This window comes from Aristolochia californica, unplaced genomic scaffold (genome assembly GCF_029961685.1).
Source record: "Aristolochia californica isolate CCGP_79_NKW_82.1479 unplaced genomic scaffold, dmAriCali1.0.hap1 SCAF_4, whole genome shotgun sequence".
NCBI lineage: Eukaryota > Viridiplantae > Streptophyta > Magnoliopsida > Piperales > Aristolochiaceae > Aristolochia > Aristolochia californica.
In genome coordinates this window covers 43,893,980-44,029,496 of record NW_027182103.1, presented here as the reverse complement: position 1 = coordinate 44,029,496, position 135,517 = coordinate 43,893,980, and the positions used below count along the sequence as shown (strand labels likewise).

The following is a 135,517-nucleotide window of genomic DNA, read 5'->3' as shown; positions in this document are numbered from 1 at the left end:
AAATAACGCTACACTAGAGTGATTCCCATCATTACTCAGTATACTGAGACAGCTGGCCACAACTAATAATTTCACATCCACTTAGATGATTTCTGGGATTATCTTATCATTAGCCTTTTTTTGTTTCCAATTAAATCTTTTTATCAAATGTTAGACCAACCCCACATGTTTATCTAATTTGAATGAACACATTCCTCCTCTCTCTGCACTATGTTTGTTATCTATGCTATCCTACCAGGATATGTGAAAAAAGTCAGAAGTCCTCAAATCAAACTACATCATGTCAAGAAGCCAAGGTCAGAAAAAAATGCATTTTTAAGACACTGAACTAGTAAGAATTAGATATGACTAGCAGTATCACCAAAGGAACAAACAATCAAGTAAAAGAACTTGTTATTGTTCATAAAACTATTGTACACCATCTAGTGGGACCTTCTGAGAATATTCAATTTCAGCAGATTTGGGATCATGTCATGACTCCAAATTACCAAACATGAGCTACATCCCATAGGCGACTGGGTTATCCACAGGTTTCAGTATCAAACTATTTCTAACCAGTTACCAAACAACTATATTTGAATGCGGACAGTCACACAATTACTGAAATGAAATGAGCATGCACAGGAAACGAGAAGCAACAGAGTTAGGACCATACACTGGTACTAGTCCTGCATGCCAGTCATTAGCAAGGAACAAACACTTCTGGCCATAGGTAAACCCACCCAATGAGAGTACCAGTGGAGCCTCACATGCCGCATGGCAGAGTAGTGTGTACCGAAACTGTAAATCAAAAGAGACTCTACAAAGTGGCAAACATTTGCTTTAAAGAGCAACCAGCTCAACTTTAAATACTTTGAATTAAAACCTCCAAACCTGATTATCTCCAAAAGCACCATAATTGTCACCATATGGACTTCCAGGTCTGTGATAAGAAGGATGGTCAACAAATACCTGAACAGTAAAAACTAAAATATCAATGCCAATTTCAGGCAAAACTATGACAGAAGAAACAGAAAAGGAAAAAATTGGCAAAGTTCAACAATTTAGTGAACAACATTCACAGATTAGTCAGGGTTTACATCATTGATTTCCAAAGATATGAAAAACACTTTCAAACACATCTACCGGCCAACTTAATATCTAATTTAAGCCTGATTTAGCACATCAGTCATAGACAAATAGCTATACCAAGTAAACCGTAGGAATACTCCTGTGATGAAGATCAGTTCATGAATGCTGTATGTGGTGATCTTTGTTTGTTAATGCTTGTTCACACGGATGTGGCTGCCATCTAAGCAACTCAAACATACAGCTGAAGAATGTCAAGGTCAACATGGTCTCTCAATCCGAAAGAGGAGGGGAGGAAGAAAAAGAGGGTAATGGTCCAAAAAATGAGGTATTTGGATTACTTGAAACCAGTGGAATAGTGAGTAGTTCCCAAATCATTAAATCACCATCTAGTCATACAAAATGGGCCTTCAGAATTACTGCTTCTCTCTTTAAAATTGACAAAAATATATCAGACCCCCCACTTACATGCCATTTTAGAATTAATGGGATAGCTGCTTCCTCTCTTTAAAATTTAACGGATAGCATAATAGGTGAAACTTTTTGTAGAAAGTGAATGGTAATATCAGCCTTCAACCATAAGAACATGTTGCTTAGGTATATCAGATGTGCACATCCATAACCAAACAGTAAGACACAAAGGGAGAACCAGCATACCCAATCAACACCAGCTCTATACAGATGGAAGAATGCAACTTCCTGCTCTCCTCCAAAGCAAAAAACCTTGATGCGGCATCCAAGATCAGATGCACCTTCAAAAACCTCATCTGTGATCCCATTCAAATATCTTGGAGAAACCACCATAACTCGATGTCCACGAGCAGCTAAAGCAATGGGCAAAGAGCCACATACATCTCCCAAGCCACCAGTTTTTGAATATGGGGCAGCCTCAGCAGTGACAGAAACTATGTTATGTGTCACTCGTGTTGACATCTCCTGCTCTTCAACATTTGTAGATTCTTCCTCTCCATCTGTAATTGGATGAGTAGTAGAATCAACTAACTCAGCTTTCCCTGCATTTGTCATAAGAGCAAACATTTATATCAGTATGATGTTACTTCTGAAACTATTGTGGACATAGGATCCAAAGCAACGGTTCAAACAATGTAGATAACTTTGGGCAGGATAAAATAGAGGCAAAATCTTCAAAAATTAATCTGCCTTATCGAAGCCAGGCTTCTCTACCTAGTAGCAGTTACATGTCTTTAACTAAAGACGTTGACGGAATAAGCCAAGCAAAAAATTAGAAAGCACCAATTGGTGTTCAACAAGCGCTAATTGGTGCAAAAAATGATCTCATTCATAAATTGGTCTGGAACATCATAAGAACTGATTTGGAACTATCTCGAGTAAAAGTGATATAGATCCCTCAAGCGGCTATTTATTGAACCCATCCAATACTCAGATAAAGCAGCTGCAACATTGCAAGTTTGAATCTTGTGCTGCAGGAGTTTCTTCTGTTAGAGAGTATAAGCAGTGCTCGAGAGTATAAGCAGCCCGATTAAACTACAGGATACCGTCATCATGGGTCGGAAGTTTCGAACTGCTACGATAATTCTACAGATCAGTTATGAATCACCCGTAAATCACACAGCTCATTCGAAGTACATAATCACGACGCACTAGATCAACTATCTTATCTAAGTCAGATAAAGGTCTAAGCTGTAGACAGCAAAAGACGAAGCCTGTAGGTGCAGAGACCAAATCAATCAAGGTGGATCAGGAGTCACCAACGTACAGAAGAATAACGAGACAAATAGTTCATAAATGCATATTACATGTCAATTTCCTAAATCCCGTAAAAGGGAAAACAACAGAGAAAGGTACCATTTTTAGAAGTCTGCTGATAATCAACAAGGGAATCACGAACCAAAATCTTCTGCAAATCTTTTTCTTCAACACCGGAACTCCTCTCGCGTTCAGTCCGACCCTTGGCACATCTCAGCGCCAGGAGACCTTCGCCGTTGTCCCTTTTCGTGTGAATACCAACAAACGCAAACCGTCTACTCGTCGTTACTCTGATCACCGCATTCGAAGGCAAGTCGGAAGAGAGACAAGCGACTCTGCCTCGAGCGATCTGCAGAGCCTCCATGACAGCGTACGAAACGAAGAAAGACGAGATTCTCAATTCAATTCAGAAACAAATGTGGGAAGAGAGGCAACGAAGAGGAGACAGACTTTTTTCCAAGCTCGTATCTGCTGCGAGCTTTTCTTGGCGAAAAGTGAACCGCTGCCGTGAAGCCGTTTGAGGAGGGCAAAAGATCAGCATCAAAATCTGCGTGGCTCATTTTAAAAGTGCCACGTGTAAAGACTATGTTCGCTTTGCAGCTGCGAATGGAGACTGATAAAACTACTTCAAACGGAAAAAGCCCTCCCATTTTCAACAAGAGACCTCAGGAGCAAACTCGAGACTGGGAAGACGACAGAGACGACGCCTTTATTTATTTTTCTGAAATCTAAATAACGGAATGCGGCCTATATTTCCGCTACGTGGGGCCGCCCTCACGTGATGCTCACGTCGGCGATAATTGACCATCCCAGGCAGTTTTGTTTTTTTTTTTTAAATTTTTAGTTTTATGGGAAGAGTAGGCTCTGATCCGTGGCAGTAGCAGTGCACATGCTCAAGCTCTGAGCCTCTGATGTTTTCGACGCCATTGGATGACAATGGCCGGGTTCGTGGGTTCAATTGGAACCCACCTTGGCCCAACCCAACCCGTTGAATGAAGAAGTGGACTTTTTATTCCCGCTGAAAACTTGACCACTATCTATGATGTATCTCTCTTTATATTTATATTCCTTAGATTTTTAAATAATAACTTATAAGTACAAAAATAAATAAATAATTTTAAAAAGGCATAAATGCAAGTGTCTAATATTTTTGTATTAATTAAATTTATAAATCTTATCAGATTAAATTATAGTATTTAATTTTTTATTTTATTTTAATTTATTTTTAAGAAAAGAAAATCACTTTCTCTTTTACTTAATAATTTTTCTCACACATAATCATGAATTTTTGGAAGAAAATAAAAGAAATAAAATTTTGAGAAAAAATCTTAATCATCAAAATTTTAAAATATTAATAATATTTTTCCTTTTTTCACATGTATCCAAACAAATAAATTACATTTCTCTTCCATTTTTTCTCTCATTTTCCATGACCATCCAAACAAGATAAAATAAACCTTTTTTCTTTACTTTTCTTTTCTTTCTTTTTCTCTTTCTCTTTTCTTCCTTTTTCTTTTATCTCCACTTTCTATGTTCTAAACACAACTTTGCGTAAAGCATGCAACGAGCAATAGTCACCCCAATTAGAGACGGGCAAAAAGAAGTTATTGGTTTTAGGTCAAGAACTGTTTTTTTTCTAGATTGGACCCACGGGGATATGTCACGCTTACTAGAATAGGGTGGAGACTGAAGACTAGGGGGAAAACAAAAATGAGTCGAGCTTACATGGCCCATATGAAGATGAAGTTGTACGGATAAGGCGTTCGAGTTTAAGTTTTTTTTTAGGGTTTAATAGCAGTTTAGGTTTTAGGGTTGGTATTCGAGTTTTCAAAAACTTGACCTTGATGCAACCCGTGCCCACCTCTCTATAAGCACACGATAATTTGGTGTACAATCTATGCTTCCTTTAAATTCATGTTCAATTTAAACTTGGATTTGGTCATCTTGCTCTCTACTCTTCCCTTCTTATGCAATCCTACTCTCTTTGATCGATTATTTTTTGTTATGCACCCTGTTGTCTTCTTCTTCTTCTTCTTCTTTTAATGTTTTTTAATTTTATAATTGCACTTTAAACTTTTTTATTGTTTGATTATATATATTTTAAAATTATTTCTATTCTTTTTTTAAAAATATCATTTTCTATATTATTATTTTAAATAATTAAAAACTACATATTGTAGTACTAATTTGATATATTTTAAAACAAAAAAATTATATTTATCGATATGACATACATTCTATTCATAGCCAAATCGTTTTTTTAGTTTCATTGGTTTTAGAAAAAATATATATATTATTTAATTTTAAATTTATAATATAATTTTATTTTTAACTTAATTATTCGTATATATATAGTATTACATTTTTGCTTAATTATTTTACTCAAATTACTATGTGATTTACTCTTTAAAATTATTTTTACTTTTTTTATAATAAATTAATATTTATCTCTATATTTTTACTCGTCCCCCTGCCCTCTCTTGGTTGTTGTTGGCACATATGAAAGGAAGATATAACCATCCACTCTAAGAATGGTAAATTTACATCTAATCAGAAAATACAAACAAACTGAAACGTTGTAAAGGTTCAAGCAAATCCATAGTTGGTTCACAGACAATTCCACGACGTATGTGTAATAAGTAAAGATAGTCGAGTATAATCAGTGACACAGAGGGCACTGCACGAGCCCGTTCTCGTTGCACTTGGTGCACCGGATGGTCCCCTTCTTCTCCTCGCTCAACACCTTGCAGCTCCCGTTGCACTCGAAGCACAGCACAAACCTTAAACCTCCGCAGCCTTCGCAGTCCCTCCGCCCCTGCCCTGTCCCTCCGTCGACGGAATTAAGTACAGCGCGGAGTCTACCAGTCTCGTTGAGCTCTACCACCTGCTCCACCGCTCCCACGTACCGCCCCTTCACGAACAGTCTCGGAACGGTTGCCTCTTCGCCCAGCAACTCCCTGAGTTCGTTTAAAAACTGGCCGTGCAAGGCCACGTCTCTCTCGTCCACATCCACCCGGTGCGCGTCGATTAGTTGTCGGGCTCTCTGGCAGTCTTCGAACGTGCGTCGGACCCCACGTAAAGTTGTTGTGTACAGAACGACCGCGGCAGCGCCACCCGGTGGACACTTCTCTGGATACCCACTCAGCGGGTCCTTCCGAGTCCACCCTCCCGTTTTCGAAGCTTTTCCGCCTTTCTCCCGCTCCAATCTGTCTCGCACGAGGAAGATATTTTCTTTCAGAGATTTGAAACGGGCTATGTCCGGCGGAGGCGCTGCCACAGTCGCCGGCTCGGATTCGGGCTTTTTATTCGAGAGCTTCGCCTCCAGCTCTTCGAGCGTGTGATAAGATCGATTCTTCTTCAGGGATTTCTCCGTAGTCTCTTTTGGAATCTCTTTGGCCTGAGCATCTCTATCCGGCTTCGCGTTCTTGGTATTGGATTCCTTACGGGGCGATGGTTTAAAGTCTTCATGGAGAGTGGGCTTGAGGTCTTCCAAAGCCTTGCTGACTTCCGACCAGGAGTGGGGAGTGTCAGCGATTTGCTCGAACTTATCAAGCTTCTGAAGGATGGGAATCGGAAAGCGTGCAGGCTTGTCCAGTTTTTCTTCTTGGGACTGGATTGATGTGAGCCATGGTTCCTCTATGGAATTGATGTCGAAGAGGGCGAAGCTGGTCGGTGCCGGGCGATAGATATCGGCAGCAACCGTAGCCTCGACTCGCTTTGAAGAGACGCACCCCATCTCGCTCCACTTGCTTTGACGCAGCGGAGTTGTGGAAGACAAGTCTGGTTTAGTCCAGGAGGCAGCGAATAAAAATAATGAAGGGAGAGTTCATTCTTGTACGTAAACCTCATGATAATGTTTGGTCTCCTTTCATGACACGTGGTTGTCGGAGGATTCAAACGTCGAAGATGATTTGGCGCTTCCCAATTCCCTAATGCGACAACAGCAGAACGGATGGTGAACAAAAATTTGAAATTGGCTGGACCAGAACGAAATCGAACTCGTGGTGCTGTTCATTGGATATATAATACATTTCCACTTTCCAAAATTCATGAATTTTCATAATTGGCCAGGCTTTTGCAACGAATGACATGAGAAGAAACAGTAATTTTCCGAGCAATTTGTTTTCAAATTGTCATCTTCTTCTATGCTGTAAATTAGTTGTAAGAGAGGAAAGGCTTCCCCTTCTTCCATCTCAGTTCTCATGATCCAGCGTAGCGTCTTCCTTCTCCGGAGGTTGTCATCGTCCGAGCTCCAAGACACAGCAAGATTTTCAAGTTCCAAGATTTAGAAAAACAGAAACACAGTAATCGCTCCCAATCACAAAATTTAAATCGATATAATAGAATGACAGCGTTCTTGAAGAGGATCAACACAACGAGTTTTGCAACTTTCTCATAAAACCCCTGTAATTGCGGGAAAAATGAGCAGCCTCACCCAAATTCGTACCTCCGTACGTGGCTGCCGATATAGTCCCCACTGCTTGAGTCGGGGCTGTACCCAGTAAGCCTACGCGACTGCACTCTAGATCCGTTGGTCTTCGGGCTCGGACTCCTCGGAACCTGATAGAATGCGGGTCCTCCGCCGGAACTTGAAGAGTCACCGCCACCGGACGCGGCTGACCTCGTCGACAAGTTCCACTGGACCCCAGGCTGTGGCATCCGCTGCTTCCCCTGGCTGAGGTTCCGAAACTTTGCTTTGGCCGACTGCGTCGTCGCCATGTAACTAGGAACGGCGAAATCATCTCTGCCGTCCTCTTCGATGGTCCTGCTGCGATTGGAAGCCGTGAATCTATTCCGATTCGCGTCGCCGGCGGTGGTTGGGCTGAAAGTCCATCTATTCCGATTCGCGTCGCCGGCGGTGGTTGGGCTGAAAGTCGTGGGTCTAGAAACGTCCTTCTCGACGGTCTTCTCGGAGGTGCTATCAATGGTGGTCTGTGTGAGCGTGACGTATGAGGTCTCGGGAACGTGCCGGGCGTACCATGGCTGCGTTGCCATCCATCTTTCGAGCCAGTTCCAGCCCCACTGCTGCTTGTCCGGCTCCTTCCCGTAGAAGCCTGCTTCCTTATGCGAATCAGATTGCCAATACTGTTCTTGCTCTTGGTGCTGCCAGCGGAACAGAGAGGAAATGAAAGCAGTCAGCTACGTCAGTCAGAATGAAATTCGTCAAGATAAGATGTACCCCATGAATCCATGACTATCCAAGCTCGTGATCTACTTAATTTCTGGTCTAGTTTGTTTTGAACTTGGAAAAAAAACAATCAGAAATTGCACAGGCACTCCCAAACTTCCAGAATCTGGCTATTCATTCAGCGAGGTTAATTCTTCACTTGAGAACATCTAACAATATCTCAATAGAAATGTTAATTATACTTAAGAGTTTTTTACCAAAATATCCAATTTCAAAAACGTATTTCGAGTCATGAACTTATTTTGAAAAATATCCAATTTTGACCTATCACAAAGTCATCAATATATTGTGGAAGATGGACACATCGACTTCCACGTCACTATTCCAACACGTCATCTGTCAGGTAAGATGACATGTTATTATCTATTAATTATCTAAGTATTTTAAATCGATAATATGTTAGTAAATTTTTTAATTAATTAGTATACTTATTTTATTTTAATTTTTTAAATATAAAGTAATAAAAAGTGTAACGATAAATTTTATTTTTAATTAATAAATATTTTAATCGATAATAAATGATGTTAAATATGTAAGAGTTCATTTTTTAATTATTTATTATATTTTTTAATAATTTATTATTTTATATATAAGGTAATAAAAAATGTATTCATAAATTGGATTTTTAAAATAAAAAAATTATTCAAATATTTTTTATTTAATGACATGGCATCTTACTTGGCAGATGATGGGTCGGAATAGTAATGTGGTAGTCGATGTGTCTATCTACTCATGCAGTGCAGATGAGGTGTGACACATAACCAGTCAATGTTTAAGTGTTACCTTTGACTGTACACATGTAAGGTCAAAGTTTGGTATTTTTCAAAATAAGTTCATAACGTCGTCATTTCTAGATTTATGTTTTTGAAATTGGGTATTTTGGTAAAAAACCCTTATACTTGTCCATGATCAGTCAAAAACTTGTCAATAATCTCGTAGGAGGATCGCCATGACAGCGTCCTCCGTGTTTCTGTAGGGTAGTATTGAATTCTTGAGTAATGTAAGCAACGAAACAAAGAATATTACCTGGTAACTGTAAGCATAGGCGAGGGCCCGTTCTCTTCTCATTGCAGCTTCATGTTTTCGCTGAGAATCCGCTTTGATAGAGTCCAAGCTCTGCTGCCTCGAGTCCCAGCTATCAACTTCCACATTCTTCGTGGAATGGTTCTTATTCTGGGGCATCTTCTCCACGCAGGTCTCTTCTTTTTCTTGGACAAGATGGAGACGCCTGGCTCTAACTCTTGCTTGAACGCGCACCAGGGCTTGCATGCACCGCATGGTCATTTGTGCTTGTTTACGCACATAATGACCTCTTACCAGCGCTTGCAACCTTACAAGCCCTTTCAGTGCACGCAGGGCTCTCCGCGCCTAAGATTAGAACTTACAAATTTTAGCCGCACGGCAATGGCCTCAGAAAAACTAAAAAGTAAGGAATTAGTCATTCCATGGTTAATCCCAATTAAACAAACTGCTTCAGCTGGATTTGGTGTGATTGATTTGAAGTTAGTGCTGGTAGTGGATAAACTTCCGTCTGTACAAAGAGCAATAAACCAGGACGCTTCATACTTACCAAGTATCCTCTGTAATAAGACTGAATTATTATGGCAGCTCTTTCTTCGTCGAACTGCCGGCGATACCCGGCAAGCCTCACGACCTTAGCCGCCGCCTGGGCAGCAGCAACAGCTGCTTCTGCTGCAGCGGCAGTGGCCACGGCGACGGCAATGGCATGGTTTCTATCTTCAGTAACGGGTGTCTGTGTGTCGCTGTCCTCATTTGTCGCGCCCGGTGAATTTTGCGCAGGAAAATTATCCAACAACAATCTCTCTTGTGTCTCTTGATGAGCTTTATCTGGTAGTTCTTTCTGCATAACAAATTGCTCTCCGTAAAGTTCAGAAAAAATTGACAATACATAAATACGCTTAACTCCCGAAACAGATTCGATCGTTTTCAGGGTTTAATCCCCGCAACGACTATTAGGTAATAGATAACAACATCCGCGACTTCAGTCTCCACCAAATTGGTTTCCAGAGGTATTTGTTTCCTAGCTTCTCATGGGTCTCCATCGCCAGCCAATATCCAGATAAGATACACGAATAACCAAAGAATACAAAACAAAATTGTGCAAAGTCGAAGCTGAATTGAGAAGGATAGGGCATATGCAATTTCAAGGCAGGAAACAAGCAAATACTTTCAGAAGCTGAAACATAATATGAAAAACTCCGGTTGTAATCTTAGAAACCAGATCTTTAGAACTTCATCGTTTTCTGGAGATTCAGAGTACAAGTCCGGAATCAAAGCAGTTCTAATTAGGAAGCAGAGAAGACAATAAAACTCGACAAAAGGGAACCTATATAAATGGAGTTCCACCAATACTCTAGCCTCCGGCCTTAAATGAAAAAGATCCCTTAGGTCGGCATTTAAGAATGGTAGGTAGCAACGAGCATACACCATGGAAGGCATAAAAATCAGCTTCACCACCTCCAACAGAAGATGGTAGGTCTGATTTATTAATCAGAGTTCAAGAGGTAGTATTGAAGGCAAAATCTTACAGAGTTGTCAAGATGTGATATTCGATTATGATAATATTTGAATAACTTTTATGCCCATTTAAGGATATGAAATTGATTTGTTAATAAACAAAATGAATTTAGGTAAAAGAATTTTTTTACAAAATTATCCCGTTACCAAATGAGAGGGTAATATCAAAATTATGTTCTTCATAAGATTAAGATCACTCGAATGTTGATCATAAATAAATATAAAGAACAGAAGATCACTGGGATCTAAAGCTATCCTAGTGATTAATCATTTGTCTAACGAATGGCACGTAAACCCTAATCTCCTATCCGCAAGAAGCTACGAGAACGGCTGTATTGCTCGTTTATGGCGTCTGCAATTCTGCATTGTTCGAATACGTTCGGTTTGTATCTCCTTAAGATTGATTTCAGTACTTGCAGAGACCAAATTCTAGTTTCGGGTATCTCATGTTTAAGGAAACACTGCACAGAGCGTCTCAGAGAGTGCTCCTCTGAAACAGGAAGGGAAAAGGAAAGATGAGTTAGAAAACATTACTTTTTTTTCCGAGTCCTTGGCAGGTCTGAAAACCTTCTTCACGGACGTAAACCAGTTCCCCTTCTTTCCCATTTCGTTGAAAGCCTGGATGGATTAAAAGATGAACAAAATGACATTGTGATGGTGTGAGATTCAGAGAAATATTGGACTAGCGCGACTAGTCGTCTGAAGAAATCAATTGTCAAACTGAAATCCACATAATAAACAATAACGATCGATCGGGTTGTTTAAAAACAAAAAAAGAACTTGACAGTGAAAAATCAAATAGCAGGGGAAGAAACAAACCGGCTGATGGAATTCACACTTCTCACCAGAACCAGCAGTGGAAGTAGGAGCCGGAACAGTCACTTCTCGTAAGGCCAAGAGAAGAGGATCATAAAAGCGCTCCTCAAATTCAGATCGGCAAGCGCTTTCTAGTAATAACACAAACACAAGAATTTCGCTCGACTTAAACCGCCCTTGTCGCTGCAGACATTCATTTCGAAAACATCGTAAGGAGAAGAGGTTGAGAGGGGAAAGCCCAAAGCGCAACAGCGGTGAAGGTATACTGTCTACGAATGGAGAAGACGTAACGGCATGACGGCAACTTCCGCGAATAAGAATCAGAAGGATCGTGAAGAGGTAGGCGGAGGAGAAGAAAAAGCAAGGCAGTAATAACTCCACCGCTGTCAAGTGGCCGTTTATCTTTATCATTAGTCACGGGCCTCTCCTCCCGCGGGCGAGCGATTAATACAGCATCGTCCAAGGCAACTAAAAACGTAAGACCACATGTCAAACAGCTTTATTCGTAACGTCTCGGCCCCGGCGGCGAGATCCGAGTTGATTTGACCGAGCACCACCGGGCGACTCGGGTTGAACTCCTCTATGGTCCACAGAAAAGGCACGGTGTCCAAGTCTGTAAGATCGTGAGTCGATCAGGTTCCAGAGAATGAATAATGGCGATTTGGTAGAGTACTTTTCAGACAGAAGAATTCATTACTTCCCACCAAAGCTCAATCGGATGTTTGCAAGACTACCAGCAGGAGTAGCAGCGGAGGTAAAGATCCAACGGGCAGGAGTGGAAGAGAGTCAACTACACGAAAAGCAGAATTAAGGAAAAAGGAGTGGAGGGGAAGACTGGTTCAGTGAAGAGTACTGAGTACCGACTGCCGAGCATTTGCTTCTAATCAAAGCGAAAATGGAGAGGGAAAAGATGAATTAGGAGAAGTGTCGTGTGGGTCGGAGTGGGTGAACAACAGCTTTCATCAAATACCAATACAGAGGGAAGACTTGAATAGAAGACGGCGTTGTATTGGCGTATGCTACTGTGAGGCGTAACCATCTGTCGTTAAAAAAGAGGGAAATGCTGAAAAGGAATGGACGCTGAGAGGGGCCTGGTCTTTTGAGGGAAGCGTTGGCGGACAGGCGGAGAGAGGACGTCGGGACAGACGATAATGGAATAGACAGGGAAGAACGTACCGACAGCTGCAATGGCACCCATGTGGAAAGGTGACTGTATCGGCCACAATGAAAGTGGTCCTCGCTGGTGCAGGACTACGCCCTCTCGGAGGGGACGTACGGACGGGGGATGAACCAACCACACGGGGGTCTCCGGGGAGTCCAAGAAAGCCTATTTTCTACCATGCAGCTGTTAGTATCACGTATCCGCTTTAGCTTATAACATTTATTCGTGTAATATGGCCAATGTTAATTTTATGAGTATTAATTAATATAAATGCGTTTTTTTAATGCTCATAAAATCTCATTATGGGTGTTTGGACATTCAATATGTTTTAGAAAAACAGACACACGGATTTCTAAGAGACTAAGATGTCTATTTATGCACCATTAGGTGGTAAGGGTGACCTATGCATTAATTTGTGTATATATATATATATAGAAAACAGGGTGACCTATGTATTAATTTGAATATATTTTATTTTTATTAATTATTTTAAAAAATAATAATGATCAAATTCTCATTTTCTTTTCTTTTTTGGGCCCTAAGGGGTGGATATTAGGTCGGGTTTTACAAAGAATCAGATTTTCTGGCTGTTCTTATGTCGGGTGCAAGTTTTAAAACCACCCCTATAAACAGAATAAGACCAACATACCTTTTGACACTCATATACTGTCATATCAATTACTAATCTCATGTGAGACCACCCTTTGGATACTCAACCTCGAGTCTATGCACTTGTTTTTTAAATGCAAATTCAATTTGAGTTAATGGAACAAATATACCTTGGTTGATGGGGCCAGCCTATGCCAACTGTGGTGACTAATTGCCTCGTTTAGAATGTACACAAGTTGAATCAACATGAACTGCTTTCAATGAGCCTTTAACTCCCTATATTAAATCACATTAAAGGCACACATTAGACGAAAAATAAAATTTATTTCCTTTATAAATTTCTATAGTCAAATAATTCATTTCATTTTCATAAAACACCCCAAATGACATAAGTGTTTATGTTCTCCCTACTTTAATGCACTTCCTTAAACTTTGTTAACCAAATCATGAAAGTGACTTAATTGATTTGGTTAAGATATCAAATTCCATAATTATATTAAAAATTAGATTTTATATTAATCATTGTTAATTAATATTAATATGTAATCCTCATTAAAGTTAAAAATTAATAAAATTGAAAGGAATAGGTAATGATATTATTATTTACTAGTAGGATCATATGATTATAATGGACCAGCCCTAATGCTAGTCCCCATTTCAAGGGCTACCTTAAAACAAGACAATTGGTCCAGGCCCATAACTGGCCCATTTACTTGGGCCCATGGTTTCGATAAAAATTAAACCGTTTAACGAGGCTGGATCCTGTTAAGTGGGCACCCACTGCCATATAGATACCACCGACCCTCAGCCCATAATAGAACACAGTCACACCCTGTAGTCTCATCAACAATGTGGTTCTTCACATGAGAAACGTGTAAAATCTAGATCGAGATCGTTGGCCCCCCACTGCAATTATCGCTGCTAATGGCGTTCATTAGGTAAACCATATCGATCTAATCATTTGTCGTTTCTTACTTTAAGCGTTCGTCTTATCTCATTTGCTTTGCGTGGAGATAATTAACTAATAATACCAGCTTAATCCCTTTGGAAATCTTTAATTCGCGGTAAGGGCGACCGGTCCTTTCTTTTAACGGCTGTTCTTTGTTTAAGTCATTGTAATGGGGTCGTTCAATTTTAAGTCTTTTCTCCTCAATCAAGAACCCATATGCTCTTGGGACAAAAGGAAGAATGCAGGGAGAAATATGTGGGACTCTTGGGACAATAGGACAAAGAATATGGTCCCATATGCAAAGCGACAAGGGATGGGTCTTGATCTGTCCTACATGTAAATAAAAGAAGGGACCCCCACCCCTCTCCCCTATTGGAACACTGACGACGCTGATTCTGATCCTCACGTCAATCAGTAGACCAACGTACAACGTGCTACACTGTTCAATCGTGTGAGGAATCCACGTTACCGCGAAAACATATTTCTGGACACGTGAGAATCATGCAACGTTGGAGCCCTAGAAACGCAAACAACCATTATCCGTTCAGTGGGTCCCGCCGCCCCATCCGAGCTCTTTAAATCACGTTCAAGTAATTTTAAGTGTCCGAGCCCCCCCACCCCGCCTCTCCCATGCTAGTAAACGCGTGGGTCCAACCGTTCCTTGGTTCATCCCCGACACGTTACGTCACTCCTCGGTGGGGCCTTTCCACCCGTGCTAGTTGCCACTTGCCAGTCGGTGTCGCCTTGTCTTTCGCGTCTTTTCCCGTCCTCCCCGAGCCTCTCGATAAGCCATCCCACGGTTGTACTTCAAAGGCTCTAGTCAAACCTTTGATCTTCGCGTTATATTTCGGTGCTGGAGAAAAGTGGACCACTGAAAGGCCGTTTTGTCAGCCACCAGATTCCTTCGTTGAAACTGAAGCAGAAAAAACAACCTTTCTCCATTCAACATAAAATCTCTATCAATATCTATATTAAATTTAAACACCACCAATAATACAATCTTATGCGAGTTTCCAAGCACGACCGGACGAGTCGAGTCGAGTCGAGTCGTCCGGGTCTTTTAACAGCGATGAGCGATATTTATTGACTGCAAAACGGTGGGCCAAAGCTTTATCTACATCAGAGCCCGTTCCAACCTTCCCACTTTCCCACGCCAAACACGTTAGCCCAAATAAAAGAGTAAGTATTTAAATACACCTCACGTTCCTGCTCCACCTTCCATTCACGTTCAACTCACGTGCCGTCCTCACAAGCTTTACCTGACCCTGCAGATTCCTCCCCGAGCCACGTGTCTAGATCCTCTCAAAGCCAAACACGTGTCACGTGCGAGCCTCGGCCGCCTCTCTCATTTTTCAGGTGTTACTCGAACATCTCCCATGCACTAGCTGGCAGCGTCGTCCAATTATGGCGACATGCTCGTGTGAAAACAGACCTTTCGACTTGGCTTCGGTTCCACGATAGTTAATTATTAAAATAAGGCTGGATTATCTTCTGATCGCCTATTTTAAATAGGATTTTGGTTTAATAATCCACTCCTTGCGATTGGTTGCTTATCCGGGAACTTATCAGTCCGTTTAAAATTCAGATGATTTCGATTCGAATCTTACAAACGAAACGTCCATTGGTTTTAAATAATTCTTAATTTGTAATTAAGAAAATATAATATGGTTTTGCTTTGACTTGAAAGTCGGTTTATGTTCGAGATAAGGGCCACCGAGTCGGCTCGTAAGTTACACAGCTTGCGGCTTTGCCCAGTGAGCCACTCTGCCATCGTCTTAGAGAAATCAGGAGATTATTATAATAATAATAATAATAATAATATCTGAAAAAACAGGAAAATAAGTTTAATTTGATCGCACGGACGGCGACAAATAATTAATAATAAAATATCTCATTCCAAGCAACAATAATGATTCTTGTATTTTCTGTTGGCGTTATTCTGACCGTGACGTAAATAAACCTCAATCTCGCGCATTTACTTTCTTGTTTATAAAATTCATATTTGATAAGAGGGAGCTTCAGTGGTGGCCCAGGCCGCTAACATCCAATCAAAACATAGTACCCAAATACAAAAACCGTTTCTGTATTTCAGATATTTCCAGACCCCATTTATGTCTGTGTGGGCCAGGCTTTATTTTTATACTGAATAGACAAAAATACCACTATAAAATTGTACCGTTTCGCGCCGGTGGACGGGTCTCATCCTTCAACCGCTGAGACGATATCTGAGTTAACTCGGTAGACACAGCTCATTTTGGTCATGATTTGTTATCGTCTGATCTCGGCGGCCCGGCTGGACGGGTCTCCAACGGCCCGGCTTGGCAAATCACACGTCGTGATTTGTTAATGCTAGTTTTGTACTTTAAAGCAGCTGGTTCTCCGGAAGAGGCGAGAGGCGATCAAAAGCGTACTAAAACAATCTTAAAAAGTGAAAGAGAGAGAGAGAAAAACTGCACAAAATCCATGCCGACTCTCCAACCAACCAACTCTCGATCTAACCATAGTTAGTTCCCATCCTTTCCGGTTTTTCATTTTAGAGATCTCCTTCCTCCGCAACTCCGACACGGAGCCTCCCTCACAGCTTTTTTCTTTAGTCTCGTTCCCTGGTTTTACTGTTCTAGGGCTCGATCCCTCCCTCTGCTTTCTTAAATCCTTCGTGCGTGAAATATCGAAGAACGCTGAAGCGATTTTTTTTTTCCTGTTTTTATCGGCCGTTTCGACCATTTTCGACCACCGCTTCTGAGGCGAGCTTCGGCCGACTGGAGGTGTGTATGATATTCTATTTGCCCTTTGGTGGAGGTTTTTATTGTTTGATTTCTACTTGGATACGCGAATTGATGGAGTCGGTGCTGTTGGGTTCGTAATTCTGGCTTTTGTCATGAGGAATGGGGATTAGCTTACTCTCTGTTTTATTTCCTTATCTTTGTACTTTGTGATTTATTTTATTTTATTTTTTCATTTTGGGAGGAGATCTTGGTGTAAATTCTTTGACAAGATGAAACCCGTGGTGATTTTTTATGTTTGGATGAGAGGTGGAAGCTGGGAAGAGTAAAACGCCGTATTTATTCAAGATTTTGGGGGGTTGTTTTTCTTACTTTTGGAGCTTGTTAGTTGGGGCAGTGGGAGCGGGAGATGAAAGTTGGATAGTGTTGGGGTTTGGAGCTTGTGGTTTGGAGTTCTTTATTTTGCGGAAGGAGAGGGATGAAGACGGAGTTTGGATTAGGTAGATACTGGAACGACGAGGACAAGGCCATGGTTGCGGCCATTTTGGGTCATAACGCCTTCGATTACCTGACAACGAGCACTGTTTCTTCCGAGGGTCTTTTAACTGCTGTGGAGAGTGATTTGAATCTCCAGAGCAAGCTATCTGAACTCGTGGAGGGCTCAAACTCGTCCAATTTAGGCTTGAATTACGCGATCTTTTGGCAGATTTCAAGATCCAAATCTGGTGAGTTAGTTCTTGTCTGGGGAGATGGTTACTGCCGAGAACCCAAGGAAGGTGAAGAATCTGGCGCCCAACTTATGAATTTCCGTCTGGAAGATGAGACTACCCAGAAGATGAGAAAAAGAGTCCTGCAAAAGCTTCACTCGTTCTTCGGTGGGTCAGATGAGGAGAACTACGCGTTCGGCTTGGATAGGGTCACTGATACAGAAATGTTCTTTCTTGCATCCATGTACTTCTCCTTCCCAAGGGGTGAAGGCGGGCCTGGTAAGGTTTTTGGTTCTAGGAAACATTTATGGCTATCTGACGTCTTGAAGTCTACAGCAGATTACTGTTTTAGATCTTTCTTAGCCAAGTCTGCCGGTATTCATACTGTAGTGTTGATTCCCACTGATATGGGCGTAGTTGAACTTGGGTCCTTGAAATCCATTCCAGAGAATTTAGAAGTGATGCAGCAGATTAGATCCGCCTTCTCTAAAGGTATAACACCGGTGCCTGCTGTGAATGAGAAAAAAGATGAACATGCTCCTCTCACAAGTTTTAGTTTTTCCAGTGACCGAGTGGAAGAGTACCCAAAGATTTTTGGGAAGGATCTCAACCCAACAAGGCCTCAGGAGAAGCTTGTTGTAACCAAAGTGGAAGAGAGGTCTTGGGATGTCTACCCAAATGGTAACCGAATGCTGCCCTTCTTGCATAACAGAAAGAGTTTTCATGGATTAGGTTGGAACCAGATCCACAATGTTAAACCAGCAACATCGCCTGAGGTTGTTTATCCCTCACAACCTCATATCACTAGCCATAAAAAATTTAATAACGGCGTGGTAGTGATTGGTGGAAATGAAACAGATGCAACCCACCGAGCATATCCCCATTCTAATGGAACTCAGTTCCATCAACTGAAGCAGCAGCCAAGGCAAATTGATTTTGGTGGGACCACTTCAAGAGGACCTGTCCCACCTCGTCCAAATACAGCAGAATCAGAGCTTTCTGATGTGGAAGCTAAGGAAGAGCGGCCAGGCCAAATTGACGAACGCAGGCCAAGAAAGCGTGGACGGAAGCCAGCCAATGGGAGAGAGGAACCTTTAAACCATGTGGAAGCTGAACGTCAGAGGCGTGAGAAGCTCAACCAACGGTTCTATGCTCTACGAGCTGTTGTCCCAAACATCTCCAAGATGGACAAGGCTTCTCTGCTTGGAGATGCAATCACATACATAACTGAGCTGCAGAAGAAGCTGAAAGAAATGGAGTCCGAGAGAGAGAAGTATGGAAGTGCATCCAGGGATGCAGCCTCAGAAGCTAATTCTGCTGAGAATCGGAAACGTTTGCAGCCAGAAATTGATATCCAAACTGCACATGATGAGGTGATTGTACGGGTGAGTTGTCCTCTTGATAGTCATCCTGTTTCAAAAGTCATCCATGCATTCAACGAGGCACAGATCAATGTGGTGGAATCAAAGATTTCGGTATCTGCAGGAACTGATACCATTTATCACACATTTATAGTTAAATCTCAAGGCCCTGAGCAGTTGACAAAGGATAAGCTGATGGCGGCATTTGGTCGGGAATCGAATGCCCTATAGTTGTTAGCTTCTTTTGTTTTCATAGACAGTTTTTCTAGTGGAATGGGTATTGGATGAAGTTGCCAAGGAAGAAGCCAAATTTCTTATGTAGATCGACGAACAAGCAGCTTTGCTGTTATATAAGTGGATATTTGTTTCAGTTAAGTGTCAACTGTGCAAGCTTAATTTATTTATTTGTAAGTTACCCACATTTTTGTTTTCATATTATTTGATGTCTTACAGTTAACAATTCATCTCTGAGTTATGTTACTCTTGAACTTTGATTGTTGGTTTTGGCTAGTGTAGAGGCTGTACTGTTCTGTAAGACTATTTGCATGATCTTGTCTTTCTTTCTATAGCATTCTCAGTGTCTAGCTTAAGAACCATTGCAGTTATGAAAGGTCAGGACTGACGTGCCAATTTTGAGTGAGTTTTTTTTTTTGTTAATGACTCTCATTTCAGGCTTTCTTCAGAGGCTCACTCACGGAGAGAATTTTCTGATGCACAGTACGTAAATGTGTTAAGGGAACTGTGTCTCGTATCAGCTTTACCGTTTTCCGTTTGACAAGCTTGTTATGATTGATGCTATATTAAACTGTACCAGAAAGCGAATATTGTTTGTCTGGGGAGAGAGTCTTTACTGCACATTGTTGTTTCGGGACCATGCATAGCAAATTACATATATATTTTGGGTTAATGTCAATTGGATATCCTGCCAGTGTGGGTGTGAAACGAAGCACGATTATTCCTAAGCTTGGCAGGGTATAGGAATTTAGAAAAACTGTTTCTGACAGTCTGCAGGTGCGCCTGTTATTCTTTGTTTAGCAGTGAAGAGGTTCTGCGATGATTTGAGCGATGTTTTCGTACTTATTCCAGTGAGTGAACTTTATGTTAACTCATAGATAACATTGCTCTTCTCTTTATGAGATACGTTAATTCCTCCTCTGTTTTTCCTCTTTCTTATCAGTGTCTTTTCTTTCTTTTTCTACTACTCATCGGTCGAAGGATTGGCCTTTTCATCGAATATGTCCCAACCATCTGAAGAGGTCTCAATCCCATTTTGTGGTTTTGGACTTTAGTGTGCAATTATTTGAAGCTTCGTTGGATTTTATGATAATGAGATAAAACCATGTCGCAGACCCTTGTAGGCGCTAAAGCTAAAGCTATGTGGCTGGGTTTGGGTGGGATTCTCTCTCAACTCTCTCACAGCGTATGTTTCCTTCATTACTGAATACAAACCCCTCTTCTGGCCTCGATCGAAATGGCCATCACACGACTCAAGAGATGCCAATTGAAGTGTCCCTGTTTGTGTTCGAAGATTTCAGAGAGTTTTCTTTGTGACTTTTCTGAATGAGCGTGCTTTAGAAAAAAAAGATAATTTTGTAGGTTTAGAGCAGAATCTTCGCTCAAATGACATGACTCAGAGATGCCGAGTGTCTCCGCGAGAACTTCACTGCTGACTTTTTAGTACAAAATCTTTTTGTGAATTTTCTGAATGTGAGTACTAGGTTTTTTTTTTTATGAGTTTGCCTCTAACGAGTTAGTCAGAATCTGGGCCTGCATTTTTGGCTCAGTTGGTTTGTAATTAGATGAGTCAAAAGTCGGGGAGTCGACTCGACCTTCTGGAAATCTCCCTTAACCAGCCTTTAGTTTGCCAGAGTCTGCCCAAAATATTTCAAGGGCACCGTTGTCAAGACTCAAATTACATGTTTCGTGATTTAACCCGAGTGGCAGTCTTTTTGTGTCCTCTTAATCAGAGTGTTGCCTTAAACGGAAAGATTTGGCGGAGGACAGCGGCCGGTGGGGAGATTCTATGAACCGTCCGACAGCTTTTGGTTGTCCGCTCGCTTTTCGTTGAAAATCTGGATATGAATGGACCGGTCCAGACACAAGGACAACGTGGATCAAGCTTTTTTCACTGCAACTGCGGTGGATGAGACGAACGGTGAGCAGAGGGCTTAGTCCGGGGGTCGAGTCGGGTTCAATCCCATCCCAATAATTTGAACTTCTTGAGGAGATCCGTCCCATGAAGCAAGCCCCTCATTAACAAAGTAAAAGAAATAATTGTTTTTTAATTATAATTAATACCCTGGTAATATCAAGATATAGAATTTATCAAACTGTAATTCCGATAAAAATTATGGAAAAAAGAAGAGAGGAAGTGGGCCCAGAATGATTTCAGGCCCACGCCTCTCTGTTCGCACGCTGAAACTCGACAAATATCACTGATATGCTTACTGCCACACTAAGTTGTACATAAGACGAACCATTTTACAAAATGATCCATTGAGAGTTAGTTTAAGCATTTCTTACTTGCTGGGACCAGTCGTTACTTCAGTTGGGCCGGCATCTTGCATGAGTCATAGGTGCTGGTCCTCCGACTTGCAGCCCATGTTGCCCCGGCCCGCTTAGTTTGCGCCTCCGACATGGTCGCCGCCAGCCTCATTTTCTCGATCAGCGCCTCGGTGTTCACCTGCTCCGACAAAATATCCGCCAACTCGTTCCGGCTTATCACCATCTTCACCTTCCACACGCCCTTCCCCGGTGAGGGCAGAACCTCCATCGACCGGAGATCCGGCGATTCTGTAGTTGATAGTCGCACGGGGGTCACCTGGACCTGCTTCGCCGCCGGCTCAGCGACTCTCTCCTTCTTCAGAACTGCTGTCGTTTTTTCTTCGGACACGGGGAGAAGATAGTATAAGTGGCCGCTTAGAAGCCTCTCATGGGGAAGTAGCGGGGAACAAACGTTGCCCTGCCGGAATATTCCATACCCGGGAAAGTCAGTGACGAAGGTGCGGACGTCGACGGAGCTTTCTAACTCCATTATTCCGCCGGAATCGGTCATGATCCGTACCACGTCGGGACCGGTTTCGGCAGCCATGCAATTGCCCATTGTTTCGGATACCTGCAAGAAAGAGGCATCCTCTGCGTTCGATTTTAAAAGGGGAAGGAGCCCAGAAAAAAAAAACACTATTTGCGATTGGGGAAGAAGAAGAAGAAGACAAGGAGCTGATGGGATGTGAAAAACTCCCTCCTGTTTTTCGAAAATTTGAAGAGGCCTCCATGTGGGAGCGACAGGCCCGCTGTCTAGATTCGCAGTCGTCCGTCAGAGGTTCATTCATTGAATGCGAGAATCTCATCTGTGCTTCTTCCGATCAAAAAGCGATAACTACAGAAGAATTCTAAGCTGTAGCTTATAATAAGAAGCAACAGATAAGGAATGGACAATATTTAGAAGGGCAAGAGCCGTTGAGATGCCATACTGACAATTACATTATTAGCGCGGTTTTTTTTTTTGCCATGTTGTAATCGAATTTGAAATTAGTGTCGTTAAATAAAAACTAAACTGTCGAGTTATATTTATATTTACCCTAAAATGAAATATGAAAAATGTTGGCCCACGGTAGCATTTTGGGCTCTGAACGAGGCAAGCCGCTTCATTGCCTTGGCTGTGACACGTTCGCATGAACAAACCATGGTGGGTCAGCTCAACGTCGGACTAACCATCGTCTAGTGTCTACGATCATGTGTGTCTTCGTGCTCCGCTTCTGGTGACGGGAACGGAGCAGAGTTACCATGGTGGAGAGCATTTCCCGGTTCTAATTGGAAGGAAAGACCGAAAGTTCCTGGTAATTGGCATGACTACATTGGAAAGTGGAAGTGACGTTTCAGTTACTGGCATATTCAGCATTTCGCTCCAGAGACCGGTTATTCATTGTCCACTATGTTCAGCCCTAATCAGGTCTGTCCTCTGTATATTCTGTTGCTCATGAAAATCATTTTATACTCGAGGAAAAGAATATTCCCGGGTATGCATGTGCAGCGTTTGCTTCCTCTATTAGCGATTGGTAAAATGGCAATGGAAAGTTGCAGGCTTGCGTGATCGCGAAAGATGGAGACGGCAGTCTTCAATCTTGTGGTTTTGGCACGACCATTTATTCCACTTCTACTGTTTGTGTTTTAGATGAAGAGAAAACTTGTTTGTGAATTGTCTGCCGAGTTGCTGATATCTTGTACTCCCAACTCTGTTTTAAGTTTCGTTAGCTTTTGGTTTTGGGAAGGGAAATTGTCTCTGTTTTCTTGTGATTTACCCATTAATATGCTGGCTGGAATTTCCGTGGAGTGGCTAACCAAAAGCTTCAGCTAAAAGATTATGTGTTAAGCTGCACTCGATGGCCCACTGCTTAGATGACTATTTTGCAATTAAATGATAGAATCTGCGTGAATGTCATTTATTTACTAAGCATTCTTAGGACTCTGATACTGTGCTCCATATTTTCAGTGCATGGGATGTGCATAGCGTAGCCTTCCTGGCCATTTAATACTTCATCCAAAAGTTTACACGCAGTCAGCTGTAATATTCTTATTTGAAAAATAAAATAATGCTACTTGAATCTATTGTCCAAACAAATGACTCAAATAGTATGAACTTTCTGTTCTTTAGCATGGATATGTAGCATTCGATGTGCTTGTTTGCACTTTATTTCAAGTTTTGGAGGTGAAGTAATGTTAATTTTCTATAGTGTAGAAAGTCTCCCACTTCTAACTTCTATCAGAAAAATTCATTGATAATCATGCCTAACTTTTAGCAGAGTGTCAGGAAACTCAATCGTAAGGGTAGGTGAGATGCAAAATACCCATGCACTGACTGTGTTTATTCTTCAGGTTCGGATTCCACCACTTTCTAATATAAAGAAACTGTCCTCGCCAGAGCCATCCATATCAAATCACACTTACCAAGATGACCTTTCTTTGGTGCCAAGAGGTGACATGCGAGATGACACGATTCAGCAGGTTGAATCACTCATAGGCCAATCTCAGGTAGACTGCATTCAGGTCTTTTATATCTTTTTTCTTGCTTTCCTTTTTTTTTTTTTTGTTAAATGTAGATTGCCATGCGTAGTTGCGTGTTAAGTTTATGCACTCACATTTCACTTACTTGCATTGTTTGAGAATCATTAAAGGCCTTTTTTACTGCAAGTCGTTGGAATCTATCTTAAGATTTATCCATCTGCAGAAACTTCAGGAGGATCTGCAAAAACTGGGCTTGAAGATCAAACATCACGAGGACAACTGGAGAATTCTGAAGACTCAGACAAACAACTTAGATGAATCCATTCTTGATATGCAAGGTCAATTTCACGTTATTTAATCTCCTACTAGCAAGATGAAGGAAAGGTAGCTGCTTAGTCTGTAGATGCTGAATGTGCAATTTTATATTTTATGTAGGTAAGATCCAGTCAGTGATGAATGCAATATTATGTATCTTTATGCAAACAATTGATAGTTAGAAAACAGAACACCTAGGTGACTCTAGGCAATGATCCTTGGGCTCCTTGGTATCGAGAGGGTCACAGATAATGTATAAAATTGAAGACCTTCATACATCTTTTTTTTTTTTTTCAACTAACATTAGTTCACACAGTTTGACTTGGAAAGTATCATTCTCAACTAACTGACTTCACACAGTTAGACTTGGAAAGTATCATTCACCAAATGCACCTGAAGTCATCAGTAAGAATCTTGATGATGCACGGAGTGAGCAGCAAACCACTGAACAGATACTAAAACAGAAAACAGTTGCTAGTATAGTGTGTCAACTGAAAGTACGATATGGCCCTCAAGCATCACAGATGCCTTTAATGAAAAATGTGCTTGGTATTGTAGCTATGCTTGGCAAAGTATCTGATGATAATCTTAGCTGGTGATTTTTTCTTATTTAATTTGCCACCTCTATTTATGATTTTACTTTGAACTTCAAAGCTTTATCTTCTATTTACACTTAACCATCTATTTATGTAAACAGGGTTTTCTCAGAATATCTAGGACTGGAGATTATGATGGCTGTTGTTTGCAAGACTCATGAGGCTGTCAAAGCTCTTGAAATATATGACAAAGAAGGTCAAATTGATAGGATTTCTGGTCTTCATGGGCTTTCAGTTTCCATTGGAAAGCAGTTGGATGGCAGATACCTTGTCATTTGTCTTGAAGACTTGAGGCTAGTATTTTTCCTCTTTAATAGCACAGGCAAAACTAAGGTTTTATTTTTTAGTAAAGTGGAAAATCAATTACATCTCTTGCCTTGGTTTGTTATTTGCAATCTATTCTGATTTCTTGGTACCCAATGGTGCATATATTGTTGTCTTGAAACATAATATAGCTTGGTTCAATTTCGAAAAAAAATATATAGTCAGGGTATTTATCAGTAGTCCCAGATGTGGCTTATTGATGAAGGATAGAGAGGCATGGACATATAAAGCACAAATACCTTTGGTCGGGGAAACCACTATTGTCTCATCTTTGTCTATGTTTCTAAGAGGCTGCCTGAAGAGGGCAACTCCAAATATGTCAATTTAGTCTCCAAGTAAGCTTGTTATCTACATGCTACCATGCTAATAATAAATGTGGTTTGGCTAATTCTAAACATGGTTTTCTCACAGGCCTTATCTGGGTCAGTTTTTAGTGGATGACCCTCAAAGGAAGTTGGCGTTGCTGAATCCAAGATTACCAAATGGAGAGTCTCCTCGTGGGTTTCTAGGGTTTGCCGTGAATATGATTCATGTGGACAATGTCCACTTTTCTTACGTCACTGCTGAGGGTCATGGTCTCAGGGAGACTTTGTTCTACAGTATTTTTTCCCGCTTGCAAGTATATAAAACAAGAGCTGCAATGCAGGTCGCCCTTCCTTGTATAACTGAGGGTGCCGTCTCCTTGGATGGTGGAATAATTAAAGGTCCTGGAGTCTTTTCACTTGGAACTAGGTACGTGGAAGTTATATCGGTTCTTTTGCTGTTCTCTTTTTCTTGTAGGCGGAAGTTATATTGGTTCTTTTGCTCTTCTCTTTTTCTTGTGGCTTATATCATCTAGTCTAGAATTGGATGAACTTGGTGAATTTTTTTCAGTTGAATTTCAGCAAGGAATATGGATTTATCATCAACTTTTGGATTGAATTGTTCTGCTTTCTGATTGGAAAAGAGTTCATCTTTTTCACTTTAGTATTATATGGTGCATCTGATGTCAGGAAAGATCTGGAAGTGAGATTCCCAGTTAGTTCTGGTAAGTCCAGCCTACCTGCAGATATCATTGAAACCGAGGAGCAGTTGAGGCTTATGATATGGGGAAAAGAAAGAATTACCGAAGACATGCAAAGAGAGCAAGCATTATTGCAACATGTGAAAAGCACCTTTGGATTTAAGAGGGACGAGTTCATGAATTTTATCAGTAGGGCTTCCCCAACCTCACCGTACATGGCCCAGGTAACTTTTTCCTCTATCTGTGACATGTGAATTTTTGTTTTTCATTTACCTGCTGACCATTCCATTCTTGGTCATCATTTGACAAGTTCCATTGCATATTATGTGCAAATTATGTACAGTTAACTGTGTTTAATCCTGACGCCATATTTGCTTTTGCTGTGATGAGCAGAATCAAGGTCATACTGCGATGAGGGAGGATATTCGAAATGAATTCTGAAGGGATATGCCAAGCCTAAGCCAATCCAGAGTTGTGCGAAGAAGATTCGGTTTTATGGGCTTGTTGTTGACAACCACAATTCTTTCGATCAATTATTTGCATTTTCTTTCTGACTGGAAAGACTGAAATCATTCTGAGAATTAGAGGAGCAGTTTGGCGTTTTCCCTTGTTGCATTGTTTCATGCCTTCAAAACGCCACATAGTGTTCATAACAGAATAAAATGATTTTAAAACTGAGAATTATGTAGTAATACTTGGAATAGAGGCTAGCATGACCACCCTTCTTTTACCTCAGATTAAAACAGCATTGAGGCACTAGAGAGCAAGCATTCTACCATCGAGAAAACACAATAGTTTTGCTTATGGGCGGATTTTTTACAAGCTCTCTTGTGGGCATTATATCTTTTGAGTAATCAGAGTCCCATTTTCTTTTTCATAAGAGGGGGTTATGGTGAGCAAAAGAGCATATGCTCTGTGATCCTACTACTGCAACTACCTTCACTCCAGCTTCTTGATCGCCTCCTCTATTGCAGGCACAGCTTTGCTGAAGGCTCTCCATTGCTCAGTTGTTAGGCTTATCCCTGATTATGAAGAACTTCATCTTAGATAGAGAAAAAAATACAACATACAGAGACTGATATAGGTTAAGATTAGATAATACATAAGAAACTAAGGATTCCTGACTTACATGGCTGATCCAATATGTAAAACCATTTGGTGTGAAACATGTGAAACGGACAGCTGAGATAACCGTTGATAATGATCAAACGGCTGAGATAGCCGTTTCACATGATTCGCACAAAATGATTTTTCGTATTAGACCAACCATCTCCTGACTTGAACTAAAGAAGACAAAATAACAGAACATAAGGAAACTTAACATTCAAAAGATAGTAAGAAAACTCAGCATTCAAAAGACAGTAACAGCTGAAACAAAATTGCGACTCCCAGGTTCTTTCTGCATTAGTTGTTCACTTCATTCAAAAGACAGTAAGAGAACTTATAATAGATTTTAACAAATACATAAATAAATAGCCTCAAATGATCTGAAACAATTGACACCCCCAAGTTCTTTCATTGCATTAGTTGTTCACTTAATGTCACAACTCAGGTTTAATTCATGCAGCAAAATCTACTAGGAAATTGTAGCAGCATGCAGTTAATTAGTTTAATAGGTATGCTTTGCAATGTTCTGATAGACGGTTCTTCTGTATATCATTTGAATGTCAACAGAACACCGATTCATACCAATTTAACCAAGATTTTTTTTAAGAAAATGGAGTTTAGAAACAAAACTCACACCAATCAAGAACTAAAAAAAAAAAGAAACAGTGGAGCAATGATGCAGGACCATTCAGTAAATATACTAATCAGGCACATTCCGAATGCATGTATCAAAATGTAGTCTTCCTACACAACTGAATTTAATAGTAGATTAGATTTAATTAATGCAGTCAAATCCAATTTGCATTTCAAGTAGAGATAATGGTACCAGTTTTCAATTATGCAGATTGATGAACAAAAAAATGTTGTTACCTTTTGAAGAGGGGAACTGCTTTCCATCCTTTTCATAGTATTCCCTGATGGAAACCAAAGTCTTACCTCTGAAGTCTTGAATGGTTATTCGCCTCTTATTGGAAAGCTGCAACAAACCGCCACCATGAGAAAGGTAAAAAGTTGGTTCAGAACTAAGACCTTGGAGTAAGCATTACCATTTGACAGAATCAGAAAACTCATAAAAGAGTGAGTGTCAACAATTTTTGCTCAAAATGTCGTTTCGAGGTCACTGCCGGATTTCAGTTACAGAAAAATATGACCAGCTATGGTTCTCTCTTTCAACTACATGGATAGGGAACAGAAGTGATTCACGGAACTTGCTCAAATTATTGTCTCCAGTCTCGCCTTATACAGCAGAAGCTTAGTGCCTATTCGGCTTCTGATATTAGAAAAGCTTAAGTTTGCGAATTATCGTTTTTCGTTCCCGTCAAATCCACTTGAAATAGGAACAAAGAGTATATAAAGACGAATAACATAAAAGATTAAAATAGGCACACAATTTCTCCTCTAATTGATATACGAAAAGCGAAACCTAAGTTTTCATCTTAAAATGATGCAAGTGCTCACCCTACAAATGATGAGATCACCGTCGTCATCGTACTCTTTATCCACAGCTCCGTGTTTCCTAACTTCGCCCTCATCCACATCTTCTGCTTCTTCTGCTTCTTCTGCTGCTTTTACTTCTTCTTGCTTCTTGGAAATAAACGATTCGACAACCCCTCTGACGACCTGCTTGTACTGGGGAGCAGAAAGGTCGATTCCGAGCTTATCGGAGGCCAAGTTTCTCACCTTGAATTCCGTCATCTCTTGCATATCCGCGTCTTTCAGAATGTCGATGACAGTCTCTTCGATCTTCTGCTGTGTTTCGGGTTCCATTGTGGGGAAGGAAATCTGACAAGCTCGCGCCCAGAACAAAGAGAAATCGCGATTCGCGAGAACCGACCGCGACTAGTCCAGGACAATAAATTACCAAAAGGCGTCCTTGGTAGTTCCGTGTCACCAAAAGGTGCTTGATTTGGGCCTTAGACCTGAGCTCTTAACCAGGGTTTTATGTGTGCGACTCCTCGAATTCACTTGAGGAGTAGATCTTTTGTAACCTTATTTCCATGGTCAAACGTGTATTTATTTTATTTTTGCACCGAAAGAGAAAACACATGCTGCTGCCTGTTTGGTGTCAAAGTGACCTTTTCTCCATTCATGATTCACATTAATCACAATATAATTCATAGAATTATAGCTAACATGTAACTTATCATATGTAATAAATGCACTTAAAAGAGTACTATCAGTTAGCATAGTTTTCCTAGTTGAAGTAACCTAGTGTTACAAAAGTTGTTAACATTGTGCAATGCATGTGGACGAAAAAATGGAAAATACAAAAATTAGATAGGACAGAGTTAATTGTAAATGACATTGGAATTGGCCTTCCTAAAAATTGATCTCTCCCTAATACATACTTTGATCACATATACGGGGGTTTCGAATCAATGTGTACATATGAGTGGTAATTTTCAAATAGGGTGTCGAATTTGAGTTTAATTAGTTTCAACCGTAACCACTAAGACGTTATTTTCTTATATAATTAAAATTTAAAATTAGATTTCTTAGATACTTTATTTCCAAGTGAGTGTTCTTCAATAAACTGATCTTAAATACGATCACCAAGAAGTTTCGAATTTAAAGGTATAATTAACCAATGATTTAATTATTAAATTATGTTAGAAGGGCAAAGGCTCTTAGTAGATATTGGCTAACCGTTGTCATGGTATCAATGCTGGGCATGCCACGTCCTGCATTCGGATCCTGTGAGAAACGGTCAAGAATAGGCAGGGTGGGTGTCAGAGTGGTTCCGTCCACTCTTGTAGGTGGTAATTTTCCGCACCTAATAGATCGGTCTGTTGGGTTGTATTAGCTAGCCGCTGTCATGGTATCAATGCTGGGCATGCCACGTCCTGCATTCGGATCCTGTGAGAAACGGTCAAGAATAGGCAGAGTGGGTGTCAGAGTGGTTCCGTTCACTCTTGTAGGCGATAATTTTCCGCACCTAATAGATCGGTCTGTTGGGTTGTATTAGCTAGCCGCTGTCATAGTAGACACTCGTGCCTTCTCAAAACTGATTAAAGAGTTATTAATGACCACAAAATTCCAGAATTTGAAGTAGTGGAGGACCTTAAACCCTCATGTTCCGTGTAAAAAGATTATAAAGAAAATCCGATCACTTTGGTCAACATCAAACTCAGTTGAAGTAGTGGAGGGCCTTTAACTCCTCGGTGCTTTAGGAAGAAAAAATATAAAGAAAAGCCATCAACGTGGTGCCATCAAGCGATAATCCGAGCGTCGTTGACAGTTTTATTAATCCTACAAATATGTGTCAAGGCCAACGAACTCCATTAGTCTCTCCCCTTCTTCCTCGTTCTCTTCCTCTCGCTCCCTCTTTCCTATTCGTTGGCTTCCACCACCTCCGTCTTGCCACCCTTTGCATGAAATAGATAGCAGAAGATGCATCAAGTGAGACCCAAGATGGACGATTCCTTCGGTCCTTTCACAAGGGACCATGAGGCCGTCGTCGTCGTCCCGGACGGAATATCCGGAGACACCAGTACTGGTGAAAATGGGTCTGGGTCTGGGTCCGGAGCCAAGTCCTTGCTTAGAGCCCTCAGCAGCATCCGCTTCAAGTCGGGGCCTACTTTGAAGAAGATGGTCCGAAGCCGTTCCAGCGCCGAGAGGGGTCTCAAAAGCTTACGTTTCTTAGACCAGAAGACGACGGGAAACGGCTGGTATGACGTCCAGAAACGATTTGACCGGCTCGCCGTTGATGGCCTGATTACGAGAGACAAGTTTGGGCTCTGCATTGGTGAGAATAATGTCTAGCACTTCTATTTTACGTAATTCAACTATTGGGTCCGATCCCATGTCTTTTATTTGTTCCTTTTTAATAAAAGCAATGCTTTGTATACTTATCACCGTGTCCAAGGCATGGCTGAATCGAGCGAGTTCGCCGGGGAGCTCTATGATGCCTTATCTCGGCGTCGGAAGCTGCGAACCACAGCCATTACGAAAGACGAATTAAAGGAATTCTGGGAGAGGCTGGAGGATCAAAATTTCGATTCTCGGCTTCAGATATTCTTCGACATGTAAGCAAATATATAATGAAGTATTGCCTAGGAGCAGCAATACGGAGATACGGCTCATGCAGACCCTTTCTTCGATTTTCTAACAGGTGCGACAAGAATGGCGACGGGAAGCTTTCCGAGAAGGAGGTGAAAGAGGTGGGTATCGATCAACTTCTGACCATACTCTTCCTTTCTTTTTTGCTTTGTAACTAAATAGGAATGGTTGGCTCACAACTCTCAAGGTTATTGAGTTGAGCGCCTCTGCAAACAAGCTAGCTAAACTCAAGGGACATGCGAGCACCTACGCAGCTCTAATAATGGAGGAACTCGACCCAGATAATAAAGGTTATATAGAGGTATTAAACACATTTACCATTTTTTTCTTTTTCTGATTTTGAAGAGGAAATACAAGCTCTCAGATACAAACCCTGTAAATTTTCCCCTTTTTTGGCCGCTCAGTTATGGCAGCTTGAGACCTTACTCACAGGAATTGTTAGCTCGCAATCCAGTGAAACACAGAACAAGCGTAGCCACACACTCGCAAAGACGATGATTCCAAGCAGATACAGAAACCCATTAAACCGTTTCCTGAGCCGCGCCTTCGAAGCTATGCAAGACAATTGGAAGCGGATATGGATAATTTTACTCTGGTTGACAGGAAACTTGCTTCTTTTTGGATGGAAATTCCACCAGTTCCGGCATAAAGAAGCATTTAGAGTCATGGGTTACTGCGTGTGCGTTGCCAAAGGGTCAGCAGAAACAACAAAACTGAACATGGCTCTGATCCTCCTACCCGTCTGCAGAAACACCATTACTTGGCTACGTTCGTCCTTTCTCAGTTCCATCATCCCTTTCGACGACAATATTAATTTCCACAAGGTCTGCTCTTTCAGTACAGCTCTCATGTAATTGCCGTCTCCAGTTTCCCCCCTTCTTCTCAATGTTTCTGTTTCTCATTTCGAATTGCAGGTCCTCGCATTTGGAATTACAGTCGGAGCCATTGTTCATACTCTAGTTCATCTCCTGTGTGATTTCCCGAGGATGGCTTCATGCCCGAGCGACTTATTCATGCGGACATTGGGACCCAATTTTGGTTACAAGCAGCCCACATATGGGACACTCTCAGCCAGTACCGCAGGTGTCACAGGATTTCTAATAGTCATCCTGATGACATTTTCATTCACATTAGCAACACATTCCTTCCGCAGAAATGTAATCAAGCTGCCTGGTTCTATTAGTCGGCTAGCGGGCTTTAATGCCTTCTGGTATTCTCATCACCTTCTGGCAATTGTCTACATCATCCTGCTTGTTCACAGTTTCGAAATCTTCCTCACTACAGAGTGGTTCAAGAAGACGGTAAGTCTCGTACTATACTGCTCTTTTCTTCTTCAACCTCTGTTATCCTTTCTGATGGTCTGCTGTGCTTCAACAGACGTGGATGTATATAATAATACCAGTCGTCTTCTACACTTTTGAAAGACTTCTAAGAAAATTTCGGGAGAAACTCCGCCCCATAACCATCATTAAGGTATGTTTGTTTCTGAAGACACAAATTTTTTGCCTTTTGAAACATGTTTATGGCTGATTTGGGATTAAATGGTGGCTCTTCATATATCACCAGGCTGCAATTTATCCTGGAAACGTTCTTTCGTTACATATGAGCAAACCTCCTGGATTTAAGTACCGGAGTGGAATGTACTTGTTCGTAAAGTGTCCGGATATCTCTCCTTTTGAATGGTGACTTTTTTTATTATTTTCTTCAGTAGAAGAGCTGTTTGGTAAATGATACAGCTCTTTCTAAGCGTAAGTTCTCAGAATGGTGTTTGACCGATGATTACAGGCATCCATTCTCGATCACCTCTGCGCCTGGAGACAGCCACTTGAGCGTACATATACGAACTTTGGGAGACTGGACAACAGAGCTCAGAAAACTATTTGAAAAGGTTCAGTTCTCGGTGAAGATCACCTTGTTGATCTTAATTCTACAAAATTCTCTCTTCCTCTCCTCTCCCTTCAGATTTCTTCTTTTCTTTTTAATTGTCACAACTGTTGTAAGTAATGATCTTGTTTCTGTGACAGATTCTTGAAACTCCAATTGCTGCTAAGAAGGCTACTCTAGGGAGATTAGAAACAACAGTAGTAGCAGATGCAGATGTTTCTGAGACAAGGTAACTGGTGGAGTGGGATTATTTTCAACTTATCGAGGTTCGATTTCATCTCAAATATCCAGTCTTTTTGCATGTGCAGATTCCCCAAGCTCTTCATCGACGGGCCCTTTGGAGCCCCAGCTCAAAACTACAAAAAGTACGACATTCTATTACTGATTGGGCTTGGAATTGGAGCAACTCCATTTATAAGCATACTGGCGGATCTGCTCAACCATATGAAGTCTAACGAACTTAACACTGTAAGTAGCAAACAGTGTATCTATGAGAGGTCAATAAGCAGCAACTAAAGGTGTTCAATGATGTGATGTAGGAATCCCCAGGCGTTAAAAATGGCGGCGAGGTGAACAAAATTAGAGGAAGGGGACCTGGAAGAGCCTACTTCTACTGGGTCACAAGGGAACAAGGTTCTTTCGAATGGTTCAAGGGTGTTATGAATGATGTTGCAGAGAGTGACCATAATGTATGTAGGAATAGGAACTCGGCCTTTCTTTTCTGTCTCTACTTCTCCATTAATGACTAATGACTCTGCACTAAGGAATGAAATGAAACTGTTGAATTATTGTAGCACATCATAGAAATGCACAACTATTTAACTAGCGTCTATGAGGAAGGGGACGCTCGATCAGCTCTGATAGCCATGGTGCAGTCACTTCAACATGCAAAAAATGGAGTTGACATAGTCTCGGGAAGCAGGGTACCATTTCCTTCTGCTGGCATAGAATTTTGTTTTTTGTTTTTGTTTTTGTTTTTGTCTCTAAATGAACAATGTTCTCTAAATTTGTTGTTGAAACTGCAGATACGAACACATTTTGCCCGGCCAAACTGGCGGAAAGTTTTCAGTGACCTTGCTAAAACACATGAATCTTCCAGGATAGGTACCTCCATTCCTCCTCTTTGTATCTTTCTCTTCCTGGGATGGATCTTCCCAAAATATAGAAGTGAGAATCTCTGGTAATCATGGTTGCAGGAGTCTTCTACTGTGGAAGTGCCACTCTAACTCAACAATTACGACGCCTTTGTCAAGAGTTCAGTCACAATACCAACACTCGCTTCCAGTTTCACAAAGAGAATTTCTAGACATACGTTTTCAATAACTCAAAGTGACCAAGCATGTCTACACTACCAAGTGGAAGGTTTTTCTACCTCAGAAAGGATGAATATACTGCAGTAACTAGGGCTAACACGAGATACATTTTGTTGTAGATTTGAGTCATGTCTCTTATTTTGAAGGGTTTTCGTTCATTTATTTTGTTACTTTTTGTATGTATAAATGTATAGTAACCCAGTTCATATTTAAGCAAGGGAAAATCAAAGAAAGGAGTTAGGAATGAGGATTACCATAAAAGGAAAACACTGACATGCAGCCCCTCCAGAGCACTAGTTATGTGTTTTTTCCCCAGAACAGACCCTAATCTTTTTACATTGTGACAATTGAGCAGTTTCAAGCAAACCTGTTGAAGGCTTCAGAATGTGCATCATAAAAGCAACTCTTTGCTGATCTCCCTTAACCAACCTTGTGACCCTTGCTAGCTTGAGTAATAGCTTGAGTAAAAATCAAACATGACCCCCTCTTCTTCTCTTCTGCTTTCAGATGAAATTTGCTCAAATGGATTTGTCTTCAGAAGTTAAATACCAGTACAAATGGCTTAAGACCTCATACCAGAACACTTGCTTGACATCCCATGGAAGCAAAATATCAAGAGAAATGATTAAAGGAGCTTTGTTAGACACACATGTCTGCGGATACTATGATTTTTTTTCAAAAGATTTATAAACTTTTACAAGGGGAAATAGTACATAAAGAAAGAAGCTTGGGTGTGTGTGTAGGGTGGGGGGTTGCTCATCTCTTTTATATAAGCTGCTGATTTTACTTAGAGGGCTCCCACCACATCCATAACCAAGAGGTGGCATTTAAAGACTGACTGACTTTAATTATCAAAACCAAAATAAAGAAGTTCATTTTCCAACACACTCATCAAGGTCCTAAACAAATGAATAAACATCAAAGACAGTACAAAATTAACGAGGAGAAAATTACTTGACGTTTTTTGCAGCGCCTTCTTTATATCACTAATGGCATCCATAAAACAGCAACTTATAGATCAAAACCGTAAATAAGGTAGCTTTTGATCATGAAAAAATTACAGTTCAACACAAGTAATGGTAATGTTACCTACTGAAGCTCCTTGCACTTTGCCCTTTTTTGCTGCACAGATTGGCACCATTAGTCAATTAAATGAATTTAAAAACATAAGATAATTCATGAAATTAACTTTGTTGTGGATAAGACCGTACAGTAGGCTAAAGAATCAACAAATTTAGGTAAACACAAAAACAAAGAGTATTTAACTTTTAAGTAGGATTTGAGAACATATTGATGCAGCCACAGAGAAAGGGCTTCAAAAGAAAAAAAGGCTACATAGTGACATTTAAGATCGCTTCACATTATAACCATGAATTACAGAAATGGAAATAGCTTGAAAGGTGATAGAAACTAGCCACAACTTTGGTACTAAAATTGAGCAAGGGAAGAAAATGGAAAAGAAATAAATTGAAAGATCGCTCCAGGAAAACAATCGAATACTAGGAGTTATTTTGCATCGAAATCATCAAGTCACGCTTGAGAAAGGTCTCTCATATCTACTAGGCTTATATACATGTCACACAGTAACCCAACAAGCACCACAGTCGGCACCACAATGTCTAACCATTTTGATGAATGTCCCATCATGTAAATACAGAATGGTCCCAGCAACCCAATTTGTCAAACAAATACACTACAAGATTAATCAATCTAAGCTCTTCGTCCAGGTAAATATTATGCACACTAAACAGATCGTCGACATATATCGTTTTAGCCATCCAAGAAACCTTCGATGTTTTAGTCTCTTACAACCAAAGCGCAACAAACTTTGATGGGAGAATCCAGTTCAAACCCAATTCCTCAAGCTTTTCTATGTTTTGATAAGCCAATTTGCAAGCATTTACTAACATACTCAAATACTCAGACCCACCCCAAAGTTGAATGAATCTTTAGTTTCCTTTTTTTTTCATCTAGAAGCAAATATCAACCAATTCAATTATAAAACCAGAAAGCCAAAAAAACGTAAGAACTTTAATAACAAATAAGACCGCGGATTAATCTTATAAAGAGGAAAAGTGGAGATTAAATACCCCAGGGGAAACTCCTCTTCCACGGCTTTTAAGGTACAATCTTCTCCTGTCGCAATTCCTTCATCGGGAGACGAAGCAGAATCCACCCCTAAAGTGGGCTCCTGAAGAGATGATGAGCAAGGTAGAGACGGTCTCAGAGAACAAGAAAGCGATAACTTTCTGCTGTGGACATGGCAGTTGGGAGAGAAGAATTGATGAATATTAGCCATTTCCCACTCGCATAAAAACAGAAAAACATCTCGCGGGCACGCTTGACAGCGGAATCGGTTCAAAAATAAAGACGAGAGACACACAAAAGGTTCCACCGAGACTTGAACTCGGGTTACTGGATTCAGAGTCCAATGTCCTGACCACTAGACCATGGAACCACCTCGCAAGTATGCCACATCTTGTTTGTTTCACATTGTGTCAACCCCTTTCTTTTAAAATTTCTCAAAATTTAGTTGTACTGCAATACATGAACAACATTAATATGCTAGCATTTAGCTATGAAACATGCATAAACTTAATCATTGTATTTTAGTGAACAATCTTATCTCATTGATTAGTTGTTATTTAGTGTCACTGGCTATATCGTAAAGAGAGAGCTGATGACACTTACCACACTAGTATAATATTTCAAAAATGTCCACGGTTTCCATTCTTTAAATGCATAAAATATCCAGAAATGGGGCAAGATGATTGATTGCATTGAGAAAATAAAGAACTTTATTAATTTTTTAACTAGAAAAAGCTTTGACCCATTTAATTTGAACTTTTTTTATATATAGTCTAAAGTAATTATAAAATATTATATTATTTTTTATATTTTTAGGTTTTAGAATTTTCTTTTAAGAATTAATATTTGAGGAAACTCTTTAAATTTTTATATCTTTAGTAACTCAAAAAACTACTTTCTATTATGAACTCCTATATGTAAAATATGTTATAATAAATAAATAAAAAATTGACCTAGATTTATAGGTCATTTTCATCTCCCATCTATTGGAAATCGAATGGACTTCGTTTTCAAAAATCCCATTCAATCCTCTCCTCCTTATATGTTTCTCTTTAGGACCAACAGATTTCATTGGGTTGACATTAATCCCTTGTAAATATTTAAGCGGCTGATAGCCTTAATTGCTCAATTGCTCACCAATCACTAGCCACTCAAAAGTTTTCAATCAAAACTCCACTTCACGCTTTATAAAAAAAAAATTGGTCGTGATGGCGTTTTAGTCTGCTTCGTCCACGAATTGCATTTAGAATCACATACAAATCCTAGGAGCACAGCCACTACAAACTACACCAAATTACTGCCCCCTCCCAAAAAAAAAAAAAAAAACACAAAATGTCTTCAAAGGTAATGCCCCCAAACTCTTCGATTTCTGTATCCCTGAGTAATATGATCATTGTCATTCTATACAAATACCCTACGGCTTCATGCAACCATGAAGAAACAAAAAGGTGGATATCGAATTTGAAAAAAAAAAAAAAAAAACAGTTTTTTTTTTTCAAAGGGACAGCAATCACCAGCCATGCAAAATCATTTAAGCTTGTTATTCTTCATTTCTTTTCACTTACCCAAAAATGTTGTGGTCTCCCTCTCCGTCCATGAGCATTAGAGACCTGTGGTGATGGACCATATACCACTGCCCATTGTGAAACTCATATACATTTGTCACATGAGATGGCCCAGAATCCATGTCCACGTATACTTTCATTGTAACCCATGCCATGTCAGGGAGAACACGGGCCCTGACATCCCGGACCTGGAAAGTAACACCTTGACCCCAATTGAAGGCAAGTGCCCAGCTCTCCATAACTGCATTATACCTGCAGATAAGCCATGACAAATCAGTGTTTTATGGCTAACAGAAATCAACTTTGTAAAGGCAGCAAAACGATGTGGGCCTCCAAAACTGAATCACCAAAAACTAGACCTTCAAGTTATACCTAAATCAATGGCCTACAGACACAGTAAGAACCTTTTTCTAACAAAAGACAGTATCAACACTCAACAATGAAGAGAAGCTTGAAGACCATATCAACAACAGGTATTATTTCCCAACCCAAAACTCCACCCAGATCCAACTGTACCACGCCTTAATTAACTACTTCATCACAACAACAAGTTTCCCTTTACTTCACTGTTTGCACAGTGCATAGAGCATCTATTTTCAAGATAATTATCCCCAGTTTCAGCTTCCAAAATTTGTACTCTGATACAGTAGCTATGTAACGAATGCAAATTAGAGGTCAAGCGAATATTTTCTTCCATGAATGGATCTAACAAATAACAGATGAGGGACCAAATACAGAAGACAAAAAAAAAAAAAACAAGATGAGCTTGAGAGAGAGTGTGAAAGAGAGAGAGAGCAAGAGATAAATATATCTAAATAGAGAGAGCACAAGATATGTATATATATATATATATAGCTTGAGAGAGAGTGTGAAAGAGAGAGAGAGCAAGAGATAAATATATCTAAATAGAGAGAACACAAGATATGTATATATATATATATATATATATATATATATATATATATATATATATAGAGAGAGAGAGAGAGAGAGAGAGAGAGAGAGAGAGAGAAGGAGAGAGCAAAACACAAAAAGCACAACAGACTTGACTTAAAGACAAACTGAACTTCCAACTGGCATTCCCAAGATATTTGCCACAATAAGTAACAAAAGCTTAGAGAATCTTCACAAAATAATTGAGTTTTGAGTTCCAAGGGCATACATGTAAAATAGGAGCGCCATGATCACCAAAAAAGCTTTGTCCCAACCTAAGTTGGGGAGGAATATACAAATCCTCTTCTCCATGTTGTTCTAGCATTTGTTAGTTCTATGGCAAGGTTGGCTTTCTTCCAAGTCTTTCCTTACCACTCTCACCAATGTTCTTTTCAGTTTTCCTCTCTCTTGTCATTCTATTCTGGCAAATGCCCTATTGGGCTGAATTTAGTATGCCCAAACCAACTCAAATGGCAATTTCCTGTCTACTGGCAGAGGTCATGACTATTCTATTTGTTCAAACAATAAATGTAAATGAACAAATAGTATAGTTTGTTAATTAGAACTCTTTTACAAAATAACTTCCAGTTAAACAAGTGGGTCAACCATTTGAAGTAGACAAATTGGCTTGAACAGGCCAACACCTGAGTCAGGGGTGTTACAATCTGCACCAATAACAAAGCTTCCAAAACTTGCCACTTAAATTGCACCAAATAGATTTAATTTATTTCCAAAATTAGCCAACTCTGAAACTCCCTTAGATGCTAAGGCCAACCTTCATATTCCTGTTTCCTAGTTACAAATATGTCAATTATCAGTAAGAGTGTTCACACATATTCTTACGGAGTACCCACCAAATCAAATCTCTTGCTACTTTACCATATGCTTTATCTAAAACTATCAAGCCTATGTTCTTTTTCTTTTTTGTTTTCCTCAACCTTTTTACCATCAAATAGTCCAAAGGGTAAATTTAATAAATAATCGGTGTGTGACAAATAAAAACAAACTGTTCTTTTTTATTTCACGACAAGTGGCCTACACCGTTTTTTTCTTACTCCCTCTCATAATCACAGTGTGACCAATCCACTTAATTATGCTCAAATAGAATCACTATATTTATATTCTCTTTGTTCCAGAATAATGACTGAATTTATGAACACAAAAGAAATGGCACAAATAAGAAAGGGGGCGAAATGTTTTCAAAAGAGATACATTTAATAGATTAAGGCTAAGTTTCAAAGTGCTGATAGTTGTCAGGTCAAAATAAGGATAGATAATGAAATTTGTTTCAATAACACCTAAAACTACCTACTAAAAAGAGAAAGCAAACAAATGATAAATAAGGATGGAGCAGAAGGATTCAAGTAGTAAGTCAACATAGTTGGAACTCTTGAAGAACAGTAGAACTAAACTGTGCCCACAAAAATCTGGTTCCTTATCATTCTTGTCTTGCCTAATTGTAGTTTCGATTGTTCTGTAGGTAAGGATTCTATACATTCTTCAGAGAGAAATTTGACACATTCTCCTCATAAGATTTTTTACAACAGTGAGAAAGAGGATTCCATCAGAAGAACTACCCAGGGAGCAAAGATTAAAAAAAAAAGAAAAGCATGAAAACCCAAAAGCCAGAAACCAGGGGGGGTTATGTTTTCAAAGGGACCAATGTTCCTACAAGGGGCTGACGGAAACCACTTACCTAGCTAAAGTGTCAGCAATGTTGTTTCAAAATAAGCATAGCAGTACACCCTGCCAAGATGCATTCAGGTGTTCACATAGGTCTTCAATCTCATCAAGATCCATTAAGAAATGGCCAGATGCATTTCTTCCACTGGCCAAGCTAATGACAATAGCTGAATTCCCTAGTATGGCAAGGAGGTCTTAGTATAGTGGAAGGCCCTCGAAGGAGAGCTAAATTCCACTACAGATGCATCATCTTGACCAAAGAGAGCAAAATATACAAGAAGGATATTACCTGAGGATCCCATGATCATGCCACCCTTACTAGCTGGACCCAGGCTACACTACAAGCTGTCATCAAAGTCCCCTAGGGGGAGGGAGCCAGATAGCAAGATTGGAATGGTGTAATTTGAGGAATTTATTATTGCTTTCCAGTTTCTTCAAATTAGAGAGTTAAGGAGATGAAGTGTCATGACTTTCACTAGCTCAAAAAAAAAAAGAAGAGTTATGGCTTCAATGATACATCCAAAAATATTTTGATAAAGTTCAATAGTTCATCATTTTCATTTTTTTTTTTACAAATGTGCTAAACAATTGCAGCAAAAGATAGCACCCAAACATTCTCTCTGTTTTTACCCATGGGATGAAGATTGTTTAGACCAGAAGGGAAAAAATAATTGTTAAAAATCAGGGGTAGTTTCGTAATTTCTCGTGGGGTAGATCTGTAAATTGTTAGGCAAAAGGGTCCAGATTAGAGTATCTAAAGCGATGTGGTTATTCTGTAAATTCTGTGGGTTTAGAAGGGTGTTTTATATACTCATACATAAGTCCTTAAGTTAGGGTTTTTTAGTCATTTTGTAAAAAACCTTTAAGGAGGTTAGTGCACTTTGTAAGTGCTGGGGAAAGTGGGAGGGAAAGTGTAAGTACTTTCCCCAGTGAAAGTGAGAGGGAAAGTGTAAGTACTTTCCCCAGTGAAAGTGAAAGGGAAAGTGAAGTAGTTGTTTGTGTTAGTGTGCGCAATGGAAAGTGCAGTGTAAAAAACTTGTTTGTGTTAGTGTGCACAATGTAAAGTGCACAGTAAAGTACTTGTTTATATTAGTGTGCACAATGGAAAGTGCGGTGTAAAGTGCAAATAGATTATTTATTAAATAAAATATTTTAACATATTTGACTTTCAAAAAATTAAATTAATATTAGTTAATAAATAAAAAATATTAAATATAACAATTAAACAAATACTTACTTTTATAATTGTAATCAACTTGTAATTTTGTAATATATAAATATGAAATAGTTATATAAAAAGGATATTTTATTATATAAAGTTAATCTATTAGTAATATCAAAATAATATTAATTTAGTAACTAAATATATAAAAAGTAAAATAATTACACAAATACTTACTTTTATAATATAAAAAAACTTAATGCAATTATTATTTTAAATGTGTTTAAATTCACAATCTTAAACTATTAGTTAGCCAATGTATTACATAAACAACGTAATAATAAACTGCAACTTTCACTATGAGAAAATTGAAGAACACAAAAGAACAATGTAGCACATGAAAATAGTTCCTATAGCTCAAGTAACTAAAAAGAATCACAAACATAAAGCTTTTCTTCCGATAGAGAGATAAACTGCAAAATCCGGCATCCTTGCATAGGAATAGGCATATCTAAACCTGCAACTTCTTGCCACGTCTAACCCCGTTTTCAACCATCATCTCCACAGCTACATGAAATGCGACTAGTTACAGTTACAAACTACTTTCATTTCAAGTAAATCAGGCAGACCACTTAGTGAATTTACAACAAACCTCACTAACAAAAAATCCTCCTCATCTCCATAAAACTTCACAAAGAATCATATATGCTCCATAATTTGGTAAAAATAAAGAGCAAAAATTTCACTGCCGAGAGAAAAACATAAACGAACCCAATGTAGATAATCCATCTATCCTTCGCGACCAAATCCCACATCTGTCTGAGAGCAAACAAAATAGTAACAACGGTGGTTCGGTTCTCCCCTTGTCCTTCGTCCCAATCCGACAGCTTCCACCAGGTAGAACAACACAAGGCACGGAAATGCCCATCCGTGCTCTCTCCAAAAGGGAAACAAATCTTATACGAAAAATAAAACGAGAGGCAAGAGGAAACAAATTCCGAACCAGGAAGAATAGTTTACCCTAATACCTTCGAAGCGAGATGGTGTAGGAGACAGTGTTCGCAGAAGATAGATGTTGTCAAGAATAGTTGGGGATGGTGAGAGAAAGAGAGGATCAACAAGAAAAGATTGTTGGAGAGAGAGGTTGCAGAGAGGGGGAGAGAAATCACAAAAGGTCATCTGCAACAATGCTAGTCGCGGAAGGAAGGTTCTCCCGAGTTTTTCGACCGACGATGTAATTGATGGAGGGAAAGTGAATTCAGAGCTCGACCCGAGTGAATTCACTGTCACTCGGGTTATGCATAAAACGGGGGAAAGTGAATTACATTTGTAATTTACTTTTCCCTCCTAACTTAAAGAGCACACTAACGGTTTTTTGTGCATTTTCACTAGTAAAGTGAAATACATCTCACTTACAGAGTGTACTAACAGGGCCTAAGTGAGTAATAAAACCAGATGGGGGTCAACTTTTCTCCCCAGCCAGTAGGCTGTATGACAACCCTTCCTCTCCTCTTCTACCTTTTTTCTTCTTCTAAAAAACCACCCTAAGATGGGAAGTGGAGAAAGAAGTGGTCCACAGTCTCGATGTGCTCACAACAAAGCTTGCACATTTGGTCCTCAATGTTGTTACCCCTCCAGTGAAGCCGGTCCACTGTGAGAATCTTATCTTTTGACACACCACAGGAACTGGCTGACCTTAAGGGGAGTGAGAATATTCTAGGTGGTAGCCCCTGAGACCTTTTGCTTTTAAGTCATAGCCACCAAGGAAAGTCATAATGGAGCAAATACAAAAACCCCCACCCCTCTCAGCCCAATCCACAAGTACAAAATAAAGTATCACAACCAAACACAGATTACATCAGTTGCAATTGCAAAAATATCCATCTATACTTGAACAGTTTATTTTCATGATAAGTTCCACTTGCTTGTTATTTATAGGTTTAACATTTATAGATTCATTTATCAGCCATGGTGGTTTTTAACAATTATGGATTCATTTATCTGCCATACTGGTTGTCTATGTGGATGCTTTCAAGCCCAGTGATGAAGTCGTACCCTGTAAAAAGCTCGCTGGAGCCATGGATGCACTTCACATAATCTGCTTGGAGCCAAAGGCGACCCATACCAACAAGTGATCTTTCTTTGATGATGGTAAAGAACTCTGTGTTGATGTTCACAATGGCTTTTGTAGCTGCATAATAAACCTTCCATCCATTATGTGGAGTAATGGTGTCCTGCTCAACAGTGAAATCCTGGAGCAAAAACAGGGTAACCCAGATGTAAATTTCAAGAACATTCCAAGCGCTCTTGATGAGGCAAAAAAACTACTATTGGTTGAAAACTTTGCAATTTTACAAAATTCTTAAAATAATAGGACACCAAGAAAAAAGGAGCAACATATATTATACTAGAAGTAATAAAAAGAAGCATTACAAGGAAAAAAAATACATTGAAGAATAATACAAAATGCAGCTCAAATGAGATAAGACATAACTCAATGTAACAACCAAGCAGATGACAATGCCACATTAGGCAATATATTAGTGGTTCTAATCCTAAACAGAAGAACTAGACAACAATTTCTGATCTGAATTTTCACGGTTTCTTCTTTTTATTCCAGTATAAATAACAGTGAAGCATCATTGAAGTAGAATTGAGATTGCCAGAACATGAAACATAGTTACTGAAGGCAAAAATTGAGTGGATTAACGTACCAAGAATCCTCATCCTGAATTGGCATAGCCAACACAGGCTTCCTGAGGAACAGAAAATGAATGGGAAACCATTAACTGATTTTTTTACCAAAGTTCCCCTTCAGTTATCTTAAAACAGCAACGGAGGGCTTCTAAAATTATGTATAGTAAAAAATGGTCCTGCATGTGGTGTACAACTAATCAGTCTTTGTAGCCTCATATTTTTGTCATTAAAAGAAAAAAAAGTCATTAGGACAAGGTTAAATGTTCAGGGAAAAAACAAATGTAACCATAACATCAAATTTTCAGAGAAGATATTTCCAGAAATGCCACCAATGAGCATTTTCAGAAAGTAATACTGACAGCACGTGATAAAGACTGAAAGATCCTTTCAAAAAATAAAATAGCGGATACAAAAGGACATAACTAATTTTGCCATTCATTTGAACGCATATAAGGAGTTCCCTCTACCCACTACTTACCTCAAAACGTTCTTTTAACTAAAACATTAGCTCATTAAACTGTCTACAAGTCAAAACCTTCACGCAAACAGATTCGGGTGAGGCATATAAAGGTTTACAAATAGTTAGAGATAACTCCAAAAATAAGCTCAGACGTATGAGATCTTTTCTAGTCTACCAGCCTCGACAACCATACAGCTTGACAAATAGAGAATAACAGAGGGCATCCAATAAAAATGAGCATAAATATCCTTGTTTAATGCTTATGTTTGAAATGTAAACACAGCTTGGAAATGAAACAGACTAAAACTTTTAAGAATTTCATAAACTTACGTATAAAAAAAAGCAAGAAATCGTCACTTCAATTGACACTTATTGTCTTCGGCATTATAATCTTCTTCACTCTGTGCAAGTAATTCACAACTAAAGTTTTTCAGTTACATAGCTTTTTGTCTCCCGGATATAGCCATGGTCATCCAGAGGATCAAGATCATAATTATATTTATGGATGGCAGGTAGTAACAGCATATAGAACAAGTAATTAGAAGCATAAAGAAAGTGATAAATGTAAACCTTATGATATAAGGCTTTCCATGCATTATCGTCATTTGCCGCCTTCCTCATCCAAGAGTTGGTCATAGAGAGCCGGCATAGACTTGGATAGTCCAGATAACTCAGGGCGTGCGTTGTGATTTCTGGAACTAACTGTTCCATCATCGAGCCTCCCATCTGCTTTTCCGCTCCAGTGGAAGACCCCAGCATCGGCTCCTTCTCGTACTTCTCCCCGGCGCTACCGTTCGCACATGCGAGACTCGAGCTCCCGCGAGACGCACCGCAATAACAACTACAACCACAACATTTCTTATTGGAACCACAGTCGGGTTTTTCACGTCGAGACTTACTAAGCTTCACACTAGGCGACGACCGGAATGCCCACAGCGCAAACAAGAGGCAGATAGCAGACACAGCCGATGCTAGAAAAAATGAGCCAAACGAGAAATTGGCATGAAGAGGTGAGGGAATCTCCATGCATAAGACATGAAAGCTTTGAAAAAGATGAAAACTAAAAGAGCCAAAATAGGTCGGAACTTTAAAAGAAACCTAGGGTTTGAGAGTTTAGGAAGAAAGACGGAAAGAAGGACACATATGAATGAAGAAATGGCGTTGGTGAGGGTTTTTGGCTACTTCCGAGATGCCAGTATGAAAATGGTTCATGAGTTGGTCGAGGCGCAAGAACTATCTCGGTTCCAAACAGAGTTGCTGACTCTTCGAGGCGTTGAGAGCAGCGAGCACGAGAAGTAGAAGGAATGATTTTCTTTTTATTTGTTCTTCCTGTAAAGAACCGAGAAGTTTGAGGAGTCTGATCAAAGGAAAAGGCTTATTTTGTTAAATATAAATTTCAGTCGAATCGTGAGCTAAAAGTAGGCATCAGGTTTGTGTTAATGAGGACAGTGTCCAAAGAATTTACTGATAAAATAAATTTCATATGAAACATAAAAGAAAAAAGTTCTTATTAGCTACTTTAAATTATAAATATATTTTAAATATTTTATAACATAAATATAAATTTATCTGTTTAGTTTATTATTTATTTATTTATTTATTATATTTAAAACATATAATTATATTTATTTTATAAAAATAGTAAAAATAAATTTTAAAAAATATATATTATTTTTATAAATAGGATCAATGATACAAAAGGAAAGAGACATAATAAAAAGAAAGATGTAGTAGAGAATCATTGGGAGAAAACAAAATAAGAGAGAAAATAAGTTAATAATTTTTCTCTTGCAAAATGATGGAATTTGAGGAGAAAATAAAATAATATAAACTTGAGAGAAATTTTTAATCATCAAAATATTATAATATTACTAATTTTATTTTCTTTTTTTTATTTTCCACGTATAATGTATCAATATGTTTAATGAGGACACAATGAACAAAAAGGCGTGTCAATAGTTGAAAGGACTTCGAATAAAACATACCACCTTGTGATAACGTGCATCTTTATTTTTAGGACTCCATAGATTTAAATAAAGGAAGAAAAAAAGGGAGACACTCATTGGGAAAAAAACAGGAGGAAGAAAAAGTTATGGACTTAGGCCAGACCCTCCCCCATAAGTCATATTTATAGGTATCAAAAGTATCAATATTATATGTATACCCTTCGCCATAATAAGAGTGAATAAGAGACAAAAAAATGTAAACTAATTACATTAGTGTCACTAATTACATCATATCCTCCAACAGTCATCCTCAATCTGGGAGGTAATGACAGTGATCCCAGTTTGAATCAAATACAAATTTTTGGACTGGTAGGGTAAAAATTTCATTTTTTTTCTCTTTTTTCTGCCTATTATAGCCTATTGGCTAATGATTACTGTTTCTATTTGATTGAATGTTGAGATTTAGAAGTGTTTGATGATCTCAATTTGAGGAAATTTCTCAAATCTGCTTGCATCATCAACCTAATGCTTGTATCATCATCCATATAACATATGTCATCTTGATTTCTTGCAATTAGGTCATTATTTAATCGATTTGTGATCTCAATTGTTGGAATTGATCACTATTGGTTCTAAAGGGTGCTATATTGCCCTAATCGAATTCTGTGTGGGCCCCACTTGACTATGTAAACATAGAAAATTAGGAAAAATGCTTCCCTTTAGTTAATTGAAGTTGTAGTGTATTGAATTGTGGTGTTATTTAATTGTTGATTCCAGCACAAGAGTTATTGTTCAGAGGACTACTGAGAGCTCAGATATAAAATTCTCTCAATCTATTCAAATAACTATGATCCGGTTGAATGGACCAAATTATGTAAACTGGTCTAGATCAGTTTTGATGTATTTTGAGGGTCAGAATAATGACAAAATATATAAATGATGATCACCCTGTACTTGTTACTGAAGATCGGGTGGCAGAAAAGAATTTAGTAATAACCTAGTTAGTCAATAGTATGGAATCCAAATTTAGTGATCAGATTTTGAGTTGCATTACTGCTAAGGCAATGTGGACTATATTGGCTTCCATTTTGTCTCAATAAAGTAATTTGTCAAGGATTTATGAGTTATATATGAAGTTATTTAATATGAAGCGTAGAGGTAGATCAATGACAGATTATTTAACTAAGATGAGGGGAGTAATACAAGAGATTAATACATTTCATCATTTTACTATGAATGTTGAAGACATTCGTAAGAAAGAAAATCAGATTCAAGTAGACCGGTTTTTTTATGGTTTAGGTCATTAGTATGATGCTATTAAAGCCCAGTTATTGGTCAATGATGATGCAACCACTCTTGAGCAAACCTTTAACAGAGTTTTGCAAGCTGAAGGTGTAGTTGTAAATAAGAACGAGTCAGGTGGGGCCCTCTCAGAAGTAGTTGCTCTTAGCCTTCGATCTTCTACTGGTAAACTTGGGCAAGTTTCTTTCGATTTTGTGTATCTTCTAGAAATCTTTTTTCTCTTCTATTTTATCGCCAAATCACTTATTTTTCATGGTATTAAAACAAGTATTCATATGTAAATCTACACCTAAACTATCCACTTGTAGAGCCACAAAAGAGGGCTTGCATGTGAGGGGGAGTGTTAAATAATAGTCTCACATGGATTAATGAATACAAAAATCATGAGTTTATTAGCTGGGAAAGAAGTTTTCTAAGTTGGCTACTCATTTTGGAATGGGCTTTGGACCAACTTCACATAAAATATATAATAAATATATATTTTATATAAATTAATTATGGTTAATATCATATTTAATTACTAGTTTAAGAGTGAAAATTTAGATACTACAAAATAATAATTTGATTAATTATTTTTAATTATTTTATTCATATATATATTTAATTAATTTAAATAGTAATGATTTCATATTTAATTATTTATTAATGTATGACAATTTTTTTGTGAATATATTAATAAAAATTAAGTAAAAGTTAAATATATCAAAATAATTTATTAATAAAAGTTATCTCTACACTTTACTAACACAAAATTTTTATTTTTTTACAATATACTTTCTACTGTATATATGGCCATGTTGTGTAAGCAAAAATGAATTAACTTTTGACGGGGGAAAGTGGCCCAAAAACGTTAATCGGTAGCGAATGATAGTGAATTATGCACAGTTATTTCACTTTTACTCGTTCAACTGAAAAAACGAGGGAAAGTGAAATCCATCGACGAGTGAATTCACTTTCACTCGTCGTTTCACTCGACGGTCTTGGCTCTCGCTCTCCGCGCTCGCCGTCCATCTACCCGCCGTCGGTCGCCTCTCATCTTCTTGCTAACCCTTTCTCCGGTTCTCCTTTGCGTCCTCGTCCCTCTTCGGCTTCTCTTCCTCTCTGCAACCGTCTCTCTCCCTTTCTGCTTCAACCGTATCTTTTACCGCAGTCTCTCTTTTCTCTGTTTTCCCCAGCCATCGTATCTCGGTTTCTCTTGCCATCTCTTTCTCTCGCCGCCCCTCTCTCAGAACCTAACCCTAAATTTTTATCATTTCAACCTGGCCACCCCTCTCTCTAAACCTAATTTCTCTCATCTCATCCTGGTCGCTCGCTATTTTGAACTCTCAACCCTAATTATTTCTCAATTTCTCTAACGTAAACCCTAAATCTATCATTCCCACTCAAAATTCCTCTCAATTTCTGTGACCCGAAATTCAAAAAGCTCTCACATCTCACCAAAGGTATTGAACTCTAGCCCTAACTTTGAATTTTTAAAAATTTTGTGATTTTTTTAATTTTTGCAAATTCTAGGGTTTCCTCTTTAATTGTTCAATACTATATTTTTGTAATTTATTTGTTTAGGATTGATATTAAATGTTTAGTTTAATAAATTCTGTTAATAATGAATTAATAAATTTATTGAAATTGGATTGATAACGAATTAATTTCTGTAATAAATTTTGTGTTATTTCATTGAGTTGATGGTATTGAATCAATTTTTTTTTAAATTGAAATTGATATAGAATATCTGTATTTTTAAAAAATTTGTATTAATTTAATTGCTGTTATGATTTAATATCTGTATTTAATTGTATTAGTTGATTTAATATAATTTAATTCATGTTAATTATTGATTTGTTGAATTTAATTTCTGTTAATTTAATTTAATTGCACTATTAATTTCTGTTAATTGATGACTTGATTGATAACAAATACATAAATAATCTCATTATCCTCCTTTCTATTTTTAAATAACTGTGAGACTTTTCATCCTTTTCATGGAGAATAATTGGAATTAGTTATATCACTTACATTTTCTTTTGTATAACTATGTCAGTTAAACTGTCATTTGTCTCTTCTTGTGATTTAGATGAAATCAGAAACCCAAAGTAAATTCACAAGCATCTCTCTGTTTCTTGCAGAGTATATCCATACCAGTATATCCTTTCACATTCCATTCTTGATAACAAATTCCTTCCTACCATATTTGACTATTCATTTCTATTAATTCATTAACCTGTCACAATAAGAATGACTACTGTATGAGAGAAGAGGGACATTAAGGCACTGTTACAGGCCTGTGGAAAATCTAGCAAGCGTAGACAAACTTTTGTTAAAATGAAAAGAATCACTTCAAACCAGCTCTGAAAATTCCTTAGCATTTCCATTATCCAGACACCAAAAAACAGAACAAACCAGTTACCAGGGAAAAGGATCTTTTTGATATTCTTAAGGAAAAAAAATTCCATTTTCTCTACTACTGCCAGATTTTCCAAAAGGATGGGAAGTTCTTCACTACTTAAAGAATTTGTCTCTTGAATTCTGAAAACAATATTCTCACTTTTTTGAAGGAAAAGTAGCTGTATTATGATCCTCCATGAACCTGAAAGAATGATATATATTGGGGTTAGGAAAATCACACTATTTGAAATAACCAAATGTGAAAATGAAAAAGGAAAAACTAGTATGAGTATCTCACTCATGCTAGTAAGTGTATAATTTAGAATACTTCATACTCCTTGACCAGTTGTTTCTCCTCCCAGTTTTGGAGATTTTCCAAGTTGACCTGAAGGGAAATATAGTACTCATAAACCAGTGTAATCATGTGATTTTGCTGCTAGTACCATCCACTCATAAACAGACTACATTTGATCGCTTATACTTCATGTACTTGATTGAAACAAAAACAAGAGTTCTTAGCCGCTGAACAGAGAAAGAGAAATTATTTTTTAATTTTTACTATATGCTGATATTGTTTTAAATCAGTGTGCAATTGAGTCTACATAGATTTTACCCTGATTCAATAAAACCCAATTATTTCAAAGTTAATCAGTCCGTATTTATAACATTCAATTAAAAAGCAATTTAAAAATCAAAGATCTTTCTTTGGCTTTTTTCTTCTTCTTTGTTTTCTAATTGCATTCATAAACGTGAGCAGGCGCCACCACAGCACGAAAATGGAGCTCTAAAGCACTCCTTTTACACATTAGAATCCTCGCTTCTCCCCAACGACGGTCCTCAGCAATGAATAAGTGTATGAATACTATTGTCACTGTGTAGTGGAAATCTGGAATATCCGGAAGTGGCGGCATTTAACTTTATGAAGCCAGAGCCTCTCACATTTGAAGTTTGAGCCTTTTATCCCGTCCTGGATTATAGCGTAATACAATGTTTTCAGAATTAACCAACATAGCTCTCCTCCCCATCGCACAACAATATGCATCTTTACTGGAGAGAAGCATCACAACCAGAAATCTCAATCTTGGAAAGCTTCTTCATTGTCTTCTAATCAAAACTGCACTTGATCAAAATATTTTCCTCATGAACCGTTTAATTTATATGTACTCCATCATTGACTCCTTACAGAGCGCTGAGAACGCATTTGATGACTTACCCACCAAAAACATGCATACCTACAACACGATTTTGTCAACCTATGCCAAGTATGGTCTTTTCGATAATGCTCTTCACATGTTTGACAAGATGTACCAGCCCAACATGGTCTCCTATAATTTGATGATATCAGGCCTCACCCATCACGGATTCCACAAGCAAGCGATTTCATTTTTTTGTAGGATGCAGCAAGAATTTGATCACCCATCAATGGACAAGTTCACACTTGTCGCTGTTTCCAGTGCATGTGCAAATATTGGGGCTCTTCACTTAATTCGTCAATTCCACAGCATGGTAATAGTTACTGGCCTTGAAGTTAATTCCATTATGTACAATGGGTTGATTGATGCCTATGGGAAGAGTGGAGACGTTAATGCAGCCCGTTCCCTTTTTTATCAAATGCCTGCACGGGACATGTTCTCATGGACTTCGTTACTAGTGGGTTACACATGGGCCAACAGATTGGAGGAAGCATGCGAAATCTTTTACCAGATGCCAGAACGAAATGCTATTTCATGGACAGCTCTCATTAGTGGGTATGTACAAAATGGCCATGGGAACAAGGCTATAGATCTCTTCAGACAAATGCAAGAAGAAAAGATTCCAGGGAATGATTTCACATATGTCAGTCTTCTAAATGCTTGTGCAATTCTAGCACTTAATGAGTGTGGAAAACAGGTTCACACACAAATTGTAAGAAATTGCACTGGAAGTGGGTCCTTCAACATCTTCATATACAATGCTCTGATCAACATGTATACAAAATGTGGAGGGATGAAATCAGCTTATGCATTATTCCAGGAAATGCCAAAACGAGACATAGTCTCTTGGAACTCATTAGTTACTGGCTTTGCCCAAAATGGTGATGCTAAGCAATCTATTGCCCTTTTTGAGAGAATGATAGAAGAAGACATTAGACCAAACCATGTAACTTTTCTAGGTGTATTATCTGCATGTAGCCATAGTGGTCTTGTATCTGAAGGGTATCAGTTGTTGCACTCTATGGAGGCAAAATATGATGTATGCCCAAGTCCAGAGCATTATGCAATTGTAATTGATGCTCTTGGGAGAAAAAATCAATTCAGTGAAGCATTAGAGTTGATGGAAAGAGCGGATTGTGGTTCCCATAAAATTGGGATGTGGGGTGCACTGTTAGGTGCTTGCCGTATACATGGAGTGTTAGATCAAGCAGTAAGGGCTGCGGAGGCACTCTTTCATAAGGAGCCCTCAAATGGTGCAAGATATGTGATGCTATCAAATATTTATGCAGCTGCTGGTAGATGGGAAGATGCACGAAGAATAAGAGCAGTCATGAAAGAGAAAGGGTTGAGGAAAGAACCAGCACAAAGTTGGATTGAGGTGAGGAATAGTCAACATGGATTTGTAACAGAAGACAAATCTCATGAACACTCAAAAGACATATATGATATATTAGCCAAACTGACTTTTCAAATAAAGGAAGCAGAATACTTACCCAATAATGCTCTGTTTATTGCTCCAGATGAAGAGGGAGCAATGTTTTCTTTTATTGGTGGATAAATTCTGTACATTATGACTGAAAAATTGCAGGAATTTTGAATAAATTTGGACTGCAAACAGAAACAAACATAAATTTGTTAGCATATGTCAGAGAATTCAAAATGGATTATGAAATTGCAAAGTCATTAATGACTTTAGCATAATTAAATATATTCCATATTTTGTGAAAAAGCAGTTTTGATTATGTCCAGTGTCATGTAAAACTCTTCTGTGTTCTTTGCTGTTAGAGGTTCAGATTAACTTCCCAAAAAAATTTAAGTTGATGGCTGCATAACTGATGTATTCCTGGCTAATATTGTCCAACAACTGAACCAGCTGCAACCCGGACTCTTTTCTATTCTCCATTCTTCCATCATCTTTCTAACTTGTGCTGATATCTCCCACGCCCTATGAGCTGCATATATGTCGGATGATTGAGCATATGCAGCTGAATTTTCAGGGTCAAGCTCCATAATCTGATCCACCACTTTCTTCGCATGAGACTGATCTCTACTAGTTTCACACCCTCTTAAAACTGGAGGCTACATGCTCTGCATTTAATTGCATTGTTCCTATGAAGTCCATTACTTCTTCTATGTGGTCTCCCCTGGCCAATAGATTGATCATGCAAGAATATTGCTCAACCTTTGGTTCCACAGTTATGATAGATCCCCGGAGTTGAAGCCACTTGGGAGGATTTCGAGGCAATGAGGCTCCAGTTTCTTGTTTTTCACCTTGAGGACAAGGTAAAAGTTTGGGCGGGGGGTAATGATAGACCCCAAATTAGAGGGTGATTAATGGGTCAGGGGCATTTTGGGAATTCAATTAATGAGTCAGGGGCATTTTGGGAATTTAATTAATGGGTCAGGAGTATTTTGGGAATTTAATAATGTTAAGTGTTTTCGGGAGGGAACTTTGGGGGGGGGGGGGGACGAAGGGAGAAGGGGTATCGTCGTTTTGAGTATTCAGAGGAGCGTAGCTCAGGGAGAGTACTAGTCTCTCGAATACCAGGGTTATTGGTGACTATTTTCTGCTAGTCTTACATCGATTTCGACAGAGGAGTTTCCGTTTCTTGTCGTGGGTCGTATCTATCGGGAAGTATTCATGTCGATTTGGGTGATTTCAGCAAGGAAGGGAAGGTTCGTCGTTCCTTCTTTTATTTTGTTTTGTTTGAGACTCTTTATTTCTATTTTGGGGTATATCAAATTATTCTATGAAACCATCTGTAGTCTTCACCAACCAAGCCACAGTGGCCACAAGCTGACAAAATGTGCTATAAATAAAATATCATTAGGAGCCACATTCCGCGGCCTCGCTTCTTCGGGCAACAATAGCAGAGAGTATTTCCCAGTCATCTGTCTCTCTCGTTAATCATGGTATTTTTGTTTCAGTTCTATTACTTTGCTTTCTGTTTGCCAAAAGCCTTCGTTTCACTTTTATTTCGTTCTAATATATCTTCCAATTGCAGTTATCAGAATTTCTATCTTATTTCTTAGACAAGCTGCTATGCACATTTCTTTGTTGTGACGATATTTCAGCGTTAAGAGAATAGTCTTAGCAATCTCAGAACTCAATAAGGTATTCAAAGTTCATTTCTATTTAATTGGTATTTGCAATCAATTAGCGGTCAGCTTGTGTTTTCCTATTGCTGTTTCTGTCAAGGCTTTATTTCTGTCATATTGCTGTTCCTGTCGAGGCTTTATTTCTGTGCTTCAATGAATTTGCATTGGAAAACATCTACAGAGGAATGTGTGATCCAGGCATATAAAATCCTCCTTTTCCATTGTGGAACTAGTCATTCATTACATGGCTTGTCTTCAGTTGATCAGTTCTATTCAGTGAGGCACTCATTTTGCCAACTAGAGAAACACTAATTTTTTAATCAAGAGGAAGAAGAACGGAATCTATCAATCTCTAACAGACTACCAGTCTTGGTTATTTTGTGGGAATGCCGTGGGATAGAGGCATTACTCATTAACTAAGATGCTATGGGTTTTTATCCACCATTATATCCTTCTGGATGTTGTTTTGCCTGACTAAGCTTGCTGAGAGGCCTCTTTTCATTCTTTGAGTTGTTTGTTTCTTATCTTTAGTCGTTTAAACCTCATTATATGGTTGTGCAATTTCAATTTCTGCTCTATATTAAACAAGCCCTTTCATGGCCGAAGCTTTACTGGAAGAATGGGTGTGATGTGTTTTCTATGTGATGGTATAAAGCACAGAACTCTGCTCTGAACGTTTTAAGGAGGGCAAAGATGAATTTCATTCCTGGTGGTTTTGACTTCAACGTCCCAGTATTCCATGTTTTCAATTTCGTTGCCGTTCTTATGAGATTTTTTGTGATGTTTATGTGAGTCAGCTAAAGCTGCCTCGCTGCCATCTGTCGTTCTATTGAACGTTTTCTGCCATCTAGAGTGCTGCAGGTTCTTCAATTCATTTGCCTTCTTCCTAACCACACGGTACCTTTTTAGCTCTTTCATGTTAGTAAGCAATTATTTATTAGCACAGATATGCCATCCAAATCTCTTGTAAAACTCGAATGGGAGCAACTGCCATCCATTCTTCTGTTAACTTGCAAGCAAACAAAGTCAAGTCTTTTTTATTATATCCAGTGTTTCTTCAGCCAATATGTGTCAGTTTGAGATTATTGAGTGTTGTTTCAGCATGAGACTGAACCAAACCTATTCTTGTAAGGACAACACTGATTGCATCCATGCATAATCATAAACCAGAACTCTTTGTGCTGATCTTTGTTTTGACCATAACTTGAGAATATAGCTTATAGCTGTTGCGCTTCTCTTCTACATGTCCTTTTATCAGCCAACAATCTATTCTCTCTTCAGTGCTCCATCTTTGTGTTATTTTCGTTCAAAAAGTCCTGTTTTTACAATTTGTGTTATCGTTTTCTGTAATTTTAATTTAATATTTTGCAATTTATCTACAATGTAAAATGGATGCAGAGCTGCTGTTGTTACCTTAAAGAAATTGGGGACAACTTTTATTTTTCTGCAATTTCTTTTCAATGGTTGTTCTAAAGTCCTTTGTGCAGAATTTGATCTTTTAGACTCTGCTTTTAATGTATGATGGTGTTTTTTCTTTCAGGTAGTCAACCTTCAATTTGACAAGTTATTGGCTATGATTTATAACTCGTAAGTTGGAGATTTCTTTTATTGTTTTATTTATTGACTCCTTCAATGTATGACGGTGATGTTAAATTTATGTAGCGAGAAGAATTGGGTTATAATTAATCCGCTTACATATTTTTTTGATTGTTGCTTTCTTTATATAGTTATTTATTTTGCACTTCATACAAGATCAATTTTTATTTTATCTGGAGTGCAGTGACGATGCAAGTTCCATGTGGTGGGAAGAATTAGGTTATGTGTAATATACTCACATGATTCTTTTGTTTCTTTCCCTTGTTTTGATGATGTACTGCATCTTTATGTGGTGATGTATTTTTGCACTTATATAAGCAATTTTTTATTTTTATCTAATACTGATATAAACTTTCATGTGGCGAGGAGAATTGTGTTTGCTAAATCCGCCATATGATTTTTTTAATAAGTTTTTAAACTCTTTTTAGTACTTAGGTTTACTAGTTTTACCCCTTTTTTCTACTTGATGCAGTTAGGGCAGCAATAGCAGAAGACTATTTCCAGTTGTCTGCCCCTCTCGTATATAACAGTACTCTAGTTTACAATTCTATTTCTTTTGTTGAAAGCTTCGATTTCACTTTTATGTTGTTCTGATTAATTTTCCGTTTGCAGATAACAGTATTTCCATCATGTTTCTCAGACGAGCTGCTATGCACATCTCTCCGCTGTCACGATATTTCAGCGACAAGACAATAAACTTAGCAATCTCGGAACTCAATAAGGTATTCAAAGTTCATTTCTATTTAATTAGTATATGCAATCCATTGGTGGTCAGCTAGTGTTTTTGTATTGCTGTTTCCGTCGTCGTTGAGGCTTTAGCACGGTGCTTCAATGAATTTGCGATGGAAAGAGTCTACGGTAGTGTGATCTATGCATAAAAAAGTCTCCTTTTTCCATCGTGGAACTAGTCAATTTCATGGCTTGTCTTCGGTTGATCGTTTCTATTCATTGAGGCACTCATTTTGCCAACTACAGAAGCACTAATTCTTTTATCAGGAAAAAGAAGAACATAATATATCAATCTCTAACAGACACTTCACTATTTGCATATGCCGGCTGTATTCTCCTTGATTAGCCAGTATCTGCAGATTTCAGAATCCAATTATAGTACTTAGGCCTCTTAGATCATTCGCACCATGTGATCATTCCCGTTAATAAACATGAATGCTTTGAAGTTAAATAAATTTTATTTCCAAAATCCAGGAAATGGAGTCAATCTTTGGCGAGCCTCCATCTTCTGTGGATGGCTTTGGCAGCTCTTCTGTTCAGGAATCTGGATCCTCCCCCTTGGAATCCGAAAAACCTGGACAGGTTCTGACTCATGTAGATACCACAGGTAGGGCCCAGATGGTGGATGTCTCCAACAAGGAGAATACCAAGCGCATTGCAGTTGCAGATTGCAGAGTTATTTTAGGCGAAAAGACTTTCAATCTGGTAGCTGCAAACCTGATAGGCAAAGGAGACGTCCTTAATGTTGCGAAGATTGCAGGAATTGCTGGAGCAAAGCAGACCAGTAACCTTATTCCTCTGTGCCACAACATTAGTCTTACACATGTAAGGGTCGATCTGACATTGAATGAGAAAGATTACAGCATCGTGATTGAAGGAGAGGCTGCAACAACGGGCAAGACAGGGGTAGAGATGGAAGCGTTGACTGCAGTGACTGTAGCAGGGCTTACCATCTATGACATGTGTAAGGCTACATCAAAGGATATTCAGATTACCGATGTTTCTCTCAGGTACAAGAGCGGGGGTAAGAGTGGCGAATGGAACAGAGAGAAGTAGCTTTAGCTGGAGTCTTTGAATTTGCTTTGGAAGATGGTAAGGGATAAAAGTGCAAAATTTCTATTGAATTGGTATTCGCAATCCATTAGTGGTCGCTTGTGTTTTCGTATTGCTGTTTCCGTCGAGGCTGTATTTGTGTGCTTCAATGAATATCCCATGGAGAAAATCTACACAGGAATGTGTATGTGATCCATGCGGAAAAAATCTTCCTTTTCCATTGTGGAACTAGTAAATTACATGGTTAGTTCCAGTGAGGCACTCATTTGCCAACTACAGAAGCACTAATTCTTCCATCAAGAGGAAGAACAAAATTTATGAATCTCGAACAGACACTTCACTATTTGCATTTGAAATACCTGCATAATAGTCTGTTAGGAAACAGACTATTAAGGGATTCTGAACAGCTCAAAATTTCATCATTAAGAACTCAACATGCATTACATATTGTGTAATCCAGCACATAGCCTGACCATACTTAAAAAAAAAAAAAATGTAAATAAACAACAAAATTTGGATCATCAACTGTACAAAAAGATGATGATCGTCATCATACTACTACTCATCAATATCATAAGCCAACCACTGCTTGTTTTGCTCCTACCAGACTCACGGGCTTTAAATGATTTCAGGACCTGATCAGAAGCTAATTTTACAAGAGCAAAACAGGCAACAAAAAAATTAACTACAATTATCAAAATCTCTTTATCTCTCATACTTGCTTGGTCCCTTAGAACATTCTCAAGACTTGACCTGCAGTCATATCCAAAGCAAGTTAACAAGCATAAGAAATCTGAAGGGAATCAGAAACCAAAATTGAAATTTATGACAGATTAAGTGACATGAATGGCTGTGTGATCAGTAGTGACAGTTTCCATGGAAATTTATCTGTTATAAGTTATAAGATAGAGAAATACTTTGTGCAGATAAAAATGAAATGCATTCTTGCCTGAGGACATTATTTTCTGTGACTAACATATCCATTTGAGATGAGATGCTTGATTTCCAGGTCTGTAGGTTACCAATACCATTGTGCTGAAACAAAAGAAGCATAGTTATCATAATGATTATCCATGACTTATCTATCAGTTTTTAAATATAATCGATTAAAAATAAAAGAAGTTTCAAATGGCTCATAATGAAAGGTGAGATAAACAGACAATAACTTCCTTCCAGTCCAGGAGATCCTTGACTTCTTTCTTTGTTAGTTCCAAAACTAAGGCACTTTGTGAAAGCTCCTTCTCGATATCTGGAATTGCACTGTTGTGTCTCTTGTTTGCTTCTTTAATGTATTCCTCAAGCACAGAGAGACTTATCTCTAACTGTCTCACTTTCTGCATCAAAATCTTCAAAACTGTGTCACTCGGTACTCTTCCATTAGTTTGTTGCCGGGCTTCTTTGACAGGATCAGGCACACTATTAGCAGCTACTTCACTCTTCACATGTGGAATATCAAACTTGAGCCCTTCATTGACATCATTCCTCGTTGAAGGTGGATCCATCTTGTGAAGGCCTTGAACAGTTTCCAGATTCTCATCTAAAGTTGAGGTAGGTTTTGAAATACCTGGTGTTACAGAATTGGATTTCAAAGGATGATCTGAACCTTGTTCATCCGTAACCACCATCAGATCTTCTAGCATCCTCTCAATTGCATCTACTCCATAAACTTCTATAAAACTCAATGTACAATAAAACTCAGAGCCATAATGACTACGTAAATTTAGTCTCAAGTACCTAACCCACTTAGGCTCTTTCAGTGTAAATGTTTGTGCATGCTTCACATTCTCTGCCACAAAATTTCCAAGTGAAGTCCAAACCTCTGTTGGATAAGACAAACTGCCTAGTAATTCAAGATCCTTAAAATTGGATGAGTAATGTTCTAAATTTGCAATTTTTACTGCATCTACCAGTGTCTCTTCTGAAAGCTCAATCACTACAAACTTCCCATCAGCTGAGCATGGATTCCTAAGGTACTTATCTTCGTCTCTCCCCAGAATGTTACTCGCTCCTTTAGCTTCTTTGTTATAGGCCACAGCTTTAGCTCCTTTTGATGCCGCAGCGTAGTTATATATAGAGCCTTCAGGTTCAACTCTGTGGGTAATGTTCCCGAGTGCACACTCTGTATTTTTGCCTTTTCCTTGCAAGGTTTTGTTTCGGAACTCCTCTAGACCAAGGTAGGCAGGGTGAGCAGATCTCTCATTCTTTTGTTCTTTAGAGATTTTGAGTTCTTCTTCTGTTTGTGGCTCTAATTGGCATGCCGAGACTCTACCTTTGCCTAGGATCTCTCCAAACACCTCTTTCAACCCAGAACTTTTGGGACATGAAGACAGAGAATCGGCAGGCTTACAACCATGAACTTGACAATTGCTCAAGTTAACAACTGAACTAAAATCTAAGAACAAAGTCTTCTGGTGGTTGTTGTTACTGCCATCATTCATAAATGCTTCTGTACAATAACAAAATGAAAATTTCAAATAAGATCATGCGGAAGCAGAAATAAAAGAGAGATAAACTAGAGAATAGATTTTTCACGAGGATTACTTTTGCAACGGATAAAATGATTGTGTGAGGATGTTGCAAATGAACCAGAAGATCTTATTTGGATGATCTTCCAGTTGAGTAGATAGGGTTCATAAGAAACAACTAGTTTATTAAACTGACAATGATAAACAAGACCATATCCCATTAAATATATGAAAGAAAAAAAAAAAAAACTGATTAAGAATCTATTCGTGCTACTTTAAGCTCTGGTATAATAGAACGGCATTGTATGTAAACAAGGAAACAGAAGAGGAAAATATCCATCGGTGTAGTCTGAACAACAGTTCAGAAAAATCCGTGAACCATCACATCAGAAAATGAACTCTTGACACTCGGAAAGAGTAGGGGATACAGATAACAAATTACCTTTAGTCCCAAGTCCTAGGCGCGAGTAAAATAGGAAGACGAGACACCAGAGAGAAACAATCAGAGACAAAGAGAGTTCGTAGAAGCTCTTTTTGTTAACCTTTTCGGATGTATTTCCAGGTTCCCTCATCTCTCCCTCATCTCTCCCTCATCAACATCGCCTTCGTCTGCTCACCTTCCTTGTTAATCCTTGGTTCTTCTCTACGAACAGAAAAGAAACAACGGGATTTCGTCGAGAATTTTCAAAGATTTCGAAGGGGCGAGGACGACGGAGCAGAGCACTCGTCTCTGTGTTTTGAGTCTTTCCTTCTCCTTCTCTTACGTTATTCACCGGGAAATTCTTCCCCCCAGCGAAGAGGAGTGAATTGCGGAGTTTACATCGGACCATCCCCTCGGCCGTGTAAATTAGTTGACTGTTTAACGTTGGGTTTGTCACCGTTACACTTCCACGTTGGCTATAAGTGAGTGTGACATGACACCTTTCATCTTAATGAAGGTTGTAGTGCGATTATATTCATTTATAAATAATTAATATATAAAATTCAAATAAATCTATCTAAAAGAAGAAATTTACGAATTCAAAAAGATCCACATTTTGCTGCATGGATTTTGAAGACCTGCCTAAATGGCAAAAAAATAGTCTTTTTTTTTTTAATAAAAATTCTTGTTAATTAGTTTGTATGTTTATAAAAATAAAATAAATGATTAAATATGTAAATAAATAAAATATTTTTTATTAATTTATTAATTTTAAAAATTAATAACTTGTTTTCTGTGTTTAAGTATCCATATAAAGTTTAAAAAATAATTAAAAAATATATATTTATAATAAAACTCAATAATATAATTTAAAATAGAATATTTATTTGATCCGGATTAAGTTATCGAATGTTTAATCAAGATTAGATCCAGTTAATACCCAGATCCGTAATCCGAATCTATTGAAAGCCCTAGTGAAAGTGGGACGAGGTGGTTATTTGGGCTTGGTCTGTAAATCAATTTAATGGGCTGGTTTCAATGCCCAACATTTTACTTCGGTGGTCACTTTAATTTGGAAGGACGTGGCCTACCCTAAAAAAAACCCAACGTTCCTTCCAATTTGTTTCTCCCAATTTACATTTAAAATAACTTAGAACATGTTAGTAAGTGAAAGTGAATTACCCAAGTCTTTTACTTTCATTTGTCACTACTCTCTCCTTCTACCTTCTCAGTTCACTCTCTATATTTTTTTATTGAGAATATTAACACAAAAATAATTCACCTTTTGAATCCCGTGAAAGACGGTCAATAATGGGCGGGGTAGATGTCAGAGTAATTCCGTCCACTCTTATAGGTGGTAGTTTTCTATACCTAACAGATCTGTCTATTGGGTGTATTGGCTAGCCGCTATCAATAATTCCCTTTTAGAATCCCTTATTTTCTTTGGTTGTAATGTAAATTTATGGATATAAAAAACGATAATACTTAAATAAATAAATAATTAAATTAAAATCTAACACCAGATCAAACTTTCTGTATTAGGAGTCCATCCTCCTAATTAGAGTTGTAAATCCCAGTTCTGACCTGGACTGAATCCGATTTGGAGCCAACATTGGATGCCCTCAGTGGACTACAATTTCGAGTCAGAAAACCAACGTTTATAAAAAGGAAGAAAATGTAAAAGACGCAAAAGCGCGTGCCCTTGGACTCACCCGACCGACAGAGGGGTCCCAAGCATCACGAGTGTTTTTTAATCTTTTATTCCGGAGGTGTTTGACTGTTCATTACTCGTGCTCCCGCCACCGTATCTCGCCGGATATTCTGGCACAACGACAGGAGTCCACCCGCCTGATCGCACTTTTGTCCTCTCAGAGCCCACATCGAATAGTAAAAATATTAGAAATCTTCTCTGATCAGCTTTAAATTATTATTATAATTAATTATTAATTGTCTCACAGCCTTCTTACAATTTTTCTAGTGAAAATTTATTATTAATAAAAATAATTTTTTATTATTTTCTAAAAACCCAGACAAATGCAATTAGAATTCAGATTCTCCAATTGTCTTCGTTCAAAGGTTCGTTTATTTTTCTATTGATTTTCGACCAAATTATCACAATAATTTTGTAAACGTGGTCAGAGTCGGGTTACATTACATACAAATATGCCTGATAATTCCAAGCTAAACAACGTACAGCCGCGACTCCGGCAAACATATTCACCATTAAAACCTCGCCCAGTTTTTTTTTTTTTTTTCTTTCTTTTATCAGAAAAAACGGAAAAACCTCTTTTCTCGCCGAGCCGAAAATCACGTGCCATAAACCCCACGATCACGTGCACCCTCGCGGCGCAAATCCGACTCTGGATCCCACCCCGTCGAACACCACGCGGAAGCCCTGTTGCTGGATGTTCCCGACGATCGAAACCATACCGGATGTCGGAGCAAAGGCGAAGCAAAAGACGCCGTGAGAGTCCACCGGAATCAAATAGTTCGCCGCCGGTAGCGATAAGTCGGTAACGTTCGCGAAATGCAGCACCACCGTCGGCACCTTCACCTCTGTCATTCCAGCTAGGTTATAGCAGGTGTCAAACAGCGCGAACCCGTTCGTTCGCTTCAGGTCGGCCGCGCCGGCGCGGAACGCATCGCGAAGCGCCTCATACTGCGCCTTGAAAAGTCGGGTCACCGACGTCCCTGAGTCCACGATGACCCCGCCATAGCCGTTCGCGTCTACTCGGAAGTTCGATTCCGAGATACCCTTGACGCGAGTGCCGCCGATGGAGATTCCAACCAGTCCCACGTAGTAGAATGTGTCCAGCTTGGGGTTTTGAAGCATCGGGGTGAAAACGGCGGATCTTGGGATGGCAGACGGGCCGAAAATGACTGACGATGTGGCGGCTCGTGAACTAGACGAGGTCCGGTCGACGAGGCAGTAGGAGAATTTCCCGCCGTAACGCCGGCCGGCCTGGGAGGGGAAAGACAGTTTACCTCTGCCAAGACCGAGCAAACCGGCAGCACCGGCGAAGAGACCCTCGTTGTCGTGACCGCAGCCTAGCGCCACTCTTGGCAATTTGGCGCCCCGAAATGTCAGTGTTTCGGTTGAAAAATCCCCAAGGGTGAAGGATCCATCGCCATAGGACACCTGATAGAGGCAAGTCTTGCCACGGCCACAGCCTGAGACGTCAAGCTTCCGGCAGATCGGCGATTGGCAGGAGAGTGCTGCGTATGACTTAGACTTCGAGGGGTCGAAGATGGGATCGGATTGGGTGTAGCACTGGCGGCAGGGAGCGCACTGCAGCCAAACGACGTCACTTCCAGTATCTAGCACCAGGTAAGTGTTTCTCACAGGCGTACCGACTCCGATGCGTGTGAAATACTCTCCGCTGCCTTGAGACAGCCCGGAGACGATAGAGCTGCTAAAGTCCTTCGTTCCCACTCCTCTTTGAGCCCCTCGTCGGGCAACCTTCGAGGCAATGGCCTTGGCACGGAGGGAATCCCTTTTCAGTCGATGCTGGAACAGCTCTACCGCCGTCGCGTTAGACAGAGAGTCTCGGTGTTCCAACCGGAGGTAAAGAGACGTTCCCTGCTTCTCACCCTTTTCTGTCTCAGTCTCACTTAGGGTTTCTGAGTAGCTCCAGGAGAGATCCGGCTCGTGACGAGGCGGTTTCATCAGCGGCTCCAAAACCAGAGTCTGGTACTGGAGCGATTCATAACCAGAGAACGAAATACATAATAGGAAGAAGAACAATGGAGATAAACGGGTGAGCTTTTGCACCTCCATGGAGCTCAAACGAGAGAGAGCGACGGGTCTCTAACGGGCTCTAACGGAACTACAGAGTGGACGATTTATATAATAGAGAAGACGAGATGAAAGTGGTTTTTTATGTAAATGCAAGGGCGGGTTTTGACATGGGAAAGTGGTTTGCCGGTTGGCCTGTGGAAGTGATAAATAACCTCTCCTCTTTTCAACTTTTATCAGAGGAAAGGGATGGTGGAGATAGCATTGAAATGACTGAAATACCCTTATAATGTACAGAAAGGACAATGGCTCAGAAGTCAGAAGTTTGTTTGTTTTAAGTGATTATTAAAAGGCACTCGCTTTATTGGCTCGGATCTCGGGGACTTCAATCTGTTCCAGTGGCAGCTTCTGTAATTTATCCGAAATTAAGTATAAAATCTGTGTCTGTTTTTTTAAATTGAACTCGACGACTAGAGATCAAATACTAAAACGAAATCCTGGCAGAAGACAATCCTGATCGTCATTTCTGCTTAGCGATTAGAGCCAAGTGGATCAACCTGCATCGTCCACGTATCTCATTAGCAGAAAGGCAATTAGATTTTATTCATTTACCTGATTATATGTTGTTTACATGGGCCAAATTAGATTTACGCTAGATGGTGCTCAGCGGGACCCACGCGGCATCTCCTCGAACTTGCAGTCATCGGGCCTTTATCCGATCTTCTGCTTTCCAGCCTCCGATCGGCAGCTTGGCTTTTTTGCTCTCGCTTTTACGAACGTGCAACGAACCGTTCCCGGACAAAAATGCCGCGGTCGATGGCCGAAGCTACCGTCACGCTTTGGACAGTAACGAGGCCCACCGTTCTTGTTCCATGATTGTCCAGGTTCTTCTAGCAGCACGCGTTTCTCCGTAAATATCTTCCTAACTTTTACTTCGAGTGCGTATTATCGCAGTTTTTGAAGATACTTTGAGATGCTGGCTGTAATGGATTCTGTGGAGTTATATCGCGTGGACCAATTGAAGCAGGAAAATGATCAAGTGGGATGAAAGTCAGAATCGTATTATTAAGTAACTTTGATTTTATTTTGCCAGTTTGCCTGCTTCAAGGCAGAGATGCCTTCGGCAGCAGACGCTTCAGTCTTGCGACCAGGAAAAGCTGCCAGATTTAAGGTGACTTTCTACCGAAACGAGACAACGGAAAGAAAGCAATGAGCATGGAGAGGAAATATGAAATTGGGAGTAGCTGCTTGTTACTTAGAATGGACCATCTTTTGCTTTTTTACAGTCGGGTGGTGAAGGTGCTTTCCGCGATTCCCCCTATAAAGGAGTCCTTCAGAATAATTGCACTCTCGAGTGCCGATACCGGAACTAGAGAAGCATGTCGTGTGAACGTAGCCAAAGAAAAGCAAAAAGCCGAAGCAGATGGGTGCTGCGTGGGCGTGATTATTAGAAAGAGAATTAAGCGAAGGACGCGATCACCCAGCAAATTTAGAACTTTAGAGACCGATTCGTGTGCTGCACGAAGGATTACTGCTACTTCGTGGAAAGGTCTGAGTGTGATTTCATGGTCTTCAGCTTGGCTTTCCCTGGACATCACAGTTTCCGTCAATATCCTTCTCCATTGCACTGATTCCCTAATATCTCATTTGCTAGGCAGCCTAAACGGAGGATCTTCGAAATCAACTGGGCATGAAGGACATACAGCACATGCATGCACATACTGATTCCACGAACCCAAGTACTGCTACTTCAATTGCTGAGAGTGTTAACTTAAGACAGAAGCCCACTCTGAAACCTCGGACTATATGGACAAGGAGTCATTTAATTCTCTGATAAATTTCGTCTGTGTCGACACATGTCCCTGCTTTTCTGCATTGTGTAGTTTCTCTCAATACTAGGTTTGATTTAAGTACTGCTGAAAAGGAAAACTGAGTACTAAAACAGCGTGTACTGATTTGTTGGATGAACGAATTAATTCGTTCACCCAACAAATTTAATCAGATTCCATTTTTATTCAGCAGTTGCGGTTTCAGTAGACAGTCTTCATTTCATTACTGTTTTAAGACTTGACTCACGCTTGGAGGAAAGTTTGTCATAGTTGAGGCTAAGTAATATGAAAAAATTCAGATTTGGGTGAAGGAAAGAGACAATTGAGAGAAAACAGACATAGGAGAATAAGGAATTTCTAAAGAGTCTGAAAGGCTTCTTTGGGAATTGTCCACGAATTCCTAAACTTTTTAAATAGGTGTTTTGAGTTATAAATTGTAAAAATATCTCTATACACTTAATAAACCTTAATCTCTTTATATAGACTCTAACTACACATCCTATGTACATAAAAATTTGGTCACTAATATAATTTAATATGTAAAACAAGATTACATAAAAAAATTAACCATTGGCGTGGTAAAATGACTAAAATACTTTTAGAGGGTAAAATTATCAAAATACTCCTGGATGTATTTTCTAACACTCTCCCTCAAGTTGGAGTATATATATCTAGGAGTCCCAACTTGTTGCAGATGATATAAATTTTTGCTTGCCAAGGGCCTTGGTAAAGACATCTCCCAACTAATATCCAGACCGAACAAACGGAGTCATTACCTCCTTTTTCATCACCGCATCTCGAATGAAGTATTAATCCACTTTTATATGTTTAATCCTCTCATGAAAAACTGAGTTACTTGCAATAAAGATCGCAACCTAATTATTACAAAACATGTTCCTCCTAGTTGAAACCCAACTCTCATGAGACTGACCTAACCCACATCAACTCGCTCACTAAGTGAGTCATCGTTCTATATTCAGCTTCTGCACTAGATCGAACTACCACATTCTACTTTTTACTCCACCAACACACCAAATTTTCTTCTAGGAAGACATAATATCCAGAGGTTGATTCTTTGTCCAGTTTGGACCCTGCATAGTCTGCATCAAAGAAAACCTCTATCATCAACTCGCTCACTGTGTGAGTCATCGCTCTTTATTACCGAACTACAATATTCTACTTTTTACTCCGTCAACACACTAAATTTTCTTCTAGGGAGACATAATATCCAAATGTTGATTCTTTGTCCAGTTTGGACCTTGCATAGTCTGCATCAGAGAAAACCTCTATCGTCATATGAATGTTACGTTTAAAGCAAAGATCTTTTCCTAGTGCTCATTTCAAATACCTTAAAATTCTTTGCACAACTTCTAAATATACTTTCCGAGGATGTTCCATCAACTGGCTCACTAAACTTATTGCAAAAGAAATGTCAGGTCTAGTAACTATTGCATAAATTAACTTTCCCACTAACTTCCAATACTGTGTTATGTCATTTAATTCATCATTATGCTCATCATGGAGATCATATCTCACTTCCATTGGGGTATTAGTTGGCTTGGCTCCCAACAAACCATATTTTGAAGCATATCTCTAACATACTTATGTTGTGTCCTCACAACACCTTCTTGACTTTTCACACTTCAATGCCTAGACAGTATTGTCCCAAGTCTTTAGTTTGAAAATGTGCAGACAAATGAGACTTGGTATCCTCTATACCAGAAATATCATTCCCATATAATATTATGTCATCTACATAAACCAAAAACACCATAATTCTAAAGGACCTCAATATTATAAACAAGGAGTAATCACAATGACTCCTCAAAAACCTCATAGATACCACAACTTAGTTGAATTTTTCAAACCAAACACATGGACTCTATTTTAGCCCATAAATTGCCTTCTTAAGTCCGCATATTTTATCTCCCCCTGAGCAATATATCTAGGAGGTTGTCCCATATATACATCTTCTTCTATATCACCATATAAGACGACTTTTTTAATGTCCAATTGACATAGGGAACATCCCTGATTCACTGCAACTAAGAGGAAAATACGAACAAACAACAAATGAGCAACATACAAAAAGGTTTCAAACACATCAATACCAAAGGTTTGAGTACACCCCTTCACAACCAACTGAGCTTTATATTGCTCAATATACTTGATAGTATAAACACAACGACAACCAACAACTTTGGCCTCAGACGGTAGATCACACAGTTTCCAAGTGTCCCGATCTATCTAAACATCCATAGCTTACTTCTAATGAGGAAACGAGAAGGCCTCTTGCACTAAAAAAGGCATAGTGCAAGTAGGAATGGACAAAACAATTTTTTTATAAGAGTCAGATAGGAACAAAAAGACACATATTGAGATAACGGATATCCCGTACCTTTACCTTTCTTGACACCCTTCTTGAGTGCAATAAGAAAATGTAGATCATTACCTCTAGGATGTTGAGACTAAGTAGAATCATAGTCCGATGAGAGAGTTAGTGGTGATACTTATTTTCAATATATATATGCCTGTAATGGTTTATCGATAGTGACAACTTGTGACGGTCTAACAGGCTCATCAACTAGTACAAGGATAATTGGTGCCGGTTCAGGTGAGACAATAGGATTAGATGTTAAATACATAGATGGAACGAATAATACATCCTTAAAGAAAGTAACATCAACAGATAAAAATATTTTTCTAGTGGACGGGCAAAAATATTTGTATCCCTTCTGTGTGCGAGAATACCCCAAAAATACACACTTAACTGCTCGGGGAGACAACTTATCCCCGAAAGACCCAAATGCATGAACAAAGTAAACACATCCAAACACACAAAGAGAAATAGCAAATAATGGCGCGGACAACAAAACAACCTACATAGAAATTTTTCCTTCTAACACAAATAAAGACATTTTATTAACCAAGAAACAACTTGTAAGAACAACAACACCCCAATAAGGATTGAGCACATGCATATGTATCATCATTGTTGTAGCTACCTCCAGTAAATGGCAATTTTTACGTTCAGTTACATCATTTTGCTAAAGGGTAAAGACACACAATGTCAGACGAATAATTCCACGTTCTTGACAAAAGACTTGAAATTTATGACTCATGAACTCGAGGTTGTTATCAATAACAAAATATAAAACAAAGCAACAATTTTTTTTTATTTCCTTGAAGAAAATTTTGAATACAACAAAAGCCTCACATTTTTCCTTAAGAAGGTAAATCCAAGTATACCTACTAAAATCATCGATAAAGGAAATAAAATACTTATGATCAAACTTATTAGTCACAAGACAAAGACCCCAGATATCTGAGTGTACAATCTCAAATAAATGGCTAGTTTATGAGAAAATATTGGAAATGAACTTCTGTGATGCTTGCTAGGTTGACACGACTCTCACTGAAAAAGAAGAGTTAGACAGAAAGTCTACAAAGACTTGAGTCAGTTTTACTGTAGACGGATGACCTAGCCGCAAATGCCACTGTAGAGAAGAATTTGCGGTATGTAACACCAGAATACTATTTTGTCGATGGTTCTCCATTTAGTATAGCTCATCTCTCTCATGAGCGGAACCAATTGTCTTCCTCCTAGAGAGATCCTGAAAAATACAATGAGTAGGAGAAAATGTGAGGGAACAACTCTTTGACTTGGCTAGCTGACCAACTGACAACAAATTTAGAGAAAACTTGGGAAAAAAACGCTAATTGAGGAGACAAAAAGGAAGCAGGAGTAACATTGCCTACTCCTTGAATAGGAGAGGTAGAACCATCTGCAAGAATAACATGTTTGACACAAAGACTTTTAAATCAAAAAACAATGACAACATACCTAACATATGTTTGGAGGCTCTTGAATCAAGAACCCAAGATGGTGACGAGTGAACATGATAAGCAACCACACGTGAGTAACATTGGTAGAACTAGAAATTGTGATGGAAGCATAAGTTACAGATGTTGAGGTCAGAGTAACAGAGATTTCGGCCATGCGTTGAGCAATCTGTTGTTGCTATTGTATTAATTATTGCATCTCATATTGCACACCCGATGTAATCGACATAGAAGAATCTGAACTCTTACTATCAAGAGTTGTAGAACTAGCTCATACAGGCTTCCCAAACTTAACTCATCATATGTCAGGATAATAATTATTTTGGCCACAATGAACACACTTCCTTTCTAACATACCATGACCACGTCCTCTACCTCTGCTTGGGTCCTCTCTACCTCGGCCTTTACCTCTGACTCTAGAGGAATCTATAGGGGCTGATATAGTGTTGGAAGTATTAAGAGTAGTGGATTTCATTATCTTACTTCCTTTACCTGTTCTAGGTACAATAGTTTTCTCAATCCTCATAATCCGATTAAAAGTGGTAGAGAGAGTATGAATTTCATCTGAAGCTAACACTTGGGCTTTAACAACATCAAATTTAGCATCTAAATCATCCAAAAAATTTGCAACAAACAATTGATTTTGTTATTTTCTCAACTCATTTTCATCCATAGTAAATGGATGATATACATTGATCTCCTGCCATATGTCGAAGAACGCATTATAATGTTCTATAACAGTTTGATTTCTTTTTTTCAACCCAAAAAAGTTTGTATACAACTCATAAGCTCGAGAGAGATTACTCTCTTGTGCACATAAAGATTCTAGATACACTCACATAGCCCTTGATGTCTCATAGTTTATCACCTGATTTCTAAGAGTAAATCAATACTATTGATAATCCAAATCATAACCTGACTGTCCTCTGCCTTCCAATCATCATTTGGAGTCATTGGAGAATCATTTCAAATAAATTTCAACTTCTTTCTACCCTTAAGATACATTTTGGCACACTTAACCCAAATAAGATAATTAGGCCATGCTATTTTTTTTAAGTAATCATGATGGTATCTTTTCCATCTAACCCATAATTTACTCTAGTTGGGGTATAAATTTTTCTGGTCTTAGAAATAATATTGATATTTGATCTCAAAATAATCAATTTTTCCAGACAATTTCCAGATTTATCACCAAGGTGGGCACCACTCACAAAAAAAGGATTAGGGCACAAAAATAGGATATGCGTGCGTTAACAATCTAATAACCAGCAATTCACAACTATTTTAACCAATATCATGCAAAAGTGGTGACAATTAGGGCTGATATCATCAATTTAGGGATGACGCGGGCATCCAACAAGGGGTTGGTAACGCAAATCTCAAAAAACCTAACGAGGGCAACCAAAGTGTAGACAATCCTTCAATGATTCGTAAAGACCAATAACCCTAAGGGTTTGTTTGGAACCCACAGAAAAGAAAAGAAAAGAAAAGGGGAGAGAAAACTATTTTCTGTTGTTTGGCAGCAGAAAATCATTGAGAGAAAAGAAAATTAAAGAGAAAATCATTTTCTCTCACAAAATGATGGAATTTGGGGATAAAAGAAAAGAAATAGAAACATGAGAGAAAATTTTAAAATATTATAATTTTCTTATATTTTTTGTTTCCCACATGTTTTAAACAAGAAAAACTATATTTCTTTTCCATTTTCTTTGTCATTTTCTATGGGCATCCAAGCAAGGAAAAAAATTATTTTCTTTTCTCTTTCTCTTTCTCTTCTCTTTCTTTTCTTTTCTCTCGATTTTCTGTAATCCAAACATAACCTAAGGTTATGGTAGATAAAATAAGAAAAATACATAACTTTGATGAACAAATATCAAAACCCTGTAGTTTTTCTCCTTCCAACAAGTCGTCCTCTTCAAACATTGCAAGAACCTGCAGTAGAATGCTCCCAATAACGATCGACTGCTTGGATACCATGTAAAAATTCAGATTTGGGTGAAGGAAGAGGAAAAAATTGAAGAAAAAAGAGAAAGGATAAGAAGGAATTTCTAAAGAGCCCAGAAGTCTTTGTTTGGGAATTGTGCATGAATTCCTAGACTTTTTAAATAGGTGTTTTGAGTTATAAATTAAAAAAATATCCCTATACACTTAATAGACCTTAATCTCCTTATATCTCCCTAACTACACATCTTATGTATATAAAAATTTAACTAGTGATATAATTTAACATGTAGAACAAGATTACATAAAGAAAATTAATAACTTACGTGTTAAAATGACCAAAATACTTATAGATGTATTTTCTAATATAATAAAATATTTTAGACGGAGAGTAGAGGGCCAAGCCAAGCTTCTTGTGCTTCATGAGCAGTGTAGCACCATTGAACCCTTATTAAAAGAATCTGCAGTTTCATTTTTTAAGTGTTTTTAGATTGCCCTGAGGAATTAACATTATCTAAACTAGTTCAGTATTTCGACTGCAAAAACCATCATTTCCTAAATCTAACCTACCTGAATGAAGGACTTTAATGTAGAGTTCTGCCTACTTCTCTTGGGATTTCACATCTGAAAGCTAAGACAATAGCAATATATCCAAAAATAATCCATCCATTTGTCTTTTAAATGTACATGTAAACATTGTTTGCATGAAGAACTACAAAGAAGTTGCATCACAAGCAACACCCCAGAAATGCACAATAAAGCTCAATTGGTCAATCATCTAAAACTTTCCTAACGACTCACGAAGTATCCGAATGACATTATCGAAAGAATAGCTTCAGAAAGATAGAACTGTTCTAAAAGAAGAGACAAGCTAAACTTACATGCTAGTTCTTTCAAAATGATAAAACCCTTACGATGGTGCCTCACAAGCAGCCTCATCGGCATCATTCACTACACCCAGGAAGTCGTCCTTAATTGTACCAATACAGAACTGCACAAAAAGGCACCACTTGGTCACTGGGACTGGTTACACAGTCAAAGCCAAATAAGGGTAAATAACATTCAACTCACGATTTCTGTTGCGTCTATACGCGTTCCGATTATCTTCAATCGCACCTCAGTGTCCTTCTGAATCTTTACCTGAGAACAGTCCGGAAGATCAATGGTACTTTAGAGTCTTCCTAAATTTACCGATCCTTATGCAAAGTTCCTGCCTTATACAACATTTTCAGATGTTCATTTGAATCAGGATAATATGTTTATAAACGATCAGGTACATCACAACTCAACCAGGTCCTTGATATTTCAGAAACTTTTTCCATTTTAAGTTCAGTTAATATCCTTTAGTTCTTGTTTGAAAGGGAACTCTGAAGTAGAAGAGAATTTCTTTTACCGATCCGTTAGCTGTCGAGTAGGAGGCGGTGTCTCCAGATAGGAATTCCATATCATCCGGGATGAGCTGCAAAAGAAGAATAAAAAACCTGATCAACTCACAAATCCACGACTTATCAATCTTCATGAAAATGAAACAGAAGGTAGATGTTCGTCGATCATGGAATAACTTTACACTCACATGATTCGAAACAAATATCTGCACAGGTCCCGCCTCAGCGAAAAAGCCCATCTATCCAAAAGTTGCGAATCCTCTATCAGTGCGAATCTCGTATGAATACAGCAGATCAACAGTTCAGTTGATTATGAAACCATACCTTATTAACCATAGTAACGATGGCTTCCAAGATCTCCCCTTTGAATGGTCGGAAAACAATACATTGGTACTTCACCGGAAAAGTCACGTATCCCGTTCCACTCCGAATCAGCCCCTTGCCAATGTCGTCGACCGCCGTTATTGCGACGATAAACCCGTGCCGTCCACTGTAAAATATAAGAACGGAGTCATGACAATCGAGAGTTCCATCTTGAAAAAAACCTAGGGCTCTGAGAAGGAAAACCTGCTAGTTCCTTCGACGTCTTTCATGAGTTTGGAGATGAGTTTATCGCGAAGTCGTGGACCGAAGTGGCATGGATGAAGCTGCATGTTCCGCTCTAAGACCATATGGAAGAACATCTTCTCTGCTTTCTCCTTTGCCTCCACCTCGGATCTTCCCTGATCAAGCTTTGTTTTGAGAACCCGACGCTACACCCACGCTGGCTTTTCCCCTTATGGCGGCACGATCACGATTCTGAATTTCCAAACAGGAAAAAAACTCGAAAATCAAACTTTGACTTAGATACCCCTACGTGCATGATCCTTTGGCTCTCCCTCGAACACAAAATTGCTATTAATTTTTTATCTTTAATTCAATAGACTGATAACTTCTAAAGGATCATGTTACACGTTACACTCCAAATCCAACGTTACAGGCTGCTAAACCCCGATAGGCCAAAAATACTCCAGCAGATCCCAAGTCATTCAGGATATCGGATTCACAAATCTGTCTTTCAGATTTTAAAGCTAAGACTGCTGGGACCATCCAAGATCAGGAGGGGTAATTATGTCTTTTGACTAGATATTCGCGATTGGGCGTACTTGGAAGGGGAGTTTGGAGTTTACGACAGTCTTTGAGCGATCTCCGCCTGTCTACGTAGTTTTGGTGGTGACAGATATTCTCCCGAGCCGTGGAAGCAAACAATAATCAGTAAATACCAATTCGTCTTCTTCTCGCTTTCTATTTTATTCTTCTTCTATCATCGTTCTCCTAAACAGCACGAAAATCCTTCGGTCCCGAATTGACAAGGAGAGATTTTTATTATTACCCAGGTATCTTGTACGGGTTGTCTTCTTTGCGCAGCCGAAATTATCGGTTTAAATTTCAATCCTCTCGTTTCTCTGCTCCTTTGGATGATAGAACCATGACTACAGCTTTCGTATCAAAAGCCCTGAGGGACACGGCGACGAGAACTGTTCATCATTCCAAATACTTTATTTTGAATCACATGCATCTGGCTCGAAATTCACTTAATCCTTGTAAACACAGAAGGATATGGGGCGACGTTTGGACGCAAGCGCCTCACCACTTCAGCCCATTTAAGCTTATTTCTCTTCAAGGGGATCTCGTAGATAGGGGTAGTGCGCAGTTCGTGCACTTGGACAAGCCCCAGGAGGTGTCTGATGTTAGAAAGCTTAACTTTGGAGGGGATTTGGGGTCTCATGGGGATCCTCCCGAGGTATGGCACCAGTCTGGAGACGGCGTTACGGTTTCGTCAATGGAGCCGGGCCCTCAATATCCGCTCTATCTTAAATTGGTTAAAAGCGGCGGGGGAGGGGGGGGCTCGAGCTCCGGAGGTGACTCTGGTTCAAAAGATGGTTGTTGGGGAGGTTCGAATTTGGGTGACGAGTTTCCAACACCGAAAGAGATTTGCAAAGGACTAGATAAGTTTGTTATTGGACAGGAAAGGGCAAAGAAGGTAAGATGGACAGTTATTTTATCCATTCGTTCTTCATTGTGATAGTTTCTCATTAGTTGTTAGTGGTATACGCTTTAGAAACTATATGCTACCCGTACAATGCCTATTGAGTGAGTCCTGAGAACGGTGATAGTAACAATTTTGTCTACAAAGGTGCAATCTGATCCTCGTTTTCTTGTCAAATATTAAGTGTTTGCAATCAGTTTGTCACAAGAGATACGAGGGCACAAAATGTTGAACAAATTATTGATGTTGTTAAGTAATTTATCCACGGTTTCCGATCCGCGGCAACTTTAGTTTCTCATTGGGAAGGAAAACATAAACCTCTTCCATGTAATATAGAATACATCAATTATTTTTCCTACTGAGATTTGGTTTAGGGATTTTTGGACTTCAATACTTCAACCTTTTCCAACTTATATACAATTCATCGATTATTTCTGCTACCGAGATTTGGTTTATGAAGTTTCAGATTCTAATACTTCAACCTCTTCCACCTGATATATTCATCAATTATTTTGCCTACTGAGATTTGGTTTATGGATTTTTGGAATCTATTGATGCAACCTCTCACACGTAATATATAATTTATTAATTATTTCACCTACTGAGATTTGGTTTAGGGATTTTTGGGCTCTAGGTGAGTGTGCAACATATCGGCCTCTGACCTGCCTGGTGTATGTTTGGATACTTTTCAAGTCTCACTTGTCCTACTTTTCTCCTAGTCTGGGTTTTACATTGTCATCTTATGGGCATATGTAACAGTTATGGGCATATGTAACAGTGATTTTTCGTTTGTTGCATAGTGGAAATAGCATTTTGTTGTCTACACATCAGGTTCCTTTGACATGGAGTTGAAAATTTGGAAGAGTACTATCTCTGATGGTGTGGTAGCATCATTTAAATCAGTTACCTATTGTTTCTATTCAGAGTCATTCAATATACATGCTTCCTAAACCCAATTATGTAGTATCATTACTATTAAGTATTCTTTTGTTTATGATCAAATGTTAATTTTGCTGAGAAGTCACTCTTATTTATTCATGATCCAGGTGTTATCAGTGGCTGTGTATAATCACTACAAAAGGATTCATCATGAATCATTGCAGAAGTGGTCAGCTTCGAATCTCCAATTTTTTTCTCTTTCCTTCTAACTTTCTCCCTCCACTCACAACTTTTCTTGAATATCTGTTACACAATACATATCAGCAAGATTCCCCAGAAGACCGTGAGAGTTGAACCCTGGACCTCAAGTCAAGAAACCACCAGATGTAGCCATTGTTTCACTCGATCCACCAACATCTTAGACAAAAGTATAAGCGATATCTTTCATATTGTCACCAAGTTGGCCAAATCTTGGGTGCCTGGAGTATGGCTGGGCATTGCGTGTATTCTGGTACTTGTCACACACCCAGCTATTATGCTGTTGGGATGTCTGGCTTTTAGTATAGCTCTAAATGTTCACATCAGGGAGCTGCCGCCCTTTCTTTATCTCTGTTCCTCTAAATTTGGTTCTTATCATTCTTTTATTCTTCACTAATCTTGTGCGAATTCATGGGCCAGGATAAACCAATAAAGTGGAAGAATCATAATGAACAGCCATAAGTGTTAATTACTGATGCAATTTTATTGCAACATTCAGGAATCATGGGACTGCAGGAGATTCTACTGGTGGTGAAGCCTACAAAATTGAAAATGAAATCGTGGAGCTTGAAAAAAGTAATGTTCTCCTAATGGGCCCCACTGGCTCAGGTACATGGCACTACTATCCTGGAGTCTGTATAGGTCTTTCTGATGAGTACTGTTTTATTTGTTTATACTCTTCATGCATAATTTTCATCAGAGTTGCTTTCCTCATGAGTAGGCTTGTAATTGTATGCAAAAGCACAAAGTACAGGTTTAATTGTATGTGGGTAGGGTGTGCGTCTGTTTTATATCAGTTGTTCCCATCTGTTTGCCTGTATCTGATCTATCTTGTCACGTTGCTCAAGGACAGGGAAGACATTATTAGCAAAGACATTAGCACGTTTGGTGAATGTGCCATTTGTTATTGCTGATGCAACTACATTAACACAGGCAAGTTTCACTGTATCCATACTCCAGCCCTTCTCTGGCCTTCTAGCATAACATGTAGGGAGTGCCTTTTGTTTTTGGTATTTTAATTTATTTCTGAACTGTTTTTGTTGAATATCTTTGTGCTCAGGCTGGTTATGTGGGGGAAGATGTGGAGTCTATATTATACAAGCTTCTCATGGTAATCACAATGTAGTTCGTTATCATTTTAGGTTACAAGGTTGAGTTTTGCAATTTGATTTGTTGCTGTTGAATTTTTGTGCATTTCCCCTTTTCAGCAAATTTCATTGCCTGATAGGAGGAAAAAATGTCCTAGACAATTCTGTTGTGATTCGTTTTTTTCCAAGAAATTTTCTGATTTTTCTTCTTTTCAACCTTAGGTTGCTGACTTTAACCTAGCAGCTGCTGAGCAGGGAATTGTGTATATTGATGAAGTTGACAAGATCACCAAAAAGGTCTTTGTTGGTGCTTTAGGCACTTTAGGAGAGAGTGGTGTTGTAAGTGTTGTTTTTTGTTTACCTTCATGTGAAAAATATAGTGCTTACTTTGTAGGCTGAGAGCCTGAACCTGAGCAGAGATGTATCTGGGGAGGGTGTTCAACAGGCATTACTAAAGATGCTGGAAGGAACAGTAAGTGCATACTCACATGTATTTTGGTATTTATGTTGCGATTTGCTGTGATTTTTTTAAGTGAGCAAGATCCTAATTTTTTGCTAAATTATTTGTCCTTGGAGATGATTTAGCATTAGCTGATGTAGTTTTTTTTTTTTTTTTAATAGGAAATATGAAATCATACTACAGATTATTTTGTTACATCAGTGTCACACAAGTTACTGCCATCTAAAAATGGAGCTAGATGGACAATTCTGTCTCTTCACTTCTTATTCAATTTGAAATTTACCTGTGGCCCGTTTTCTTTCAGGTGGTGAATGTCCCTGAGAAAGGAGCTCGTAAGCATCAAAGAGGTGACCACATTCAGGTATTCTAGATCTAGCTTCTTTGGATTACCAAAAATTTATATGCTGGTTCGTTCTGCTTTTTCCTTATTTTGCTACAATGTTGTTTTTCTCTAACATCAAAAACATTATATGAAGTGGTCAGTTACAGTTGGGAAAGAAAATAAAATTAGAGTTGTGTGAAACACTTTAGCCAGGTTAATAATAGCTCTTTTTACTCACACTACTTTTTGAGTTAATTCATGTGGATTCAGGCAGTCCTTTATCCTGGTCCTAGATGTTAAAAGCAGGTTCTAACCACCTTGGTAGGCTTGCTCCATGACTGTTTTTCTTATTTTCAACTTCTCATTGAGCTTGACATAAATTGACAGAGATATTATGACCATATTTTGACACACGTCATCTTGAGTGTGTTCTACTGTTCCAAATCATCTCTTGATAACACAGAATAAACAATTGTATTGCGTCCACAGTAGCAATAGTTGGTTTCTTTTTGAAACTTCATTGGAATTTTGCAGAATCCTTCTGGGATCATGTATCTTTGTGGCCTGTGTTAATAATTCACCTCCATATTGCAGATTGATACAAAAGATATTCTCTTCATATGTGGTGGTGCATTTATTGACTTGGAGAAGACGATCTCTGAAAGGTTACAGAAAATATGAGAATTACATCCCATGTTTTCCTTTTTATATAGTTCTCTGGATTCTGAAATGAGTTAATGTACTAGACGCCAAGACTCTTCTATTGGGTTCGGAGCACCTGTACGTGCCAACATGAGGACTGGTGGTCTGACTAATGCTGCTGTAACATCATCTTTGTTAGAATCTGTGAGTACCAAAAAAATTATTCTTACAGTACTTACTAGTAACATTTATTTCATACGCCTTTTCATATTTTATTTAAAAAACTTATGAACTTTGTAAATGGTGAAACTATCTTTAAAAATTCTGGGATAATGCTCATAATAGATAAGGTTTTAGTTCTAGAGCTACTTGGTAACATCCTATGACAGTTCATCAGAAGTCAACTCTAATTAGCTATCCAAAGAAACCACTTTCTTGGAGCATGTTGTTTGAAATGGGTTTTGATTTATGTACATACATGCATTGCTTTGTGCAGGTTGAAAGTGGTGACCTTATAGCTTTTGGGTTAATACCAGAATTTGTTGGACGATTCCCAATACTTGTTAGTTTGACTAGCCTCAGTGAGGACCAACTTGTTCAGGTGATTCCTCCTGCATAGGTTAGCACTGACCATATAAATCCATGCAATCTTTAATATGTCTGTTTTTGTAATTGTATCTGTAGGTTTTGTCAGACCCCAAGAATGCCCTAGGAAAACAATACAAAAAGTTGTTTCAAATGAATGATGTAAGTTTCAGTTACCAAACCTCAAAATTTGCTTTTACGATTTCTTACAGTTTCAAATATTTATTGACTCTACGGGACCTCTCATGTTTTTTTTTTTTTTTACTTCTACTAATTTGCACATTTTTATTCCAGGTTAAACTGCATTTCGCTGAAAACGCTTTGAGATTAATTGCCAGGAAAGCCATGGCTAGAAATACTGGTGCAAGAGGGCTTCGATCTATCTTAGAGAATATTTTGATGGAAGCAATGTATGAGGTTTGTAATGCTCATTTGTACCATTTTATGATTTTTCTGGCCTGATAGCTCATGTGGGTTAAACAGAATTGCCTATAAACACAAAGGAGCAGAGGTACTACTGTTATCTTTATGCCGTATTGAATGTGAGGCATATGCAGTTACTTCCTAAAAAAAAAAAAAGAAAAAAAGAGAATATGTGGCATATGGAATCAGTTCAAATGCATTTCACCAAGTGATTCAGTCCAACTGTGATGAGTAATTCCTAGACAATTAGATCAAGTTGTCACTGCATACAGAATTTATTAATGAAAAAAATTCTTGGAAACTTTTATGTTTTTATTGTTCCATTAAAAGAAAAAAAAAAAGAAGAAGAGGAAAATCCCTCTTCGATTTATGTTGTTTCTTGTGCAGATTCCAGATGTAAGAGACGGAAAAGACAGAATAGATGCTGTTGTGGTGGATGAGGAATCCGTAGGATCTGCTGATAAACAAGGTTCTGGAGCTAAAATTCTTTATGGTGATGGTGCATTAGAACGCTACCTTTCTCAACAAACAGTTAAAGATCGATCGGTATGTATAATATATGGAAATCTTAGTATGTTGTTTACTTGGTTTTTCTTCTCGAACATCTAGTTTTCTTGATGCTCAAAATAATGCATTGTTGCTGCAGATCACTTTGGAGGCGTCTGAGACAGATCCAGAGGTGGAGCCTGAACTTTCTACTAGAGTGGCTAGCATGTAAAATCAGCAGAGATCATTAAAATCTGTAAAGAGTAAGTTATGTATTTATATTGCTATATTGCTGCATACAGAAAAGCTGGCTTCAAGAAAATCGGTTGTAGGATCCCTTTAGAAATGTGTAAGCTGGCTGCCTCCGAGCACTTACGTTATTGACACCACAAGTAAATATTTGAAATTTGTTACTGCAAAAGCGATATGAGACCTTTACACGTCCGAGTCAAAAGGTCTTGCCCCTTTTTTCTTTTTGCAGTCTACAGCGAACAACGTATCGGTCAGGATCTTCAAACTGAACCAGAGCTTGAACTGTCTTGAGAAGAAGGAAAACTGCCTCAGGAACAAGTAATCTTCTTGGGAATTAATGTATCCATGTCTGAGTCTGCTCAATAACAAGAAGGGTGCAGAGAGAACTGCATATATTATACAGACGACTCCCAGGATACTTTTGATAGTTCGTTCGAAAGAAGTAAAGGGTCAGATCTGGGCGTTTTCAGTGTCAAAGACCTGAAAATTCTAACTCAATCCTGGTCTTCGCCTATCTGGGTTCTTCCCAGCCCTTGGTAACATTAAAGAAAGAACATAAACTAACAAAAAACAGGTTTATGTTTCTGGAACGATCAAATAAGAGTTACTGTAAAAACTCAAAACTCAAGAGCTACCATAATATAAAAAATTAGACCATTAAATCTATAACGTACTGGGTTTAGCACCAAATTAGCACATAGGACCATAACAGTGGTTATGTATCTAATGAGGATGAATGGTGCGGCTAAACTGATAGCCCAGGAAATAACTAATATCTCAATTTTACTAATTAAAGATATATTTCGAAGAAATAAATAAAAATAAGTACACACAAAATTACGTCCAAAATATGGACCCATTACAGGATATTAAGTATCAAAATTTGCCTACCTCATATTTTATGAATAAATGGTACACTCTCCCCATATATCCACATAAATTTGATTACGATCCATATCCTTGAGGGCACCGTTGCAGCAATAGGGTGAAGAAGGTTGAGAAACCTATTCCAGGAAAAAGGAGATATTTCCTCAATATACACAGGTTAAGATCCCGCCTCAAGCACTACACCCTGAACCAAAAGATGATGTTAAAAATTATTTCTAGCTTTGCCTTATAAACTAAGCCACTGAGATGTAGTTGCAGCTCAATTTTCTATGATAACCCTTATGCCGGACCACCACAGATGAGTTGAGTCATCCCCAAAACATGATAAAACATACCGAATGTTAGAAAATGGGCATAAAGTAGTAGAACCTTAAGGATTTCCTGCAGGCTTAGATTCTTTCTTCTGATGGAGTAAGAGAAGACAAAACCAAATCATTTCCGTTTTGTGCTTCAAACAGTGGAAGGCTCCCTGGATTTTCCTCCTCCAAAACCAGTTCAACGGGAGTCTCTGCAGGATAAGTATTCAAAATATACTCAATTTGATCTCCACTAATCTCCTTTTTATCAAGAAGAACCTGCAAAGCAGAGCAAACATCAATAAGTTTAGAGATTAATGAATCAAAACAGATGTTAAAACTAGAAACAAGTAAACTCCCTTTCTTTTATTTGTAAAATATTCATAGAGTTCCTGGTCTTCTATTAACAGTGTCCTGGAGATGGGAGAGAGAGGGTAACATACTCGTACTGTTTTGACCAGAGCTGCACGATGTCTCCATAGTAAAGTGACTGTTTTTCTGTAATTCTCACTGATCAGTTCTTCAGTTTTTTGAGCAACCAAATCCTCCAATTCAAAATTAATTGGCGGCTCAATGAGGCCATAGTCATCATACAGGGATCCTTCAAAGTCCAGGCGGGGGCCTATGAAGCTAATGTTTTTTCTCCAAGGAGGAGGCTCCCCATGTATAGCCATTGGGTTCTCTAAGTTCCATCTGATAAAAGGAAATAACTAAAAAATCAATCATCCATAAAGCCAAAGAAAGGGTGAAGGCTACAAAATCTGCTATGGGAGATGGCTTACATGGATACAATTTTACGAGCAAGCCAGGATGCATCTGCAACATAACTCACTGATGCTCTCGACGTATCTCGTCCATAAATAACCTCCTCCGCAGCTCTACCGCCAAGTAATACCTTCAGATATCAAATTATTCAGAATGAGTAGGAAAGAGAAGGTACATTTTTCCTTAGAAAAAGAAAAAGTTCACAAAATTCTATTATTTCAGACCTGAAGTCGATGCAACAGTTGAGGCCGCCGCTCAAACATGTATAACTCATCATCAAGACGACGAAAAATGATCTGAGAAAATGTCTGCAGGCAGATTTAGAAGCATTGATTTCAGAACTGCCAGATTAAATGCATATCAACAACAACGGGCTGCACAAATGCCTAGACCACAGATCAAGAAAAACAACTTCCAGACCTGGCCACGTGGATTGATAGATATGCGTTCACAGAATTCCAGTTTAGCATCTTCATGACGCCTCAGTAGATGAGATGTAAATGCCGTTCCAACTTCAGTAGCAGCTCTCCTGCACTGACCTTGGTGACCCAATTCGATTCCCAACTTTTTGGGTCCCACAGTCAGTCGATCAACAGCATCATCCACATCAGATTGCTGAATTGACTGGTGGCTGTTTCTAACAGCCACCAAAGCAGCCTCTTGGAGCAGCTGTGCCAACTTTGCACCTGTCCACCCTGCTCACCAGATAATTTTATACATCAATTCCAAGATTGATAGAATAGTTCTATCAATTACCAAGAGAATGTGCCACGTGTCAGAAGTCTAGAACAAGATGACAACGTCATCTTTAGGTTTCAAACCATCATAGCATATATTTACCAAAAGGGAAGATCAGATTTTCAGGCAAGCATTAAAAATAGAAGGATACCAGGCAAGTTCTGGGCATAGCTGGAAAGGTCAACGGAAGGTGACATTTTTACTTTCCGAGCATGCACTTTCAAGATATCCAATCTCCCTTTGGCTCCTGGTGGGCGGATTCTTATCTGTGAGGAAGAAACAAGTTAAAGCCAGAAAACTTCTATGTTCCTGCAAGAGGTCTTTTGGGTATCTAAGCAGTCATAGAAGTGGTTTAAATTTCCAACATAATATAAATTACCAACTGCAGCACAAAATCAGACCTTACGGTCAAACCGACCAGGCCGAAGAAGTGCAGGATCTAACAGATCCATTCGATTTGTAGCACCTAAGAATATAACACCTTTGCCTGTATCGAATCCATCAAGCTCTATCAAGAGTTGATTTAGTGTAGTCTCCCTCTCTTGTGTTGCAGCATTATAGAGGTAGTTGGTTGATTCACTAAAAATTCCTTGCCGTCTGTCATGGCGAAACAGAAAAATTTTACTTCAGCATCTCCTCAAAGCAACTTATTCTAACAGTAGTTACCTTGTTGATAAAACGAATGTACCTTGTAGCCAATGCATCAATCTCATCAATAAAGATAACAGAGGGCTTGTTGACCTACATTTCTTTCCTCTTTTAGATTTTCCGAAAAGGACAAAAAGCAGAAAAGACTGCCCCAATATTCAGGAAAACAAAAAAAGAGGTGCAACCACCTTTGCTCTCTTGAAAAGATCACGAATACGAGCAGAACCAACACCAACTAGAACTTCAACAAACTCTGACCCAGCCATTTGATAAAATGGAACACCTGCTTCACCAGCTATGGCCTTTGCCACTAAAGTCTGGAAAAGTACAGACATTTATAGAAAAATCAAGCAATTTTTTTCAACAAAACAAAATTAAAAAAATCTTACTTGGCATGCGAGCGTGGAGAATATAACTAACCTTCCCGCATCCAGGAGGCCCCTCCAACAGGACCCCATGAGGAGGTTTTATCCCCATCTTGTCAAATAACTCTGGGTTCTTCAAATATCTGACCAACTAATTAGGAAATAACAAAGTTAGTTTGCTCCCACTACAAAATTCAAGAAAAAAACTGGAAATAGCAGCCAAGTGATTGAACCTATTGAATTAACATAAATCCATGCATGAAGAAAAACTGTATGTTTAAGTAAATTTACTATAACAACAAAGATAAAGCAAAAAGGAAAAAAAATTACCTCTTGTAGTTCCTCTACTGCTTCCTCAATCCCCGCAACATCACTAAAACTTACACCTGTTGAGCCCTTATTGAACACCACCATGAGAAAAACATGTTAGAGCATTTAATCAGTCCCCATGAGTACCTTAACATATAAAGAGAGAAAAGAAAGCATGTCAAACAGAAAAACTTACATCAACTCGAGCTTGTGGTTTGGACTGCCCAAACTCAATCCCTTGCCATATATCCTGCCAGAAGCCCATTATATTATTAAAAAAATTGGCACCTGTAGATTATAATAACTGAATATACAATTGGGAGATGGGATGTTACCCATTTTCTGAAATTCTTTGGCCTTCTTGACAGTGTATAACGAATCAGAAGAACCATGGTTAAAAGAACTAGGCCGATGGGTTTTAACATCTCGATACTGGCAGATACACCACCAAAGACGTAAAACTCCTGAATTTTTGTGATAATTCCCCCATCGCTGAAGAAATCTATAAAATTTTCCCAAATTCTTTCTGCAACACCGAGTAGAATTCCAAGAAAAAACTTAAAAAATGGTCTTGCAAGAGGCCACATGACATATGTAGTAACTGCGAAAAGAAAGCTGGTGGCAGCAAATGCTGCAGTTGCAAGGAAACCCCCGATGACTGCTGCCGCGGCTGCTATTACAGCTGTTACCATTCCAAGCTCCACCACTATTCTACTAGAAATGGAAGAAGCCACAGGGTGAGGGTACTCAAGTAACTTTCCCACGTAAGACTGCATTGCAAAATCTTATTATTATTAACTGGGAGAAAAATAGTAAAATAATATAAAATTTCATGCTCTGCATTGCTAAAATTCGGGAATTACAAAAAATATGTCATAAAAGAATAAATTTGTCTTTATTGGTTAGCTACATTAGTCATGTTGCTTTATAAGGATGCAAACACAAACATGGGGTGAGCCATTTTTTCTGTATTTTACAAATTTTGAAGTGAAAATGACCTAATCAGCTGAACTGAACTACACACGTGAACCCCAATGATTTAGCCAGTAAAACCACAGAAAATAAAGATCAAATGTTCCATTCTTTAAGTTCGGGAAAAAAAAAAAAAAAAACAAGATAAAAGATAAAAGTCCCACTCTCAGAATCGGCAACGGAATATCATATGCTATTTCAGTTAGTTTAAAATTCTCACAATTAACAACCCGAGCATATCACGATCTTCAGAGTCTAGAGATTTGACCTCTTAAGCAGACACACTGAAACACAAAGAGCAGATCAATGAAGGAAATCATAAATAAGAGAAGATAGATTACTGCTGTATGCTTCTCGATTTCATATTGAGGTCCTGTATATTCCTCCAAAACAGCCCTTGCTTGGTTTGGAGTCAATTTCACTGCCCTGTATAAAAGATGCATATTGGTCATTGGAAATAGAGGTGCCTGACCTTTCAATTTTAAAAAAATAAATAGGATAAGGTATGTGTCATGCAAAACTAACCCACCACTTGGTCCTTTGTAGAGTTCTGTCACCGGGAATTTCTTTTAGATCCACCACAAAATCACGGTAACCATAATCAGCTGATACCCCAGCCATTGACTTTGAAGTCAAGAGCTTAATCTTATCTCTCTTCAAGAACTTCTGCAAATCATCAAAACTCATCTTTGGCAAAACCTCCAAATTGCGGTCGAATTCCTCCTCTTCCGACAAATTCACTTTAAACGCTTCTTCGGGAACGTAAAGCTTTCCCTTAAACTCTCGAAGAATGTCCTTTAAATACACTGGATCCGTCGACTCACCTTTGCTATCACTTCCACTTTTTTCATCACTAAAACTCGATTTCCCGAGTAATCTCTTAACCAAATGGACTGGCCCTTGAGTCGGTAACTTGCTCAGCTTCTCCTTCTCGCTCAACGTATAAAACCGATTTCCCACCAGGTATCTGGGTTCCACCTGGCTCGGGTTCTCTTTTAGAACCCTCGTGACGAAGTCATCTCCAGAGTCCCGCGCATTTTTTGTATCGGATTTCGGCCCAGGGTCCGAACCAGACTGTCGACAAACTGTAGACGTTAGGCAAGTGCGTGTTCTAACTCCAATCCGCTTGTAGTTAAAAGAATTCGAGCGTCTCGTGAGGCAAATTGAGCTCAAGTAACACCTTGGAAGCGGAGTCTTGCATTGAGGGTGAAAAACCCTAGAAGAAAACAAGACCTCCGACGCATTCATGACGGAGGAACGGACCTTCTTGCGCTAGTGCTTCAGACTTGTTCTTAATGTTCCATGTTACGGACCGAGATTAGTCGTGAGGGAAGTAATGCAGAGAGCGCGGAGGGTGAGGTGATCGAGAGGAAGAAGATGGGGGAACTTGGGCGGAGAGTCGGAAGTATGTTACTTATCCGAGTTCATTTGTGGTAGGAAAAGCCATCGAGCGTTATGTAAATTACTAAATGACCATTCATTTGTTTTTTAACTTCTTCTTTTTTTGGCGCGAATACTTGGGCCACGACCCATGAACGTCATATACATGGGCTTCTGGGCTCAAAACGCTCAGATCGCACAAAGCCATCAATGTGATTCATCCAAAAATAGTAGTGCTTTGAAAATCAAACAAAGTTAATATAATATGATACAATATAAAATAAATACGTATTTTATAAATAAATTAATGTACCTAAAATATAAATACGTAATTTATAAATATTTAGTTTTATTAAAATATAAATACTATAAAATATTTAATTTTAATTTTAGATTATTTTAATTTATCAAATTAAGAAAATAATTAAATTATATGTAAGTTTAATTGATGATAATTAAAATAAATATAATTTATTAACAAAAGTGATAAATAATATTATAAAATTAAATCAGATAAATTAATTGTTAATAAATAATATCATAAAATTCAAAATAAAATTTATTTCACATATACATATATTTAAAGTCTAGTCACATGTTCCCCAAGAATCTCAATTCTTGGCTAGCAAGTAGCAATTATGAAAAATGGGGTCAAATGGGTCCAATCATGGTGGTCATCCACATTGGATACCGTGGAAGCATTAGCATTAGATGATAATTATTTACATTAAATTATTGAACAGCTCTCACTACCTCAAGGAACCGGGGACCTACCTTCGTCCTTTGTCCTTCACAAAAAGTGCTCAATCATATTATGAACCCCGGTGGCTGTGATATAAAAAAGGCCCCCATAAATTATGCTACTCAAACCCTTAAATAATTTATTTTGATACTTATTTTAAAATAGTTACATAAATGATGTATTTTAAAATACAACATGATAGTTAAAATCGAATAGATGATATATGAAATTATTATGCTATTCTTGTTTAAAATTTTGTTTATTTTAAATTAAATATTAAGATTTTTTTAGAGATCACCTTTTTATTAAAAATTGAAATTTTAAATGAGAGTTTCTTTACTCTTTTCCCTAATTTTAGCATGTTCGCCTAGTCCACCTGGGTTAGGTACTTGGTTTTTCGCACTTAACAGACCGGTTTTTTGCGTTGTATTGGCTAGGCGTTTGACATGGTATCAGAGCTGGGCACCATGTTCGAATCCCGACGGAAGCAGTAGGTAACGGGAACTGTGGGTGTCAGAATTAAGTGGTTCTGGTTCACTTGGGTTAGGTTTCGTTCACCCCTGGTCTACCTGGGGTAGGTACTTGGCTTTCCGCATTTAACATATCGGTCTTTTGGGTTGTATTGGTTAGGCGTTTGACACTATCAAGTATCAACCATATTTAAATATAGTTGTGTTTACACATTTAAAATTTAGGTAACCATATTTAAAAAAAAAAACTTTTACATTCTTTATTCTTCATTGATTTTATTGTAAATATTTATGTGGCATTTTTATCAACACTTGAAATAAAAATTGTGCACATATTATTGTTTAAGAGGGAATATATTGCCTAGATCTTTTGTTTATTGGTTGATAACTATCAGTTTCTTCCCTAGGAATAAAATTGATAGGAGGACGGTGTATCGGGAGGATATTGGTCAATACACATCATATTTACTAAAAAACCAATACACCACCACAACTTGTGTTAACGAAAGGGCGATAATAATTGTCAAACGCCTAACCAATACAATTCAATAGACCGGTCTATTAAGTGCTGGAAGCCAAATATCTAACCCAGGTGGACCGAAACCACCTAGCTCTGACACCCACCGTTCCCGTTCCCTATCGCTTTCGTCGGGATTCAAACGCAGAACAAGGTGTCTAGCTCTGATACCATGTCAAATGCCTAGCCAATACAACTCAATAGACCAGTCTGTTAAGTGCTGAAAGCCAAGTACCTAACTCAGGTCGACCAGAATTACCTAACTCTGACAATAATATACTTTTAATCACTTGAACAATTAGCTTAACTATTATCCATATTCTATTTAAATATACATAATATTAAAGAGGACTTTGGCATTTGAATGAAACTATTTAAATAAAAAACGAAAAGGGTAAAAAACCTCAATTCATGACAAATGTATAATAATAATAATAACAATGAACTAAATAACAATTGAAAGTCTTTTATTGAATTTTAAAAATCCAAAATCTCGACAGATGTGGCCCCTATGAAATGAATATTTAGATTAAAACCCAAATAACTGATCGGACGGTAAGCGTGCCACAGGTTTCGAGCTTAGCCAATCGGTGGTAGACACTTCGGTGAAGGTTTTAAAACGAGAAATTGAAAGACGAGGGTAAGGCTGTGTCGTCCTTCGCGGTAAGTTTGACTTTGATTTCTTGCCTTATTGCTGCTAAGCTTGTCTGGAATCTAGATTCTGCGTTTAGGAAATTGGGATAGATATATTGGTAACAAGCGCATCGGACGTGGCTTTTCATCTTCGATTCCGATCATTTTTCTTTTTTAAAATTCTCTGTTGGTTTGTTTTTATTTTGCTATTTTTTTTTCCGACGGTGGCGCTTTTATAAACCATATCCCGCAAAACGCGAAACAAAGAAAAGCACCTCCATTGTTGGTTGTCTTCTCTGGTATCGATCTTCGTTGTCCTTCCTTTCTCTCTCTTCTCGTCCTTTCCGGAACGTAAATTTGAAGACGAGGGAAGGGGGGGGTGGAAAATTTCGGGATGTTTGGTTGGAGTTAGGCGGAAGAAGAGAGAAAATCGAGATAGAATTGTAGGTTTTGGAACTTTTGATTGTTGGTTTATGAATGGAATTGGATAACATTGAATGTATCTCATCTTCTGATGGGATCGAAGAAGAAGAAACACGTCCCCACCAATTTTCGAAGCCTCATACGAATACGGTCCCGCCGGCAACGCCTCCGGCAACGAGCGTCCATGAACTGCTCGAATGTCCAGTCTGTACTAATTCAATGTATCCCCCGATCCATCAGGTCGGTTTGCCCTTTCGCCTTTTCTTTAAACTTTTTGATGCATTTTGAGGTTTGTGTCCGCTTTGTCGGTCTGAGTAGGTTTTCATGTTTATTGAAGTTTTTCTGTTCATGTGCTTCAAATCTTTCTAATATTAGTAATCTTTGCTTATTTTTTTTCTCGTTTTCTTCCAATTGAAATAAAATAGAGTAGAACACGAAATTGACCGAGTGGTTGGCCTATTTATTTACTTTTGGGGTTCTTTGAGGGGTTTGGTGAATGGTCCGATTGTTATCGTTCGACATAATTGAAGTTCTTCTATAGAAACCTTTCGGTTGATGAAATCAGTAGTGTTTTCCGCAGTTTGAAATTTACGCTCTTATCTTAGTTGTTTTTTTATTTAATTCTTATTATTTTTTGAAAAATTAGAGGCAAACGTTAAATGGGTTCTGGTAGACTCCTTGATCGGGTAAGCTATTTGGATTTCTACTGCATTTGAATTGGATGGATCGAGGGAAAATTGAAAGGGACGCTGAAGGATTTGGTTACATGAATTCGTCCCAGGAGCAGTATGATGCTTTACTTAATGAGGTGTGAGCATTCAGCCAATATGGATGGAGCCGTGGCACTTCCAACATTTGCGGACTTTATTTGTCATGAACAATGTTCAGTGGAGGAATATCTTGCAAATGAGATGCAAATAAATCGTGACCTGGTTCTGGAAGATTCACTTGTTGACAATTTTCTGTAAATGGTTTGATTTTTACAAATAAATTAACTTTGTTTTGGAATCCGAATGGAGTGGGGAGCAACTGCAACTTAAATTTTATCTGGAGGTTAGCTCTTTTTTTTTTGGCAGTTATTGTTCCAACTTAAAATTCTAATTGAGTGCACTTTCATATATATCCTTTGCTATAGATTAATATCTTGTACTTTTTCTTCATCACTTATTGGCTTCTAAGAAGTGCATAATTGAGTTCCAGCATGTCATCTGATGTATTTTTTAATTGATGCTTGTTATGGGCTATGACATTTCTTTTATGGTTATAATCAGAGCTCATTTAATTATTGTTTTCTTTTTGAAGCGCAATCTTCTTTACTTTTCAAAACAGACTGTTGCAGACTGAGAAGTCTCTATGTTATATATCTGGAGTGTTCAAGTGAACGGAAAGATCTTAATACTTTAGTGGTACAAGCATCTTGTTAGTGGCGTGTATTCTGATTTGTAATATGTATGTACCTGGGGACATACAGTAGTGCGACCAGAAATTTTTTTTAAGGAAACTTTTTGATGAAGTGAAGATTCTTTTGACGAAATTTTTGAAGGAAATGTGATATTTAGGTCCTGCCTGAAATTGAGTTTTACTGGGAATAGAGTTGAATAACATTGGAATGACTTTGTTGCTGGTTATATGCCGTTATGGATAGTCGAAAGTAGAAAGAGACAACCAATCTCTCTCTCTCTCTCTCTCTCTCTCTTTCTCTGTAGGTGAATCTTTGATGTTACGATAATATATTTTGGGCATTTTACAAAGAAAAACTAAATTTGTCCGTAAACAATGGCTACACAGGTGGTTTCGGTCTTGGATTCAAGTCTCACTAGGATATGGAGTCCAGCCTTGGGGGAAAAAAATACTATATCCTACCCTAAAATTCTTGTGCCAAATGTAACACATAATTTCTCTTTTCAGAATAAAAGGCAAGATAAACCATCATCTCTTTGAAAATCGAATTTTCTTCTGTTAATTCCTTTCTATCTTCATGTCCATTACGGGGTATCTTTTTCCGTCCACCCCATATTAATTCATACACTGTATGACCAGTGACACTTCCAGTAATACTCCACCCCCTATCCTAGCAGTAGTGCTTTCATATAGTTCCATTTTATCTCATTATCCTCTGGAGTGATCTTGTTTCTTTTTTTCTTTAACAGATGTGTGTTTTTCTCAGATAATCAATGAGTCCAAGGATAGTTGTATACAAATGGATAAAATCAGTAAATAAAGAACTAAAAGAGGTGTATTGAAGAACGGATTCTGATATAAGGTGCTAAACCTAATACCAAAAAAAGGGGGTAGAAAGAAAATGAAATCTAACTCTATGTATTTGGGTCTTGTTAAACCCTTCTTTTAAATGATAATATTATTGAAAGCTTGTTATCTTTGATATGCATATTATTAACAAGAGTTCTGTTTTTTTTTAATTCAAATTGGCAGTCCAAAAATTAAGAAAAATTTAACAGAAAATAGATTTTTTTGTATTTCTTTGAATGGATTTTCCCCATAGTCACATTTGAAGTGAGCCTCCTGTTTTTTCAAAAATATTCCTTGTTCCTATTTTTTATTCTTCTGCTTTCTTGTCATATGCTTATTTAATGGATGACAAGTACTTTGACAACTTGTGTATAAATAGGAGAAATATGATCTCAAATAAAGCAGCCAAAGACAAATGAAATGAGAAGACCGCTTGTCATTATTATTTATGTTCTTCATACCCATTATTATTTTTGAAATTCTTGTTCTTTGTCTGTTTCTGAAAAAAAAAATAGAATGAGAAGATGAAGAGTTGATTTGGTAGATCATATTTTTCCTTTTTGAGAATAATGGAACAAGGTAGAAGAGTGGAATGCATGTACTTAAACCATGACATGGAAAGGCTTCAGATCCCTAATGACTCTGTCCTAGAATGAGTCTTTCAGAATCTTGTAGGGCTGAACTGGCCATCATATTTTATAAATTGGTTCCATGCATGAACTGTGGATTGCCTCCTTCAGGGTGATGGTTATGGAATCACCATACATTTTGTAGGACAGGTAGATCTGGAAATAGGTTATGTCACAATAGAATTCAAACTTTGCTGAAGTTGGTTATAGGTTGTCTTATTATCCAAGTCCAGGTGGGTCTTCAAGTTTATGTGCTTGTCAAAATTTCAGGACTAGCTTCCTGGAAAGTAAGTGTTCTTTTAGTTCGTACACACACTTTCATCTTTTTCTCTGACTTTATGCATTAATTTATGTACTCTTGCTTTCATATTTATGTACCATGCTTTTGTATTTCTTTTGATACTTTATCGAGGATGTGAGCTTCATCTTGGCATGTATTGCATCAATGGTATGTGTCTGGAATTGTTAATAATGATTATATTTGTTGCAGTGTCACAATGGGCACACTCTCTGCTCAACCTGTAAAACAAGGGTTCATAATCGGTGCCCCACTTGTAGGCAGGAGCTTGGGGACATCAGGTGCTTAGCATTGGAAAAAGTAGCTGAGTCACTTGAACTCCCGTGCAAATATTGCTCATTGGGCTGTCCAGAGATCTTCCCTTACTACAGCAAGCTCAAACATGAGGCCCAGTGCAACTTCAGACCATATAATTGTCCATACGCTGGATCAGAATGCTCAGTTGTTGGCAATATTCCCTCTCTAGTAACTCATCTAAGGGATGATCACAAAGTGGACATGCATACTGGGTGCACCTTCAACCATCGATATGTCAAGTCAAATCCTCGGGAGGTTGAAAATGCCACCTGGATGCTCACAGTATGTTCACCATTTCTGTTTTTACATTTATTGTATTTCTTGGTCTTCTCCCTGGAGTATTCATTTAGTTCTGTTTTTCATGCTTCTTGTCTTTTTGATCTTTGAATGATTAGGTTCATTTTTGCTTGTATGCTTGACAGAAGTGAGTTAAAAGATGAAAACTGGCTTAAAACCTCAATTGGGAGGCCCTGACAATGATTTCTGAAAATCAGACTCTCGGTTCTCCTTAATTACTTACAAATGTGTGGTTAAATAAGTGTCTGACACATCTTATATCATTCTGTAAGAAGTCATCAATCACATGCCCGGGTTACTTGACTTTGAGCTTTTAAATATGGCTTATGTACAGTTAGACCCTACTTATTGGCAGGTTAATTGCACATCACCACACATGACATAGTGATAGTAGGTAGTAGTGGGTGTAGTCTTACCCTGACACGTACTATTCCTGGGTTAATTCCCAAATTTCTGTCTAGACATCTGTATGTTTGTCTCTGATGATTCCAAGTCATTGGTTTTTCTATCTATCTTCTGGCATTGGCTATGCCTTTACCAATTCAGTAAGATTATTTGTAGCTAATTGGGTTTTAGTCTGATGAACTAAAAAAAGCAGCAGTTTGTGGCTTTTTATGAGATATTTTTATTGTGTAAGATTGTGTTGGCTGATGTGAATACTGTTTGCTGTGTTCCTTCTTTTTGCTTCTTTCTCACTTCAGGTCTTCCACTGTTTTGGGCAATATTTTTGTTTGCATTTTGAGGCTTTCCAACTTGGTATGGCTCCTGTATATATGGCATTTCTCCGCTTTATGGGAGATGAAACTGAAGCAAGAAATTACAGCTATAGTCTTGAGGTAGGAGCCAACGGGAGAAAGCTCATATGGGAAGGGACCCCACGGAGCGTCCGGGACAGTCACAGGAAGGTCCGTGACAGTCATGATGGTCTCATAATTCAGAGAAATATGGCACTCTTTTTCTCAGGTGGGGATAGGAAAGAGCTAAAGTTAAGAGTCACAGGCAGGATATGGAAGGAGCAACAGAGCCCTGAAACCGGGGCGTGTATACCCAACCACTGTAACTGAGCTGCAAGTCCGCTAAAATTCACATGTATTAATTTGTGTTGTGTTGTGTTATTGTCACTTTTGAGGTGGCTGTAAGATGTTTAAAGATACAAACCCTGATGTCTTAATTATTATGAAATAGAGAAATATTTGAAGGTGTCACCAACTGAGAGACAAATGAATACTAAGTTTTGTGCTTTTAGTTATGGCCTAATAAAGTTCAACAAATGAAGTAAGCCTGCCAAACGCATCAGGTGCTCCTGAACGTTATTCAGATTCCAGTTTTAAATTTTAAGCATCTGGTAGTGGCTTTGTTTTCAGATTCTTACTCCCATGCTTAAGTTTGCTATCAAAGAATCATTTTGTTTTCTCTTTTGAGCATACACAAGCATCTAAGAGCACAAAAATAAGTCTCCTTTGCATGGGGAGATTCCTTTCACCTTTTCCTCTCAAAGAGCAAGTCTCTCACTGTTTTTCACCTTTCGGGCGTAATCCTCACTCTACTCATCTTTCTTAAAAGAAACCACTTAAAAAAAATAAAAATTTAACCCCCACAGTTGTAAGTTTCTTCACGTAAGTTGGTGGATAACGGTGATCTCCAAAGGGTCATTACGTTTCAACAACGAAAGCAAAAAAAAATACTTAAGAAAGCAGACCAAATGACCATTTGTGCTCATCATAGGAAAACAAATGATGAAAATATTTTTTTTTAGACAATTTTTCCCATTGAAAAAAATCCACTTTGGCTCTTGTGTTTGTGTTGTTATAGAAAACAACAGGAAAACTAGTAGCGTCAGTACCTACACCAGAAGTAAGGAAAATTTTTATGACTAATGAAAGGCAAAGTAGAGGTAAGAGGGGTGAATGATCAAGGACCAGTTTAATGCTTCTTGATTTATTCTCCCAACCTATTGGAGCAATACGAAACTCTTTCTTTTTAATCACTTTTTAACTTTTTGTGAAACCAGAGGAATTAAAATGAAACTGTGACTATCCCCAAAATTGGTAAAAACTATCACTAAGAAATAGACATTCAAAGATGTCTTTAACCGAAATTTGCTCCGAGTTATGCCACTTTTCTTTGTGAACATGGTTCTCTTGAACTGTCAAATACTTTAAGAGATAAAATTAGTTGAAGAAACTAATGGCATCTGGATTATAAGGTTATAGTAGTACAGGAAACTCAAGGGTGCATCTTGAGAGGGAGAGGAGGAAGACAACCATCTTGCACATCCTGTTAAACGTATTCAATATGAAGGTCCATAGGCCTTCCACTGATAAGCCATCAAGTTGTACTGATAATATTTCTTTAAAACTTCCTTCAATCCTTCGCATTGGTTTCCTTCCTAAGATTATTGTCATTTGACACGAATAACCTATAACAACCTAGAAATGACTCCAGCAGAATGGAGCATCAAAATTTTCAAAATGGACTAGGTCAAGTGGAAGGAGATGCACCAGCCTAGACAGAATGGTGATAGGGATAAATCTTCACTTGTTCAATCTTGTTCTCCTTGGAAAGTGGTAATTGCCTTGGAGGCATCTATTTGACATAAAATTCGGGTCTGAAGATTGGGGCTGTTTTCATGCTACCTCAGAAAAAATCTACTTCTAGAGTGTGGACAGATGCCTCACTCCACCTAAGATTTGATCTAGAATCTTTTTCTCCAGGGTAGAGTAACTGCATTACCTTCTGGCAAGTGTTGTTGGAGAAGATCTCATTCACAACAAACTGTCCTTGAGTTCAGAAACTAACCACACAAAAGATGCTCCTATAGCTGACTCTCAAGTTCCCTCTAGGGAGTAGAGATTTCAATGTTTATATGGCTTTGAGGAGATTGAAATCTCTCAATGTGCAGATCTCATAGCTTGGTGAGAGAATGGTTTATTGCAAAGAGGAAGTTTATATTGTTAGGAAAGCCACAAGCTCCAATATAGTCTACATGCACATCATTTTAATCTGCTCTTTCTCTTGGCCAGCTTGAACCTAAGAATGACGATGGATCTTTATGTTGCAGTTGAAGTTTTAGACTCCTACTTCAGCTATTTTGGAGCATATGGAAGGATGGAACTAGTGGCTGCCCCCTTTGGATTGTCCAAATTGTATGTCAATGGTTGCTCTGAGGGTACTTAAGGACCAACAAGGGTCCAGATGTAACAAAGACATCTTCAATCAGATTGCTGCAAATTACTGTGGACCTCGAAAAGGAAGTAACCAGATAATCTCTTGTGATAGCCACAGTCCCCCTCCCTACTCCTTATTTAATGATGCAGAGGTGGAGATTGATGTTTTCTGTTTTGTATTTAATCTCAGCTTGTTTTCTCTTCCTATGATGTAATTTCTCCTGTCATGGAGCTTCCTCATTAAAATCTCATTTCTTATTGTTCTAAAAAAAGTACAACATTGATGAGCTATCAACTAGAAGGGTGCACCTTTCTAGTTTGTCAGAAAATGAGTTTGAATTCTGAGTTAGCAGAAACTTTTTAGGCCAGAGATACTCTCACATGGTAAAAGCAAAAGCTGTAGGCTGTTATGAGGGTACATTGTTGAAGATTGTAGAGTTTTTTTCTTAGAACTTCCTATGGGGAGTTTAGATTAAGCCAGGATGTTTAATTAAATCAAGCACGTTCAGCAGTTCAGTTATCAGTAATTGGAAGCTTGACACCTTTACCAGATGTTCTTAGTCATCATCACACATGTAACTTTGTTTTAATTGGAAAAAAATACTACATTTAAAGCATACTAAACCAAGTTGGCTTTCTACAGCATATTGAAATTTCAGCTTCCAGCTCAAAGCTACAATCTACAATAACCACAAGGCAAAGCAAACTAAACAGAGCAACATCACAAGGCTTTAGGAAATTAGATGGACTAAAATGAAGCAGAACAACATAGCAAGTCTTCAGTTACAAAATAATGGGTTTTCAACACTCACACCCACCTTCTCAGTAGTTACTGATAGACAATGATTTGATGATTTAAAGAATTGCCACTAACGAGGGGCCTTCTTCTTGCCAGCAATCGCAACCCTCTTACCCTTTAAGGTCCGACAATTGTTCTTCGTTCTCTGCCCTCGGCATGGCAGACCCTGGATATGCCTCATCCCCCTGTAGCATTGTATCTCTTTCAGCCTTCTAATTGCTAACGCATTGAAACGCCTCTGCAGCAAAAAACAGTTAATTAGAAAGCTGACTGGATCGGGAAGTAGCATAATTGGGTAGAAGTAAAAGAAAGAGATTTAGTACAAGGTCTCCTTCAATCATGTATTTGGAAACTTCATCTCGAATGATGATGAGCTCTTCTTCAGAGAGTTCTTTGGTAATTTTGTTCTCCATGTTAAGGTCGACCAGGATTTGTTTGGCCCCAGTGCGTCCAATGCCATGAATGTACTGCAGTGAGTACTCAATCCTTTTATTATTGGGAATCTCAACTCCCCCAACACGGGCGCTGCGAATTGTAAGTCCCAGAGGCTGCCGGTAATGTCCAAATTAATCACAAAATACAAATGGAAAACAAGGCAAGAAGGAAAGTAAGATAGCCAAGAAAAAGTATTGCCTTGACTGACGATGGTTTTGACGAAAACGAGATTCTACTTGGAATTAGGCAGCTGGAAGAACTTAATCCCTTGCTGTTAATAGAAACAGAAGGAGCAAGAGGCATCGCCGTCGCCATTTTCTTCTACGCTCCTATCTTCTTTCCGTCGTCTTCTGCTGTTTCTGTTTTAGTTTTACAGCTTTCTTATCCTTTATGTCTGAAGCTTGAAGCGAACGCCAGAACAGAGCGACTTGACGATATTTTAGATTTCCCAAAATACCCTCGAATGAAATTTATTATCTGAAGCCTGGAAAGAAACCCTTGATAAACCCTTACTTCTCTTGCCCTCTTAGGGTCGTGTTCTCAGCTCTGGTGGTCATCAATCATGGCGCTCTCGAGGTCCATTTTCAATCTCAAATTTCTGAAACCTTACTATCATAATCCTATTCCTCTCCAGTCGCAGCGCTTCCTCTCATTCGCATCTACGGAAGAAGCTGCCGCAGAGCGTCGCCGCCGCAAACGCCGCCTCCGCCTAGATCCCCCTATCACTCAGAACAGACCCAAGCCCCCCCCGAGTAAGGTCTCAAACCCTAACACCCCGAAACTCCCTGATTCTGTCTCGGTTCTGCAAGGGAACCGCCTCAACCTGCACAATCGGATCCTGACTCTCATCCGTGAGAACGACCTTACTGAGGCTTCACTTCTCACCCGTCACTCCATATATTCCAACTGCCGCCCTACTGTCTTTACCTGCAACGCCGTTCTTGCAGCACTCCTCCGCCAGTCTCGTTATGCCGATTTCGCTGCTCTTCACCGATTCATCATCCAGGCCGGTGTCGTTCCTAATATTGTCACTTACAACCTTCTCATCAACGCCTATTTGGATTGCCGCAAATACGATACTGCACTCGATCATTATAAGATTCTCATTAATGATGCTTCCTTCAGCCCTTCTGCTGCCACCTACCGCATCCTCGTCCGAGGTTTGGCGTCTACAGGCGATCGAGAAAAGATCGAACGAGCTATTTCCCTCAAGAATGATATGCTTTCGAAAGGACTCGCACCGGATCCCGTCGTGTATGATTATCTAATTTCAGCGTTAGTTGAAATTGATGACGTCGAACGTGCTTTGGAGATGTTTTCCGAAGTTAAGGAAAAATTGGATTCGATTTCGGGGCCCATTTTCATCCCTGAGGACATCGTTCGAGTTTATGGGTCTGTGATGAAAGCCTACTTCAAGAAAGGGATGGAGAAGGAGGCTATGGATTTTCTCGAGGAACTTTTGGCTAGAGAAAATAGAGAAAATACGCGATATAGAACTGATGCAATCGCGTATAACTCTGTGTTGCAGGCGTTGGTCAAGAATGATAAGTTAGAGCAGGCGATGCAGTTGTTTGACCGAATGATGGATATCCACAGTCCACCGAGAAGACTTACGGTAAACTTGGGGAGCTTTAATGTTATGGTGGACATGTTTTGCAGCAACGGAAGGTTTCAAGAGGCAATTGCGGTTTTCAGAAAAATGGACGAGAAGAAGTGTCTTCCTGATACCTTGTCTTACAATAATTTGATCGAACAACTTTTGGGTGCTGGAAAGATTGGGGAAGCAGAGGAGATTTATGGGGAAATGGAGGGTGAACGTAAGGTTAAACAAGATGAGTTTACATTTGGTTTATTAATTGATGCTTGTCTGGGACAGAATAGGATTGATGATGCATATAACTACTTTATGAAAATGGTAGAGTCAGGGTTGAGGCCCAGTGTGGGTGTTTTCAACAAGGTGATAAGTCAGTTGCTGAAGGCTGTGCAGATCGACAGAGCCAAGGAACTTTTTAATCAGATGCTGGAGAAGGAGGTCAAGCCAGATGCTACAAGTTATGATCTTATATTTAAGGGATTATGTGACAATGGGAAATTGGACGATGTGCTTGAGATCATTCGACGAATGTTGAAAGAAGACGAGTCAACCTTCAGTGAAGAATTGAGAGAAGTTGTGACTGAAGCTTTAAAGAAAGAAGGAAGAGAGGAGGACTTAGCCAGGTTGTTTGATGAGAGGGAGAAGGAGAAAGAAAAGGAAAAGGAGGAAGCCTTAGCAAAGGAGTCCCGGACTTCTAGAATTAGTATACCTTCCATTGAAGCTTTAACTAGCAAATTCAATACAAAAGAGTCCGAGGTAGCTCCTGGTGAAGCTTCATCTACCAGTGAGACTGCACCTGCTGTTGAGCGAACTGGTTCCGTAGAAACTCCTGGGAATGGGGTTAGCTCTGCTGAGGAGATCGATGTAGAATCAGCAAGTGACGCTGGCTCTGGTGTAGAAGGGCAAAGAGTCGAGACTTCCAGTTGAGCGATAAGCTGCTGAAGCAAGCCAGGTTTTATTTACTTTAATTTTATTCCAAACATTGCTGTGGAAAAGAGGAGGTTTCTCCTTGTTATGAAAGTGGCAGGAGCAGTTGACGAGGATTGAGGTACTGGGTAAGGCTCTTCTGTACCAGATTTTGATGATTTACAGAACAGTTCTGTTTCAACTTCCATGACGAATATATTGATGCTGGATCTTTATTACGTGCCACTTCCCATAGAATATGAGCATTTTATACCTCTTTATTACCTGATTGGAATACTAAGAGAAATCGAATCAGATATGGGTTTTCGTATGAAGGAAACTAGTCACGAAATCGTTCAAACTATGCTACGTTATGATGAGACTGTCACAATTCCTTTCAAACGTGAACTTCACTATTACGACTTACAGTAATTTAAAGCGTAAGCCCTTGTCGTGAAACAAAAGAGTATGATTTAAACTTAAAATGGGAAGAATGTGACGACGGTGCTATCAATCGAAAAAATCTATGTTAAATTTTCTATTAATACGTGCTTAAGTATGACACCATCTATGAACAAAAGATTTACATACACCAACTTACTACCTGACCTTTCACAGATGTCCTTTTCTTTAATAACAATTGCATATAAAGATTCGACCTAAGTATTGAATCAATTCACAACCCTGGAGATACAATGTCCATGACATACCTGTCTAACTGGGTTGGAAACTTTGCTGACACGAACAGAAGCCAGCACCATTCTCATATCACCAGGTAACTATGCTTGCTCCTATCCAATCAATGCAATTCAATAGAGAATAAATTGTTAGAACAAAATGAAATGCTAAAGACAGGCAACGTATGCAAAAGTCATGAAAATTTTCAGTTTCAAAGATACAGAAGCAGACGAGTAGAGGGTAATTTCCTTTAAGCGTAAAGTTGTCTTCCTCCTTCCCTTGATTTGCATCCTTGTTCATCAAAGCAGTCTTTCTGGCAAGAACTTCCAAGGCTCACTTCCCTTGATTTGCATCCTTGTTCATCAGATTTGCCAGGATTTTCCTTAGGATCCACTTGACAAAGATACTGAAGAAGGCTTTCCAGTCCTATTCTCCAGGGCCATTCTGTTGATTGCCTCATTTTTTAATGTCTGCACGTTCCTTTTATTCAAATTATTAGAGGAAGGAACACTACTTTCTGATGATTTAGTAATAACTGGTGAAAAATTACTCTGCTTCTCACAGTTTAGTTTAGAAAACTTTCCAGGAGTGCCCTTTGAACTACTCTCAGAACTTGGTTCACCAATGCTAGTGCTAGTAGAGAAAGGCTTGATATCCTCCTGCCTGGTAAAAACAGATGCATCTGCTAAATATACTTGTGAAAGAATTGAATCTTTGACATCCCCTTTGCACCTGTTTTCAACCTCTGAAGTCTTCACACTTGAGCTCCTTTTCAGGAGGTCAAGGACTGTTTCAGAGTCTCAACCTTTGCAGGTTCAGCTGTCATGTGTCGAGTGCTTCCAAAACTCGATCTCCCAATCCCTATCCCACACCCTCCTTTGTCTACCTCTAGCATTACCATATATTTTCTTAGTTAAATTTTCATGTGTCTTTCCCTTTTGTAGCATCAATTTCCTTGCATTCATTAGAGAACAATCCATTTTCTTCGCAGGTTCATCTTTTGGTCCAGTTATGGCAGGACTGAATGCTGTGAGGACCTTCACATAAAAAATATCATTCTTGCCACGATCTTTTGTAGATTTACTCCTATTGGCCTCCCCATTTTCTTGTCTCAGTGTCTCAAGTACTGATGGAGACTCTTTGTTTTCTGAAGCTCTATGCATGATTTTTTTCACCCTTTGTCCATTAGAACTGTCTCTATCTTCAGGCTTGTTTTCTGCAGATTTCAGATGAGCAGATGCAGCTGAAGATTTGCAGTTTCTCTCCTGAACAATACTCATTATATCTGGTGAGCTTATTTTCTTTTCAGGAATATTCCTAGTCTTATGGTTCAAAACAGAAGCTGTTACAGGCAGTTTCTGAGGAATCATTGGAGCTTTTCCATCTAATCTTGCTTTCTTTCTGGGTTCCATTTCCATGTCGATTTTTTCATCACTTTCCAAAGGCAGCATCTCTAGAACAAGAGTAAAACAAGGGGAAGTAAGAAGAGCAGATTTGATTGCTTCTCCAGCCACATTTTTATCAGCATCCATTGCCAACTTTTCAACTGCAACAATTTTAGAAGCTGTCAAAACTTTATACATTTTATGAAACACTTCCTCTCAAGGAGAGCCAGAGAATGCAGAAATAATGTATTGAATACAGACGAAAGGTAAACTCTAACAGCCCAAAACGAGGAATATTCAAACACCCTAACCAATTTACCAGAAAAAGCACATTTCTCTGAAGTACTTTCTGCTGGATAGCAGCTCCAGTGACTTGATCTTCCATAGCATCAAATTATCACCACATCAGCTATAAATAGTATCAAGTAAGATGTAGTGACAAAGGCAGCAAAGATGTAAAATTAATTTACAAACTCACACGAATCCACGCTTAGGCCCAGATGAAGATTGACTGCAGCTGCACTTTCAAATACTTCAATGGTAGCCAGTAAAGTATCCAAGGAAGGAGCTGGTGAAGCATAGGACCACTGGTGTCATTGGTTTCACTATTAAACTGGTGAGGTGGCTCCATGACAGAAACGACACATCTCTTGCTGATGACAATGCCAATGAAGTATCTTGTAGATCAAATTTTGGTAGAATAACAGCATGTGGTGCTTCCACAGCTGAAGTACTGATGTTGAAGCTGGATACGGAAGTTTCATCATCTCCCTTAGTTTTCATATCTAATTTTTTGTGTTGAGGAAAATTCTTATTGATGTTTGTCTACGGTGCTCCTTCAACCAATGAAACAACAACATCTGTCTCACCAGCATCTGCAACTCCTACAGACACCTTTCCAGAGAAAGAAGCCTCAACTGAACATTCAGGACCATTGTTTTCCTCAATGTACAGCCCACATGGACTGTGTTGCTAAGCCATCTGATCTTTGCCGTACTTCATCAATTGTACACCTATAACAACAACAAATTTCAGAAACCCATAAGAATTATTTGTGTTTTGAGAAAAAAATCTATTAATTTGTTGTTTATGCAGTGTTAGGAGACTGGGCTGGCTTAAGATCTAGCTTAATCAGCCTTCTCAATGTTGTACTCTATTCAGCTCTTTATACACTTGATCTAGTTATTCTATCTTTCAATGAGCAACACTAACCTTTCACGAGACTTCTATGATATCTTCAGTACCTTTCTCTTTAATTCACTCTTTTTATAATAAGTGTATTCAAGATTTGACTAAGTAAGCATGCTTCCCCTCCCCTCGGCCTCCTTAAAAAAAAAAAAAAAAAAAAAAAAAAAACACGAACACATGCACATTTTGGAGTCAGTTATGTACTCAGAGGAAGCTGTAAGATTGAGCAGCCATTTTTTTGCATTTTTTAGTATTAACTGAAGGTGATTAAACTTATAGATTATACAGCAATGAAAAAAATTTCAAATTCAAATGGTCAGATGGAATAAATGTCTACTCTTCTAGTCCTCTCAATAATGGAAAATAAAAAATGAGAATCTATCAGCGGTTCAGCACCCTTTTTGTACTTACCGAGGGCACAGCCATGAACTCTCAGATGATCTTTCGGGATTGCAACCATGCAAAATGCATGATACCTGTTTTTCATCCAAACAAAGAGCCAGAAAAAAAAAAAAAAAAAACAGCTGATGATTTCCAATCCTTGAGATTCTAGACAGAAAAAAATGTTCCGAGAATCTAATCATGCTTGTAACTGTTGAATGTAATTTGTGTTTGTCAAGAGAAACCAACTGAGGTAAAATCTACCAGTTATGGCTTCTAAGAAAAACCAACTGACCATTACCTTAAAAAAAAAAGGAAACTAAACTGATACTGATACTTATGGGCATATTCCCAATAATATACTTGTTTAGTTAAGCTGAACACACTTTCGTACTACAAAAAGAATGTCAGCATGATTCAGAATAAAACACAGAAGGAAAATATTCAGCTCACCAAGAAAATAAATGAAGTACATGATAAGGCACCTTTTTCTTAAAGTAAGGTTCCACAAAGTGAAAAATGATTCTGCTACAGGAATCTCCATTTTATAAATGGTTGTGCTTACTTTTTCCTGTCACCATTCTCTTTATCTTTGGGGCAGTGGTAGGGGAGAGATGGTTACCGATTGTCCAAAGATCTCTATTTGTTAAGTCAGCAACCATATGATTCTTCTTCCTGAACTTGGTAAGAAATAATAATAGCAATAAAACAGTGATTAAATCATGTTCTAACATATTATGTGACATTCATATGGCACGTCAATAAACCATAGAAAGGTCAATTAGGGTCGAGGAAGGAAAAAGAACTATAGTAAGAACAATAGTAAAAATAACATGAAGAAGAAAACAAAGAACCAGAGAAGAGGGAGAGTGAAAGAGGAGTGGAGTGCCAAACTGCCTCCTGACTTGACCTTCTTTTGCTTAGTAACAATGATGTACAATGACATAGATATGCTTTATATGTTTTGTTTTTTCACTTGGCTATATGTTACACTAAACTATATGAACAAACAAACTAAAGGACGATTATTGTTTGATGGAAGCTCAGAAGAAGAGGTCACCCATCTATAGATCCACTATGTCCTTTCTGCCAGAATGAAGATGAATCCGCCAGTCATACTCTTCTTCAGTGTCAGTTCTCATGGAACGTGTGGACCTCTGTTTTATACAAGTTGGAGATTCAGTTTTGTATTGCTGCTGACCTGATAAGCTTTTGCAAGTCGATCTTGGGATATCCCCTTCCTGGCTTCGGCAAATTGATTATCTTAGCATGTGCTAGTTTCATTCCATGGGGGCTTTGGAATGAACGGAATAGAAGGCGGTCTGATGCTAAAAGCGAATTTGAGGCTAGAGTTGTTGATAGAGTGATAGGGCAAATATCCACCTGGCTATTGACAAAAAAACCTTTCTCCTTTTTCAAGGGCACCGGCATTCAAGACAACTGGAGCAATTTTGCGAGGATGCACATTGGAACCAAAATTCCAATTATGAAGGAATGGACCCCCCCGAAAACTGGTTACCTAAAACTGAATTTTGATGGATCTTCTCTTTCTCTTGGCAATCCAGGGATCGCGGGTTTTGGGGGCGTCATTTCGGATTCATCTGGAAATCATTGTTTTTCCTATGCTGGTCCTTTAGGCACTTCCGACTCAACGTCAGCCGAATTACATGGCCTTCTTAATGGGCTGCGGGTGTTCAAAGACAAATGTAGTGGGCCTATCCACATTGAAGGGGATTCCAAGGTGGTGATTGGTTGGTGCAAGCGCAATACTACTCCCCCATGGAGGCACTGGGACATATTCCAGGAGATTTTGGATATTGTATCTTCTTTTTCATGTATTTGGTCTCACATTCCTAGATCTGCAAATTCGGCAGCAGATGTGCTTGCCAAAGAGGGAGCTTTCCTGCAATCTCTTGTTGTAAGGGATTTGCTCCCTCCACTTTTGTAATTTTATCTTGTTAATAAAAATACATCTTCGTAAAAAAAAAAAAATTGTTTGATGGAACATTCTCAAACGGGGGATACATGCGTTTTTACTGTATATCACATAGAATTACTTTAAATACCAGTTACATGTTACACTATACAACATGAACTTAAACACACTACAGAGTTGTACCCTATCAAATTCTCAATTGAGGCATATAAACATTTTTACCATATATTGCATGAATTGCATGCAATTGAGGTATCAAGAGGTAAATTTCCTTCAATTGGAGCCACTCCATTTTGTATCTTACATCCATCTACATCCAAACAGATGACTGCCTACAAGATACTAACAGTATAAGGACATGAGTGAAGATAAGAAATGAACATGTAATAGAAGAAAATTAAAATAATCACTTAGAGAAGATCATTGCATCTTCATTAATATAGTATGAAGGAAAAGAGAGTGTCTTGTTCTCCACTTGCACACTCCAGTCATCATCTCCGGAAATATATGTTGTGGGACATTTAAAGAATAGGTCAATAGTTCAGGCTTCTAAGGAATGCACATTTTTTTTCCCAATGATCTAAGAAACAAACTTCTCAGAAAAAGTGCAGCTCAATATTCTTCAATAAATTGATAAAAAAAAATCTTGAAAGTGAGTCTTCAACAACCTTGCTGCTGCCAATTGCATCATATAGCTCGATGAAGTGGAAGACATTGCCATCAATAACAAAATAATCTCATGAACTATTGCAAATAACCTGTTTATCAAAATCTCATTTGCATCAGCAAACAAATAAATAAAACCTTGACGTGTCCTAGTTGCTATACATGTTTCTTAGCTGTTCTCTTAATTCTGTTTCTAAGAGAAAACAACAAAACCCTCTACAGTAGTAACTCCAGCTGTAGAGAAGCTAGTGCACAAATTAAATCATAATTCTAACTGTAAAATGATCATATGCACAAACATTTCTATCTATTGTGTAAATCATCTGGCAATTTTCCCAACCCAAAATCCATATGAGAGAGTGATAACAACAGCTCTGTGGTCCAAAATGAAGTTGTCATGAAAAAGAAAATAAATTTAACCAGTGAAATATTAGCATAAATTTGAAATTCCAAAAGACCCATCTCCGAGCTAGAATATACTTACTGGGATACAGGTTATCATCTGAAACTCTTCTCACAAAGTGGGCAGAGGTTAGTGATTGTGGTCCAGTTGTCATTGCATGCAAAACAAAACCTGAAAGGAACATATGTAATACGGTAAAAAATTCCATTCTACATTTCTCATTTTCAATTTTCGTTTTAATTTATCCACGAGCATCCCATAGTTGCTTGAAGACACACAACATGGTAATGACTAATTAATAATAACTATCTGTTAATCTCAGATTAAGGAAAGGTAGGAACATTTTTTTATTCAGAAATTAATGCAGATAGTGTCCTATTAAGAGCTGAGAAACTAAACTAGCTCCAGCAATTACCAGTCATCACAGCAATCCAACACCCCTCGATCAATAATAATATCCATACATGTTCCACATCCTCCATTTTCCAAGACGAAATCATCCTGTAGAAAAATAAGATATGAACACTGGTCAGCATTTATTAAGCACTTCTCCCCCTTTTTTTTATACTAAAAGAGTAGCAGAGGTACCTTGTTTTGTGGTGAAAAGCATTAGGGGACACTATCATTTCCAAAGATAAACATTTTAGGTACGTTGAGTTATAAAAGCACAGAGATCACTTGATTTTTTTTTCAAATAGTGCTTATTAAGAAATATATTTTCCAAATCTAGCGTTCCCACTTTAAAATAAATAAAGGAAAGAAAAAGGACAAATAAACAGAAATTACATTTCTGTTCCCGTATTCAAGAATAGCTTCATCTAGTATAGCACCAGTATTTATTTCCAGTTCCATGGCATCAACTGATGAAGTGACTCATGCTGCTAAATCTGCACATCGCACTGTCAAGATATAACTAGTTAATCCAATAATCAACAATAGGACTCCTGCAAAAAATTCTGTGAAGATCAGAAAAAAGGTAAGCTCAACAAGTACTTTTTCTTTGCATCACAAGAATTGAAACGATTCAATATCTGAATCATTGTCGCGGGAGAAAGGAAAATAGTGTTTGCCTCATCAAATTCCATTAAAAAAAAATAACAACAATGAAGAGGTTTCAAGAAAAAATGCAGGATCGTCCCTTTTGTAGAGCAGTTTACTCATTTATTTTGGCGGCAGACCATCAGACATACTCCCGAGCCATGAGTTCGTATGAGAGTAGGATTGTCTACATGATACATGACGCATCTCTTAGGCATGCATAAACTGGCATCTCTATATTCACTTTGTTTAACAATTCATCGTTCTCTTCTTACTAATCTTTTCTGAACTAATTATCGATTTGTTTTTGTGATTTAGCCGGGAAAGGAAGTCAGTCATAGATCACCAACAACAATGGAGTTTCGTGGAAATGTAGCAGCATTCTTCACACTAGCAAGCAGTCCACAGAGATTACATGACAATAAGTTTTTACTTCCATTCATCTGAAACTCATTATTTTCCGTGCAAAAGCAATAAATCCTCGTCCTGCTCCACAGTGGACAACTCAAGCCGGGACATCAAAATTTCCGTAACCTTATGCATCTTGATCGCTGCCATCACCAAATAGAGGTCGCTTTCTTTTTCATTGACCATTACAATCCATAAAAAATTTCAGATTTATGCACTTCCTTTATGCAGTTATCACAGAAAATCCGTGAAGAAGTTGAAAACCGGTAAGCACGAAGTGATGGTTAATCCAGAAACAAGAATTCAGTGATAGAGAAAGAGACGTACCAGAAGGAGCAGAGGTACCGGACCCGGTAATTTCAGAGCCACGCTTGTCCTCTGTGGTTGCTGGCGGGCGCGGATGGTCTACCGAGCGTAACGGGCCTCAACTGCGTAATCGTTAAATGGGCTACTAGACAACCCTTTATGTTCTACCCCATTGTACTGGCTCATCTTCTTGTCTAGTTTGTGACTCTGTGGGCCATTTAATTGTCAGTAGTTCCGGCTCACGGGCGTCCAGATTCGAGGGACAAGATTGTTAAACCCACAGTCCAAATTATCATATAATCTTCCACTGCAAAAAAGTATCGTCACAAAGGCAAATGTCCTCGCTGATATTCCGATTCCAGTCCTGGAATCAGCGGAGGATTTCCGCAATTTAATCAGGTTGAATGGTTGAAGCTCGCTACGGACATAAGGTTGACTGACACTTGCAGCTCTCACAAGTCATCTGTAACTCTCATCTCTTTGACATGCGACTTCAGCTGGAGCAACTTCGCTAATGGATTCCTGTAGGGTCTTATTCTGTCCGTACCCTAGAGTTGGCACCTTAAACACCAAAACTTCCTACTGTTTCAAATACAATCACGAATTGTCGACATGCAAAAGCTTTCCAATCTCTGTGTCATGCAAAGTACCGTCAAATCGGCAAACTCGTAAGTTCCCATTCAAGCACTCTCTTTCAGTCTCACCACTGTGGGTAGTTGGCACGGTTATGCAAAGCTTCCGTGATTTTATTCTTTCTGGACGTTCAAAGGGATTTTCGCACTCGGAAGCTCAATCGAGAAATGGGTTTCGTGTTTGCGAGCTTTTGGCGAGTCTGCAAGCTTTACAGATGGACCAGATGGCGATTATTTGCAGAACGGAGGCATCGGCATGCTTCTTTTGAGCATCACCACAGTGGCTAAGGTCCACATTAGTCCGTTTACTGCGACTCTCGCGTCGAACCCAACCTTTGTATCTGGCTTGCTTGCTTGGGTTCTGGCTCAGTCTGCGAAATTCTTTTTAAATTCTTTTGTCGAATGGAAATGGGACTTTGGAATTTTACTTAGTTCTGGAGGGATGCCTTCGTCACACTCGGCTTTGTGTACTGCCTTGACTGCATCGGTGGCCTTGTGTCATGGGGTTGCGGATGCACTTTTTCCAGTTTGTTTGGGGTTTAGTTTGATAGTTATGTATGATGCAACTGGGGTACGACGCCATGCAGGGATGCAAGCTGAGGTAATTTTCCTGTTTATTGCTGGTTGATTAATCGAGACCCTTTACATATGCGGTTGTTCTTGTGTGAGATTTTGGTGAATTATGTTCTTCAAGCAACTAGTATTGCTATTTTTTTTTTTTATTGACAAGCTTTATCAGTGTCCAGACTATGCCAAACTATGCCACAAGTAGATAGGGTGTTTGTGAATTTTTACTTTTCAGGTTGTGCATGTTGCGATTTGATTTATAATCCTTAAGCTAGTTGTTTCTTTAAATATACATTAGTTCTGACTATTTGGAAAAGCACCCTGTTGAATGATAATGCATGTCAAGGTGGTGTTATGACTACGGTACTATATCTGCATGATGCTTGCCAGGTGAAATTTTTGGTTGAAAAAACAAATAAAACCCCATAAATATCAGATGAAATTTGTACATTTTGCCAAATCTTTTGGACAAGACATGCTAAATATGCATAAGAGCTGAATTACAGGATTCTAACTTTGAATACTCGTTCATGCTTCAGTTCATCTAGTATGGTTCAGACTAAAGGTGCCTCCTATTAGATTGTTCCTCACACAATATTGAACGTTAAACCTAGATTCTATAATCTGAACTTGTGCTCCTATATTAAGCGTTCTTCTTTCATAATAGAGAAGCTGAGTTAGAAGCCCAAACATGCTCTGAGGTATATTAGACAGTGATATCAGTTTATTTGCAGTTTGTGGAAAGTGCACATATGATCACTGAATGGAAATTGGAGTGATGAACAAAGTGAGTGAGAGAGAGATCTAGGTTAAAGAGACCACTTGAAAATGTATATTAATGTGGGAAGAAACAAGCAGGAGAAGAAGTGGAGATAAAAATCCAGAAAAAATGCTTGATGGACTATAGTTGCAATCTTAGTATAAATTGCTGAAAATACTCCAATAGTTGCAACCTTGGTATAAAAAGGTTTAATGGAATTTGAACTGAGAAAAAAACAACCGAGAGAATCAGTACAAATTATAGTAGCAATTGAGGAGTTCTATTTTATGAGAGGTTCAAGAAGTGGCATTGGAGGATCAAAATGACTTAACTTTACTTTCACTGACTGTAGTTTATATGTCAGCTATGTGGGACAGTGAATCAATATAGGATGAAGAAGGGACTGTTATGGAGGTCCACCAATTCAGAGGGTTGGTGAATCACATGATCACCAGGGGACCTCTGACTTGGTGTGCATAAACCTGGAAGTGTTCAGTTCCATTCTCCATGAGCTTACATTCTGTAGATGATTGTTTTTTTGTTTATAAGATGTTGTACACATTTATTGCCACTAAATTGGCCCAAGACTCCATTAGCAATTTGCTTGTTCCATTCATGTTTGCTCTTAATTGTTAAGGACTTGTAATTGCAGATTAAGCACTAGGTAGGCATAGAATAGAGAGTGGTACCCATTTAGGTTTACTTGTAATTAGAGGACATTATTGATCTATATAGGAATTTTGGACATTCTTTACTTCTTTAATATTTTCGAGTTGCGTTTATTCCAACTTGATCACTCTTCTAGTTATTAATGTTGCTGGTATAGGGCTTTACTTATAGTTATAACATATTGAAGCATGGAAAAAAGGACCATATTTATTGGGTAGGTTTTCATTGTGTTGTTTTAATGCTTCATGTTGAGCATTTGTGGAATGACATGCTTTATAAGATAACAAAAAACTGAAACATGTGTAGAAGATGGGGGGACAAGGAGTTTGCCTTCTCAACATAAATCCAGAGGGTGGAACAGTCATTTTCATTTTTAGTTGATACATGTGACGACCGGGATGCCCCGACCCTATGAGTTTGAAAACCCAAGAACATGCATTGTGAAGCCCCCACCATGTGGCTGTTGAGTTGAACACAATCACTGGAGGATTCTTATCTTGAAACACAGCCTGATCTTTTATGTTGGAAAGAATAGCAAATAGTACAACATAATTTTAAAAATATGATACTTCTCCGTAAACTGCAAATAATTATTTTTCCCTGACCAAAAATCCAAGTAGCTGTTTGGAACCCAATGGAAAAGAAAAGAAAAGAAAAGAAAATGAGAATCTCATTTTCACTGACTATTTTTGTGAATAATAGTGGTCAAATAGACCCTTAAGGTTTGTAGTACCGATATGTGATGGTTTACTACTTTCTAGAGCTCTCTTTGTCAATGTTAGTGATACTGATAAAAAAGAAAATGTGTTATTAGCAATGATGCTTTTATGTGAGCTTCATGATTTATTTTTCTAATTTATTCTGTGTGGGATATTGCAATACGATTTGCAAGTATCATTTGCAGCTGTAAATCACTTTGTACCTCCAATAATCAATTTGAAGGTTCTCACTTTCTGTTGGAGATTTATGATTTTATATTTACTTGTTTCAATGCACCAACACCATGTTATCAGTAAAATGCTAGCATCTGAAAGAAGGCTAATTTTCTGTAGGTCCTTAACATGATCGTGGAGGATTTGTTTCAAGGACACCCAATAAGCCAAAAGAAGCTTAAGGAACTCCTCGGTCACACACCATCTCAAGTTATTGCAGGGGCATTTCTTGGCATCCTGGTTGCGTGCTTCTGCTGTCAAGGTTTCTTAGTTGCCGTCTAAATCACTGTTGTGGGTACTTCCAAAAACATTCTATTCTTCATGACTCTCGTATATTATTTGATTTCACACTGTCATTGAAGTTTATCAGCCAAATGCTATTCGCCATGATTTGCAAGTTTTAGCAAACGTTAACCTGTTGATAGCCCGTTGACCGAGTTGGTAAAGGATGGAAGGTACCAAAGTATGTGGAAAACTGAGAGACTCAGGCCTCGGACTTTTGAATTTTTCTGTAATTAACTTTTTTTTTTAGTGCTTATATACGTTTTTGTGTTCTTTATCTGTCACCTCCTAAGCTTGGACTGGACTGGCCTGGTAAGAATGATAACTCACATCAGCATCCTAAGTAAGCACATGACTTTCTTTGATGGACAATGTAGAATAATAAATCGGGGCATTTGTTGTATCACATCTGCAGGAAGGGTTTTCATAGCTAAATGTTTTTACTTTGTTTCCAGCAGTTTTGACTTGCCCTAGGATTAATTCTCTAAATTTGCAGAGAGAACAGAAAGAGGAGTCTCCCCTCCCTCTTTACCTACAACTAGTATAAAACATGGCATTTTTTACCCTTTTTCTTACAAACAAAAGGGTATAGAGGGTTATCCCAACTATTAGTTTAAGATTTCAATCCTGTTGAGAGAATGGATTTTATAGTCCTGTTGTTATCAGCCTTTGAAGTTGTCAACTAAGTTTAACTATCGGTGAACTTTGCCCCTCTTGCTGGCAAAGGAAGGGCCTTTGCCCAAGGGAGAGGAGCAGGGCTCCATGGCTCCATTCCGCGTGTTTTTTAAGTCGCATCTCATTAATTTAACATCAAATGGAGGTATTTTGGTAAAAACTAAAAATGGCCTTCATGAAGGACTGTGCAAGGACAAGATATTAAATATACGAAGTCATCTTCCGGTTCCCTTTCATCCATCATCCAAGAATAAAAATCTTTGGTCTCTCCTCCCTTACGAGAGCAGTTTGTCCCCTTCTGCGTTGAATATTCGTATCTCTCTCCTAAGTATGAGTAAGACAAGCAATTAAATAAAATAAATTCTCTCTCAATTATTTTTCTTCTTCTTCGCGAACTTGCGGAATTGAATTATAAATATAGTTATTGAGAAGTCAATCAAATGAACTTTCCAACAGGGAGAAAGTTCAATCGCAGGAATCCCCGACGAAATCGATCCAAATCGATCGAAAGTGAAAAAGAATTGCTTGTTTATTGCCTTTTGGCTTAAATTGACACCCTTCATCAGTATAAAATTGAGCAAAGGTATAGAAAACATTATCCGTCGGAAAAATATGAGTTGAAGTTTGAGAAACCACTTACATCAAGCACGCCACAACAAACCAATTCGATTAAGGGGAAATCACAAGTTGATGCCGTTTTCTGGCGTAGATGTGCGTATTCCCCGACGTGATTTCTCTATTCATCCGCCAACATCAGTTGTCTCAGAAGTCTCCGTACTCTAGTCGGTATCATCGAGCTTTTCCTGTTTCTGTACAACTAATGTGATTTGATAACACAGAGAACTCCGGTTTCTGGTTCTCCCCTAGTTTTGAATAGAATGGGTTCCAGCTTCGTCTCTTTTGTTTCGACAGCCATGGCTGTCGCAGTCAGTCCATCGCTGTCGAAGTGACAGGATGACTGTCGGCTGAACGAGGCATTATTGGCTCTCGTTCGTGCCCACAATCCGTTTGTATCCAAATTCGCCACGTTTGGGGTCGGTTGTCTGCGAGCAGCCCTGAGCCTCCGGAATGATTGATTATTCTCTTTCTTTGCTTAAATCTTGCTGTTGTTTTGATTTTCGAAGACTACGAAGTAGGAACTACGGAGAGAGGAAGAGCTGGTGCGAGAAAGGAGCCCCAAGTACATACGTGGGATAAGTTGGTCAACTCAAGAGGTGTTATTAAAATATCCTTCTAAGATGATGAAGCTACTTATTAGACTTATTTTAATTAATAAATATAAAATCTGTTTTTATCTGTGAATATCTTTTGAGACTGTTTGTACCCAGTACGAAAATAAAATGACAGAAAAAATTATTTAAATCATATGGATAAACCATTCTTCTCTAAAAGACAAAATCGAAGGATAACCGTATTTATCATACCCAATTTGTGCTTTATTACCAAAATGGCAATATTTTAGGTAACAGCCGATGCTTTTTGGAGGAGGGAAAAATAAATGCCCATTTCTCCGACTGAATAAAGCACGGTGAGGGGAGACGCAGACGGCGTTGAAAATTCAAGGATCTTTGTTTCTGACGCTCTCACGTTGTTCTCGGCTTCTCGCTGCGACTTCCTAAACCGGAAACTCTGAAGTACTGGTCAGTTTTGAAGTTCGATCTGACTGGTCCCGACTCACATTATTTTCTTTTGATCTTAATTGTTTGTGGCTCTTTTTTCTTTTCTTTTGAATTCATTTTCTCCGTGTCGTGATTTTTCGTCGTCGGTCATTGCCGTTTTTTAGTTCTTCGAGATTTTGTTTTGTGTGGTGTGGATTTTAAAAAAATCGTGATGGCAGAAGATTTTGAGCTTCTTTTTCTCTGTTGGAGGATATAGTGTTCTGTCCGGTGCTGGATCGTTGATTTTAGTCAGAAAATTAGTTTGGTAAAATGTGATTTGTTTAACGTTGAGTATGAACGAATGGATGGACGCATTCGGCTCTGGTTGAGTGCTAGATGTTAGGAAACGGTTTTTCAGGTTTCTTAACTTGCTTCACCAAGTTCATTTGTTTTATGACAAGTTTTAAATTTATTATCCTTGTTGGAAACTTGATAAGTGTTTTCATGTTTTAAAATGTGAATATTCGTTCTGAAGAGAAAGCAAATTTGGATAATGTAAGCGGTCGTTTTATTTTGATGTCATGGACTTGAAAGTTTTTCCGAGTGAGTCTTTCTCTTTTTTGGTGTTAGACTTTCCTAAGCTTTAATCCAATTTTAGTCTTGATTTAAAGCATGTATTATGTTTCACTAATTTACTACGTCATTATTTGACATATTTCTCGTGAATCGCAGGGCAAGAGGAACGGCTTGACGGTTCGAAGGTTGTCATCTGTTCCTTTGGAGTGATTTGACTCTAATTAAAGGTATTCCTTGCACGATGATATGCTTTTAATTTTAGTATGTGGTTCATTCTGGAAGAATTCAATTATACGAAAATCAAATAACTTTTGTTTAACTCCAAGCGAAAATTTTCTCTGAAAGGCTGTCGTGAACTTGAGAGATGCATGTCCACCCGTAATATATGCTCAAAGGAGGGAAACGATTATGTATGTCACCTTACTGGTGATACGTGTTTTTAATTTGTGTAGGATCGATCTGAGCTGCTTGGTGCTTTGGATTTCATAGTTAAAGAAATAATTCTTACCGCCTCCAGTGAGAAACTTAAGCATATGAATTTTTTATTTTTTTCTCCTTGTGAGAAGGGGGAGAATTGGTTGGAAATCCCGTGTCAGTATTATAGAATTCCACTTCTGTGACGGACGGACATTGAGCTTGTTTCAGCCTATCTTATCTCACTTAACATGGTTAGAAGGTATATTGGAGATTCATTTTAGAAATTCTTTTAGTAAGGACGAACATTTTTGGAGTCCAACTGAACATACCAAAACTTTTGTTTTTTGGCCTTTTTGCTTATTTGTGGGAACATATCTACTCCTTTCCTATGTGGTTGTAAAATTCTGAGACCCATATCCTTTATGAACTTGTGTATAACTATTGTTTTTGCAGATGAAGTCTCACAGGATACATAGCATATTAAGCTATCTCTTTATACATAGTTCTGGACTCTTAAGTAACAAACATTGCCTTTTACAGGATATATAGTGGATTACGCTATCGCTTTATACATAGTTCTGGATTCAAGTAACAAACATTGTCTTTTATGGGTTGCATTTGCTCAAAGAATGTGAACCAAGCACCTGGTTACGAGGATCCTACTTTTCTAGCTTCTGAAACTTGCTGTGAGTATTTTCTCTCCATCCTCTGACTTGCCACATGGGTTGCATGTACAGATTGGTGGAGTAGCTTTCCACTCTCAACTGCTACCATTTGTCTTATTTTCTGTTTTTTTTATTCTTGAGTTAATAGTTATTATTTTTGGCTTTAAATTCTATTATCAGCAAATATATCCAATTTATTTCCAGTCTGAAAAACTTTCAATGTATTTCTGGCAGTTACCGTGAGTGAAGTGCAAGCTTTATATGAGCTTTTTAAAAAACTAAGCAGCTCAATAATCGATGATGGGCTTATTCACAAGGTGTCCTATGTTCACTGAATCTATTGCAAGAGGTAGGTGTTGGAACCCCATCTCAAATTTTGATATAATTTGTTTTCCTGACAGGAGGAGTTTCAGCTGGCACTATTCAAGAATAGAAACAGGCAGAATCTTTTTGCAGACAGGGTCGGTACTGTAATATTGTAATCTTAGTTATTTTTTTATTTGTTTGTAAAGGTAGGATGGCTGCTTTTATTCTTTTTAAGATAATTAAAATATATCAGTTTCTTCTTATGGTGAGACAATTTTTCTGATTATTTAGACATATCCGGAAGCTTAAATACTCAATTTCTATTTGCAGTATCTGTGAGAAAAAAAAAAACTTTTGTAATAGCAAGTTCTCAGAACCCTGCTGTAGGAATTCTTTTTGCTTCATTTTGGAGCCGAATGAAAAATATTTGTTCTCTTACACTTTGTGGTTAAGAGTAAATTGCACTTATATTAAGTACGACTTATCTTCACCCTAGCTCTCTCTCTCTCTCTTTCTCTTTCGTACATCAAGGCTACTTGATAAAAAGGTTTGTCCAACAAATTTACTTCTAAAAAGTTGTGATGGTGGCTCGTGCCTTAGAGCACATTTGCCTTTTTGTTTTTTTTTGTTTTTTTTTTAAATGGTCTGCATTGGCCTTATAGAATGGTATTAATTAATAAAAATCCAAATTTAATAGGTTTGGCTTCTGTTTGTTGCCAATTTTTTTCTTGTGGGCTACTTGGATGATGCATTTGATATAATAAACATCTCTGTTTTGAATCAAAATGTTTCTTTATATCATAATTGTCCTTTAGCTAATGGCTATCGCTGTCTTTGATTGTAGATATTTGATTTGTTTGATGTCAAGCGCAATGGAGTTATTGAGTTTGGGGAGTTTGTTCGGTCACTTAGCATCTTCCACCCAAAAGCTCTTGAATCAGAAAAAATCTCATGTAAGAAACATTAGCTTTTTGTAGATTTCATGTAACATTTTCTAAAACCCTTCATTTACTGGATAGGCTATTTGATATCAACATGATGTTTATCCAATCTTTATATTAGTGGTGGTTTCTAGTTTATGTGCGTTCTAGCTTTCAACAATTTTTTTTTTTTTTTTTTGGAGACGAAAAGGAATGAGTTGGGTATAACGTACATTGTTATGAGAATACCTTTTATGCATTTTAACACTGTTGGTAGTTGATTTTTCTGTACCTAAGTGCATTCTAACGGTCTACATATATTTTTTTATTGGAGATAAAAAGCAGTGATTTGGTTATGACGTACATTACTATGATAATACCTTCTACACATTTTAACTTTCTTTTTGGTTGATGTTTCTATTGTTGCAATTATTGTCAACATTCAAGATTCTTAACTGGTTAATGTCTTGTCGCAGTTGCATTCAAGTTGTTTGATTTAAGGCACACTGGTTTCATTGAACATGATGAGGTGATTAATCTGTACTTACTTGCTACCCTTTGATTTCAAGTGCTGTATACTGAGTTGGAGGTTCTGAAATATGCTGTGTGTTACGGGCTGAGTTTACACCACTGCAATTCCATGGGTTGAGCCCCTTTGACAAAGCATTAAATGAAAGGAAGAATCTTGTTTAGTTAAAAATATGTAGTAACATTGTCAACTAACATCCAACTGTTTTTGAGGCCAACATATTTAGAAACCAAAGAATTTAGTTGCCCCATGAATTGACTTAATCTTAGTGTGCTACTGATTGAATATGCATACAGATGGTTGCATGCCCGAGCCTCATTAGAAGCATGTGCATCTGGAGCTGTTTGTTTCTGATTTATTGATTCATCTGCACAGCTCAAGGAGATGGTGCTTGCTCTTCTGAATGAATCTGATCTGACCCTTTCAGAGGATGTTGTTGAAACAATTGTTGATAAGGTGCGGTTAGAACTCAATTCCCCTTATCTTGCAGTAGGCTAGCTACAGCTTCTTCAGTTTAGAACTTCTGTTTTTTATATAGTCAATGTATTTTTTTTTATCTTTGCAGACTTTCATCGACGCAGATTCGAAAGGTGATGGAAAGATAGATCAGGATGAGTGGAGGGACTTTGTGAAACGAAATCCATCTATGCTGAAGATTATGACTCTTCCATACTTGAAGTAAGTTTTAGACATGGTTCTAGCGTGTATTTTTTATTCTTTTGTGTCTTGGAACTCTTGGAATGTTATAGGTATATTCTACATATCTCTATGTCTATAAACCTGCCAGTTATTTGCAGATGTGACTACTAACATGAAAAAGGGAAAATTTGATTTAATTTCTAACTTCCAGTTTCACTGACCCCCAATTAAAGTAGGTGGCAGCAATTGGACGTCGGTTAAGAATGTCTCTCTCACTCTTTTTTTTTTTTTTTTTGCTACTTTGCACCTGTATGATTTATATCTGGAATGCACACCATGTGTGCATAAATGCTTTCGACTTCATTAGAAGAATGAGATTTGTAATACAGAAGCAAAGAACCATTAGAAACTTATAACAAACAACTAGGAATAGAACAAGAAACATGTCCCCTTGCCGATCCTACTTTTCGGATTGAAGAGTTAAGCTGAATGCTAAATTCAAGATTAAGATTATATCGTACCTGCTTGCCTCATTTACAGGGATTAAGGACCGTGGTGAATGCACGGTTGAGGATATTTAGAGTTTCCCGTGGTTGAGTAGAAAAATTGGCTGAGAGAAGGATAATATGGGATTAGTGAGATTGATGCTGATATTTCTCAGTCCAGTACAGAACTAATGATGCAACCGCAATGAAATCAGTCTTGTACTTGACTAGACCCAGACTCAGTCTAAGTCGGTGTCAGTCAGCCTGAGTTGGGCCAGACACAGAATGGTACAAGTCTCAGTCTTAACTTGGTTCTTATTGACGTGTTCTGAATCTAGGTCAGCCTATTGGTCTTGAGAGAACTGAACCTAATCAGATTGTCAGGGTGAGCTTGGCAGCAATCATCGAGAGACTTTTTTTCCTGTGACACCCGTTAGGCTGCTCTTTGTCATCTTGTATCTTCATGTTCTGGCTTGAGTGTTCTTGTTGAAACTTGCAAATAGCCTATTTATCTAAATTCATCTAGTTCTAACACAAATTGATGTTTCTCTAGGGACATAACTATCGCCTTTCCGAGCTTTGTCTTGAACTCAGAAGTTGACGATGCTAATATAATAGCCTGATGCCTATGAATGTCTTTGTTTGGCTATCTTCGACCCTGGTGGATCAAATAGCCGCATCCTCCACGGCAGAGTGATTTGAGCGCGGTTTTTTGTCTCAGAATATACAAGCATCAACAACGTCATCACACAACCCTAGCCCGAGTCTTGTTAATATTGAGGTGTATACTTTCTCCCGATGTGTCAACCAAATTGCTGATGCGAAGCAGTTCTGTCAAATGTGGCTATGAAAATTGTGTTAAGTTTTGTAAAAAGCCTATCTGTTGGAAGTTTGCAACTATTTTCCAGTTTAATGTTTATGACTAAACTTTCAAAGGAGTAAATTTTATGATGACTAGTCTGTAAAGTATTGGATCTGAAATGCCACGTCACTTAAAATGGAGGTACATACTAGGTAGCACTGGATCTGAAAATGCACAGCACAGGTGACTGCAGGTCCTCAAATCTGCCTGTATATAATGTCATGTCCCGGGTTTCCTTTAGGTTGGTGTAGGACAATACAGCTACATTTTCTCAGTCCACAGTTCTGTAGTAATGTAACTGGGCGGATCCCCTCAATTTATTATTGGAAAAACATTTAAAAACAGTCCTAAAAGCTTGTTTCCTAAAGATTTGTTGTTTAAATTGTTTCAATAAAAATTAAAAGCTATAAATGATAAAACCATTTCATTTACTTGGTTATCAATTTATCTTAAATGACCTCATTAAAATAACTAAAATTCATTCACATATAGGCATACTAAGCAATTTACATTTTCTCTGCTTCAATTTGATGAATTTTATGATATCTTCTTGTTAAGTTATTAAAAGCACCTACAGAAAACAAATAAGAAGGCTATTTCATTTTAACTTTTTTTTATGCAAACTTGTTTAGAGAGCTAAAAAGAGTGAGTAGGTTCGAGTTGTTTTCCTGGGCGGCCCATCAGAAGGTGGATTGATCAAGGGCTCTTACGTATCTTAGATTTGCGTTTCACTCGGCGAGCATTTAAGCTGGTTACTTCATTAACCTAGGCATTATGAACAAGACTGGCTTGCTTCCCATTGAGAAATAGAAGATCGACTTTGAAATCAGTTCTCACTCTTTATCCTCTCCCAGAGATCAAATGAACTGCTGTAAGGTATGTGTAGCTTGTTCTCTTCAGTGACAACACATTTTCTTCACACAGTAGATCCAACAAGTGCTTAGACATATTTTAATCAAACAACGGACTATACCGTTGTGTGGAATCTGCAGTCATCTCGATAAGTCATTTCATTCGATGAATTCCATCCCAATCAACCAAACTTTATCTCGTCTATAGCATCAAATTTAGGTTTTTATTGATGCCTAGAATAAAAAACTGAATTTACCAGATCAGATTCACTAGAGAAATTAATTCCAGCACCAGAAGAAGCAAAATTCACCCACGGATAAGAAAAGAAGGCACGAAGGGGAACACAGGGCACAGCGCTAACAGTTAAAAGGAAAAAACACAGTAAATCAGGAAATTGAGCTACATACATTACATGAAATGCTCTATAAAAGACAATAATGAAAACATGACAGTAGCTTCAAGAAACGTTGTTGAAGCATGGATGCGAAAACGCAACTTTTGGACATAGAATATCAGCAAAGATCATAGAAATTTCTTTTTGATCGGCAGCAACGGTCATGGATGTTCCTCACAGATGAGAGATGTCAAATTAATTAAACCCCGAGTGACAAATGGTTGATCTCTAATAAAAAAGTAGTTCGTGGAATTGGAATTCAAGATCCAGGCCTTCTCGTACAAGAAATCAAGATTCAGGCCACAAAATACAGTTTCGAAACAGGACCTTCCATTTCTCCAACATCGGAAAGAGCACAATTCCAGATGTACAAATTATCAAAGCATTTCAAAGATATTTGCTCGAGAATATGGACACCGAGGCCCCAATCTGAGCGCAGATCCATTAAATTTTGTAGAGAGAGAAATCAAGAAATGCGACGTACCGAGATAATCCACAGGAATTCTTCCGTTGCAGAATCTTCCGCTCGGTTGATGCGTGTCAAAATCTCTTCCTTAAGTAGAAAGATCTGCTCTGGCAAGGGCAAGGAGAAAATTGTTTGTGCCGCAGTCCACGGTAGAATCTCCAAATAAACAAAAAAAAAAAACGAAAGGCAGGAACTACAGAAGAATTCGAGATAAAAGAGAAGAGTTCTTGTTTATCAAAACGGAGGCGGATTTCAGTGGAAATTTGGTTTTCTTGGAAATCCAAATGAGCTGCGCCGAGTAGAAATGCACGAAAGATAGTAGACAGAAAAAAAAAAAAAAAAATTCCCGCCATTGACACTAAAAAGTTGAAAAAGAAATTGATAATTATCTTAAAATAAGATCGGAAGTGGGTCCATATAAGATCGGATCATCTATTAGAATTCATACATCGTTAAATTTGGCATTTGATCCGACCGTCGGGCCATTATCCTTCCTCGCAAACTTTTCGGTAACAGATGAATGACCCACGTGTCGTCAAATCGGTGATCTGACACCAATCGGAATAAGAATCCGAGACACGTAACGCGAGCCGTGAAAACTGAAAGGCCCCGACGGAACGGACTTATCCGTTTCCTCAAAATCAAAAAGAGCCGAAACAAAAGCCACACGCGAAAGCGAAAACGATGTGTGGAAAGCCCTTGTGGCCCTCCAAATTGGATGGTTCTCGTACTGTTATGCCACGTCTCGCGTGGGTCCGCAGCCGTGACCCCACCTCTGTCCATTTCAAAGGATGCTTCTACGCCCCCCAGTCTTCCACTTATCCAATCAAATCCGATCTGATGTCAAATCGAGAGAGAAGAGAGGGAGAGAGAGAGAGGGATTAATTATTAATTACTCTGATTAAATTTTAATTATATATTCTTATATTATAAACTATTGATGGTATAATCTGATATGATTTAATTAAATTTAATTATAGTGAGAAAATACCAAATAAACGTAAATGAAATTTATCTGTCGTTATCAATGGCGCATGAGAAACCTTAACTTATGCATATATATTCTTCAAAGGATAAGCCGCACTGAAACTTAAAACACCTGTAAATTATGGCCGGCGGCTAGCCTTCCAACTTTAATCAATCTTTACGATGTACGACTTTCATGGATAAAACTTCCGGTCCGCAAGCGATTCATCTGACTCAGTTGATTCGAATTTTTTGGAATCGGATTCCATAAAACTCAACAGGAAGTGATCATTGTTCGCTCGCCGTACAGGCAAATAAATTGCGAACGAGGTCCAGATTCAGGGCTGATCTGCAGTCCTCCCCAGACCTCTACTGTCTACACAAGCTCACCCGTCATCATATCGCCTTTTCATTTCCTTTTCCCTTCTGCCCTTTTCACTTGAACGCTCTGAAATCTGGAATCTGGACTTTGCGTTTTCGATAATGCTACCAATGCTGTAGGAGAAAGGAAAAACTTCCAGCAAAAGAAAACCGAAGATTTTTGGCTTCTTGCTTTGAAGTTGAAAATTTAAATTGATTGTTGGGGCCGTCGTCCCCAAGTCTACGAGTGAGAGAGGGGCCTTGCGCGTCTCTCAATCGTAGTGGAAGCGGGATTTCAGCCGAATGCGAGTTATGTTTTTGGGATGATGGGGGATTTCTAGGCCGGGTTGGATCTGGTTGATAAGATACTTTTGGATTATCGTGTTCTCCTCTTATAGTTTTGTTTTCCTGTGTGATCATACCAACTGACTGAAACAGCTGTGTCAATTGTTTTCATTTGTCTCGCCAGTTCCTCTCCTTGTTCAATTTTCTTTCCACTCTACTAATGATTTTGAAGAGTTGGATTTGAGCCTGTCTTTTATTCCAATCTAGTTTCGTTTCTTTTGACTAGAGAACCGTGTTTGAAAATTTTTCTCTTTTTGTTTGCTTGGAACTCCGATATCTTCTGTTCCGTTGATTGTCATCCTCCATACTGAAGGATTACCGTATTAGTAGCAAATCAAGGGCTTTGGTGGTTTTGTTTTCGTCCAGCATTGGTTCAAATGCTTCCTAGTCCCGGTTTCTTCATTCATTTTGGTGATCTTCTCTAATGCAAGCTTGCGAGAAGAAGAAGAAACTGAAGCAGGAGCAGTCTCTTTTTGTCGATATGCCTCTGACTGATAACCACACAACGCAAAATCCCGATGATTGTTGCCTCTTCCCTGTTGAAGAGATCGTTCAATACCCATTACCTGGATATGTCGCTCCAACTTCTATAAGCTTCAGTCCTGACGACAGCTTAATAGCTTATTTGTTTAGTCCTGATAATAGTCTCAATCGAAAAGTCTATGTTTTCGACGTCCTAAGCAGCAGGCAAGAACTTTTTTTCAGTCCTCCAGATGGAGGCCTGGACGAGAGTAATTTATCATCGGAAGAGAAATTGAGAAGGGAAAGACTTAGGGAGCGGGGATTGGGCGTGACTCGGTACGAGTGGGTGAAGTCATTCTCAAAGCAACCTAAACTTATGGTGCCCTTACCTGCTGGGGTTCGTTTTCTCCTCTCTATTGTTTTATGTGATCGCGGATTAGTAACACTTAGTATAAAAAATTAGACTATTTTATTCTATGGTTCATTGTATTCTATCTGAGCGACGTTCTGTTCTAACTTGATTTTGCCATCGTTGTTCATTGTTGATCCACACGATAATGTAAATAATATGAGCAGAAAAAAATGTTGATGATATCTTTTATTCTGGAAAATGGTATATTATCCTGTCACACTTTAAGTTGTAGTTTTATTCTTTTTTGCTGAATTTGGACACTGGAAACATAAATTTCCGACATGTGCCTTTTACTGGTTCATGTTGGCTGTAAGACTTTCTTGAGGTGATTTATTTCTGAGAGTGTTTTATTTGATTTCTACTGGAAGCTAACTCCAACATTTTTCAGCCTGATAGGTTTTTTATCTTTATCTCTGTTGCGTGGGCAACAATCTCCTTATAACAAATGAAAGCAATATACATCTTATGGCAACTATTTCAAGTGTCTTATTTATTTTTATTCTTCTCCAGCTCTGCACTAGCCCTTTGGTGATTCACAAGAACAGATTGTTCTTAGTTTTTACCTTTTTTTTTTTTTTTTTTTTCCTCTGAACGTTAATTACCCATGCACCCTACACCCAATATCCTGATGAAACTTGAGTCCAAGACATCACTCTAGAAACCCCCCGTGTGCCCATTGAGCTAAAGGTCCAATCTACCGTTGAACTTAATTTTAGTATGCATTAATTAATATGTTGCGCATTGAACTGACTTGATTGCTATCTCTCTTGACAGATTTATTTCCAGGATTTTTCCCATTTGAAACCTGAACTTAAACTGCCAAGCACGGCGTGCTCTCCAATTATTGATCCTCATCTCTCTCCAGATGGAACAATGCTTGCATATGTGAGAGATGATGAGCTTCATGTTCTGAATTTATTTCATGGAGAATTCAAACAACTGACTTCTGGTGTCAAAGGAGATTCAAAGGTAATATTTAACATGTTGGATTGATTGGATTTTTTCCCCACTCAGTTTCTAAGTTGAGGCTATGTAGTAGTGATAAAAGTCTGACAACATTAATTGAGACAAAAATCTGATATCTATTCAAAGATGAATACCTGTGAGCTTTTCGTGTACAAATTCTGATGTTATATATCTTAAATGTAAAACTAAAGTGCTTTTTTTTTCCGTCTTCCATGGGCTCTGAAGAAAGATTTAATAGGTTCAGAATGTTCACGTCTGCTTGCACGTGAGCATGAAATGTGATGAACTCATCAAAGAATAATTCTGTTCATAATTTTTGTTTCAAGCAAGTAATAATATCTATTCCATGTATGTAAGCCATAGAAGATGCCAATGTGAGTAGAATAACAATGCATCATGCTATCTCAATTTTTTTTTAAGGTGACTGTATATTCTGTTCTTTGGATGCACTTTGGGTTTTTAACTGCAAAATACATCATGTACATTGGCTTTGGTTGTTAAACAAGAACCTCAGGCAAGAGAACTGCATGTGTGCATGCCATCAAGGTTTGATATTTAAATCTCAGGGTATATGTTCAATTCAGGACCGAAAATACTTAACATAGACATCTGATTGATATATCATGTCCTAAAATTAGTTTACCTTGAGTGATTTCTGATAGAGATTAGATATGTTGATGGCCTCTGCCCCACCATCCTGAGGTCACTTAGTGACTTGTTTATATCTGAGTTATCAGATGAACGATGTAACCTTCTTATCGCTTTTAAGCACTATGCAGATGATTTTTTAATCATTTTATAATAATGGATGAGCTTTTTATTTATTTATTGGGGTCTCACATGTCTATAATCAGTTATTCAAAAAAGTTTTTTTGCCATGGAACTAACTGTGCTGGTTGATTTGGTTAAAAACATCACACTTCAATTTTAATTATGAAAAATTGTTTTCTCTTTTTTTTTTCAGACACATGGTCTTGCTGAATATATTGCTCAGGTTAGTCTCTCTCTCTCTCTCTCTCTCTCTCTCTCTCTCTCTCTCTCTCTCTCTCTCTCTCATTTGTATATATGTATGTATGCATTTGAGACAGAATTCTTTTTCCCACTTTCTTTGATGATATCTCAATTTTCTATGTTTGCTTACTATAGGAGGAAATGGATCGAAAGACTGGATTTTGGTGGTCATCAGACAGTAAACATATCGCATTTGCCGAAGTTGATGCATCTGATATTCCACTTTACAGAATCATGCACCAAGGAAAAAGTTGTGTGGGTTCTGATGCTCAGGAAGATCATGCTTATCCCTTTGCCGGAGCATCCAATGTTAAAGTTCGACTTGGTGTGGTTTCCGCCTGTGGAGGCCCAATTACTTGGATGGACCTTCACTGTGGAGAACATGTAGAGGAAGAATATTTGGCTCGTGTCATTTGGATGCCTGAAAATGTTCTTACAGCTCAGGTCCTTCATAGGTCCCACTCAAAACTAAAGATCCTGAAATTTGATATCAGCACAGGTCAAAGAGAAGTTTTATTAGAAGAAGAACAGGATGTCTGGATCAATTTACATGAGTGCTTCACACCTCTGGACAAGGGAGTTAACAACACTTCTGGGGCATTTATCTGGGCTAGTGAAAAGACAGGGTTTAGGCATTTTTACCTCCATGACAGGAATGGGAATTGCCTGGGACCCATCACAGAAGGTGATTGGATGGTGGAACAAATTGCTGGTGTAAATGAGAATGCAGGTCTTGTGTATTTTACTGGTACCATGGATGGAGCTCTGGAAACTCATCTCTACTGCACACAGCTATTTCCTGATTGGAGCCTTCCCTTGCAAGCCCCACAGAGGCTGACACATGGCAAGGGAAGACACACTGTTGTCCTTGATCATCAGATGGAGAGGTTTGCTGACATTCATGACTGTCTAAGCTCCCCACCTAGGGTTTTGCTTTGTTCATTATGTGATGGAAGCTTAATTATGCCCATATATGAGCAGCCACCAAATGTTCCACGTCTGAGAAAGCTTCAGCTTCTGCCACCAGAGCTTTTTGAAATACCAGCAAATGATGGGACTATTTTATATGGGGCCCTGTACAAACCCAATGCCACACAATTTGGGCCACCACCATACAAAACCATAATCAATGTCTATGGTGGTCCAGGTGCTCAACTTGTTTGTAATTCATGGATAAATACAGTTGATATGAGAGCTCAGTATCTAAGGAGCAAGGGCTTCTTAGTATGGAAGGTCAGTTTCTCTGAAGATAAAATCAACTTGATTTTTGCTGTTAATTTTTGTCTCACTTATTCATCACCTTTTTGATTGTTTAAGAACAATTCTGTTTCCATGAATGTGTTACGTGTAGCTCCTATTACTGATCAACTAAGACTTATTTATCTTCTCTCACATACTATGTTTCAACTAAGTCGATAATTATAGCTTCCCATACCTCATTTGCAGCTGGACAACAGAGGATCAGCACGTCGTGGACTGAAGTTTGAGGGTGCCTTGAAGTACAACATTGGCCATATTGATGCAGAAGATCAGGTCACTGGGGCTGAATGGCTTATAAAGAAGGGTTTAGCTAAACCTGATCATCTCGGTCTTTATGGTTGGAGCTATGGTGGTTTTCTCTCTGCAATGACTTTGGCAAAGTTCCCCGATTTGTTTCGATGTGCTGTGGCTGGTGCACCAGTGACAGCTTGGGATGGGTATGACACATTTTATACAGAAAAGTACATGGGTCATCCATCCAAAAACAGTAAAGGATACGAGTGCAGTTCAGTCTTGCACCATGTTCACAAGATGAAAGGCAGGTTACTGCTTGTCCATGGAATGATTGATGAGAATGTGCATTTCAGGCACACAGCAAGGCTTGTCAATGCCTTAGTCTCAGCTGGCAAGTCTTACGAGCTTTTGCTTTTTCCTGATGAGAGACACATGCCACGTCGGCTTGCAGATCGCATTTATATGGAGGAAAGAATATGGGATTTTATAGGGAGGAATTTATAGAGCTCCATTTTCATGGAGAGGCTGGTTATTTTTCAACAATGGGAAGTGTTTATACCTGTTTTATTAAGAACCTGGTTATTTTTCTTTTTGCATTTCTATATTTGCCTATGATCTTTATGCTTATTTAGCGCAGATGGAGAAAATAATTTCTTTGTTATGTCCCAGCACTCAAATGGGTTTCTTTCTTCTTTGTTATCTTGTGGTAATGCTTAGTTTTAGTGGATTCAACTAATTTTACAATCTTTCTGTGCACATGAATTGTTGATTTGATGAAGCTATTCTGCTGTTTTCTGCTTAAATTATCAGTTTGTTTTAAGCCCATTATTGTTTCATTTTGATTTCCTGATCTATTCTTCAGCAGAAACGTTCTGCTGCTGCACTTCCTTCGCTCGCTTGAGAGTTTATGCTTTTCAGCAGTTCCTGCAACAATTTTGCCACTTTGTAAGATACTCCAAACGAGTGTCAGAAAAGACAATTCAAATATATTTTAAGAAAATTTGAAGTTTGGTGCGCTCAGCGGTAGCTTTTGCGGAGTATACTTTTTGAGTCGTTTGACTCACGATGTCGTGTCTCGGCCAATAGGAATAAGCCATCTGGCCTTAAGCGCGTCGAACCTCAACGGTCGTCGTGGCAACGGCTAACATGTTGTGGTTTTTATTTCTTCTCATTTGTGATCCATTTTAGGAAATAAAAACTAATTACAATATGAATTTCGTGAAAATTTCTATCAAAAGTATTTTTAATATAATACTATTTCAATATAAATTTGGTTTGTCAAACGCTTGGCCAATACAATCGAAAATATAGGTCTGTTAAGTATATAAAGTCAATTACCTAACCCATCAGGGGTGGACGGAACCTAACCCAGGTGAATCGGAACCACCTAGCTTTGACACCCACAATTCCCGTTCCCGTTCCCGTTCACTATCGTTTCACCCAGGATTCGAATGCGGAACGTGGTGCCTAACTCTAATACTATGTTTTGACATGCTTAAAGTTTAAAATTCCCTAAAACTTTTTAATTACTTAACTCATAAATAACTACTTGATCATAATTCTAAAATTTACTTAATATTTAATATTTACAAAAAAAAACTACTAAAGGGTGAGATTTAAACCATTTGAGAGTATTATAAATAAAATTATATTAAATAAAAAAATAACAACTTCCTCCTCCCTACAATGATAAGAATAAAAGATAATTACAAATACCCATCGAGGCTTCACCCAAAAAGTTACCTTAATTTGATTAGTTTCTCTAATCCAATCCCTAAGTTAAAGTTTAACAAATTGTAACATAAATCATGTGGAGACAAGTTGAGCATCTGCAGGGATATGTCTTTAACTTGAAATCTTACTTTATTAATAGACAATGGGGGTGGGTGCATGAACGGACATAATTGTCCCCTCTTTCATCAAATAAAATTGATATAAATTGTAACAACTATTATTAAATATTAAATTCGGATTAATATTTTTAATGTAAATTATAAATGAGTTTGTATATTTGCATATATATATTTTTTTAAAAAATGCTATTTTCATTTTCTTGGTCTCCACGTTAAATCCCAAAATGGGAAGCCGTACACACAGGTTTCGGACTTGACCGACACGTCATTCCACGTTAGATTTGACGGTCGTTGTCTTCAAGGCGCAGGACAAGAGTCGTGAATGCATGCACGCACACGCGTCCCTTCGACTTCAACAGCGAATCTCGAGCGCTGCACTCGATCAGCGATGGAATTGGCTAAAAAAACCTTGTTTTGCGAGTGTGCAAGTGCGTGGGATGAGAGATTTATGTCAAAAGTTGAGGGTATATTTGTAAATTTAGTGGATGGATGTTTCGTGGAAGACGGGTCTGGAGGGCAACGGTCAGTACACTTAAATTAACACCGTTAGTCTTCTCTTTATCGTTATGTCCGGGTCCAAGCTTATAAAAGGGCGATGGCTACGAACGCAGCGTCTTCCCCGAAAGCTCGAAACGATTTCCGGAATAGAAAAAACTGGCGAGAAAGTTGGACCTAGAAACGAGAAGAGAATGATTCACAGCGCTCCAATTCGTCGTCATTCTTCCTATATCTGTTGTGGGTTTAGTCTTTCGTGCGGTTCTTTCCATCGGTAAGAATCCATCAGGTTCTTGGTTTCTTGGTTTCTTTTCACTGTCTGAATCGCCCTTTCTTTCATTTCTATAAGCCAAAGAAGAGAGAGGGTAGTCGTCTCTGTACCACCCGAAAGCGTTGTCTCAGTTGACATTGCACAAATTAATTGCCTCTGATCGTTTTCTTGCTGGGTTTCTTGTACGCCCTGTTCGTGAACGTTTTGAGATGGAAAGGTCTTGATCTCTGTTGGTCAAAATCTTGAGGTGGTTATGTGCTTTTAGAATTTGAGGGCATTTCCCTTAATCTCTGCGATGAGGGTTTGTTCTTGATTTCTAGGGCGTTGTTTGATCTTTTCTATGGGTGGGATTTCTAGTACTTTTTAGCTTCTTCTTTTCTTTTCTTTTTTAAATGTTCCTTGTTAGGGTTTTGATTTCATATTAGTATGAGGATATTCTCGATCTTGATCGAACCTCATCCTTCCATTGGGGTTACAATGAAATAACACGATGGATGGCTGTTTAGATTTTTCTAATTTCTTCGATCCATCTCAACTGTAATACTTTTTTTATTTCCTCCGCTTTCTCCCTGAGAACACATGTCTTGCGCTGGGGTGGCTCTCTCTAGCATTCGTGAAAACGATGTGCTATCGCCGATCAGATTCCACGGCAGACTCGATCTTTGCTCGCAAGAATCAATATTGATTTACCTCACGGTTTCGGGGTCTGTTATCCCAATGCGGGTGTTGGAGTCTGATTCTATTGCGTCTCTTAAAATGAGAATTCAGTCCTTCAAGGGGTTTGTTATGAGGAGGCAAAAACTGGTTTTTGAAGGCAGAGAACTGGCTCGGAACAATTGTCTTGTAAAGGATTATGGAGTTTCCGATGGAAATGTCTTACATTTGGTACATAGCGTCTCTAATCTCCGAGTTATCACAGTTAAAACTTCTTGTGGGAAGGAGTTGGAGTTCCAAGTGGAAAGATGTAGAAATGTTGGATATATTAAACAACAGATTGCTGAGAAGGATGGAGTTTTTAGTGACCTCAAAGATCAAGAATTAGTCTGTAAGGGCAAGAAGCTTGATGACCAGAGGCTGATAGATGATATCTGTGAGGCTAGTGATGCTGTCATCCATTTGCTGGTGAAGAAATCAGCTAAAGTCAGGGTTAAACCCGTTGAAAAAAATTTTGAGCTATCAATAGTAGCATCAAATGAGACGACCCTTGATGATGCTGAAGTGGTAGAGAACCCTGAAGAACAACATGAGTTTTTGACAAGGAAGTCACCAGATAGGGACTTTTGGATAGAACCTGTTCAAGTAAATCCAGGAATTGAATTGTCAAGCATAATCAGGAGCCTGATTAATGCTACATTTGATGGGCTGGAGAAAGGGAATGCTCCTGTCAGATCTTCAGAGGGATCTGGTGGAGCCTATTTTATGTGGGATTCCTCAGGAAACAAATATGTTAGTGTTTTTAAGCCCATTGATGAGGAGCCCATGGCCATCAATAATCCTCAGGGCTGGCCTGTGACAATTGATGGTGAAGGGCTGAAAAGAGGAACAAAGGTAGGGGAAGGAGCGCTTAGAGAAGTGGCGGCATACATATTAGATCATCCCATTAGTGGTCCAAGATCATATTCTAGTGGTGAAATTGGGTTTTCAGGTGTTCCTCCTACAGCGATGGTTAAGTGCTTGCACGAAGGGTTCAATCATCCTCAAGGGTTTGAATACTCATTGAAGAATGTCAAGATCGGGTCACTGCAGACGTTTGTGAATAATTATGGTAATTGTGAAGATATGGGTCCTCTGGATTTTCCTACAGAGGAGGTTCATAAGATCTCTGTGTTGGATATCAGGTTGGCAAACGCCGACCGACATGCTGGGAACATATTGGTCTGCAAGGAGGGGGATGAAGGTCACATTAAACTGGTTCCTATCGATCATGGATACTGCTTGCCTGAAACAGTAAGTTTGCTTATTCGATTTCTTACAGTTCTTTGGAAATTGGTTTTGCTTCTATGTTTTACGGTATTTATTCCTGCTTTAGATCATGTGCAAATGGAACAACTAGCATGAAACCTGCCTAATATGTATCCTCTGACAACCTGTAGACGACATATGTAGCCTTCCCACATAAAATATTTTCTACCCTTGCTACATTCCCTGCTGTATTAATCTTTTAAGCATTTCTTAGTCCTTATGCTTGAGATGTTGTTTTGTTTTCTTTTGTTATTGTTTAGCTTGGCCAACTTTCCCACCACCTACAGGCAAGAGTGTTTGTAATTGTTTCAATTTAATTAATTTTATGCACATGGTGATGATTGATGAGAAGATTTACCATTCTGGTCGGTGTGTATGCTGAATCATTTCCCATACACCACCGTGCAACGAAGCTTTGTCTGTTTTTTGTATTTATGGTTGTATATTTGTTCATCTTCTCTCTGAAGCTGGAAGAAAGAAGGGATGATGTTGAAAGCATTATGCAATAGCCATTGTGGGCATGAATATAACGGAAACAGTAATATATAAAAAAAAAAAAAAGAAGACATGCAACTCAAAATTTTAAGCTCAGAATGTAGAGACCTTATTGTAGGCTATGCATTATTTTACATCATAGGGAATGGCATTGGTTCAGCGATTACTAAACTGGGTTCACCTAAACACTACCCAGTTTATTAAAGGTTATGTGCATGTTTTCTTTTGTTATTATTTAGCTTGGCCAACTTTCTCCATATGCAATAACCGTGCATTTCATTTTCTTATCAGTTGTTTATACCTTTTTTATTTATTCATCATACCCTTCAGGTGTTTTTTGTTGTTTATCTTTCAAGAAATATGCATTTTGCTAGCATCATTCTAAAAAAAAGGAAGTACGTGATTTGCATAGCATGACTCACATTCTCTTTCTATACACCGTCATGCATTCATCTTGATATCGTTGATGACTCACATTTATATGTATTGGTGTTTATGGTCCAAAAGCAACGAATGAGTAACAATTATGATATAAAACGAGTTTTATTGGAACAAAAACAGACCTTTGTTATGGACATATTTTTTAAAAAGATGGTTGGCCTATTTAGTGGATCCTAGGGAAGTGCTCATTTTGTACATTGTCCTTAATTCTGTTGATAAATTTGATTTACAAACTTGTTAAATTTTACATACTAACGTATTAAAACTTTTATTTATTTTTATTGCAGTTTGAAGATTGTACGTTCGATTGGCTGTATTGGCCTCAGGCTCGAAAACCCTATAACTGCTCAATACTTGATTACATAAAATCACTTGATGCCGAGCAAGACATTGCTCTATTGAAGTCCTATGGCTGGAACTTATCAGTTGAATGTTCCCGCACACTACGTATTTCCACCATGCTCCTCAAGAAGGGAGCTGAAAGGGGTCTCAGTCCGTATGCTATTGGAAGCATGATGTGTAGACCTACTGTCAAGAAGGAGTCTGTGATTGAAGAAATTGTCTATGAAGCTCAAGAAGCTGTGCTCCCTGGGATGAGCGAAGAGGCGTTACTTGAGTATGTCTCTCTGATAATGGATCGTCGTCTTGACGAAGTTGCTAACTAGGAGGCTTCTGTTGAACACCAATTGTTTCTTCGACTACTTACATATTTGTATATTTGCTCCTCTCTATGGTTGACTATTATCTCGAGTGTTGAATAGATGGATGGATAGGAAACATAAATTGATGGCTGTGAAAATTTATATCCTTGTCTATTTTGTTGATATGGTCATAACGTAGCCACTTCTACAACTTCACTGAGAGAGTATGTGGGATGAGTTAGATTGAGGCTGTCAGTTGATAACAAATGATTCTGATTGCCTTTTGAACTTGTATTTGCTCCTTGGAGTGGCATTTTTTCTATTTTTTTCTTCTTCTGATAAATTAGCACAACTTGAGGAAAAAGACGTAAGCATGCAAAGCCCAATGGTCCTACCTTCCCTTTCTTTTTGTTTTCCTTTTCTGTGCCTCTCCTCTCCATTTCCTCTAGTCTTATCAGACCCTACAGAAATGTACATGAAGGTTCATTTTACCCTGGTCATATCCATATTTTGATTTATGATCT

The 135,517-nt window shown here is 38.5% G+C and overlaps 23 protein-coding genes, 1 long non-coding RNA gene and 1 other non-coding gene across 31 annotated transcripts in view; 12 read left to right on the top strand and 13 right to left on the bottom strand.

Annotated features, from left to right (window-relative positions):
• LOC137962792 (soluble starch synthase 1, chloroplastic/amyloplastic-like) overlaps window positions 1–3,226 on the bottom strand; it is a 6,174-nt gene extending 2,948 nt beyond the window's left edge. Inside the window, exons 1-4 of the mRNA XM_068809864.1 lie at window positions 2,896–3,226; window positions 1,726–2,081; window positions 874–951; window positions 656–780 (exon numbers count right to left, since the gene is read on the bottom strand). Coding sequence (XP_068665965.1) covers window positions 656–780; window positions 874–951; window positions 1,726–2,081; window positions 2,896–3,160 — 824 coding nt within the window. The 5' untranslated portion in view covers window positions 3,161–3,226. The remainder of the gene's footprint in view (window positions 1–655; window positions 781–873; window positions 952–1,725; window positions 2,082–2,895) is intronic.
• A 2,076-nt stretch (window positions 3,227–5,302) lies between these two features.
• On the bottom strand, window positions 5,303–6,579 carry LOC137963899 (uncharacterized). Its single transcript, XM_068811130.1, has one exon. It carries the CDS (start codon window positions 6,530–6,532, stop codon window positions 5,456–5,458), a length of 1,077 nt encoding a protein of 358 aa, XP_068667231.1. The 5' UTR covers window positions 6,533–6,579; the 3' UTR covers window positions 5,303–5,455.
• A 522-nt stretch (window positions 6,580–7,101) lies between these two features.
• On the bottom strand, window positions 7,102–12,287 carry LOC137963584 (protein IQ-DOMAIN 21-like). Its single transcript, XM_068810714.1, has 5 exons — window positions 11,342–12,287; window positions 11,057–11,140; window positions 9,555–9,845; window positions 9,011–9,352; window positions 7,102–7,899 (listed from the first exon to the last, which is right to left on the bottom strand). The coding sequence occupies exons 1-5, from the start codon at window positions 11,747–11,749 to the stop codon at window positions 7,228–7,230; spliced, it is 1,797 nt and encodes a 598-aa protein (XP_068666815.1). The 5' UTR covers window positions 11,750–12,287; the 3' UTR covers window positions 7,102–7,227.
• A 4,214-nt stretch (window positions 12,288–16,501) lies between these two features.
• Window positions 16,502–19,219, top strand: LOC137962763 (transcription factor MTB1). Its single transcript, XM_068809816.1, has 2 exons — window positions 16,502–16,823; window positions 17,026–19,219. The coding sequence occupies exon 2, from the start codon at window positions 17,260–17,262 to the stop codon at window positions 19,078–19,080; it is 1,821 nt and encodes a 606-aa protein (XP_068665917.1). The 5' UTR covers window positions 16,502–16,823; window positions 17,026–17,259; the 3' UTR covers window positions 19,081–19,219.
• A 2,169-nt stretch (window positions 19,220–21,388) lies between these two features.
• On the bottom strand, window positions 21,389–21,952 carry LOC137963415 (uncharacterized). Its single transcript, XM_068810539.1, has one exon. The coding sequence runs from the start codon at window positions 21,950–21,952 to the stop codon at window positions 21,389–21,391; it is 564 nt and encodes a 187-aa protein (XP_068666640.1).
• Window positions 21,953–22,476: 524 nt separating this feature from the next.
• LOC137963414 (protein DEFECTIVE IN MERISTEM SILENCING 3-like) lies at window positions 22,477–26,569 on the top strand. Its single transcript, XM_068810538.1, has 9 exons — window positions 22,477–22,801; window positions 23,725–23,880; window positions 24,077–24,191; window positions 24,289–24,345; window positions 24,529–24,763; window positions 24,866–25,057; window positions 25,500–25,820; window positions 26,081–26,315; window positions 26,485–26,569. Exons 1-9 carry the CDS (start codon window positions 22,784–22,786, stop codon window positions 26,530–26,532), a joined length of 1,377 nt encoding a protein of 458 aa, XP_068666639.1. The 5' UTR covers window positions 22,477–22,783; the 3' UTR covers window positions 26,533–26,569.
• A 211-nt stretch (window positions 26,570–26,780) lies between these two features.
• Window positions 26,781–29,107, bottom strand: LOC137962357 (RNA polymerase II transcriptional coactivator KELP-like). Its single transcript, XM_068809174.1, has 3 exons — window positions 28,657–29,107; window positions 28,069–28,174; window positions 26,781–27,113 (listed from the first exon to the last, which is right to left on the bottom strand). The coding sequence occupies exons 1-3, from the start codon at window positions 28,963–28,965 to the stop codon at window positions 27,031–27,033; spliced, it is 498 nt and encodes a 165-aa protein (XP_068665275.1). The 5' UTR covers window positions 28,966–29,107; the 3' UTR covers window positions 26,781–27,030.
• Window positions 29,108–30,785: 1,678 nt separating this feature from the next.
• Window positions 30,786–34,696, top strand: LOC137961965 (putative respiratory burst oxidase homolog protein H). Its single transcript, XM_068808628.1, has 15 exons — window positions 30,786–30,943; window positions 31,064–31,223; window positions 31,310–31,358; window positions 31,445–31,558; window positions 31,662–32,081; window positions 32,172–32,558; window positions 32,635–32,730; window positions 32,824–32,939; window positions 33,043–33,145; window positions 33,282–33,370; window positions 33,450–33,609; window positions 33,681–33,830; window positions 33,936–34,064; window positions 34,167–34,245; window positions 34,338–34,696. Exons 1-15 carry the CDS (start codon window positions 30,787–30,789, stop codon window positions 34,445–34,447), a joined length of 2,319 nt encoding a protein of 772 aa, XP_068664729.1. The 5' UTR covers window position 30,786; the 3' UTR covers window positions 34,448–34,696.
• Window positions 34,697–36,840: 2,144 nt separating this feature from the next.
• TRNAQ-CUG (transfer RNA glutamine (anticodon CUG)) lies at window positions 36,841–36,912 on the bottom strand. The gene has a single exon. It is a non-coding gene; the product is annotated as a tRNA-Gln (tRNA).
• An 859-nt stretch (window positions 36,913–37,771) lies between these two features.
• Window positions 37,772–46,380, bottom strand: LOC137963644 (F-box protein SKIP8-like). Its single transcript, XM_068810797.1, has 3 exons — window positions 45,613–46,380; window positions 43,941–44,137; window positions 37,772–38,359 (listed from the first exon to the last, which is right to left on the bottom strand). The coding sequence occupies exons 1-3, from the start codon at window positions 46,066–46,068 to the stop codon at window positions 38,104–38,106; spliced, it is 909 nt and encodes a 302-aa protein (XP_068666898.1). The 5' UTR covers window positions 46,069–46,380; the 3' UTR covers window positions 37,772–38,103.
• Window positions 46,381–49,216: 2,836 nt separating this feature from the next.
• On the top strand, window positions 49,217–58,607 carry LOC137963756 (cyclic pyranopterin monophosphate synthase, mitochondrial). 5 transcript variants are annotated; one of them, XM_068810944.1, is made up of 5 exons: window positions 49,217–49,732; window positions 56,505–56,551; window positions 57,033–57,079; window positions 57,173–57,282; window positions 57,764–58,607. In XM_068810944.1, the coding sequence occupies exons 4-5, from the start codon at window positions 57,190–57,192 to the stop codon at window positions 58,343–58,345; spliced, it is 675 nt and encodes a 224-aa protein (XP_068667045.1). In that variant the 5' UTR covers window positions 49,217–49,732; window positions 56,505–56,551; window positions 57,033–57,079; window positions 57,173–57,189; the 3' UTR covers window positions 58,346–58,607. The 5 variants fall into 5 exon arrangements, with proteins under 5 accessions (XP_068667045.1, XP_068667049.1, XP_068667048.1 ...); XM_068810948.1 differs by having other exon boundaries at window positions 57,033–57,089; XM_068810947.1 differs by lacking the exon at window positions 57,033–57,079 and adding an exon at window positions 51,430–51,525.
• LOC137963413 (pentatricopeptide repeat-containing protein At2g22070-like) lies at window positions 51,660–53,423 on the top strand. Its single transcript, XM_068810537.1, has one exon. The coding sequence runs from the start codon at window positions 51,660–51,662 to the stop codon at window positions 53,421–53,423; it is 1,764 nt and encodes a 587-aa protein (XP_068666638.1).
• A 132-nt stretch (window positions 58,608–58,739) lies between the features above and the next one.
• On the bottom strand, window positions 58,740–61,628 carry LOC137963579 (SUN domain-containing protein 5). The gene is made up of 4 exons (XM_068810708.1): window positions 61,250–61,628; window positions 59,503–60,788; window positions 59,292–59,377; window positions 58,740–59,095 (listed from the first exon to the last, which is right to left on the bottom strand). Exons 1-4 carry the CDS (start codon window positions 61,377–61,379, stop codon window positions 58,864–58,866), a joined length of 1,734 nt encoding a protein of 577 aa, XP_068666809.1. The 5' UTR covers window positions 61,380–61,628; the 3' UTR covers window positions 58,740–58,863.
• Window positions 61,629–63,288: 1,660 nt separating this feature from the next.
• On the bottom strand, window positions 63,289–65,177 carry LOC137962341 (aspartyl protease family protein 2). Its single transcript, XM_068809152.1, has one exon. It carries the CDS (start codon window positions 65,004–65,006, stop codon window positions 63,558–63,560), a length of 1,449 nt encoding a protein of 482 aa, XP_068665253.1. The 5' UTR covers window positions 65,007–65,177; the 3' UTR covers window positions 63,289–63,557.
• Window positions 65,178–73,487: 8,310 nt separating this feature from the next.
• LOC137963412 (DNA-directed RNA polymerase II subunit RPB7-like) lies at window positions 73,488–74,645 on the bottom strand. Its single transcript, XM_068810536.1, has 6 exons — window positions 74,530–74,645; window positions 74,287–74,452; window positions 74,151–74,201; window positions 73,971–74,036; window positions 73,649–73,717; window positions 73,488–73,568 (listed from the first exon to the last, which is right to left on the bottom strand). The coding sequence occupies exons 1-6, from the start codon at window positions 74,643–74,645 to the stop codon at window positions 73,488–73,490; spliced, it is 549 nt and encodes a 182-aa protein (XP_068666637.1).
• A 512-nt stretch (window positions 74,646–75,157) lies between these two features.
• On the top strand, window positions 75,158–81,581 carry LOC137962048 (CLP protease regulatory subunit CLPX1, mitochondrial-like). The gene is made up of 16 exons (XM_068808763.1): window positions 75,158–75,216; window positions 75,339–75,985; window positions 77,038–77,099; window positions 77,628–77,737; window positions 77,982–78,061; window positions 78,189–78,239; window positions 78,439–78,513; window positions 78,611–78,688; window positions 78,981–79,037; window positions 79,593–79,663; window positions 79,745–79,844; window positions 80,137–80,241; window positions 80,325–80,387; window positions 80,520–80,642; window positions 81,036–81,194; window positions 81,295–81,581. The coding sequence occupies exons 2-16, from the start codon at window positions 75,431–75,433 to the stop codon at window positions 81,364–81,366; spliced, it is 1,761 nt and encodes a 586-aa protein (XP_068664864.1). The 5' UTR covers window positions 75,158–75,216; window positions 75,339–75,430; the 3' UTR covers window positions 81,367–81,581.
• Window positions 81,582–82,150: 569 nt separating this feature from the next.
• LOC137962302 (probable inactive ATP-dependent zinc metalloprotease FTSHI 1, chloroplastic) lies at window positions 82,151–87,738 on the bottom strand. 2 transcript variants are annotated; one of them, XM_068809089.1, is made up of 16 exons: window positions 86,897–87,738; window positions 86,709–86,793; window positions 85,731–86,165; window positions 85,592–85,645; window positions 85,417–85,482; window positions 85,142–85,237; window positions 84,910–85,038; window positions 84,762–84,814; window positions 84,475–84,670; window positions 84,225–84,339; window positions 83,756–84,030; window positions 83,560–83,643; window positions 83,353–83,465; window positions 83,014–83,263; window positions 82,644–82,849; window positions 82,151–82,458 (listed from the first exon to the last, which is right to left on the bottom strand). In XM_068809089.1, the coding sequence occupies exons 1-15, from the start codon at window positions 87,613–87,615 to the stop codon at window positions 82,664–82,666; spliced, it is 2,856 nt and encodes a 951-aa protein (XP_068665190.1). In that variant the 5' UTR covers window positions 87,616–87,738; the 3' UTR covers window positions 82,151–82,458; window positions 82,644–82,663. The 2 variants fall into 2 exon arrangements, with proteins under 2 accessions (XP_068665190.1, XP_068665191.1); XM_068809090.1 differs by having other exon boundaries at window positions 82,151–82,390.
• A 2,587-nt stretch (window positions 87,739–90,325) lies between these two features.
• Window positions 90,326–95,508, top strand: LOC137962037 (E3 ubiquitin-protein ligase SINAT5-like). The gene is made up of 3 exons (XM_068808748.1): window positions 90,326–90,772; window positions 93,902–94,288; window positions 95,005–95,508. Exons 1-3 carry the CDS (start codon window positions 90,587–90,589, stop codon window positions 95,365–95,367), a joined length of 936 nt encoding a protein of 311 aa, XP_068664849.1. The 5' UTR covers window positions 90,326–90,586; the 3' UTR covers window positions 95,368–95,508.
• A 2,529-nt stretch (window positions 95,509–98,037) lies between these two features.
• Window positions 98,038–99,077, bottom strand: LOC137962484 (small ribosomal subunit protein uS13c). The gene is made up of 3 exons (XM_068809374.1): window positions 98,903–99,077; window positions 98,593–98,817; window positions 98,038–98,507 (listed from the first exon to the last, which is right to left on the bottom strand). The coding sequence occupies exons 1-3, from the start codon at window positions 99,017–99,019 to the stop codon at window positions 98,340–98,342; spliced, it is 510 nt and encodes a 169-aa protein (XP_068665475.1). The 5' UTR covers window positions 99,020–99,077; the 3' UTR covers window positions 98,038–98,339.
• A 145-nt stretch (window positions 99,078–99,222) lies between these two features.
• LOC137962483 (pentatricopeptide repeat-containing protein At3g49240, mitochondrial) lies at window positions 99,223–101,443 on the top strand. Its single transcript, XM_068809373.1, has one exon. The coding sequence runs from the start codon at window positions 99,267–99,269 to the stop codon at window positions 101,223–101,225; it is 1,959 nt and encodes a 652-aa protein (XP_068665474.1). The 5' UTR covers window positions 99,223–99,266; the 3' UTR covers window positions 101,226–101,443.
• Window positions 101,444–107,277: 5,834 nt separating this feature from the next.
• LOC137963573 (uncharacterized) lies at window positions 107,278–109,668 on the bottom strand. The gene is made up of 5 exons (XR_011115217.1): window positions 109,615–109,668; window positions 108,628–108,740; window positions 108,257–108,342; window positions 107,923–108,012; window positions 107,278–107,530 (listed from the first exon to the last, which is right to left on the bottom strand). It is a non-coding gene; the product is annotated as an uncharacterized lncRNA (long non-coding RNA).
• A 537-nt stretch (window positions 109,669–110,205) lies between these two features.
• On the top strand, window positions 110,206–113,734 carry LOC137963411 (uncharacterized). Its single transcript, XM_068810535.1, has 3 exons — window positions 110,206–110,261; window positions 110,382–110,826; window positions 113,274–113,734. The coding sequence occupies exons 1-3, from the start codon at window positions 110,206–110,208 to the stop codon at window positions 113,433–113,435; spliced, it is 663 nt and encodes a 220-aa protein (XP_068666636.1). The 3' UTR covers window positions 113,436–113,734.
• A 3,543-nt stretch (window positions 113,735–117,277) lies between these two features.
• Window positions 117,278–121,202, top strand: LOC137962246 (calcineurin B-like protein 4). The gene is made up of 8 exons (XM_068809007.1): window positions 117,278–117,387; window positions 117,601–117,683; window positions 117,768–117,827; window positions 118,517–118,625; window positions 119,069–119,121; window positions 119,497–119,577; window positions 119,687–119,799; window positions 120,799–121,202. The coding sequence occupies exons 1-8, from the start codon at window positions 117,309–117,311 to the stop codon at window positions 120,866–120,868; spliced, it is 648 nt and encodes a 215-aa protein (XP_068665108.1). The 5' UTR covers window positions 117,278–117,308; the 3' UTR covers window positions 120,869–121,202.
• A 2,915-nt stretch (window positions 121,203–124,117) lies between these two features.
• Window positions 124,118–129,591, top strand: LOC137962405 (uncharacterized). Of its 2 annotated transcripts, XM_068809251.1 has the most exons (5): window positions 124,118–125,349; window positions 126,139–126,333; window positions 127,295–127,324; window positions 127,477–128,574; window positions 128,788–129,591. In XM_068809251.1, exons 1-5 carry the CDS (start codon window positions 124,915–124,917, stop codon window positions 129,337–129,339), a joined length of 2,310 nt encoding a protein of 769 aa, XP_068665352.1. In that variant the 5' UTR covers window positions 124,118–124,914; the 3' UTR covers window positions 129,340–129,591. The 2 variants fall into 2 exon arrangements, with proteins under 2 accessions (XP_068665352.1, XP_068665353.1); XM_068809252.1 differs by lacking the exon at window positions 127,295–127,324.
• Window positions 129,592–131,320: 1,729 nt separating this feature from the next.
• LOC137963675 (phosphatidylinositol 4-kinase gamma 4-like) lies at window positions 131,321–135,191 on the top strand. Its single transcript, XM_068810835.1, has 2 exons — window positions 131,321–133,401; window positions 134,640–135,191. Exons 1-2 carry the CDS (start codon window positions 132,034–132,036, stop codon window positions 135,015–135,017), a joined length of 1,746 nt encoding a protein of 581 aa, XP_068666936.1. The 5' UTR covers window positions 131,321–132,033; the 3' UTR covers window positions 135,018–135,191.
• Window positions 135,192–135,517: the final 326 nt, after the last annotated feature.

Bases quoted from the DNA above. Each gene is read 5' to 3' on its own strand.
- LOC137963899 (XM_068811130.1), bottom strand. From the start codon at position 6,532: ATGGGGTGCGTCTCTTCAAAGCGAGTCGAGGCTACGGTTGCTGCCGAT.
- LOC137963584 (XM_068810714.1), bottom strand. From the start codon at position 11,749: ATGATAAAGATAAACGGCCACTTGACAGCGGTGGAGTTATTACTGCCT. The intron at 9,846-11,056 runs GTAATGTTTTCT...TTTGTTATGCAG, and splicing joins CCAAGGACTCGGAAAAAAAA to AAAGAACTACCAGATAAAGC. The intron at 7,900-9,010 runs GTAATATTCTTT...TTCCGCTGGCAG, and splicing joins CCTATGCTTACAGTTACCAG to CACCAAGAGCAAGAACAGTA.
- LOC137962763 (XM_068809816.1), top strand. From the start codon at position 17,260: ATGAAGACGGAGTTTGGATTAGGTAGATACTGGAACGACGAGGACAAG.
- LOC137963415 (XM_068810539.1), bottom strand. From the start codon at position 21,952: ATGGGCAATTGCATGGCTGCCGAAACCGGTCCCGACGTGGTACGGATC.
- LOC137963414 (XM_068810538.1), top strand. The intron at 23,881-24,076 runs GTAGACTGCATT...ATCCATCTGCAG, and splicing joins CACTCATAGGCCAATCTCAG to AAACTTCAGGAGGATCTGCA. The intron at 24,346-24,528 runs GTTAGAAAACAG...GACTTCACACAG, and splicing joins CTTTATGCAAACAATTGATA to TTAGACTTGGAAAGTATCAT.
- LOC137962357 (XM_068809174.1), bottom strand. From the start codon at position 28,965: ATGGAACCCGAAACACAGCAGAAGATCGAAGAGACTGTCATCGACATT. The intron at 28,175-28,656 runs GTGAGCACTTGC...GGTTTGTTGCAG, and splicing joins GTGATCTCATCATTTGTAGG to CTTTCCAATAAGAGGCGAAT. The intron at 27,114-28,068 runs GTAACAACATTT...CTTCATAATCAG, and splicing joins GCAGTTCCCCTCTTCAAAAG to GGATAAGCCTAACAACTGAG.
- LOC137961965 (XM_068808628.1), top strand. From the start codon at position 30,787: ATGGTCCGAAGCCGTTCCAGCGCCGAGAGGGGTCTCAAAAGCTTACGT. The intron at 31,359-31,444 runs GTGGGTATCGAT...ACAACTCTCAAG, and splicing joins CCGAGAAGGAGGTGAAAGAG to GTTATTGAGTTGAGCGCCTC. The intron at 31,559-31,661 runs GTATTAAACACA...TTGGCCGCTCAG, and splicing joins ATAATAAAGGTTATATAGAG to TTATGGCAGCTTGAGACCTT.
- LOC137963644 (XM_068810797.1), bottom strand. From the start codon at position 46,068: ATGGAGATTCCCTCACCTCTTCATGCCAATTTCTCGTTTGGCTCATTT. The intron at 44,138-45,612 runs GTTTACATTTAT...TTTTTGCTCCAG, and splicing joins GGAAAGCCTTATATCATAAG to GATTTCACTGTTGAGCAGGA. The intron at 38,360-43,940 runs GTACGACTTCAT...GCTTATCTGCAG, and splicing joins TCCAGCGAGCTTTTTACAGG to GTATAATGCAGTTATGGAGA.
- LOC137963413 (XM_068810537.1), top strand. From the start codon at position 51,660: ATGTTTTCAGAATTAACCAACATAGCTCTCCTCCCCATCGCACAACAA.
- LOC137963756 (XM_068810943.1), top strand. From the start codon at position 57,190: ATGTTTCTCAGACGAGCTGCTATGCACATCTCTCCGCTGTCACGATAT. The intron at 57,283-57,763 runs GTATTCAAAGTT...TCCAAAATCCAG, and splicing joins CAATCTCGGAACTCAATAAG to GAAATGGAGTCAATCTTTGG.
- LOC137963579 (XM_068810708.1), bottom strand. From the start codon at position 61,379: ATGAGGGAACCTGGAAATACATCCGAAAAGGTTAACAAAAAGAGCTTC. The intron at 59,378-59,502 runs GTCTGTTTATCT...CTTTTGTTTCAG, and splicing joins TGGACTGGAAGGAAGTTATT to CACAATGGTATTGGTAACCT. The intron at 59,096-59,291 runs GCAAGAATGCAT...ATATGACTGCAG, and splicing joins ACAGAAAATAATGTCCTCAG to GTCAAGTCTTGAGAATGTTC.
- LOC137962341 (XM_068809152.1), bottom strand. From the start codon at position 65,006: ATGGAGGTGCAAAAGCTCACCCGTTTATCTCCATTGTTCTTCTTCCTA.
- LOC137963412 (XM_068810536.1), bottom strand. From the start codon at position 74,645: ATGTTCTTCCATATGGTCTTAGAGCGGAACATGCAGCTTCATCCATGC. The intron at 74,202-74,286 runs GTATGGTTTCAT...ACTTTTGGATAG, and splicing joins TCGTTACTATGGTTAATAAG to ATGGGCTTTTTCGCTGAGGC. The intron at 73,718-73,970 runs GTAAAAGAAATT...GACTGTTCTCAG, and splicing joins ACTCGACAGCTAACGGATCG to GTAAAGATTCAGAAGGACAC.
- LOC137962048 (XM_068808763.1), top strand. From the start codon at position 75,431: ATGACTACAGCTTTCGTATCAAAAGCCCTGAGGGACACGGCGACGAGA. The intron at 78,514-78,610 runs GTCTTTGTTGGT...CTTACTTTGTAG, and splicing joins TTGACAAGATCACCAAAAAG to GCTGAGAGCCTGAACCTGAG. The intron at 80,643-81,035 runs GTTTGTAATGCT...TTTCTTGTGCAG, and splicing joins TGATGGAAGCAATGTATGAG to ATTCCAGATGTAAGAGACGG.
- LOC137962302 (XM_068809089.1), bottom strand. From the start codon at position 87,615: ATGAATGCGTCGGAGGTCTTGTTTTCTTCTAGGGTTTTTCACCCTCAA. The intron at 85,238-85,416 runs GTAATTTTTTTT...TTTCCTAATTAG, and splicing joins CAGTAGAGGAACTACAAGAG to TTGGTCAGATATTTGAAGAA. The intron at 82,850-83,013 runs GTATGTTACCCT...TCTGCTTTGCAG, and splicing joins CTCTGGTCAAAACAGTACGA to GTTCTTCTTGATAAAAAGGA.
- LOC137962037 (XM_068808748.1), top strand. From the start codon at position 90,587: ATGGAATTGGATAACATTGAATGTATCTCATCTTCTGATGGGATCGAA. The intron at 90,773-93,901 runs GTCGGTTTGCCC...TATTTGTTGCAG, and splicing joins TGTATCCCCCGATCCATCAG to TGTCACAATGGGCACACTCT. The intron at 94,289-95,004 runs GTATGTTCACCA...TTCTCACTTCAG, and splicing joins ATGCCACCTGGATGCTCACA to GTCTTCCACTGTTTTGGGCA.
- LOC137962484 (XM_068809374.1), bottom strand. From the start codon at position 99,019: ATGGCGACGGCGATGCCTCTTGCTCCTTCTGTTTCTATTAACAGCAAG. The intron at 98,818-98,902 runs GCAATACTTTTT...CATTACCGGCAG, and splicing joins CAAAACCATCGTCAGTCAAG to CCTCTGGGACTTACAATTCG. The intron at 98,508-98,592 runs GTACTAAATCTC...TTTTTGCTGCAG, and splicing joins ACATGATTGAAGGAGACCTT to AGGCGTTTCAATGCGTTAGC.
- LOC137962483 (XM_068809373.1), top strand. From the start codon at position 99,267: ATGGCGCTCTCGAGGTCCATTTTCAATCTCAAATTTCTGAAACCTTAC.
- LOC137963411 (XM_068810535.1), top strand. From the start codon at position 110,206: ATGCAAAAGCTTTCCAATCTCTGTGTCATGCAAAGTACCGTCAAATCG. The intron at 110,262-110,381 runs GTAAGTTCCCAT...CGCACTCGGAAG, and splicing joins ACCGTCAAATCGGCAAACTC to CTCAATCGAGAAATGGGTTT. The intron at 110,827-113,273 runs GTAATTTTCCTG...AATTTTCTGTAG, and splicing joins ATGCAGGGATGCAAGCTGAG to GTCCTTAACATGATCGTGGA.
- LOC137962246 (XM_068809007.1), top strand. From the start codon at position 117,309: ATGGGTTGCATTTGCTCAAAGAATGTGAACCAAGCACCTGGTTACGAG. The intron at 117,828-118,516 runs GTCGGTACTGTA...CTTTGATTGTAG, and splicing joins AGAATCTTTTTGCAGACAGG to ATATTTGATTTGTTTGATGT. The intron at 119,122-119,496 runs GTGATTAATCTG...TCATCTGCACAG, and splicing joins GTTTCATTGAACATGATGAG to CTCAAGGAGATGGTGCTTGC.
- LOC137962405 (XM_068809251.1), top strand. From the start codon at position 124,915: ATGCAAGCTTGCGAGAAGAAGAAGAAACTGAAGCAGGAGCAGTCTCTT. The intron at 127,325-127,476 runs GTTAGTCTCTCT...TGCTTACTATAG, and splicing joins TTGCTGAATATATTGCTCAG to GAGGAAATGGATCGAAAGAC. The intron at 128,575-128,787 runs GTCAGTTTCTCT...CCTCATTTGCAG, and splicing joins AGGGCTTCTTAGTATGGAAG to CTGGACAACAGAGGATCAGC.
- LOC137963675 (XM_068810835.1), top strand. From the start codon at position 132,034: ATGTCTTGCGCTGGGGTGGCTCTCTCTAGCATTCGTGAAAACGATGTG. The intron at 133,402-134,639 runs GTAAGTTTGCTT...TTTTTATTGCAG, and splicing joins GATACTGCTTGCCTGAAACA to TTTGAAGATTGTACGTTCGA.